The sequence below is a fragment of the Diadema setosum genome, chromosome 17, assembly GCF_964275005.1.
Source record: "Diadema setosum chromosome 17, eeDiaSeto1, whole genome shotgun sequence".
NCBI lineage: Eukaryota > Metazoa > Echinodermata > Echinoidea > Diadematoida > Diadematidae > Diadema > Diadema setosum.
Genome location: NC_092701.1, coordinates 24,113,341 through 24,238,682, shown reverse-complemented (window position 1 = coordinate 24,238,682; position 125,342 = coordinate 24,113,341). Strand labels below are relative to the sequence as shown.

General features: G+C 38.2%; 1 protein-coding gene across 1 annotated transcript; it reads right to left on the bottom strand.

Annotated features, from left to right (window-relative positions):
- Positions 1-11,416: 11,416 nt before the first annotated feature.
- LOC140240779 (uncharacterized) lies at positions 11,417-108,089 on the bottom strand. The gene is made up of 22 exons (XM_072320551.1): positions 107,997-108,089; positions 80,417-80,481; positions 75,444-75,537; positions 62,288-62,401; positions 57,373-57,541; positions 55,439-55,495; positions 54,613-54,674; positions 53,928-53,976; positions 53,365-53,511; positions 52,233-52,334; positions 51,349-51,471; positions 50,594-50,695; positions 49,205-49,292; positions 48,254-48,360; positions 43,262-43,294; positions 40,306-40,347; positions 36,758-36,814; positions 35,831-35,968; positions 32,858-32,880; positions 29,883-30,075; positions 16,159-16,999; positions 11,417-12,427 (listed from the first exon to the last, which is right to left on the bottom strand). The coding sequence occupies exons 1-22, from the start codon at positions 108,011-108,013 to the stop codon at positions 12,408-12,410; spliced, it is 2,643 nt and encodes an 880-aa protein (XP_072176652.1). The 5' UTR covers positions 108,014-108,089; the 3' UTR covers positions 11,417-12,407.
- Between the last annotated feature and the right edge of the window lie 17,253 nt (positions 108,090-125,342).

Below are 125,342 nucleotides of genomic sequence, written 5' to 3'. Positions count from 1 at the left end.
CCTTTGATGATATGCATTTCCAAGAAGGTGAGAGAAAAAAAGGAAGAAGCAAAAAGCCAACCGAGCCCCCAGGGGGCGTTCCGATCGACTTTGCGCCCTTCGCCCTCTACGCGATGGCCTCAAAAAGATGCATGGTAAACTCCAGGAGTGAAACAGTGGATGTGACTCGCACTCCAGTCGTGCCAAAACGGGGCTAACCCCCCGACACCACAGAAACGATGTCGCACAGTCACGTGCATTAGAGGAAGCTAGGGGATTGTGGGTGGGAGAGCGTCGCGAAAGGGATGAGAGTTCGTGGGAGGAGTATTGATCGAAAAAAAAAAAAAAACACGTCAGCAAGAAGCGCATAGACAATGACAACTCCGTCCTACACGCGGAATGACAATTAGAGCAATTAAATCTCATAGTGAGGAATTAGATCTGTTAAAAGCTACTTACCCTGTGTCCTCCGCAGCACGGCGAAGTTTGACTTTTTTTTAACGTTAACAATCGTTTTTTTGCACGTGACTTTCTCATATTTTCGACACGAGTGACAGATCTCGTGTAAAATACCACTTGAAGAGCAAACGCAAGACATCACAGGCTCGGTGACGTTTTTCACGAACATCGGGGCATACAGCACGTGTCGTGGCAGTGGCCCACGCGATCCCAATTTAGACAAGAGTCAGAATGACACTTCCTGATGGAAATAATCATACCGGATATATACAGTACTCCTCTTTATTTGAAAAGAGATTAATTACTCATATTTTGTTTTCGATGCTTAAATGGGAATATGTATAAGGAACTTGTCTTCCGTATTAAGAAACAACAATAATGACAATCTTTATAATCAGAGCTTCTGTAATTGAAGCGCGCGCGCGCACGCAAACAAACACACACACACACACACACACACACACACTTATTGACATGACTTCATAAAAAAAAAGAATGCCAATGGGTTACCATTATCAATTATATACTTATGTACGCTTGCTTATGAATAAATGAATGAACAAATGAATGAATGAATAAATGAATAAATGAATGAATGAATGAATAAATAAATGAATAAATAGATAAATAAGTATAATATATATGTACACAGTGTGCATCAAACACAATGAAACTTTATTTTAAAGAGCTCCCGAGACACCCACCAAGGCTTACCGACGGTGATACCAATACCAGAAGAGCCCCTGCAGAACTTAGACTCAATTTAACCTATTCGATGACTGTCTAGTCGTCGGAAACTCAGCAGACTGTCAAAGGACGTCGGCAGGACAAGCCCGATGGTGGCACGACTGACTCCGACACTTATCCGACTGACCCAACACTACTTAAGGTCCCATTCCACTGACCATCGGAGGCTCATCTGATCCCCCCAAAATGCAAACATTTCGACGTTCCGCCGATGAGTTTCGATGAAAATCTGATCCGACAAACTCTACAGACCGGCACCAAGGCTCACCGAAGGTGGTAACCAATTCCAAACGAACACTGTCAGAACCAAGACTCAAGTTAACCTGCTGTCCGATGACTAATCGTCGGAAACTTAACAGATTCTCAAAGGACGTCGACTGGACACGCCGAGTAGTCGCACAAAACAAGTCTAACACAAAACGGACTGACTCGACACTTATCAGACTGAATCGACACTTATCAGACACTAATTGGACTTGCGAATGGAAATGGCGTCCTATGGCGAACTGAGGCCGTCATCAGACGATATGACCTCATCGGATAAAGCCCGAGATTCCTGTCACTGACCTGATAGTCGACCAACACATACCGGAATCTTCAGACTGCGATCCGATACACTTTGGTAATGGCCGGAAGCCAAAAACTTTCGACGAGTAATCGATGAGAACAAATTTTCGGTGGAATGGAGATATTATTGGACACTGACTGGACTTGCGACTTAAAATGGCTTAATCGGACGATCTTGCCGCATCGGATCACGCCCAACACTGACCTGATAGTCGACCGACACAAGTCGCATTATTCATACTGCAATCTGATACACTTCAGTAGGTGGCCTGAAGCAAAAAAAAAAAAAAAAAAAAAAAAGTTTGCTTACGACGAGTGACCGAAGAGGAAAAAAAATTCCTGTGGAACAGGGATATTACTTTGCCTGCAGTCGGACGTAATTTTCATTCGTAAGTTCAGTCGGAGTTCGATTAGAACTGGGTGTCGAGTATAAAATAAGTGGTGAATCAATCCTATGTGTTAGACATTTGATTTGCGACTATTGGACCGGTTCAGCCGACGTCGTATGACAGTCTGTTGAGTTTCCCACGATTAAATAGTCAGCGGACAAGTTAAAGGGATGGTACAGTTTCGGTTGAACTGGGGCTTGAGGTTTCCAGCGCTTTTGATGATTTTTTTTTAAAGATAATGAGAAACCTTTTATGAAATATAAACGATCATTATAAGAGGAATTCAAAGTTTATTTGATGAAACTTGTTTTTGTAATGGCTGAAATATCCAAATCAAAGCAATCCTAATGGAAGGTGGGGCTCGCATTTTGTTAGATTCGCTTTGTTGTAGTCTGTTTCAGAATATCTCGGCCACTTCAAAGCCGATTTTCATCAAATAAAGTTTGAATTCCTCATAGAATTGCATGTTTTTCATCATTGGTTTCTAAGTATCTCGCAAAACAATTAAAAGTCGAATTCCCACTCCAGCCAATACTTATACCATCTATTTAACTCAAGTCTTGGTCACGGGGCTCTTGTGGCATTGGTTATCACCCTCGCTGAGCCTCGGTGCGAGTCTCTCGAGCGTGTCGGATAAGATTTCATTGGAACTCTCCGGTATGCTGAAATAGTTGCATGTAGGAGATCAGGATGAGCCTCCAATGGTCAGAAAGAAGGGAAAGGCTTTACATATAATTCATTCCCGTTCCAAATGAAGTGCAGCTGATTTGTTATTTCCGTCATCCCATGATGAAAGGCATTATTCAGATATCTATTTTCTCAGATATTATTATTCAGATAGAGTATTTATTTTCTCCGCTCGTTTTATGTTCTTTCTTAAGTGTTTTATGCTCTTACGAACCGATTGATGTTTAGCTGTACCATATTTATGTTCGTTTTGTTCTTTTTTTTTCATCGTGTACACAGTTAATATAATGTACTGTATATCAACGAAGGGCTCCCTTGTAAAGCAGGCCTTTGTGGCACTGAATGGGACTACCCTGCTTTTAAAGAAGACTCAATAAATAAAAATAAAATAATAAACAAATAAAAGGCACACAAAAGAAATTAAAAGGAAAAGTACAAAATGTTCGCCTAAGAGGGAAAAGGGAAGAAACGGGGAGGGTGGGAGGGGAGAGAAAGGGAACGGTAGAGACAGAGAAAGATATGGTTATTATACGAGAGAGAAAAAAAAGACGAGTGCACACACACACACACACACACACACACACACACACACACAGAAACCATTGAAAAAAAAAAAAACCGCGCAAAACTGCATTCTCTAAACCACAATGTACCGAACCTAAAACTAAAAATCGACGGTATACAAAATTGGACACAATTCACGTCGAACACTGGAAATATCACTCAGAGACACAGTCTTGATTTACGTTGCACTTAATTGACTATTACGTTTTTATTTACATGTTTCTCAAACGCATAACGCTGTATTCATATTATAAACCTCTCATTGTACATGGTAACAGCATACCTCGAGTTTCATCTAGCCGCATCACTTTTTACACAAAGCAATACAATATTTCCAATAGCACGATGGTGTCCTGTAAACGACACAATATCATAACTTTTTCCCTTGGTACTAGCATTATACGGTGATTAGTATGACACTTCAAGTGACTTCATTGCAAAATGTGCACTTTAAAATTCTCACAGCGCCTTGATAAATGACGAAAATATATATATATATAATTATGTATATTATCTGCAAGTATAAACAAGAATGTCGCCGAACCGCGGCATCGTCGTGCCACGCAAAAGCCATCCACAAAAAGAAAAAAAAATACACATCTTCACTTCCATAGTAGAGGAATGTATCCTTGTTTAATACGTACACTCTAGCCTGTGACAGTCAATGAGCACCACTCCTTGCCACAATAAAAGTGTATCTCGTAATCATTCAATACAATATTTGACTAAATTCTACCGCAAGTATGATTGAAGCGGGATTTCAGAATCGTATCGCGCCTTGTCGTTACCTCCCGTTACTCATCGTGAAGTTTCGGTACTCATCGCAATATTTCGTCACCCTTCAATTCCATCCCCCCCCCCCCCTCCTCCCTTAACTTTTCGCGTCATTCCGTGCTAGCGCTTTTGTAAAGGCTTGTAAAGTTTTTTGCAAAGGAACCAGCTATCACATTAATAAAAAACTGTTCGTCGTGTCAATATATGCTAATGTCTACACGTCCTTCATAAAGAATGTAACCAGGCTATTGCACTGCGTGAGAAACCAGCAATCAAACACTTGCCCAACAAGCTATTCTTTTCACAAAAACAAACTTACAAGAAAACTGACAAATATTATGAAACCTCGTATCAAAATAACACACATGAACAGAAACTAGAGCCAAATTACCTCAAATCGTATAAGCTTTGTTGCGTAACAATCAACATATAATATCTGTTATTGTATAACCAGTGCAATAAATGTGTCTAAAACGTAGAGTATAATAAGCGTTCCTTACTCTGTCATACCGTCAGGTATTTTGATATCTACCTAAGATAGTGAAGTGTCGGGTTGCCAGCACCCGCACTGTTTCACGTCCATGGATTTATATTTCTTCATTTGTGTTTTCTGTCTATTCTCATTTTTTCATCGACGAAGTAACACGATTTCGAGATCAGTTTGGTTGGATTAACTCCACGTGGTACGCCTCATGATGAAACGCATTCATTTCAGACACAAAAACAGCAACGTACCAAATTAGCACACATCGGCATCTTAACGGAGTTTTCATTGGAAAATCTTTTGGGTGGGCGGGCGCCGTTATCCCGACATGGATCGAGGCAGTTTGGACGTCACTGGGAAATCTGCGCGCATGATCAGATCATATTTTTGCGTTTAACCGCTTCAGGAGCTGGAACATGTGCATGTAATCCTAGCATACAGACGCACATTCTAATCCCCCTTATAGTTTGATTTGATTTGATTTGATTTGAATTCATTGCCACTTCATGGGGCGGAACACCCTGAACAGCAGAGCTGGTTTCCATAGGGGTTTCAGAGCTATAGTTATACATTGGGTCAGAATACTTTCACCAAATATTGAAAAAGGGAGCAATGAAAACAGTGCATATTACAAGCCTCGACTTCGCACAAATTGATTAGTTTCGATTGCTTTTATTTCACCTTCCGTAAAAGAAAGGGGGGAAGGGGAGAAGGAGAAAAGAGAGTGGTCGTGTTATGTCTCATCACAAGGAGGAAAATTTTGACATAACACGTGATGGTTGACACGGAAGTTTGACTGCTGGTCGGGTTTTTAAAGTTACACATGTACGGAGATGCCAATCTACACTACTGAGGTTCGTCTGTACCATTTCAACACTAAGGTTGAAACAAACAGGATCTGATGGAGAATACTAGTACTGGAAGCCAAAGGTTAATTATGGAGTGTTGCATAATCCCATTTATTCAATTAATGCGATGAAACTAATAAGTTTTTTTTTTTTTTTTTTTTTTTCATAACACGCTACTGCCTACAACGGGCGAACTCGAAATGGCCAACTACTCTTCGTTATGACATAGATAGGGCTCCTTGTATTATCCTGGGAAGGACATAATCTTGCGCATAGAGTGCATAAGAAGCGCTTGAAAGCAAAATAAATTAATGTGCCCATTACGTAAGCAATTCAATCGTATCCACGCAAATATAATCACTTTAAATATACACTGAAGAATGTGATACTCAAACGAGAATGTTTCAAATATCCCTGGACAGTTACAGGTAGAAAAACAAAACAACACAAAACAAAACAACAACAAAGCACCCCACCCCAAAACACAAAACAACAATAACAATAACCAAACAAACAGGTTTGACAACCAAAGTTTAGTGACCTTTGACAAAGCGGGATTATGCTCAATATCATTATCGTATCTACACATCATGTAACACACCTGGGCAAGTAATAAAATGATAAAAAGCGGGATCTGGTATGGACGATCAGACAAGCATCCCACCACGTGCTAAGTAACAGATTATTTTAGATGTCATTATCCAAGTCATAAGAGCAATACAATATTCTTGACAGTTCGACAAACGTCCCGAAACTCAATGACACATACACGTTACACGGACAATGCATTTCACCTCTAGCTTCTGAGGCATACATCTGGGGGAAAAAATGAAGGTCCCTTTAACTTAAAGAACTTCACAAAAGGTGAATTAAAATGTTTCGAGGCTGTTCGTCCATCGCTTATTTTTTACAAATTCACCGTTCAGTGACACTTTATTTTCTTTTCTTTAGGAGTGTAACGGAAATTGTGGTGTTTACCGCGATTCAAAATTGATTGACATGTTAATGCGGCACCAAATACCTATTTTGTCACAGCCACGTAAAAACACAATAGTTTTGGAGTGGCAAACGCAGGTAACTAAATCCCCGCGTTTCACCACACGTACTTCCACGGGAGCGAACGAAGCCCGGAGGGCTGGTCGGAGATTAGACAAAATGAGCACACTCTTCAACACCCTATTAACAATTCGCAGAAAAAAAAATGTAAAAAATGCACAGATCCGGGGTTTGACTAGGCACGAGGTATCGCATTGACTTTCATATCCTTCTTTTCTTCGCATCTCCCTCCCCCTTGGATAAGTAAGTCCCGTCACGGTCGCTATCGATTGCCCGTCTAGCTAGCTACAAGCAACGAGCGACGGACGGACGAGCGGGGAGGGGCGTCAAGTCTTGCGCGCTGCCCGGCGACACACTCACATTTCCAGCAATGTGTCCGTGCCAGCGGCGGTGGCGTTTAAAGCCGTTGTAGGAGTTGGCCGCACGAGACAGGCCATGGCTAAAATACTCGTCAAGGCAATGGAAGAGGTGATTTACGGGCGTTAATCACGCACTCACGCATGCACGCACGCTCAAATGAAAATTCCTGATCCGGCTATAAATATTGATAAAATGAAAATATTATCTGGGCTGCCATCAAACGCAAATGATACTGCAGTTATTTTAGAAACACAATCCAGACAAGACGGATGATTTCTTTTTTCTTTTCTTTTCTTTTCATTCTTTTTTTTGGGGGAGGGGGTGGGAGGGAGGGGGTATTTATCGCTGACAAGATTTCTTCGACCCTCTCAGTTCTCAATTGGTGACAATGCGACGGACGCAAGCCATAACAACGCACAACATCAGCACCTTCAAACAAAAAGCATAAACATATTCCCTTATTCACCGCTGATGAGGCTATCTGCCTTTGGTACATCTGATGTATAAATATTTCGATAAGCCTATTGCAGTATTGAAATTCACAATTTTTATCATGAAGTGCCCCACTTTGTTGGACACCTTTGTATAAGGTACAATTTCTGCTCTGATGTTGTCAAGGTCCTGGGAAGTAAGGGAAACAAATACCCCAGTCAGCCAATTTAAATATTTCTACGTAAAACATTAGTTTCTAAATCTACGTTAGTATTGAAAGTTTATCTCCATGCTGCAAGCACAAAATCCAAAACCTTTCTGGGCATGTGGAAGACTCACTGCTGAAATGAGACTGAGAAAAAATATTAGTAATCCAGATAAATGCACAAAAAAAAGGAATAAAAAGAGGTTCCTGGGCCTTGAAGCAGTATATAACTCTATCATCTATTTGACAAATCTGCCTTTAAAAAGATGTCTGTGAACCCACACAGAATGGAGACATTAAAAAAAAAAATGATCAGAATCATCAATAAGATAATAGGCAATAGGATTAAGTTGTCATGTCGCTACAAAGGGTCTGAAACACTAGCACTCGATGATTAATCAATTGTGACACTCGTGGATATAATTTCTTCTTGTTGGCTCAGAATAAGCATGAGTTGTGGATGTACTGACATTCGTATTTCTTTCAAAATATTTATTACAGCCTTTCAATAAAAACTGAGAAAAAGATTTTCTTACTAATCTGCAAAAGCTTAGCTAGTGTGCAACAATAAATATGACATATCTAAAATATCTGTTATACAGTCTAGCCTCAAAAGTGCTTTCATCTTCTTTTTTTCTTACCATGCATGAAACAGATGGACAAACCCTTTCTTCTCTTTTTCAAAGACCACATTATTTTAAGATGAGAATTTTGGTGTATGGATTTGTTTTGAGTCTTTCTTCTGAGATGTAGCAGTATCTCTTAACTTAAGATTCTTTTTTTTTTTCAGAGATAATTCCTGGGAAAGAGTTTATGTAAGATAATAAAATGAGATATTGCCATATCCCAACAGGATGTTTATAAACCAAGATTCTCACAAAATAAAAGGATGAAGTCACAAGAACACATTTAGAATACAAGAATCATCATTCGACAAGTGAAAGCCTGCAAATTCATTTGAAGATACAATTGTAGTAAATTTATGTGTGGTGGGTATCATCACTTTTTTTTTTTGGGGGGGGGGGCATCTTGGGCACAAGATGGTCTCTTTGGGGAAAATCACACAATTAAATCAATGGTTATAATGAAACACATGTGAGTGTTGACTCTTATGCCTATGAGGGATTATGTAAAGAAGATACAATGATTAAGTCTCTTCCTGCATTAAGATGTATCTGAAACCTGAAATCTAAATTTGAGAGCTGCAAGAACATGTCCCTAGTACTCTACAGAGAGTTCTTGCTCATCACAAAAAGCACCCACAACTGAAAAAAATGATTTTTTTTTTTTTTTAAATCCGTGCAACCATGCATGAGGCGACAGTAGCCAGTTCGATGTGCGCTGCCCTTAGGTGTGTGTACGTTTCCTTAATCACACAATTAAATCAATGGTTATAATGAAACACACGTGAGTGTTGACTCTTATACCTATGAGGGATTATGTAAAGAAGATACAATGATTAAGTCTCTTCCTGCATTAAGATGTATTTGAAACCTGAAATCTAAATTTGAGAGCTGCAAGAACATGTCCCTAGTACTCTACAGAGAGTTCTTGCTCATCACAAAAAGCACCCACAACTGAAAAAAATGATTAAAAAAAAAAAAAATCTGTGCAACCATGCATGAGGCGACAGTAGCCAGTTTGCTGTGCACTGCCCTTAGGTGTGTGTACGTTTCCTTTGCTTCCCTCTGTCTGCAAACATCTTTATCAGATACTTTCTGTCAGTATACTGTATACGCTATAATTTTCACGTACATAAATTTTCGCGAATTGCTGCTGTCACACATTTTCGCGAGTGGTTAAATTCGCGATTGGGGGACCAGAGAAACTATGAAGTGGCAAAGAAAGTGGAATTTTCAACTTACTAGCAAATAAGAATGATACTAGTTATACACTGCATGAAAAAAATCTACCAAACTCTGCGAACTAGTAAGTCAAAATTCAACATTTTTGAAGTGGTTATTACAAGTCCATCGTGCTAGATTTCTGATGAGTGGTATGAGGGGTACGAGTACTCAATACTTTAGTATTCGTAAGTAGACGTGGACTAGCCCGACCACCCCCAGACGCTGTTAATACGCTGTGCTGTGCGAATGCTACTTACAGCGACTGGGCTAGACATGGACGTGCTATATGTACGTAAACAAGCTTAGCCAGTATGGTCTGTTCGGTAAGCCGTGACATGGTGACACATATACTAGTACTGAAATGTTCGTATCATAAAGGCAAGGGATTCATTTTGGAAGGTAATATTTTCGTGTGTTGTTGATTTCGCGAATAGCTCCCGACTCGCGAAATTCGCGAAAATAAAACCCACGCGAAATATATAGCGTATACAGTAAGTGATACCAAACATTCCACTTTGCACAAAGTGATTAAATTACACAATCAAAACGCAATTCATTCTGCTAGATGATTAGTTTTAGATCAAGGCACCTGTAATTTTAAGAATTTGGTGACTGGTCTTTTTAATTCAATATCTCTGTGTATGAGAGCAATGTCACACTCTTAAGTTTTCTCAGGGACCTTGCCAAAAGAATAAACTACAATGCCAGAAAATTATTTTTGTGTGTGTGTATGTGCAGATATACTTTAAAGACGAGTGAACAAAAAAAAAAGAAGAAAAGAAATAAAGACAATATTTAGGAATGCCAAAATGCAATGAGGTTAATATTTGAGGGGCTAGGCACAGGACATGACGAACCTTGACATCACTCTGGTATCTTAATTCTTTGTGGGCACTCTTCATGGAATGGCATTACACTGCAGGTTTTGAACAAAACAGCAAAAAAATGCATTCCCTGATACGCATTGATTATAAAAAACTGTATTGTCGAGGAGCAAGCTATTGACTCATTTGGACACCATGCCTTCTTGCCATTATCTTTATACAATAGCTTATATGAAAAAAAAAATCACACCAAAAAACAAAACAATGATAACTGTTCTCCATCTGCATACATCATATTGTTAATGTTTATTAGTCTTTTAACTTCCTGTACTTAAGGATTCTGAAGAATTGTGTTAGGTGTCCAAATTTATATACTTCCAAGACGCTGGCTTATAGATAATTATCATATGACGATAATTATTCTCACTGAGCAACAACTACGAGACCAACTGATCTTTTTTAATTTCATCACAAATATATTTCTGTGTATTATCTTCTCCTGACACCCTCTTCTTGCTAGTGGTCAAATGATAGGGTGAAAGATAATTCAGTGCATTGCAACAGAGACCGATGTATGGGTACCTGGGAATGGGTCTTGTACACCCTGGGCAATTTGTAGCATACTATGTCAGGTGACATACATGATGTTGCCAACACCAATAAGAAATGTGATTATCATAAAAGCCCACTATGGGTCTATTTCATAGCTGTGGATGTCCAGCCAGCAGCTGCAGTAACACATTCTTCTAATGTCAGTATCACCACTTGGTTATTGAAGTTGATATGAATTGAACAGGGGCATTGAAAAAGTAGAATGTAATTATAAATGCTTTCCATAAATATATACTAGCCTCTATAGCAACAAGATACCAATAGGTAAAAGACATGGCTTTTGCTCAGGCACAACCCAAAAAATAACCCATAATTGGGAAAGGGTAATTAGTTGTTTCGTATCCAAGTGCCTCGTATGATAGTTTCCATCTATGACAAGCATCAAGCTGAATTCATTTTCGACATGCTCATTATCGACTGTAACATTTATCATTACAATTACATATCATGATTCTGAGTTGTGGTTTAGTCTTTACACCTCCGTACAGGTAAGAGGTATCCGTTTCTAGAAAAACTAAGCAATGCCAATCCGATTTCAAGAAACAAACAGTAAATAAGCTGATTTTAAAAATCTTTATGGATTTCATATGACTGTTCTCATTTCAAGAAATAATAATTTTTCATTCTATGATCTCCAAATTTTTTGTGACTTTCACAAATCTGTCCATGACTGACAAAGGCTGTCCCACATTTTGGTAAATAACAGGGAATCTTGTGGCCACACTAATTCCCGTACCATTAACCAATAATTCTACAGACAAGGACGGGAGCTGAGCTAGGATGCTGGTTCATATGTCCCCAACATCATTTGCCATTCCAACAATCCAGGATTTCATGATAACATCAGAACTAAAAGAAGTTCTCTATTAGTTGCGTGGTCGAATTCCTTCCAATAAACCTTGTGGCTAACTCAACTTCTGTTGGCCGGGTGAATATTGTAAGAATATATCAATTTTCGGTGCACATAGTGATCCAATCTTGCGTGATTCAGTCCCTTGATCCTTAAGTAGAGAAGTCTTTTTGGTGGGAAGCATTTTGATACAGTATTTGTTACTAGGTCTCACATGCCCGTGAAAGGGCACTCCTATTGCTGTCATCTGTTCCATCGTAAGGACAACCTGGAATAGATGCGAGAAGATGTACGTAGTCCTTGCTTGCATTCCCTGTGAAGGATTCTCTCTGAAGCATGTATACAACGGCTGCCAGACAGGGAACAGGAGACCCGTGATATGTTCCGACCTGAGAGGGCGAACGACAGGACTGCCCTCATAAATATCACTGGATGATTGATTATTTGTGCAGAGGTGATCGTGATGTAGCTAGTGGTGTCGCCGCAAGTCACATGTCAAAGTGGTGAGCGTCATCTACTCAGAGCGTACGGAGTGATGTGGAAGAAGCTTTCGCGAGCTTGTTCTCGTAAGATCATCCATTCAAAGCCTCTCGACCTTTCGACTGACGCGGAAGGAGCGTTAGGGGGAGACAGTTCTCGACAAGTTCACAAAATGGCAAACAGGAATCCAAACGCAGCAGCCACAAACCGCAGTTTCTATTAAAGCCATCAGCCTTTCTGCTTTCAATGAGATGCTGTTGGGCCTGCAGCAAAATGAAATAAATAGATATTGTATAGATTGCCATATATTCCGATGGCTTTTTTTTTGTTTCAATTTCATGAGTCACGTTCAACAACATGCAAAAATAGAGACTCTGATCCCGACAAGAATATGAAGTGCTGCATACATGTACGGGCGGACAGTACATGTACGGGCGGACATCACACAGTACATGAATAAGGTGTGTACTAAAACGATACTCCATGATCATGAATTTAACCTCTTGCGAACTTGTTGGGAAGTCCTGATTTGTGTACAATTTGACTCACTAGATATATGGCATGTAGTAAGAAGACAGATGGATAGACAGAGACATCAATTGATGGACATGTGCATAGACAGAGAGAAAAGAAATTCTGAAAAAAAAAAAGAAACACTTGTAACACAGACTTGAATTCATTTCATTTTGGTGCATCCTAATTGGTCTATCCCTTTCACCCTCTCAAAGGACTGTAATCATTCGGGAGGGGGAATTGAAAACAAAATATCCAGCCCTACAAAACTATACAGAAAAGAAATGTCCAAAAAAAGTATGGCTTTTGCAAGGTGGAGTCTATACAAGTTTGTGATGCAACTGATAAACAGCCATGTTTATCACAAATGCAGGATATGTCTCTCCTGTATTTTTTCACAGCAGGTTAGGGTGAAAAACTTTCATGTCATGAACTGTCTAAGACCGTTTAAAACAAGACATTTCACAAATCATACCACATCACACGGCACTGTAAACTGATTTGCATCAAAAGTTGTTTTGAATGGTTATATTCTCCTTTTCCTCATCTTAACTTAGCTTTAAATAGCTAAGCTTTCGATCAGATGACGGATGAGGCTTTTTTTATGATATTATAGATAAACATCTAGATAAAAGACTACATTATTTTCTTTTTTTAATAATTATTCAAAGTTTCAAGGAATTCAGCTTTGTTATCGAGCCGAGTGCAACTCGTGGCACACAAAAGCATTATCTGTACTTAAAGTCGACTGGGTCACTGAAACAGGACAAAGCTAACTTTAACTGCCTGCATTAAAAGAAGGATACAATTAATGGCTTGATCGTTAAGTCTGATGCTTGTTGCTGACCTGCCTTTCGAGACAATTAATCACTGCTCAGCTTCAACAGAAAGGGCAGTGCGGCAATTAGCTGTCTACGTAAGCATCGTGTCACTATCACAGCTACAGCTGCGAGAATGTAAAAGGTTGCAAATCACGAAAATAAATTTTTATTTGCAGATTACTGTAATACCCGGTGGATATTCAACCACCGATGAAATCAATCCAAATGCTGCAAGCCTCCCCGAAAGCTTGACCTAAGAAGGATTCTCGTCATATGGCATTTAACAAAATGCATAGATCTCCCCCTGTTAGAATACTAAAACCTGCCCATTACCAAGCCTTCAAAAATGTCAGTAGAAGTTTGAATTTATGCAGCCTCCACAACAACCACATACAAACACCTGTAAAGGAAGTCTAATTGCCTCTGTCTGCCTCTTGTTTACACTTTTCTAACGCTAGTTAAAAAAAAAAGGCTGCCACTGTCAGAGTTTAATAAAGGATCTATCATACAAACTATTACACATTCACAAGTAACACTCAACTTTGTTAGCAGAGAGGGTTGAGTAAGAGAGATGTGTCTTTTCATTGTAACCCTCCTTTAACTCGTTCACTACTAAATTCTGAAAGCCCCATAAATTTGATACACAGGTTACCAGGTTCCTGTACGGAACGGGTTAAAAGTTCACATACTGAATCTGTGCAATTTACAAAAGCCAGGTGAAAAAAAGAAGGAACTGGCATGGGATTTGAACCTGTCACCGACTGCATACCGGGCAGTAGCACTACCAACTCAGCTAAAGCAACGGGCAGCGACGCATTCAAATCCAATGCTGGTTCCTGCATTGTTACTTGGTGTTTATGATAACACAGATCAAGCATGCAATCACACTTACGGAGGGTAATACAACAAATGTATGTATGGCATATGACTTATGTTAAATAAGCATACATATGCTGACTGCCAGTTGTTACACGATGCTGTCCCATTATCACGGATCAACTTACAGAACCATGCTTCTATGACTAACAACAATTTATCATTAATTTTATTTTTTGGTTAAGCTTTTCATAGGCAACTGAAATCTTTTTTTTTCTTTTTATCTATGTATTCACTGTGTGTGTGAAAAGAGTATTTTTTTTTTCCAGTAGCCCTGATGTAAAGCAGTTTATTTCTAATTCAATTGAGACTTTTTTTAAATCAAATTTGTGCAATATCTAAAATTGTATCATAGTTATGTTTTTAATGTGAAATATGATATGTTGTTTAGATGTTGTATTTCTGTATATGTTGTATTTATTTCAAAAGATGTGAAATAAGCCTGAAACTTAAAACCACTGGCTCAACAGCTTGGTGTATTTAGATGATGGTATTATTTGAAAGCTAATGTTTAGGATTAAACCACTCAAATATCTACCACGCTTTACAATTATTCAAGAAATATGTCTTTACAATTATTCAAGAAATCAAGACACACAATTAAAGTAATCACAAGTTGACAACAAGAAAACAACATGTCAACACAAAGCAACAGCAGCATATTTTGCATTTAACAAGCTCTGACTTTGTCCACAAAGTACTCCTCCCCTCCCCCTCCCCCCACCACCACCCCTTCTACCTCGTGACCCTCGGCATTGCTTGCTAAACAGTGGAGGCCAGCTGCATGAACGTTTATTCACACCCACAGTCGAGGAAAGGGGATTGGCGCATTACCGGAGGCGCTGTTGATACGAGAGAACGAAAGAGCTACAAGTGAGCTGCAAGCGGGATGCAGGGTGAACTAATCCTCGTCCCCTATGAATACTGATGGCCGGATTAACATACTGGGACAGGCAGTGACATACAGTATTCAGTCAGACAAGCTCTGATTTCATGACCCTGGATTATTCTGCCGACAGCTTACACAAACACACACAATGATTAACCTTTAGAAGAGGATTGCATGTTCATCTCCTTTCTCTTTCTCTGTTGTCCTTCCCCCCCCCCCCTTTAAATGTCTAGGATGTACAACTCTCAATGTTGGCTGTCAAGCCTAAAACCGTAAATGATAATGTCAGGGGTTACAATTGACTTTTCTAAACACTTTACCTCATGCTGACACTCTTTCCATTTCAACTGCAGCTGGGAACCCCAAAACCCTGGATAACAAAAACTGTTGTGTTCAAGCCTCAAAGTTAATCCTGTCAATCATATCTTCTAGAGATATTTGCTGTATAAGTGAGATTCTCCATCAACAACTGCACCAATCTGGGGGGGGGGGGGGGCATTTCATGAAGCATTTTGTCTTACAAAGTTGTTGGACAAATTTGCTCTCAGCCAATCAGATGCAAGAATTTCAGTAACAGTTTGTCAGAAAAATATCCAACCAAAATGCTTCATAAAATGCCCCCCAGATGGTGTCACACAAGTGGTTACAATGTTCTGAAATAGCAGTTATGAAAACATGTCACAATTAAAAACATCTAAATCAATATAACCTCTCAAAGAAAAGGAAAACTGTAAGAATATTAAAATCTATTGTGCATGCACTCATAGGATGTTTAAACTTCATTAGAGCCAAGAATGCAGAATACTTACACCCTGATGCTATAGCATTTGTCAAAGCAACAACACATAGAAGCACTGGTAGACATAAACATCAAAGTCACAACTGGCAAACTCACCTTGACACGATGCTCCAGCTGCATCTTTTCTTACTGGGCTTAAGGTGGTTCTTTGCATGTTCACCAGGTCAGCGAATGGGTCATTTGATGGCTGCTGACCGGTAGCAGGGACCTTTGCCGGCGATAATGGGGCCTGGAATGGGAGGACAGGGGGCTGAGGCACTGCTGGTTGAGGCGAGAAAGGGTTGGAAGAAGCCACCGCCGGCCCGGGCGGGGCCCATGGGCTTGCTGTCGTGGTAACTGTCACAAGGGGTGGTGCCATAAGGTCCTGGAATGCAGCGCTGTCGGACCTTGTCACTGGCTCCTGCCTGGCCGATGTGAACACTTGCGAAGCTCTAGCCGCCTGCCCTGGAGGGTCGCTGCGTAGTGACGGGGGTCTTGATATCGTCAACGAGTCAAAGTGCAGTCCATATTCTTCCAGCAATTTCTGCCCCGTCTGTTTCTTCGGCGCTGCAGAGTTCGGTTTGCCGTCTGCCGCGGCACTACTGCCAGCGTCAAACGTGGTAAAGTTGTCCTCAAACTGTCCTACCTCCCCATCGTTCGCGGCACTGTCCGGCGAGATATCTATGAGATTGACGTCGTTGGAATTGTTGGAGGACTGATGGTGGAGGTACGTGGGTGGTGGAGGTGGAGGCGGGGCAACCTTAGGTCGAGTCTTGGGAGGTGGGGGTAGTCGGGAGGCCCCCTGGCCCTCAGAGCTGTTTACGGACTGCGTATTGAGACTACTAGAGCTGCTATTGTTGCTACCAAGGCTGATGTTGTCACCGCTTCCGTCCTGCCGCCTCTTCTCCTTCTTTTTTCGGGGGAGGGGCTGAGGAGTCGACGGACCACCACTGGACCCCTGGAAGGCAGACAGGATGATATCACATTATCAAGCATCATGTCAAACATGACAACTCACTCAAAGAGAGGAGTAAAGACAAGCTCACTGCATGCACACAATGCTCTGTAAGTCATACATCAGGGAGAAACAGAAATGCACAGACATAGGTCCCAGGCAAGCATGCTCCTGTTCCATTTACGTAAGTACCCATCAGACAAACAATTTACAGAGTTGCCCCGAGGAGTTGGCTCTTGGACCGCTAACCACCTTCAACCATTAGAGCCGGTAATTGTTTAGGGATTTGCTGTTGCAACTTTCTATTGTGGGAGCAAATCACCCTAGAGGGGGCAGTTGACATTTACATGGAATATTTTTCATCTATTTTTCTTCCGGAGGAGGGGGAGGGGGTGAGGTGGGAAGAAGAGGGGTTGGTTGTTGCTATGTTGGTAGGACTCAAAATGGTAACAGCACCAGGGTTTATTGCCTGGATACCCCACATAAAGCAAGTGTGCTGGTATTTTCATCCCAGGGGTGTCGGGGGTGGGGGATACATACAATGTAGGAGGGGAAGGGAGAGTAGGAGAGCTGTATGTAAAAGTCAATAGGGTGCTACTTTTTTTTAGGTATTGATGGAAGTTGGCTAGCCTCCGATTATATCTATGCTGCATATTTATATCTTCCACTACTATACAATTTCATATTCAACATGAAATATAATCAGCATTAGGAAAAGAAAAAATTCCACAAATATCTTCTCAAATCTCATTAATCTACAGCTTGAAGTTGAATTCTTATTCAACTATTGAAACAAATAAATTCAATACGTCTGGTTTCTGCTTTTATAGCACAATTTGTTAAAACATATGTTATCTGCACCTGTCAAGTCTATTCATTTGACAATATTGCACATAACTCTCAAATCATCAGTTGTAATATATATATATGTTAATGACCAATTCCATAGACAGTGTCAGCAACAAAATACAGCTGTCACTGGCTGAAAAGAAAGTATAAGTCATATCACATCATTTGTATATGTCAGGATATTGCATTCCAGTGAACACTCTGTTCCATACATGCCAGCATATCATTGTAGTTTTACATTGAAACAAAACAAGATTCAAAACAATTGACAGTCACATTATCCCACTCAGATGCATGCAAGCACTAAAACCATGGTACTGAACAAACCAGCAAGCTTCAATCATGAAACAAAAACTGACAATGCCATCTTTCACAGGGGAAAAAACAACAGCAGCAGCAGCAGCAGTAACAACAATAACAACATAAATCAATGTTGGTAAAACAAGGCAGGTAGGTGAATACGTATATTACTTAATTGACCATCATAATGTTGGGCACTTCTACAGCCATCTCATAATACAGTCTGGTTCAGTGGCAAGCAATATCCGGGACAAGCTTTATTGCATTTGTGATTCATTCTATATTAACTATAAAAAAATGAGATAACTTCAAGAAAAAGAGGGCTTTTTCCATGGACAAGCACTCAGTCACAATAAAAGAGGCATCTCCTTACATCACATCAATCCTCAAAGGACCCTCCTTTTCAAGATTATTAGTTATCAAATACATGTTATCTAAATGCAAATCTCTAAATTCATCAATTGCTTTGCATCAGATCTCCTATAGACACACCTGCTCACCACACTCCAAGAAAAAAAATATGAAAAAAGAGAAGAAACGGCAAACAAACACACTATAAACTCTCAAAGTAATTGCAATCCACTATCGGAGAAAGCTTACATATTGAAATTAGTTAGGTTGATCCCCTATGATCGGTTAAAAACACACACCATTAATATGATAAGAAAACCATTACTTCTCCGAACGTTCACAGGGGACGGGGTGGGGGAAGGAACACTAATCCGGAGCAAATTTTACTGTTGTATAACTATACCCTCATGAAGAGTTTAATACAAGGTATGCCTGTGCAAAAGTTCTTCAGAAAAATAAGCACAACAAGCAAGCCTTAAGCATCACACCATTTTGATACCCGAGAGTGTCTGTGATAAAAAAAAAAAAAAAAAAAAAAAATCCTCACATAATGGACTTGATGGTCAGATCTATTGCCCTGATTCATCAATATTTGCTTGCCAGTCACAAACGAGAGCTCAGACTGAACTTCACGAGGTGTTAAAACACCCACCAGAGATTACCAAAGCCAGAGGAGTTGGGAAATTTCCATGATGACACCAGAGAGAGAGAGAGAGCTCGCATCTTTCCTTTCTTCCCCACGGTGAGTTAAGTTTCTCCTACCACATAGCAGGTGAGGGGAAGAGATTGATTTTGCCTCAAATAATTCCCCTCGGCAAACTTTGCCAAGCCCCTAGAAGAGCAGTCTGGATTTCTTTCATTGGGGATTTTTTTTTTTTTAAAATCCTAATTTTATTACAAATATCCCACAGGCCTGGGTGGCTTCTTTCATGCAACCACAAAATTCTGCACCTATTGTACCATGACTCTCTATCAGGTCGTTGAGACACACACACACACACACAAAATTGTACTAAAATGGTGAAAAACAATACCAATGCATTAAAGTTATATGATGAATTTATGTGTCTGAATGCTGACCAGGTTACAAAATATCATACACCAAAATACTGAATAATGAAACAAAGGTCAGAGCATCGTTTCAAACTACCGGGGCGTAGAACTCGATAACGAATCACCTTATCCGTATGCATCTGAAAGTATGGTGACTGTATGAACGGTATGACTGGTCAGGGCTTAATGTGAGCACTCACAGAAGGTGACCATTACCAGCACTCGACTCGCTCGTTGAAAGTCAAATTCCACACACTCTGTGGATGGGGGTCAGGCAGGGGCTAACAGCAACCATAACAACATGCGCAGATGAAAACTGCACGGCTATACAATATTTTTGCTAAATTGGCCAAGATATTGAGTCTGAATGGTCTAAAGGCTATACGATAAAAATCTATATCAAGTTTCAGTATAAATGTTTTGTATCTGAACAGGGAGTATTTCCATTTTAAGGGAGGTTTAAATCCTTTGTGGTTTTACAGCTTTCCAGGAACTGTACCACATGGCTACCACAGGGACTATTTAAAAGCCTTAAATGTGATAGCTATTTAAACATCCAGTCAGAAAAGCTTTAGGGGATGATTTTCTGCATAACTGAATGAGTGCCTAGGAGGTGCAACGCATTGTAAACACAAATCAAAACACACTCAAAATGGCCCTCTTAAATTAACCTTTCCAATGGATGTGGAATTTATCAAATGATAGCATTAATCTTGGTATAATCTTTCTGCATGAACTTTATTTTTTCTTCGATAAACTGGTAATACTAGATTTGACTGTTAATCCTTAATTGGAGAGACATTAGATGAAACTCATTAAATTCATCAAATGTGCACAAAATAACACACAGTCAAAAAAAAAATACAAAAACTTGGCCAAATTGAGAAAATCTTCTACAATGTGTTGTAATTTATAAGAGCCAGTTATACAGTTTGTAAATGAAAGGCTTATCATTTTGCTATAAAAATGGTGCTTGATTTAAATAGGATTTATATATAAGAAAATAGAAATGACGCTATGGCGACTGGTATGCCTCCGCCATAATGCATGGTTCTCCAAATAGGTCTATAGCACAATGTCTTGACAATGTGTGATGACAGTTTCACGTAACTGGCAAAATATTAAAATGACAGTCATTGTCACAAATGCATTGAGTGTTCACTTTCCTTGAACTAGGTTTATTTGGATGAATGGCTACACTGTCTAAGGGTGGGATTTCACGGAGCACGCGAACGATTTGCGAAGGACGCGAAAGACAAAATCCAACATTCGGAAAAGTTTTTCTCCGAATGTTTTCCGACAATGAAGCCGAAAACTATTCTTGTGCAATTTGTGCGAAGTTTCCACGATGTATGTGCGAATGTTGTGTGTATCATTGCTAAAGTACAGCATGTTACGAACACGAAGAACACGCGACGGAAATGCGAACAACAAACAATTTTCAATAATCATGGGAGAAAATGTACCCAAGGAGAGGTGGAAGCTGTCTTGAGTTGAATTTTTTTCTTTCCTCTATTTCTCCTTTCTTTTTCTCTCATTTCTCTATCGTGTGCTTGCCTACATTTTTTTTTCCCTAGGACATATCTCCACTAGTAAAGCCTTTGATCTTTTTTTTTTTTGCAGTTCCTCCAACACATAATCTCTATAGTTCAAATGAAATTTTACATACTTTAGATTAATTTTAAGTGTATTCTATGATTTTTTTTTGTATATCAAACATTTATTTCTCCTTGCTAGTCTTTAATTTCTTTTGTTACTATAGTTGTTAATAATTGTTTGATGTTTAGATGTATGTTACGATTTTTATTTGTAGAAAACGTATAGGTCATATATCCCCCAAACGTGCGCTAAACGTTCGCAAGAATATCTCAAAAGGTACGCGAACAGTTTGCGATTACGTCGTAAAATGACTGGAAAAACTTTGCAGATTTCGCGTAACACACGCGAGACATTCTCCAAAGTTTCGGAGTCTGTTTGGGGTTTCATGAACATTTTGAGAACATCACGCGTGTCTTGCGAAGGTCTTGCGCATATGACGAGCCTTTAAAGACACTTTCGAGAACAATTCACGAGCAAATCACGACCAAGTGTGCGGAAAAGGTTCGCAAAAAATTTCAAACTTTTTTTAAATTCTCGCCGAAGTAAAAACGACATTCGCGAACAATTGACGACGCTTCCGAACCCTCACGTTCGTTTGGCGATCTTTTGCAGACTAAAATACGAATGCTGGATTTTGCTATTCGCGTTCTTCGCAAATCGTTCGCGTGCTCCGTGAAATCCCACCCTAAGAGTGCAGGTATTTGGGGATTTGAGGATTTGTACCCAACTTTTGACCCTTTTATAAGTTTAAAGAAGAAGTGAAATTTAGCACTTTCACTTGACCTTTGACCTTTTGACCTTTGGGCAAGAAACTTCCAAGAGAATCTGTATTGAGTAATACATGCATACACTAAGTTTCAACAAAAAAATCCTGCTGGCATTGCATAGATATGAGAGAAATAATGACATTTTGATGAGTTGACCTTGACCTTTAACCCATGACCTTTGACCCATGACCCCTAAATTCCCTACATGATCACTGTCAGTCAATACATGCATATGATACTAAGTTCCATGAAGATACCTTGAAATATTTGTGTGATATGGAGAAAAAAGTGAAATTTTAACATTTTCAATTGACCTTTGACCCTTGACCTTTGACCTTATTCTCTGGGGAATCTTTATTTGGTAGTTCATGTATACACCAAGTTTCAAGAAAATACCTCCAGGCATTGCATAGATAGAGGGGAAATAGTGAAATTTTGAGCATTTGACCTTGACCTTTTGACCTTTGACCTTGAGCATGTGTGCTCAAAAGTTGATAGGCACAACTTCGCCCACTCATACTTACACATGCCAAGTTTCATTAAGATACCGCTAACAGTTTTGTATATACGCTGTCCACAAAATTGATTACGGCCGGACGGACGGACAACCTGAAAACATAATGCCTCCGGCAACACTTCGTGGCGGAGGCATAAAAAAAGGAGTTTTCATTCTCATCATAAAATAGCAATGAATGATAAAAAATCATAAAGAAATAACACCAGTAAAACCACAAAACTGTCATTTTGGGGATGTGTTTGGGTCGAGGAAGAATGTCAGAAAAGACCTATTTCTATTTTTATTTTTTCATTCAGCTAAAAGACATATTCTTGCTGTGTGTGTATGCATATTTTTTTTTTCCATTTCATTAATTTTTTTCTTCACCCTCAATTCTAAGCCTAAGCATGAACTGCTGACACCCTGACACAACCTTCAACAATTCTACTGCAGTGGTGGATGCAGGGGGGAGTGCACCGGACACACTTCCAGCTTCATATTTTCTTAAAACAAAAGAAAAAAAAAATGGGGGGGGGGGGAGGGGTGCATGCGCCCCCTTTAATTCTGTAAAGGCGCCCCCTCTTTACGGAATTCCTGGATCCGCCCCTGCTACTGGGAGGAGTAGGCAGAGGGAATTTCATCCCATACGGGCCAGTCAGAAAATAAAAGTATTGTCATTACCATTAGCATGACAATGTGCTGATTGAAGACTAACATGACTGATTATACATGAGCATTCATTACATTCTTTCTAGAGTGGTGTAAAATACACCCACTGCAAAAACAAAAGGGAATTAGTTTTACATCAGGGAAAACTCAGAGAAATCAGAGAAAAGTGAAATGGGTCTAATTGCGATTTCTTACAAAAATGTTCCTTGGGGGTAATCTTGAACAACCCTGGTTCATGGTCATACAGCAATACAGTAATAAGTAAAAATTAAGCTGCTACATTTTTTTTTCCTGCTATGCAATCTTCAACTTTTAGTAGGAGATCTTTGGCTTTGAGGTCATTTTTGCAAGATCTTTTGCTCTCTCCTTTGAGTTGAAAATTCTCCTGCTCTAGCTGTGTGTCTCTCACTTACAAAGGACAAGTTCACCTTCATAAACATAAGGTTTGAGAGAATGCAGCAATATTAGTAGAACACATCAGTGAAAGTTTGAAGAAAATTGGACAATCGATGCAAAAGATATGAATTTTTTAAATTTTTGTGTTGGATCCGCTGGATGAGGAGACTACTAAGGCTCGTGATGTCATATGAGTACAACAGTATAAAGAAAATGTAAAGAAAATTCAACATATTTTCACTTTTTTCGTATAATAAAAGAGCACTTGAATTGCCTCTTTCTAAAGGCAATGGGAATAATATTACCCATAACATATGTCAGTAACGAGTCAAGGGAATGTGTACTTTTTTCAAAAGATGAAATTTTGTGAAATTCTCTTTATATTTTCCTTTAGTTGTACGCATGTGACATCATACACTGCAGTAGTCTTTTCATCCAGCGGTGACTGCACAAAAACTTCAAAAATTCATAACTTTTGAACGGATTGTCGGATTTTCCTCAAACTTTCACTGATGTGTTCTACTGATATTGCTACATTCTCTCAATCCTTATGTTAATGAAGGTGAACTTGTCCTTTAAGACATTAAAAAGTCTCTTGAACAGAATGATACTCCCTCCTACTAAAATAAAGTCTTGCATTATACAATGTATGTTAAAAATCAAGGCTGAGACAGCACCAGGAGCCAGCTTCCAAGACCCTAGCTGCAAGTAGTCTGGTTTCCAGACCATCTGCCTGTACATGCTATTTTGCTTCTACACCATTACGCCTTCACTATTTTGTTTCCACGACTATCGACGCCCTCTTTTGATGAAAGCAGTTGCAGGTTGAGCAGATTGTCCTGCACACACTAGCATTCCCCTTCATTGTGGGCAGTGACTTCATTGTCACGGAGGGTGCATTTTGTAGAAGGGACTACAGTTGGAAAAAGGGTCTGGAAACCACACTAGGCTGCAACTGACATTGTGTTTCATACTTGTGATGTGCACCTAATATTGTGCAAATGATCAGAGTCTCTAGTTTGCTAAATGGTTCAGGTGGAAGTGTCTCCTGTTTAATAGAAGCTTGGGACTGGAGTCTCTACTGCTAATCTGTCTACATTCCTAACTATTATTAACTAAGAAAAAAAAAACCCAAACCACTAAAAATCAAAACATTTTGAGGAAAGCCTGAGATTATAATATATTATATAATAATATCATAGATTATATCCTATAAATATGTCCCTGCAGAATAACCTAGCATCCATGGATGGGGGGGGGGGGGGGGGGGTGAGCGTCAGCATTTCTTTTTTTTTTTCCCACTTGATAAAGCCTTATACAGTGCACTCCTGTTTTAACGAACATGGTTATAACGAAATTCCTGTTAGAATTAAGTAAAAATTTAGGCTCCAACGTTATCTGCTCTATCTATTTCTATTGTTTATTTGATCGGTTATGACGAAACTTCGATATAACGAAAGAAAACTGCCTGTCCTGAAGACTTCATTATAGTGGGAGTCCACTGTAGTGGATTGAGAATTATTCAAAGTGACAAAAGAATGCCTCAAGAATTTAGAAATATCTAGTATTAAAATGCATGCTGACATGCCATCTAAGAATATTTCTGTCAATTGAAATATGACTTTTGTGCAGAGGAAACATCTTGGATTTGTGTATACATTATATAATGATGTCTTATCATTATTAATAATCACTGAGACAATGAGATTGAGACTTGGCTGATTACAAATCATACCTTGATTAAATTGCAAATAAAACTGACACCTGTTCAAAGAAGGTGGAATCACATTTAATACCAGAGAGGTGGCATGAAATGAAAACCACATGAGATCATACACGTTGCGGGGTGCAAGGCATGACAGGGAAAACATAGTTCTGCATTCAGAATGTTAATGGTGGAGTGTGGGGGGGGGGGGGGAGGCTGGGAGAGAGGGGGGATGAGGGGTACAGAACACATGCATCTGCACTGGTAACATTGATCCATGCACCACCTGCCAGGTTGGGCAGGTTGATATCGCTACATATCCAAAACCAAAAACCTGCTTCCTTCCCCACCCCTTTCCCTCACAATGTCTGCACATACATCTCCAAAGCCAAGCATACCATGATGCCATGCAGAACAAAAAGATATCAAACTACATCAAATACGTCATCAAGCCTCTTGAGTTGTATAAATATCATCACAAATATACATCAATACAAAGTCAGTTCAAATACTGCATACAAACTCAAAAGAATTAAATCAACCCAAACCAAAATCAGGAGTACCAAAGTGCCACACAAACACACACACAGAAAAAAAAAAAGAGTCTGAGCACATTAATTTGTCATGACGCATCTTATCAACACACAGACATTGATAGATGAACAAACAGATGAATATACAGATCGATTTATCAATATATCAACAAGAAGATGGGGAAAGAGAGACAGAGATAGAGACAGTGGGAAATATAGAGCAACAGAAAGAATTTAAGTAAGGGATGTATCTATGTCTTGCTTAAAGAAGAAATCCACTCAAAAATGTTATCAGTTTCATAAGGCAAAAAAAAAAATTCCTCGCAGAACGGTGCAAAAATGATCAATATTGGATACAAAATGAGGGAATTATGACCTTCTGAAATGTTACATTTTTTTTGTTGAAAACACTTCTTGCTCAGTCTTTATGAATATTCAAATCGGCAAGTTGACGATATCATGCTCTCATGATTTCTCATTCATTTCACAAACAGAAATGACAAAAATCTCATATTTCAACTGTATAAATATAAAACTTGCCTTAAAACTCCCCAAGAATACATGTTACCTCTGATATATTTTGGCAAGGGAATATGCTTTTGCCTATATTAGCTAAAACGCAAAATTTCCTCAATTTCATATATATGAAAAGTTGTGAGGGCATGACAGTATCAATTTGCTCATTTGAATATTAATACAAACTGGTCAAGAAATGTTTTCTGAAAAAATGTGAAATTTCAAGGTGTCATATCCTCCTTATTTTTCATCAGATTTTTGTCATTCTTTAAATGTTCTGTAGGGATTTTTCTTCTCTTTCACTTGGAGTTTATTTTGGGATGAATTTCCTCTTTAAATAAGACTTATCCTCAGAAAATTTGATATACTCTTTTAATACTAATGTGTAAATATGACATTGGTGTGATAACATGAATATGAGATACTGTATGTTCAAGAAAGTTGTGAGTAATATTTCTGTTGAAGAAGCTAACAATCATTACATGTATTGGTTATTAAAGTGCAATATCACCAAAAATTCTATGGATCTAACTAGTCATCTGAAGACATGTCGCCTTTCTGATAAAAGGGAATCTTATCCCTATGTTCCAACTGACTTTGATGAATTGAGTTATGGAAGAATTTTCATTTCAATCACGACTAACACAAGGAAGTTTTAATCAGAATTACACACACAAAAAAAAATATGATATCTGACACTATCACACATGAAAATCAAGTAGTGATGTCATCACATGTCTGTACATGAAAACATGATAAAAAAATCCAAGTTTTTGATGGAAAATTTAGTAACCTCCATATTCCTCCCATTTAAAGAATTGTCGCAGAGTTAAAACAACCCTACAATCATGTGATGTGATAGACTAAAAACTAGTTACTTTTATATATATATATATATATATATATATATAAGAAAAAGAAACTTGCTAAAGCTTGTTTGCAGGTCAATACACGACTTTGATGGTATAATCACCTCATTCAATTTGCATTTGTAATCATGACTAAATTTACTGTCTTGTAAAAATGTGTAAAACTAAAATTCTTAGTATCTACATGTAAATTTTTTCATTTACACTTGATACATAAAGACAGTTATAAAACTTTTTGCAAATTGTTCTTATTACTCTTTTTCTTGTTCCTCTCTTAGCTGAAGTCAATTTACACAAGAAATTGCTTTTCAGTTAAACCAAAAAGTCAAAACAGGGAGACTTTATTTTGTAGATCTGAGGATAAAAATAAAACCAAATCCTCTTGTCTGTATGCCATTCAAAGGGCATCCATGATTCTTACTGTAAAAAGCCATACTTGAATGCTCCAATGAAAAAGGGAAAAAAAAAATCAGTAGCATGATATGCTGCCTGTTAGTGTTAATGTAATAAGGATAATAGGTTTATAATTAAAAGGTATAAACTCTGAATATCAAAGAGTGCAATGTTAGGGTGGCTCATACCTATAATCAACAAAGAATCTAAAGTTTTGTTTTTTTAAAAAATTCAATTAATTTTACTTTTATTTATCTATATATTAATTTTTGTCTGGGGTGGATGGGGGTGGGTTGATAACAAATTTCTCCTGTGCACCACATTTACAACAAAATGGAAAGAAGGAACAGCTGTGTACTCTGTAGCAAGATCAATGCTACAATATTCATCTGGACAGGGACACCTCAATGGGCATGACAAGCTAACAAGTTCCTGACTAGATTAAGAGATTTATGCATAGACCTTGAACATGACCTACCATGTTGCCGTTGACTATGGACTACTGCTCCACACTAACCCCATGAAGTGCTATCCCTTGTGTGAATGTGTTTTGTTTCTGTTTTTCTTAAGTGTAACTATTTCTACTATATTAATGATATCACTCGTGATGTTAGTCATCTGTAGAGAGTGACCACTGTGAGATGGTACTGACTTCAAACATTCAATGCTGCTGTATGTAGTAGTGAGACGGCACACATGTATCTTGCTATGGTGTGTTATATAGAGTGAGATGAGAAGATTACAAAGGACAGTAACCACGTCGTCTGTTGGAGAGGTACTATTCCCCCTGGAATTCATCACAACATCCAGTGCGAGAGACTAACCTTCAAGGTGAGATACGTCCTCGCTGGCACGGCCGGCTGCACACCTCTCACCTTCTCCTGTGCAATAAGGGGCAACCTGTCCCCCTGATACCAACAATGGGGGGTCAAAATTCATTTCAGGTCCAGGGGTAGGGGTCTCTTACACATGAAATCGATAATCACACTTATCATCCATTCATCAATCCTTTGCACTGTTACAGCATACAGCAAGATGCAATGTCCATACCTTTACACATGTACAGGCACATACACACACACTTGCAAAGGCCTTCAAATGAGGACCCGTCCACTGCTTAGGTTTGTTCCACCACCTGACCATCGACTAAAGAGGTCAGGCACTTTACACCAGACTGTGGACCCTCCCTATGCACTTTTTATTGCAAGTACAATGTTCATAGGCATACACATCCCTTGTTACGAGTATACGTGTGTGAGACCACCTTCTAGACTAATTTGACAGGTGTTTCTGAGTGATTTACTGCTGACTAAACTTAGCCAACAGCTGAGAACATCCACAATATGTCTTCTCTGTTGATGGCTGGCTGGCGTGTACCTTTGGACTTCTGCAGGTTTGAAGGGATTTACTAAAGCAACTTCACACACACACTGACTCACGAGGAGTTCCACCATTTGTTTTACTACAAGCATTTGTTTCTGGTCGGTTAAAGTTGAATGCTTTGGACAAAAGTAATGGATCTAATTTGCTTAATACTCATGTAGCAATCGCAGCATGTAGTCTCAATCACACACACACATACACACACAAGTGCATAAATTACATGTCAAGAAATTTACAAAGTGCTTTACAGCAGAATTTACTTCCAAGGAATAGTCAGTTGTACTAAAAGTAATGAAGTTAAAGCACCAAAGTATGGTGTAATGTAGCACGCAAAATTAGACAATCATGAAAAAAAAAAGAGTGCAAAAAGGTAAATGGATGATCCGACTGTGGCATTTCTTGTCTGAGCATTCCTCACTCATTTTGTTATCAAAAAATTGAAGAAAAGAGCAATTCTAGTCCATTTTCAAGTCAACCTTAACAGAAAGAATGACATTGCCCAAATGAACTGGCAGAAGTTTCATAAAAACATCAGATATATATTATATCAAAAATTGCAGTATGTTAATGCAACATGCTTTCACCGAACAATATCTGTCACAGTTACAGATGATCATGAGATGAAGGGGAAATATCATTGCCAACAAGGCTCCCATTCACCTGCAGGTGTTTTAAGACTTCATATCCTCAAATAAAATTAATAAAAAATATGTATCCTTCATGAGATATTACCGTGATGCTTTAATTATTTGGAAATCACGATTTTCAGAGAGGAGGGATTGAGCTGTAACCTACATCATTCTTCTGAGAAATGAGGCGACATTCCGTAATTCCACAATTCCTGATTTAATATGCCACTTTCTTGAAACTTCTACAAGTCTGTGTATGCTGGATATCACTCTGTAAGAGTCAACTTGAAAACATAGTGGCGGTATACCTCTTGAACAAAGTTTTATTGCGCACGAGGCCACGCCTACTGCGAAGATGGGTAATAGGGATACACTCACCTGGCTGGCGGTGTCGGTGTCGTCGAAAGCCGGTGAGGCTCGATCCAGCTTCTGCAGGATGGGCTGGACAGCAGGCATGAGGTCCATGCTGCTGTAGCGGGCTGGGAGGAGGGCATCATCCTTCAGTGCCTCCTCCAGGGTTAGCTCCTCCGACTGGTCAATGTCCAGCGTGTTGTAATGCCGCATGCCCCGCCTACCAAAGCAGAGAACATCCCCTTGATATTTGGTGTAATGTCAGGAGGTGCTGATGGCCAAGCACTGATAGCTTTCAACATCTCAGCGAACAGCCCACGGGGACTGGGTGTGTGTGTTTGTATGTCATGTGTGTTATGTGGTACATGTTGAATGTTGTGTGTGTGTTTGTGTTTGTATGTTTGTGTGTTATGTGTTTCCATGTGTTGTGTGTTGTGTGTTGGGTGTATGCACATGTGTTTGTGTGTGTGCATGTGCGCTCGTGGAAGGTTAGGGGTACGGGTGTGGTGATTTGGAGAATGTGTGCTTGTGGTGGGTTATGGGGTGTGCTGGGCGAAGGGGGGTAGGGAGGCTGTGTGGGTGCTGGCTGGTTGTATATATGTGTGTGTGATTGGTCGGGGATGTGTCAATCACAGGAAGTATTTCTCTACAAAGTGGCAATTGTTTTGTTTTTTACTTTTTTAATGCACAAATTGAAAAATTCATTTTTATTCTATCAAATGCACTTTCCTTGAAGACAGATGAGATGTTTTCCTGGCAGACTATTTGAAATATAAAGTGGCAATAGCTTGCCCATCTTGTTTGTTTGTTTGTTTGTTTGTCTTTTTTTGCCTCCTCTCTCTCTTCCGGAGAAAGCAAGTGTAGCATGTTTCAACCACAAAGTTGCTTAGCTTTGTCCTTTTACTAAAGCCATAGAGTGGGGACAACATTTGCAAATGTATGAATATTCAATGCAGCATTGGAATTTGGCTCAAAATCAAAAGAAAGTCTTTAAAAAATCATCAAAGAGCAGCACAAATATATGTCAAGATCAGTACTTAATATTTGGATTGGAGGAAAAAAAAATGCAAATCATTTGTGCAAGAAATATTTGACATGCAAAGATGCAGGGGGTAGGGTTTGCAGTGCTAGTTCTGAAGACACTTCACAGTTGAATTTTTGGTCAATCAAATTTACTGAATTTATTTCTACAAATTGTTTATATGCAAAGTTGAGGAGAATAGCACAAATACTGCTTTGGTTGCTAAAGTTTCCAAAAATAACCAGGAGAAAATGATAATACTAGCATTGAAACCAACACAACATGCAGTGCAATCAATTTTATTCAAATGCCAAAAAATAAAACTATGTTTTCTTCTATTTTTGTTTACTCAAACACTCAAACACAAGTTGCCAAGTACATCAAGAAAAAAAGAAAAAAAGAATGAAAACCCTCCACTCTAGGTAAGAACATGATCAAACAGATTGTAAAATAAGCATCAGGGTAATGCATGCTGGTTGCAAATGCAATAAATGTGCAAAATGTCTTTTCATGACTAAAACCAAAATCCCAAATGTTCACATGAATACTGAGAGTATAATAAAAATATCTGAGGTAACCACAGATGCAGAGTGATAAATATCTAGGTGCTTTCTTTCTATATTTTTATTTCTTTCTTTTTATATTTTGATGAAGATGGCTTTTATTTTACTAGAGTATTCATCTCAAATTTTGTTTAAAGATGAATAAAATACATAGATTTGAAAGCTAAAAGTCGCTACAAGTCACTATAATGTGTGCAAACTCAAGGAGATTAGTCAAACACTGCAAAGAAAAAAAATTTGAAAGTCAATTCAGCTGATCTTCCCGCAAACTGGAAGAATCTATTAGTTTCATCTTATCCACTTTAAAGTAAAACTCACACAAAAGTGCAAGAAACGAAAGGAGACAGATGTGTCTTCAATTGCAGAAAGAGTGCCTGCTGCAAATATTGTGACTGTAGTATGGACTATGTGCACTATCAATGGTGGTAAATGAAATATTGAATAGTCAATTCGTGGGCCGTTCGAACATAATGTGGGATACTTTAAAGTGTCATGGTCCTCTGCAGTGGATTCTATCGAGTGGACACTCATACACTCCCAATATGAACTGCAAAGTACCCCGGAATTGATGGTGGCCAAATAGTAGAAGTGAAAGATGGTAAAAGTCTTCATTTTGGTATTACCGCAACTAAAAATACCTCAGAAGTGGAATTGGTGAGTAATCCAATGAAAATAGCCATATGACAAGCTCTTGCCAATGCCGTGATAATGTTAATGTTTCTTGCTATGGTTCTACTTTCTATTGGGGTAAGGCAACAAAATGTGAAGACTGGCATGTTCCAATATTTGTGTTTTTCTTGCTGATGTATTTGCTGCTAACAGCTACCATAGCCAACGAAACAAAAGCGTGTAACATTATTTGAGGACTTGTAAACGGTCATTAACAAACTAATGAGACAAAAATTATATTCGCAAAGTAAATGGCCCTCTTGAACAAGACCAAAGAGAGAGCAAAAGAGAGAAAGAGAGAGAAAATGAAAACATTCATATATATCCCTTTAAAAGAAATGAAAATGGAGAAGGGATGAGAAGAAAAAAGAGACAGGTTTATATCTCATCCACAGAATGAGCAAAGGCTGAAAAAAGCAATGGCTATAATACTGTATACGCCATACATTTAGCGAGTCTAAATTTTCATGAATCAGGACTTCCCGACAATTTTACAAGTGGTTTATTTCGCAATCATAGAGTACAGTGCCGAATTGAAAAATGTACTGACGTGCAGAGCACATTTATATAACGAGATCAAAGTAAAAATTTCAGCATATCTTTAAATTTGCAAATAGCACCTCACCTGCGAAATTTGCGAAATTAAAAACCTCGCAAAATATTCGGCGTGTACAGTAATATAGGAAATAGTAAACCGCTTGGCAGCTGGATGCCGGGGTGCATTCACACGTTTCCCATTTCATACTCACTTGTCAGCATCTCTGTCTTTGAGCTGTGAAGGAAGCATAAAAGTCCTCGGTCTAAACGCACTCTGATACAAGAGCAGAAGAAGGAAAGGGTCAAAACTAAAAAAAAAAAAAAAAAAAAAAAAGAAGAAGAGAAAAAAATAATCCCATGGAAAAGACATTTCTAATTTCCCTTGGACCGTCAACCATGTCTCTCTTGGAGAGATTAATATTAGGAATCCTGATCCCCTCTTTAGTGATTGCACAGCTATGGAACTCTTATCCATATTGCACAGAATGCCTTTTATCTATACAAGCTTTCCATTATGCCGACTTCTCCATTTCCACCGAGCTTTTTGCCAGAAATTAAGATTTTGCTTTTATCATAAGCAAGAGTCTCTAGACAAAACTTCATACTTTTTGATGTCACTGGCTGAGACAAAATTGAATTCAAGAATCAGATTTCTACTTGTGTCGACATTTAAGCATTTGGGAAGAGTAAATTGCATTTAAAAAATAGACCTCATAAATGACCCATCAATTGTTGTCATAATCAGGAAAGAGAGTTAAGGTTTGATTGTCTAATGGATTGACATCATGCTCACGCAAATGGCCTCACCATCATGCAAATCTGGCAGCTGCGATCCGGTATCCCTGACCACAAAACTTGTCTTTGCCAATGTACATGTATACATCCAAACAACCACTATGAAACAATTTTCATTATGTCACTTGGATGTACATGTAGAGAGTTATATGATGTACACATCATTTTATCTCGAGAGAGACAGTAAGCCTTTTGAATGACAACCTCTGGATAGATTTTTACCTCAGCCCTTGACGCACAATCACTACCAGCCCCATCCCATGACGTATAATGCAACAACTGAAAGTTAATAGAGTACAGCATCAACCATATAGCAGATATCCTTTCAGGTTGGAGGCTCTGTACTTCTAGCGGTTGAAGAGGCAGGATTTTGTACTGACTGGACACATTTCAAAAAGAAGAAAGCCACAAAAACAAAAAAAGTAGGCAAAGGAGAAAGCGCAATTGTGCATTACACTAATAGCAGCTTGATGGGAAAGGCAAGTATTCCATTACAGATTGATGTACTTAGAATGTTGTCACTTCTCTGACAACATGAAGCATGAGTACTTTATCCATTAAACCATAAATACAATCCCCCCCCCCATTGCCTCTTCAAAACTCTCTGTACGCCAGCCGACTCTTCTGATGATTTATAACTTAATAGGATGCACGTCACACTAAAAATTTTTTGAGAGTGAAGCAAATTTGTGCTGACAGCTATAACAGAACAGCACACACTGTAACAGAGCCCCTTTTTGCGACTTCGTTTCTTTCCTGGGAAAGAGAATAATAGCACACTGCTGAATGCCATTTAACAAAACAACAAAAGAAGATGAATATCGTTACTGACGGGTGATGACAGAGCTACTTTAAAAATGGCACTCTCTAATAAATATACCTCAATTTATTTAAATGTGTTGCAAATAAAAATCCTCAATTAGGTGGTGTCAACTCATGTCTCACTTGAAGAGTGTAGACATCTTATGTTAATCACAGTCCCTGTGAGCAGGCTTAGTTCAATACAACAGAAAAAGGAGAAAGAAAGCAGGCAAACATATTATACAAATCAGGCAGATTAAAACTATGGTATATTTAAAAGTCTTCTTCAGATGCAAGCACACATTCTGTGGTTGCTGTGAGAATTGTTTGAGCTCTAATTGAATTCAAATAATTTTACGCTGTTCTGGTAATTAACTCCTCCAGTCCACCTCACATTATGTTAATATAGAGTGTTCATAAGATTTTAGGATGGAGGGGTTCTGAAAGAGTTAAAGTGTACAATGTGTATAATGACAGGCAGACAGACTTCTGGTTTTGAAATGTGAGGAGACTCAACCAGCACAAGCATGATCAGTCAGAAGGTCTGAGGTATTTTATTCTCTTAAAAAAAAAAGGGGGGCAAAACTTTCCTGAATGTAAATCTTTCTGGTTTAAAAAAAAAAAAAAAAAAAAAAAAAAAATTACAAGAGAATTTAGAAAGTCGTATTAGCAGGAGCACAAAGTTTTCAGACTTTATTCGGCCTAAAATACATTTGTGTAAAAATTTATGCAGTTTTGCTGGGCAAACTCAGAAAATCTCTACCAGAAAGTGATTATGCCCCCAATTGTACAGCAAAACATTCTCTCCTTTTCACTGCATACCTTTTTTTGCTTTCTATCTGTCAAAGAAAGATGTGTAATACTCTACTGAAACTTGGCACCTGCAGCTGACCGGACTCTGGCAAACTTATCACACACTGGTTAAAAATGTCAGCATGCTTTAAAGTTTGTGTCTCTTTTTGCAACCCTGAGAGTTAGACTCTTTCCATAAGCTGGTATATTGTAGAGGTAGGTCATTCACACCTTTCCTCACATTACTAAATCTGGAAACTTCTCTATAATGGTGGGAAAAACAATACTATAGATTTCTATTGTAGGGAATATATTCTGATCCCTCCCCCCCCCCCCCAAGAAAAAAAAAATCCAACCATTATTCCTGCTACACAAGGGAAGCATATTCTTAAAGTGACATGGGGTTAGTTGTTTATTTGCTTTATTAAAACTGTATTTTCATAAGATTTCAATAAGGTGTATTTTCATAAGATTTCATACACAATGTTGGAAGACATTATTCTTTAATCATCCGACCCAAAATTCTGTGTTGTTTGCAAAAGAGGTATACAAACTTTCGATTTATCAAATTCAACTACAAAAGTTGTGTGGAGTTCTACTATGAAAGAGGAATTCCAACTACCACTGTCACTGCATTGAGTCTGCCACTGCCAATGGCAAGCTACAACTGCGTATGTGGACACAATTGTCAGCAGTGTTCTGAGGTGGTGAATTTGAGGGGGTTAAACCTGCAGGCCATAGAGGGGTACTTGGTAGAGGGGTACTTGGTGGAGGGGTGGGTGAAGAGGGCATGCTACCTGTGCCGAGGCCGAGGTGGGCTTCTTCCGCGAGAGCACGGGGCTGGAGGTGGGTGAGGAAGGGGTGCTCCGCGCCCCCGAGATGGGGAGAGAGATATCCGGATAGTCCTTTCTCGTTGGGAGAATGTCTTCCGACTCCTGTTGGTAGGAGGGGGGGAGAACACGATCATCAAGCTAGCTCACATTTGGGACATATTTGTGTTGCATCTTCAGGCGAACAATTACATACATGTACATCAGGAGAATTCTTACTTTCACCTTTATGTGAAAACATGAGAATGTTCCTTTAGTGTTTTTTTTTTTAAAGCTAAGCACATGGTTCTCTATTCTAGTGGTGAGAGCACATATCACACTACAACATGAACACATTCAGCAGAATCTTCTAACCTCAAAGTCAAGTTTGCATACATAAAGATGATGATAATACAGCTGAATCCTAACAAAAGCGTGTATCACAATCAGGAGGGAGCTGACACTGGCAAAAAAAAAAATATATACACGATGTATATATGATTTATTACATCTCTGTTAAAAAAACAAAAACAACTTCTTCTCAATTGCCGAAACACCTCGGTTCTTGTCTCAGTAGCCAAGAAATTATGAAATTTGTAATTGTAGTGGCAAGGCATTTATGTCTTCACTTGCAAAAACTCTACAACAGAAATAAACTTTGTTCTAATTAAACACGGACTATTTTGGTACACTCAACAAAATTCATCTTTCCGAGTAGTAAGAGAAGGTTGCAAACTTGACGTGTTAGAAACCTTCTCAGTCCTGCTGTACATTATTATTCAAACATGTTATATTTTTACATTGTGATGAACACATGATTTTTTCCTTGAGTCTTCAGGAACATAAAGAAAAGCTGAAAAACAAAATAAGGAGAAAAATATAAGAAAAGCAAGCAAAATTGGAGAGGAATCTCACCTTTGGTTTAAGCTTGTCCCTCACAGTATTAAGCCTCTTCCCTGCAAAATGCTTCGTCTGCAAAATGGAAAAGTTTTAATCCATTTTCAATTTGATGCATGCAAAGGGGACTCTGGCAAAGCCCTATAGGCCAGGTCAGCTGATAAGAGGGTCGCTCAGTAATGCTGAAGGTGTATACAGTATTGTTGTTGTAATGTCAATTTGTGTTTGCTCCTATTACAAGTTGATCGACCTTTGACACATTGCACTTTTTTTTTAACTCTGAGAGCCAGTGCCTCTTATTTGCAAATGAGGCAACCAACAAAAGGTCACCAGATCAGAATTTCTATGTTCAGATCAGATTCCAAAAGAAGAGATTCTCAGCTTTAAACAAGGTAAAAATCACCAGAAATAGATGCTAATAGCTATTTGGAAAATTTACATATTCTTTTTCTTTTTTTTTTTTTTTACTTTAAAAGAAAACAGCTCTGAAGGTAAAGATCTGCTACAGAATCACTGACTTATTCTTCATTTTGCCCCCCCCCCAAAAAAAAAAAATGATTAAAAAATCCAGTTGAAGGGACTATCAGATCATGTTCATCATACAAACTCCATTAATGGCCAGTTTCAAAATATTTCAAAGTTCAGTTGGAATTGGGTGTTTGGCAGATTCTTTTGTGGTTATTTTTTTGGTTGGTTTTAACATGCACTTCGAAATGTCTTTTTTTGGGGGAAAATGGAGAAAACATCTTATATGGAAAAAGCATGCATCTTCATTAATTGTGCAGAAACCAAGTACACTAACTTTCACTCTGTTTTTATGCTTTCAAACTTCAAATTTACATGTGATATGAATTACTCCTTCAGCAAATACCAAAACGTGGAAATCTACACTGTTGATCAGAAATAAGCATATTCATTTCAAGCCTACCAAAAATTGATGAATAAAGTTTGGGGGGGGGGGTCGTGACACAAGATAATCACATACGGGTAAAACGGCATACAAATTCCATATGCAATAGTGCAATTACAGTGATATACCTTTTGCAAGCTACTAACCACAGGAAGCAGAATTGTTGTAACCCTTTATGTGCCAGCTGTTTGGGGTTGTAGGACTGATGCCAAAATGGCCCTGTCTGGTATTGGATATGCTTTCAAGCAAAACACATTAAAGCAACTTATAAATCGGTGTCAATACCAGTCTTCAGAGTGCGACTTTGACACAGCTAAAAAAACCAGATGATGAATGCATTTTAGGATGGATTCACCTATTTGTGCAGCACCTTCCCCACGGTGCAAACAATACCAAAAATAATAATAATAATAATAATCAACTAGAAATGTCGTGATGGCGACTGATGCCTCCGCCATAATGCATGATTCTCCCAATAGGTGTATAGTACAATGTCTTCACAATGTGTAATGACAGTTTCACATAACTGGCAAAATATCGAAATGACAGGTTTGTCAGAAATATCTGGAATGTTCACTTTCCATAATCTGGGTTTGCTATAATTGTCTATTAAAGAGTGCAGGTACACATATTTAAGGGATTGAAAGTTTTTACTTGACTTCTGACCGACCTTATTACAGAATGTGCTATAAGTTTATGCATTGAGTATGATTTTCAAGGTATGAAGAAAGAGTGTAATTACAGTACTACATATATCTTTTTTTTTTTGTCATTTAAACCTGACCTTTGACCCTTAACCTTTGACCTTTGACCTTCTGGCTGGAAATTTCCAAGAGAATCTCCATTAAGTAATACATGTAAAGATTGAATTTTAAAACTAATAATGCAATCATTGCATAAACTAGTATATGAGGGAAATAGTAACATTTTGAGGAGTTGACCTTGACCTTTGACCTCTGACTATTGACCCATGACCCCTAAATTCCCTAGATAATCCCTGCCAGTCAGTACATGCATATGTACCAAGTTCCACGAAGATACATTGAACCATTTGCGATAAAAGTGATATTGTAACATTTTCACCTAACCATTGACCTTTTGACCTTTGACCTTATGACATGAAACTCTCTCTGGAGAATCTTTACGCAGTAGTACATGTCTACACTAAGTTTCAAGAAAATAACTGCGGGCATTGCATAGATATGGGGGAAATAGCAACATTTGTAGCATTTGACCTTGACCTTTTGACCTTTGACCTCTAGCCAGTGTCACTAAAATCTACTCAACTAATTGTCCCATCATACATCATCCTTGGACCAACTTTGGTGAAAGCTGCTTCATCCAGTTTTGAGTTATCATGTAAACAGATAAATTTTAGGATTTGACCTTGATCTTTGACCTTTGATCTCTGTCCGATTTCACTGAAAGACTAAAAAAGTAATTGTCCCATCATACATCATCCTCAGACAAAGTTTGGTGAAATTTGCTCAATCCAGTCTTGAGTTATCGCGTAAACGGACGCAATTTCATGATTTGACCTTGACCTTTGACCTTTAGCTGATTTCACCCAAAATCTAATCAAATCACTGCCCCATCATACTTCATACTTGGACCAAGTTTGGTAAAATTCCAGTAAATATTATTCAAGTTATCGCGTAAACGAAAGCGGACAGACGTACGTACAGACGTACGTACGGACGGATGGACAACCCGAAAACATAATGCCTCAAGCACCACTTCGTGGCGGAGGCATAAAAATTTAAAAAACAGCGGGAAAAAAGAAACAATACCAAAGCAATATGACTTGCTTTGAAAGGGGAATTTCTGACCAGTTAAAAACAAGTCTGAAAAGAAAAAGCATAAGGCAAAAAGAGAAAGAGCGAAATTTTGTTAGTGCAGTAGTGAAAATTTAACCGAATTGGATAAAGATTTAAAAAGTTATGACATTGTTAAGTTTTCCTAATTTTTCACAAAACAAATCTTGAACAGTCAATAGTCAATATAGATGGTATAATGGAAATGAGTGAGCTGATGATGATGTCCTCATCTCAAAATTTTCAATTGATTGGGTAAAAAAAAGAAAAAGAAGAAAAGAAAGAAAATCTTATATTCTTTTGCTAAAAAATGTGACACAATGTTATTCCTGGCTAAATAACTTCAAACCAATGATCAATTAAAGATATACTATCTTCTATATATACACATCAGATAGTATATCTATGTATACTAGATATACATGATCAGCAAGATATACCTTCATATACTAATTTCATTTGAACAAAATGAAACAACCCCCCCCCAAAAAAAAAAAAAAAACCAACTTCTAGAAATTTCAAGACTTCATTTTCAAACTACAAGGTAGGTTGTGAGGCTAAGACATCCATCAACTCACTCATTTCCATATTTGCAGTGACTGTTCAAGAACTTTCACATAAGAATTAGCAAAACTTCTTAATTTCATAACGTCTTTCATTTTGATCTGAATATTTTGATTTTGACAAAATTTTCACTCTTGTGCTTGTGAATTGTTATATTTTCTTTTCAGATCAACTTTAAGCTGGTCGGGCATTCCTCTGTAATATGTAGGTATTCACGTGGCACATAAAGGGTCTTGAAATGAGGGTGATGCCAGCACCAATGCCATGAGTTTCTTTACCTGATAGAATGCATCTTTCACCGCTTGTGGGTTCACATTGACCTGTGCGAAAAGAGCATTGATTCGATGCAATCATTGAAATGACTGAAATGAGAGACAACAAACGATTACAAAAACAAAAGCAACGAGAAGCGCGGGGGATATCCCCGACGAAGAAAACTGCAACGAGGCTCAACAGTGAGGAGAGTCGCACATCATGAAAGGTTAGCCTTGGTTTCATGAGAAATGCAATGTGGAGTTACATAAATCTGGCGAATTGTTATTGGAAGTAGTTACCCCAACATCGAGACAAAACATGCAGCTTTAATGAGGACAACACCAACAAGCTTGATTAGATGCAACGAGCTGGTTAACTGGAAGTTTTGATGACACGCGCAAAAGCATGCATAAAACGGGACAAGAAATGCACTGAAACACACACACACACACACACACACACACACAAACACAACAAACATTCGACGTTCATAACCACTGATGAAATACAGTACAGTAACTGCTCTCATCAAAATTTCAGACTAAGGACCTTAACTAAAATCCCACTAGAAAGAGCTTATAAGTCAGGATGCAGATAAGAGGTTTAATGAGTGGAAAATTGAGACACAAAAATACACTTTTCAAAAATGCATGAAGGAAGGCTTTAATATCAATGCATTCCATTACAACTGTACCCATATTTGGCAGCAATGAATATCTTGCCTTCATAAATTCAATACAGACACTGATCTTTTTATCCCACTACAAGCCACTACCTCGGCATTTTGATGCATCAATCTTCCAAGCTTTCCTTTACATAGTTTCTCTTCCTGAGGTTTTGCTTTATTTCTATAAAAAAAAAACCTTGAGGAACACAATCTAATCCCTTGAATGACAAGCTGAAATTGAAGCTGATAAGCCAGGATTCAATCCAATAGTATGGTATTATCTCAAACATAGTTTGGGCTGGAATAATGCATCCTTTATCAGTCTGCACAGGCAGATGGTAAACGTCTACAGGTCAAGTGCCTCATCTAAACATGAAATGACCCTTGCATACAATCTTATACAGTACATTGAACGTTACACTGAATGTGAGTAAGCTGGGTTACATGTATAGGGTATGTAAGAATACATTGTATGCTGTATATTTCCTTGAGCAATGAACCTTTTTCTCTTTCTTCTCAGCACTTAGAGACATTTTAATGTAATAAACGCTTTATGAATATTATGAATTATTGTTATTATTATTATTATTATTATTATTATTATTATTATTATTATTATTATTGTTATTATTATTATTATTCATTGGTAGTAGTAGTAGTAGTAGTAATAGTAGTATCATTATTATCATTCACTATTATCATCATCATCATTAATATCATAAAGTCACTTCAACAAAACTTTTATTTGCAAGTGAGATGGGAGAAGGCGGCATTGGGTTGAGGGGTAAGGGGCCGACAAAGAAAGTTTTTTTGTTTTGTTTTTTTCAAACAGAAATAGCATCATTGCAAGTGTCAAGTGACAGCAGATGCAGAATTGAATAAAGAATATTCAATAAACGGTAATGCTGCCCTTTTAACAAGAAGAATCAACGTCTTTTAGTCTTGAAGCCCTTCCTTTCGAACAAGGAAGGTTAAGAGCCTTTACAGCATGAAAAAAAAAAATGCTCATGTCTTTCCAAGATATTGGCACTAAAACAACAGAAAACAGCTAAAACTGTACATAATAATACTTGATATGAATAAAGGTCAACAAAGAAAAACCTAGTGAGTTTTTTCCACAAGCCTAAATGTAGTATTTCATACTGATATTTGACCCACACTACACTTAAAGCAAAGACCATCTTAGAAAAAAGAAAAAAGAAAATGACAAAAGTGTGGTGCAATTTCTTGGGACCTCAGGGAGCATTTCTCTTACAAAAAAAAAGGATATAATAAAAATTTGTATTTTTAAAACAAAACACTGATTTGATAGTCAACAGAGAAAGAAATGTTTTCATGCAGAAGAAGTGACATATTCAGCCTGTACATTGCCAAATTGTGTACAAAATCTTAAAAGATGCACTTGCTTGCCAAAAAAACAAAGGGTAGCCTACAAACAGAGCAAATGGTTACAGCGACACTGAATTACTCTGCTGCCCCTAACCTTGAGGTCTTTCCAAAAAACAAACAAACAAACAAACCAGAAATCAACAAAACTGATGGCATTTAAGGCACATCAGTGACAAAGCAGCCTTGCCGGTAACCATAAGAACAGCATCATAGCAACAAACATGCAGTGAAGCATTCTCTCATTCTTTTTTTTTTTTTTTTTTTGGTTGTAGTTGATAGTTTGCCTTTCCTTTGACATGCCGAGGTGGCTTCATTTTTGGAGCAAGACAGTTGGGATTTGGACAGGACATCACTTAACCCATTATTTGACCATTAATCCAAAAAAACTCATTTTCAGCAAAATTGCAGATACAAGGTCTTATCACCCCAGCGACGATATCCTCCCTCACCCCCCCCCCCCAAACCTTAACTACACCGTGTAACTGATGATAACAAAATTGAGTCTTCATCCCAAGTAGGCCCCAGCCAAATATCTTTTTTAAAAAAAATAAAGAAAGAAGCAAACTTGCACTTGACATGTACTGAATAGGGCTGAATGATACCCAGCAGAAAGCAAGAAAGACACACAGAAAACAGTCACAAAAATCGTTTTGCCCATACAATGATTTTTTTCCCCATTTAAATCACAGCATCATGCTAAGTAATGATATGACAATGAATACACTGCATTGTTGCCATAGTTACTGGGAGTCCAGCTATAATTCATGCCCTCATTGAGACCTTTGAAAGAGTGATAATAAATACATTTCATTTCTATTCTCTAGCTATGCTCTATGATTTTTTTCATTTTTTTTTCATGTTTTATCTTTGCTTTTGTTTTGTTTGTAAAGAGGGTATCTATACAATATGATACTCCAACTTACAGGGACCTTCAGATTCCCTTGAGCCTGTATGACCTAGAACAGGGAAAACATTGGAGAGGAATGAACATACAGTGACAAATAATCAAGACTGTCTCGCAGTTATACACACACACACTGGAGAGAAATACTAACTCGGCATGACCAGCGGTATGTACCATACCACTTCACCACCTTCACCCATTTGCCACGTGCAGCCCATAATACGGTGTGGCACTTTTGTGATTTGCACTACAGCAAAATCAGTACAGATGATGGTTTTCTGATGCACTGTGTATGGCAAAGGTTAGTATATGTGTATAGTAGCATACCATGAAGGAGCATGATTAGTGAATGTAATGATAGACATAGCTCAGGCAAGGACACAGTGTAACGTAATACACTAGTACCTAAATGATTCACTTCATATGATAAGAATGATTTAGTGACTGAAAAAAGAGACCATGACGGACCAATGATGTTAGCGCAGGCGTGAATGTTGGCTGGTGATGGAGATTATGCAGACATGGAAATATTACACCAGAAAGCTAAAGAAACGAACCCTATATTCCTTCTCCTGAATAACGACTCTCGTTGCGATGCAAGAAAGGGGAGAGTGAAGGGGAGGTTGATGTAAAAATCCATTCTCCACTTTTTACTTCTTCCACTGTGCAACAAGACAGTCAGCTTTTAAAATATTCCCTCAGTTCTTTGCACTTTTCTAACCTAAGAAGAAAATGGCCTTAGCAAAGAAGAAAATGGCCTTAGCAGGCTCTACCAGTGGCTAAATCTGCAAGAATTTAAGGTTGCACCAGGATTTTTCTAGCTTTTCAGCAGAGTGAGTGCACTTGCTAAAAACTAATAACAGACTATACCAAATACCCTCACTGTAAACTTAACACAATAAAAAAAGAATGAAAGTACTCTATTTCCCAAGTGTATTCTATGTACCATACTCTGTATCTACATAAACCTCCTCCTCAAAAAAAAAAAAAATATATATAACTAGAATTCAATTCATTCTTTTTACAGACGTTACCTGTAATCCACCACCAACATGAAATTTACTTTAAAACAGAAAGTTCATAACAAAGGCTTGAAGCTTTTTAATGACATCTACAACTTATAAACACATACCAGAAACATTAAAATGAAAACTAAAACAAACACATATAAGACCCAAAACAGAAGCCTATCCAAAACTGTGCAAATATTCAGTAAATATCATTTCAAATAGAGTCTCTGAGAGCAGTACATTGGATTGATATTTGAGATCTGAGATGGAGGGGAATTGCATTTATTTGTACCAACTGCAAACCCTGAAAATGCACAACACAAACTTTTAACACTTTTGATGTTGCCCCTTTTCTTTAAAAAAAAAAATGAATTACTACTTCCCATATTTAAGCATACACAAGATGAAATAAAGAAAAGAAAAGAAGAAGACTGTTGAGAAAAGCAGCTTGTCTTTCAAAGCTATGGAGCTATGATTTCTGGTGTACTCTAAATGACTCTAACAGCAGCTGCAAGAATGTTTCTTTTTTTGTCAACTGGTAGCTAAATGAACCTCTTGTCTTGCCTTATTCTTGTTGTCAGTGCGTCGAACCTGAATTGTTGTGGTTGTTGCGAAGAAAACCACACACACTTGTGAATATTCAGGACATAATCAGAAGCATGGTATTGCCACCTCCATGATAACGAAAACATTCCGTGAAAAATTCCATTCTGCCTTGTATTCTTAATGAGTATTCGGAGACAAATTCTATTAATCATCATCATCATCAACACATCTGATACATAAAATTTAGTTTTGCCATTATGGCAAAGAAACACAAACTTTCAGATGATGACCTACTGGCATTGCATTTTTTCTTTTTCTTTTTCTTATAGATGATAGTATACATATAAATGGAATCAATAAGAGATGAGCCAATCTAAATATATATGTCTGTAAAAAAAAATTTGGTGGTAGCATAAATATGAAAAACATAAGACAACAAAAATGTCTGAGGAAATCTTGACACAAGATGGTTTATAATCAACTTAAAATGTGCAATATATTTGTCATGGTAATATGTGATTCATATAGTACATGCTCTACAGTATCTACGATAAGATGTGTAGATATTGTCTGACTATAAAGATTTCTACGCCAGAAGTTATTGTGCATACCATTACAGAGAAGCTAAGTGGTAAATTCAGAGAAAGACAGCTGATTCATGGTTGCTAAATGTGTTTATCATATTTTTTTTTTGTAATGGATGCCTTAAAAATAAACAATAGGCTTTTATGATTTTATGATATTAAGTACTTTCTAATCTGCACAAAACATAACATGCTATCACTAATCTCATTTTTCTTCAGACATCCCACGAGGCCTGCTACTGTCAATAAACAACACATCAACAATAGGGAGCTTTAGATTTTAGACGCGCGGACGTTCAAAGGGAAAAAAACATGGTCTGAGCGTGCGCAGAAGCGCACGCTCAGAACATGTTTTTTTTTTCCTTTGAACGTCTGCACGTCTAAAATCTAAAGCTCCCTAATTGCTTTACTATCAGTGATGATGAGCTCTGTTTCAAATGACCAACTCACAGTGGCTTTAGGATTATCTTCCACTCCTTTCTGTGTGTGCATTGAATGCCAGCTCACTGTACATGTACAACATCTCCACTCACATGGCAACTTGATAGATCCTCATTTCTTGTTTACTTTTGTTACATCTATTTACTATCTTATGCAACAAGTGTCATAAAAGTATCATCAAGATGATATGGCTAAAAAAAAAAAAGAAAGAAGAAGATTGAATCTAAAGTAGTGTTCACTATTGATTACTAGCAGCGGAAAACTCCTCCAAACATGTTTTATCATCAGGTGTGTTAAAACAGAAGAAAAAAACATAATTCATTACTGCCATCATTGATATTGAAATTTCTCTATAAATACAAAGAAAAGTGTCCTAGGTATTACACTGTCATGAAAAAGAAGTAACATGTATAACACTGTATGTATGTGCCTTGAGCACACTACAGAGTGGAAATGGTGCCATATAAATCATATGCATTATCATTACTATTACCATTATAATTAATCAACTAAAATAAATCCCAGTGAAATCAATGTCAATAATATAAAATGGATAATACAACATTGTGGGTTACAATTAGTATGATCAATGAGATTAGGGTATAACAACAGCATGATATAAGAGGTAAGCTATATGACATAATAACATATTTGACAAACATAACATTCACATGATTTGACATATCAAAACCTCTAAGGGGGAGGGCAATATTGGGATATAAAAATAATGGAGTAAAGTTTTGGAACTGCAAAGATTCAAGAACATCAAGTCAGCTAAAAGCCCCTGATGGGAACAAAGGAAATTTGCTTCGTTGTAGATATATTATGGTTTATTTCAGTCTAAAGCAATAAGTACAAGCAATATTTTGACCAAATAACTCTAACTAGAAATAATTCTCATAGATCTGGGATTACATTTGTTTTATGTTATTCAGATCATTGTGACAAACAAGGTAAAATGCAGACTGGTCTTTCATTTTGACTTCATACGCCTGCCAACTGTCTCTATGTTTATTTTGAAAATGGAGCATATGCAAATTTTGTCTGCCACGGATGGAAGCTGCTTATTCTCCAATTCCGACTTTGAAATCCTTCCAATTCACACGAACTTAACCCTATTCTAACTGGGGGGGGGGGGGGGGGGTCAAATTGACCCCCCCCCTCGACGTTTCGCGCCACGATTCCGCAACGCGCAAAGATTTTGCCGCGTCGTTTCATGACTTTTTTCATTGAAGTCTCCCGCATATTTTGAGACCAAATTTGCAACGTCCGGGTACACCGTTCTGAAGTTATGCGATGTTTTGCATATGCATGTCAACCCGAAAACCGCTCAAATTCATGATTTCGTGTGCAAATCCAATGCAAACTGTGTTTTTTTGTTTAATTGATATAAATTACATTATTTCAACTTTTAACCATTGAAATAAATCAATTCTAATGTAGATAAGCTTGAAAAAGTGCCTCCAACAAATTTTGGCAAAAAAACAATAGAAAACAAAAGATCGAAAAAACAATAGAAAACAAAAGATCGAAAAAACAATAGAAAACAAAAGATCGAAAAAACAATAAAATACATAAGAAATTAACAAAACAATAAAAAACAAAAGAAAATGATTTTGAGTGCACTATTTTTTTACAAGAAAATTGTTTGATGTGTCTTGAGGAACTCTGACACAAAAATTTAATAATCCTTCAGTCTTTTTGATGGAGTTATAGGTGAAAATATGATTTCATGCGTTAATTTGCATAATTAATTTATTAAAAAATATGAAATCAACATTTTTCTATTGTATGACCATGTAATCTTGTAGTTGACATCCGGCTCTATGTTCAGGCAAAATTTTGCGGCGATTGCGCGATCGGCGGCCGAGATCTGAAGGGGGGGTCAAATTGACCCCCCCCCCCCCCCCCAGTAAAAACTTGGTCTCAAATAGCCCAGTTAGAATAGGGTTAAACTATACAAATATAGCATTCATGAGACAGAAAAGCAGTTTCTTCAGTTCTTGATACATGTAATTCTTGATGTGATCAGTATTGCTAAACTCAGCAGATGAAACACCAAAACAACCAAAAACATATTTTGAAGAAAAGAAAAATATTGGTTTAATTGAAAATGGAAAAACTGCACATACATGTACTTTATAGGATGCTAAGTCAAATTTCAGAAGACAATTTTCAGAATACAACATATTTTTCATCTACAAAACATATTTTTTTCCAAATTTTGCTAGGAAAATATAACATACCAAATATGGTGGGGGTTTTTAATTCCAAAAATATACTTGTCAATAGCTCTGTATGAGTTTTGGATTTTGCAGCATATCAGGTAGTGTTAAGCCTTACAGTAGCATTTTAGGAAAACATTTCTTTTCATCGAGCCGAGCCAGAATGGCATATGGTTCAGAGAATTGGTCACCACGGCAACTTTACCTTGTCCTTGGCATCCCTGACATTCTCCTTGACCCGTCCGTACAAGTTTGTGCTCTTTAGCTTGGCCTGGTTCAGCTTCCGTTTGAAGTTGTCCTGCAACTTGGAGCCTAGACAGACACACACACACACACAACGAGAAGACAAGCAATAATCAGACTTCCCAAAATTTCTTACTGAAAACTTGAAAACTAGGGATGGCTTGCCTAAAAAGTATAAATGAAAGAGCAGGTTTCATAGGAGTGTGCGTACTAAAATTATCAAGAAAATTAGGAAACTCATACTGAAACAAGAGCTGAGAACAGAATGGTTGGGAGGTCTGAATAATGACCTGCCTGAAACAAACATGGAGGGGCTACACAGACTTGTGAGAGAACATTCCTACTGAGGGCTGCTTTCTCAAAAGAATCTGTTTGAGTGGTTCCTGAACAAAAGAGATATTTTCTTGTTTTAATTCAGCATTATCAGTGTGAGTTTGTTTCAGACAAACGATTGTCACACTAAGGACAAAAGCAGATTTCTCTATAAACTATCAAAACATGTGTATTTTGCTTGTCAAATTTAGTTCTTATGAAAAAATGGCCAACTTGCTGATGGAATCATACCCTCATCATCTGACAGAATAATTCGGAAACAGTTCTCTACAGCATCCAGCGCTTAGAAATTTTTCGACTGCAAATAGTACCCTAGGGGTGTCAATGTGTGTCGATTTTGTACAAACTGTTGAATGAGACTGTCCAAGAAAGATTGCAATGTGAACAATAGGTGCGTTTGGTCAACACCTGTAAATTCTGTACAGATATAAAATATTAGCATCATTGATGACATATCAACAGACAGTGTCCAAATTTGCGCACCTCACGAGAAAGAAGCCATAGATTCATCTGTCAAATGTGATGTAATTGTTACAACTGGTGTAAGGAATACCACTTGGGAGAAAGGCATGATTTTTACCCGAAGAACTTCTGCTGTCCAACTCCTCCTCGAACAGGTCCTCCATTGATGTCTCCAGATTTAACGCCGCCACGCGGCTCTCTACAAACTGCACGTTGACGGCGGGGAAAAGAAAAGATTAGCGAAGCATATTATTGGCATGTTTACATCTTGGGAACATTACTTTATAATCATAGAACAGTTCAGTTACAATCAAAAGAGAAAATTATACATCAGACTTGCTAGTAAAATCAATGTTATTATATAAACCATTTCAAAAGAAATTTGATGTCACTATTAAAAGCCTCTTCGTGTTATGTCTTTGAAAATTCTACTTTTATTTCCATTTAAAAATTCCATTCACCTTTCATACAAACAGAAAGTCAATGGTGATGACGGAGCAAAAAAAAAAAAAAAAAAAATCCCTTAAACACCACAACAATTATTAGGTCTACAAACTGAAAATGCATCATCATGTGCCTGTTTCATTTTCAAAGGCAAATTCATGATATTGTGGAAATGATCATGCATGAAATGATTAGATTTGAGGAATTTTCCCTCTTACAGGAACTCACTTGAAATGGCAAAAACAACAGCAGCATAAACAACAGCAAAAGATAGTGAGAAATTTTGCACAATCTAGCATACCATATTATAGAAAGTTTTCTAAGACTACTGGATTGTCAATTGTCATTACTGTGGGTATCTACAACAGCACACTTAGCTGTGTAATCATCATTATGCTAATGCTGGAGTGATGTTGCTTGTTTGCACTACAAACAGAAACTACAATGTGACTTCAATTTCGCCTGTCAGGATTCCATTCTTCTCTTTTCCAAGGTGTACCAGAACATAAACACCTTTTGTGTGTGTGTGTTTTTTTCTTTTTAGAGAAGTCACAAAGAATACTACTGAGAAAGTGAAAAGTCAAGTATATCCAAACATACTTCCAAACTTTGATACCAATACCTCTTAATCATGACAATTTTGAGATACAAATCGGATCCCATATTAGATAATTTACAGTAAAATTGTTACACATCTTTATTTCTTTTTTATTTATTTATTTATTTTTTGGGGGTGCAGCTTTCGTTTGTTTTACATTAATTCGTAATTTCCCAAATTTGTTCGTCTGCTCCAATGTCTCTCATGGAAGACCACATTTTCTCCAAAAGCTGAAGTATAATGTACAATTATGTAAGCCCACTGAGCTTGCTTATGTTTCATTTGCTAACTCATTGATTTTATTCTTATTATTTAAGTTTATCATTTTTGTCATAAATCCTGGATGGGGGGGGGGGGGGGGGGGGGGGCTGGGGATGGGGTGTTGGTGTCGAACCCCGAGTTGTTGTTCTTGTACTTGTTCTTGTTCTTGTTTTATTCACCCAATCTGCCAGATCAGTTGCTCACCTGGGTAAAGTGCTGAAGCTGTAGTACCATCTTTCGGAAGGGAAGCTCATGCTTGGGGCTGGTGGCCAAAAACTGGTCTCGATCAAAGACTATCTGCCCATCCTGCATCAGCAATAAAGGAAAAGAAAAACAAATAAATAATAATAATAATAATAATAATAATAATAACAATAATAATAATAATAATAATAATAATAATAATAATAATAATAATAATAAGTAAATAAAAAAAAAGAAGATGATGGCAATGATGATGATAGTAGCAGTGGTACTACTACTACTACAATCACTTTGTAAACTACTTCTAATATACCACTACTTGTACTTCTTTTATTGCTGCTGCTTCTACTACTACAACTACTGCTACTACAGTTGTACATGTACTACTTAAAACTACTACTATAACTTCTACTACAAGTACAACTATTACTACTACAAGTATCAGTACTAGTACACTGTACTTCAACTACTACTACTACTACTACAACTACTACTACTACTACTACTACTTCTACTATTTCTACTAGTACTACTAACTGCTACTGCTACTGCTCCTACTACTAGTACCCAACTACTTCTACTGCTACCATTACTACTATCACTGCTACGTATTACCATGACTATTACTACTACCACTACTATTACCACTACTTCAAATATAACAAAAACAAAACTTGTATTCACATATTGCGTACAAGTTTCTACTATTACAAGAGCCACACATCAAGGGCCAACAAGCACACAGGAAGAGTCACCTCTAATTTCAGCGCATCCTTGTAGCTACCCAGGAGGTAGACTATCGTCTTGAGAAATGACCTGGCCACGCCATCGCCGCTGACCTGGCTGGAATTCTTGAGGTTGTGTTTCAGCTGTGTTACCTAGAGGAAGCAGAGAGGCAAATGGAGGAACACATCAATAATACTCAATGCTCGAGGAGAAAATACTGGGGAATGTGTTGCTAAACATGATCAGTCTTTGCTGGTACAAATCAAGATTCAAGATTCAAGATTCTAGATTCTTTATTGTCTGATGAAATACAGAAATTTGCATATTTTACAGAAAATAGATCGGTGTCTTCTTTAGAGATTGATTTTTGATAGCCATGTGCTCATACGTGTCCAATTTTTGCAGTCTTCATGCGTAATGGGACAGTTAAGGATGTCAGTATGCATGGATAATATCATGTATATTCATAATCTCAATTCTGCATTCATAAAAACCTGTTTTGAAATGGCTGAGGTATGCAAAAACAAAGAGGCCCTAATAAAAGGTGGAACCATCCTCTTATCAAGACCACTTTGTTTTGCTTTGTTTTTGGATATCTCAGCCATTTCAAAACTGATCTTCATCAAATAAACTTTGAATTCCTCATAGAATTGTATGCTCTTTCATATTTCATATAAGTGGTTTCTAACTATCTCGCAAAAAGTCAAAACCTGAATACCAATCTCAACCAAAAACTACAGTACCATCCCTTTAACTTACAGATGAGATAGCATAACAAGATATGGACACTTTCATTATCATCATACAGTTTTCAACAAATGGAATCCGACAGATATGGAAACACTGCTCTTTTGTTAATGGAATAACAGTTCCCACTACCTAGCTGACAGACAGCACTGCCTGGCGTACTTACTGCTTCATAGGGAAGTGTTTGCAGATCGTCGAACGGCGTCTCTATCGAGTTGTTATCAGCGTCCAGAATGACTACCTCATCGAGGGCCATCCTTCTTACTTGCTGTTGGAACAAAGATCATTTAAAAAAAAAAAAAAAACTTACATCAAAACATTTCATAATTTCAGAATATTGATGATCATAAGTACCTGAATGATTTATCCCTTGAAAACATCTTCCATCAAGATAAACTAGTAAAGGCTTCTTTCTGAGTACATATCTATTGGTTTTATTGCTATCAAACTTATCTACTCAAATTTGAAAGAGTTAAAAGTCTGAATTAGGATCTGAAAACCAGCTGTTGTTCAAATAGCAGTATCTCAAAATGTTTGAAGTTTGAACTGATGATGTAAATGTGAATCATGAACCAATTACATGCCTACGTTAAAATGTGGCAACTTTGGAGCATCAAAAAATGGGTTCATATCCAATTTCATTTTAGAATAGATATTCCAGATTTGAATGCAGGTGCGCAGTTCCCTTAAATGGGCAGTGACAAATACTTTTTCTTTTTTTCTCTCTTTTTGTTTTTGCAATAGGATGCATCAAAATGAAAATAAAAAAGAATACAAAATCAAAGCAAAGCATTTAAAGCTATATTGGTTGGTCAGAAAAAAAAATCCATGATACTGCATTTTTTCTAATATACTCTTTTCACACTGGGGAAGCCCTGTCTAAGATGCAAAATCCATTTGCATGCTACTTCCTTGGATAAGGATTATTAGCGAGTTTTCGCAAGCACGACGCTGGTTGAGCGTGCCATGTGCAAAATTTGTTTCTGCGCATGATCAAATCCGAGAAACATCCCATCCTGGGGAAAACAAGTACGGTACTCGGCAAAAATAGCGTTCGGTCCCGATGCCGGGCAAGATTGAGCCAGCCAGCCAGTCAATCAGCGATCTTGTTCCTACACCTCCGTCCTAACGGGAAAGCGAAACTGTTTAGATATGGGGACGGGAGTCCGAGTGCGGGGACTGTCACAGCTGATTGCTTCCACGTACTCTCGGTCTTCCCGTCATGTAGCGAAAACTCCCTATTATTAATTTGATAGCAGACAAATGATGTCAGCACCAATACCAGACAGTTCTCTCACCTCCATGAAGGAAGAATGAACGCCGATAAGGAAGGGCATAGGTGCCGAGCAGTAGTCGATCAGGTGCGAGGGGGTGACAGGAATGTAGATGTGCTGCCAGTGGAGGGGGTACAGCATCGAGACCGCTCCGTGGACACAGGCCGCTAACTGCAGTATCGGGAGAAAAATCTCTCATTTGAAGTTGAAGTTCATGGTAACCATTTTTGTGCTCTTGCCTAAACGCACATATATCTGGAAACTACTTTAATTTATTTTCCACCTTAAAATTTAATTCTTTGTGAAAAGTAAATATTCCTTTGACTTGCTACTGACATATGTTGAGGGTAATACTATTGCCCCTTCTTTCTGAAAGAGGGAAGTCAAGTGCTCTTTCTTTCTATTATGCTGGAAAAATAAAAATATATTGAATTTTCTTTGTATCGTTGACCATGCGAAACAACACAAACTGTAGTGGTCTTCTCATCCAGCAATGGCAGCACCAAAACTTTACTGAAACTTTGCTGCATTCCCCAAATGTACACACACACTTGGGTTGGTGTCATTCTCCTTAAAAAACAACTTACCCTGTGTAACCTGTTGGATGTGATGAGTACTCTTCTCTCGTGTAACAAACTGACCAGGAAAAGAGAAAATAAGATGTTGCATTGTGTTAGAAAGCACATAAAATGTGATGTGTTCATTAATTATGCCTGTACACATACAGATCACAAGATACTATCTATCCTGAATCAATGCCCTGAATTACCCTTCTAGGTCACATTTAATGCCCTAAAAACTTATATCTTTAATCTATTTTCTTTAATCGTTTTAACACACAGCATTAAGAAAAAATAACTGTAACACACATCAAGGTTGGTTTATACATACTTTTTGGTTCACTTATGTTTAAAAACCTCACATATGGTTGAATTAAAAATTAAGACAACCCCCTCTTTCCCCCACCCCCACAAAAAACAAAACAAAAACAAAAACAACAACAACAACAACAACAACAACAACAACAACAACAACAACAACAATGTATCTACCAAGCATAAGAGGTAAAGAGTGGCTGTGCAGTATGTGTTTTGGTTTCTAGGCCAAGTCCTGTTTTCACATCACAACTGTTGAGAAAAGTACACAATGAGCCAAGATTAAGGAAAAGGAGGTGGTGTTACGTGCTAAATCAATGTCTTTGGTGATATTCTACCACCAAAGAAATCATGAAAAACAATCAAGGATGAAGTTGTCACAACGAGAGCAATTTACCTGACAAAAAGAATGATCATGTTTTCTGGAGTTACTGCACTGAAATATTCTGTCATATTGATCTGCAGCAGAGAGAATGGTTGAAACAAATAACCACATCATCAGTAAGTCATACAGGTTCATTCTTTACATTTATAATTACATTCACTTGACATGAATCCACACCATTATAATAAAGATTGGGTTGACAGATAACCTACATATACAATATAAAATTCATAACATAATAAAGATTGGATTGACAGATAACCCACACGTACAGTGTAACATTCATAACATAATATAGATTAGACTGACAGATAATCCACAATGCTAAACATCACTTCCTTCTACGAAAGAAATATAGCACATATATAACTGCCATATACATGTACAACTGCACACACATTTCTTGCACATGGAAGTATTTCCAATACAACATTGAATACAGATTTGTAGATCACATTGCTGTGTATAAGATACCGTGCTCATTGTGTAAAATGACCATAACACAGTTCAAACATTCATTTACTTTGAAATATGTTACAGAGAAAGCGACATATCAAATCAAATTTTCATAGAATGTCAAATTTGTTCATTTCTTCTGCAGGGTATGTAAAATGTACCAAGGTTGCCTAAATAACATACATTTCCTGTCCTTACTAATGGGTATATCAGAGACTATTGATGACTTGTGTTAATCTCAGCAGTAAGGAATACATGGAAGAGTACAGTACAAATATTGTCACAACATGCACTATGTGTATATTTCGTGAATTAAAAAAATCAATTACAATCCATTTTATACCACTCATGGTGGTATTTCCTGGAAATGTATGATACTTACATTCTCTGGAATACTAGGCAAGGTTTTCTTTGTGTCTGGGCAAGTATGAAGTAAATCCTGTTAGGTGAAGGAAGCAAACAGGAAAAAGAAAATCACATGTTTACTAATCTGTGCTGATAAAACTTGAATGAGGGAGCAGCATCTTCAGAGCATGAAATGAAAACGAGCTAAGACTGTCACATGTGAATGAGGAATTGATCATTATTCTTTATTCCCTGTCCATGTTTCCTGCAGCAACAAAATTTTAAAGTTCATCAACAGTAAATTACTGAACTACTGCTAATTCTACAGAATGAGGGAGCAGCACTCAGACAATCTACAGTACAATGTATGTCCCCCCACCCCCCCCCCCCAAAAAAAAAAAAAAATTACAATGGGATTTTTGCATTGATAACACCCAATGTGATTAAACTGTCTAAATGCTACTTCAGGGTCTTAAAATACAACATCTAAGCTCTATTTTGCAGAAAACCCCATTTAATATGGTTAAGCGGTCACAGAGAAATGTGGGTTGTTGTAAATCATGTCATGAGTCTGATTCTTCCAAGTTTAGCACTTGGATGCTCTTGGAACTGCATATTAATGTGTAAACACAATAGACAGAACTTGGAAGGAAGGGATTCCTGACATGCTCTACAAAAATCCTTATTTCTCTTTTGACCACTGAAGCAAACTGAATGGGGTTTCCTGTAAGATGTGGGCAATGATTATAGTTTCATATTCTGAAATTGTGTTTGGATTGATTCACTATTTTTAAAGTTATCATTGCGGACGGTACTGTTGTAATTTTTTTTTTTTGGACATACAGTACTTCAGTGAATATGAACATTCACATGCATCTGCACAGCTCTACTGAGAAGGCTTTATAGATTTTGTAGATGGATGCCACATTAAATGAGAAGCTTGAGGTTTACAATTACAGCAATTAAGATGAAACCACAAGCACAATGGCTTCAGAACAAGAAAAAGGCATGTTCTTTGCATTTGTCAGCTGTCATTCAATGGATTAATTTGCAATGATATCATACACTTGTACATATGCATCCATTTGTACTCTGAAAAAAAAAAAGGCAACAGCAGCGGTGCACATCTGATGCTTGTTCATTTGTAATTATGCTCCCCAAACACTGTGGACTACACTGCCAAGGTAACTGTGTTCAGTACCCTCAGTACCTATCTAAATAGATCCTTAATAAGAAGTTCTTATTTTCTTTTCTTTTTTTAGCTTGCTATGATACTTTCATGATCTTAAGTGCAATGACTTATGTCTTATCAGAAATCTGCTGTAGAAAGACAAATTTATTTCACTATCATTATGAATAGGTAGGAGAAAAGATTTTCAATGGAGGGTATGATAAAGTAGAGAAGAATAAAAGAACATACAAAACACGTAGTTCTGTCAACATGCTTTTCCAGCATTTCAAATCTTACTGAAAGCCGTTTTAACAGGTATCTCCCAGGGCAACTGACTATATAAAAGAGTTTCATCTGGTATCAAGATTTAATCAATCCTGACACAATGGCTATCTACAAATGCGAACACACTTACAAACGATTGTACCTCTTCAACACTCGAGGCTCTACTCATTTATAGACTTCTATTTCATACCCTGTGCTTCTTCATACAGACAGGATGTATTGCCATGGAAACAAGGAGGAGTTAGGAGGAGGAGGAGGAGGAGACTGACATTAGGCAGGAAAAACTGGACAACACAAGGAGTATGGAAACTGCAGTACATGAACTATGAGAAGAACAAAAGAGTGACATTTTGATGAGAAAAAGATGCAGTAAAAACCAATACGTGCAGTTATGAGGAAAAAAAATCCAGTAAAAAGAGAAAGATAACAAGGTGGTAAGAAGATGCAGTGATGAGGTAAAGATGAGGCAATGACCGAAAGAGATGAAGTGATGATGTATAAAACATTAGTTTTACTATTGAATTGGGAGCATCGTCAATGCAGACTCTGAAAGACTGTCCAGCAGCGGGCACGTTGATCCGGTGCAGTTCGGTCAGCAGGGCTTTGGCCGTCTGCTCGCTGCTGCTCTTCAGGCTGGCCATCTTGTTCAAGACTTTGTAGAAGATGTCAAACCACGGCAGGTAGCTGGAAGGAACGATACAAAACGTTATAGCAATGCAAAGTGGGACGCTAGAATCCAATGTTTGCAGTTCATGTCAGTTCTCATCTAATGTTGATTTGGTTATATACTGTAAAAGTGGATTTTTTTGTGTAAAATTTTCGTGTATTTCGCACAACCAGAAACTATCTTGAAAATAAAAGCAGGTGAATGATATTGCTTGCTATATGTACCACTAAGTAATGTCATGATTCTGCAAAATTGAGAACATGTGAAATTTGTCTTACTTGGCCGAGCACGAAAAAATTACTCATGCAAAAATATCCACTTTTTCAACACTCATTTCTGAGTGTTGACTGTTTTGAACAGAACTTATAATGTTGCTAATATATTTTGTCTCAAAAAGGTGAAAAATTAATAAAAATTTGTCTTAAAAAGAAAAAAACTATTCACTTTATGCTCGAAAAATATACTATACGGTGTGCATGCATACAGTACATATCCTCTGGCTTGCTTTCTGTATTAATGGACAAGTCCACCTTCATATACATAAGGATTGAGAGAACACATCAGTGAAAGTTTGAGGAAAATTGGACAATCCATTCAAAAGTTATGAATTTTTGAAGTTTCAGTGCCACCATCGCTGGATGAGAAGACTACTACAGCTTGTGATGTCATGTGCGTAGAACAATACAAGTAATAAAAAGAAAATTCAACATATTTTCACTTTTCTTACATGTACATAATAATAGTGCACTTGACTTGCCTCTTTCAGAAGACAAGGGGAATAATTATTACCCTTATTACATATGTCAGTAGCCAGTAAAGGGGAATGTATACTTTTTTTTCAACATATGAAATTTTGTAGAATTTTCTTTATATTTTCCTTCGATTGTTCTACTCAAGTGACATCATACATTGTAGTAGTCTTCTCATCCAGCAGTGACTGTGCAGAGACTTTAAAAATTCATAACTTTTGAACAGATTGTCTGATTTTCATCAAACTTTCCACGATGTGTTCTACTAATATTGATGCATTCACTCAATCTTATGTATGTGAAGGTGGACTTGTCCTTTAATCAAGCTCTGTGTCCTGACAGCAACTGTCGAAGGATAGGGATTACGCAATCCTCCTCATGAATCTTTGCATCATGAGGGCCTTTGCAATGTTTCAGCTATCCAACTTACTTGTACATCATGGCTAAATGATCTTTTTTAGCTCAAGGTTCTATTTAATTCATCAAATTTTATGAGTTTAAAATGAGGTTTATGTACTTAAAAGAACATTGTGGTCTGGAAATCCAACAAAGATTATGGCCTTATATCTTGGCAAATCATAAACCCAATTCAACTGAAATATGTGTCCAATGTTTGGCAGTACAGACATTGCAGTGTATTTTATTTCTCTGTGATGCCATCTGGAGTATAACAATGTGCTATAAAATCTTCTTCACTGTGTTTAATTCATATGAATTCCCATTGTTGCTTTTAGAATGTGCCAAGTAGTAAAATACAAAGTAAAATTATATACTCAGTACTATACATTACGTTTACTACAATGTATATCAACTGTGGGAAATCAATTGTGCGCAATTCAACTTTTTGGTACAGTAGCTTGGCAAATACCTGCCAAGCAATGGGCAAATATAGCCAAGTGTGAAAATTTGCATTGTGAAGTAAAGGGAATGCACGGTGACTGTAAATTGTCATTGCTTGAATCCAAAGAAAAATGTAGCAATTTGAAATAAAAGTAGACAATGCATGCTGTTTGATTCACATTTTCATTAACAAAGCTGTATAACCTGAGCACTTGGGAATAGTTACATGTACATAAAAATTTACAAATATAAAATGTTTGTAGTGTTGTTGCACTTCTCTTCTGCAGTTGCAAGACCTATACTGTACACTGTACAGATTGTACTTGCACTTCCATTACAATAAACTGATTTTAATGTATAACAACTAAAGATGACGACAAAATTAGGAAGGCAAGATTTTACAGTGCTACTACAATCACATCATAGCAATACTAAAATGTATCATTATGTATCAGTGACTTTGTATGATAGAAATAACTGATTAAAAAAAAAATAAAAATAGCCATAACAACTGCTCTGACTGGTTGGCTCCATTGGAAAGACAGGTCAAGGGCTTCAGGGCAGTAGAAACTAAGCTCACTCCAGAGCATGTCTGAAAGCATGCTGTGTGATGTGACTGGCTAGCGACAGTGGGTCTCTTTTAGCATATTTTACCCTTCGCTTGCTGGAACCAAGTTTACCATGCATTCAAATCCATGGCAAATCAAGACAAGGGAGACTATGGGTTAACTGCAGAGCAATACACAATTCCTATTGCTGTAATCACTGCTTTTAGAGGTAAAATTTGTGTGTTGAAGGGAATACGAAGCAATTGGGTCCATTTAAAATAAGTGTAATGTCAATCATTTGACAGACCCGGTACAGACTACAAATTACAATTTAGTTCAGTACTCAAACAAATGTATTGGTTATGACTTGTTTAAACAAAAGTTTATATCTACAGATCCTAGGTACACGTACTGGTACCAAAATAGGAAACATCAATGCATTATTAAGATTTGCTCCTTTGAAACCATTTATGGTACAAATAATTCAGTAACGCTGTAATTCAACTTGTACAAAATGTAGCGCTGCAAAGAGTATATTGTACACTTGCACGCGCACACACACACAGACACACACACAAACACACACAAACAAACACACTGCCTCTCTCTCTCTGCAATAAACCACATCACAAATGCAAGACTTAGTAGACTGTGAACTGATATATATTTCTACTGACAGAAATCTGCTCTGTTGTAATGCAATGCACTGTGAGATGAGAGCTTTTGGCTTTTCCTCTTCAAAGACACTGATTTTACTGAAGCAGACACTCTCCACAGACATATCAGCTGGCAGTGCTTAGACCAGTCATGAAAAGGTTAATGAGACTAGAAGTGCACTAGCACCTTGCCACACAATATCAGGTCAACTTATAGTCCCTGAAATCCATTTTACAATCATGACAGGCATCTGTGAGGTGCAATATGTACACTGAAGTACTGCACAAAGCACATCCTTAACGTCTGTTTGCAAGGCTGCGAGAGATAGCTTCTCAAAAGGACTGCCAGAATGAACGACCATGAAGCCGCAACGGGGTAAATCCATCAGGCCATATGTGGCAAGACGTGATGGGATGAAAAGATGGGGGCAGGGGTAAAGAATAAAAAGGCAAACAAGAGGAGGTTACAAATGGAAAGCAGGAAATGAGGAGTAGGGAGGAGGAGGAGGAGTACTTATGCAGAGAGGTTGCAAAATTTCATGGTACTGAAGTGACAGAGAAAGATAGAGGTAGAAATACTGTGTTGGTTGGGGAGCACTCAGAATGGGAAAGGGTAGGGGCGGAGGAAAATGGGGGTAAATTGTGTGAATAAGAGTTTTTGATTTAGAGGGAAGAGGAGAGGCATGACTTGGTGGAGGGGGATAAGGGAGTGGGGATCTTAAAAAAAAATACGGGAAAGGAAAGGAAAGAAGCGGAAGGCAGATATGGGTCAAGAGAAGATTATACAATTAGAGGGAAAACACGTTACTCTCAAATGAAGATGGGGAAGGTGGACGATTTGATTAAAAGGGAGTTATTTAATCTATTAACCGCAGGAAACTGGTGGTCCTGTTTACAGCTTATGAAAATTTCTGAATCTCCTGAGATAAGATAATCACACATGAAATAAAGATGAGAGATTAAAAAAGTGAGAAAATGAGGAGTTCATAATAAAAGTTGTATTAACCGGTCGAGGACAGGCTGATTTTGTTGGAACACACATAGATACCTGTCCAAGTAAACTTCCAACAAGTTAAAACTAACACGAAATCTGAACAATTCTTCACCTCACAACTATTCCATTGGCTTGTAAGAAAATCCCCCTTATTCGTGACATGATGATACCAGGAAGCATTTCCCTTGAGACTGTATCTATAGTGAGTCTAATTTTTTGTGAATTGGGACATCCTGACGATTTCGGAGGTAGTGAAATTCACGATCATGGAGTACAGTCATGAAGAAATGTATAGGTGCCAGTCGCATGGATGTCGAAGTCAGAATTTAGCAATTTCTTGTGTTGTTACATTTGCGAATAGCACCTGACTCGCGAAATTCTAAAAAATAAAAACCTTGCAAAATATATGGCGTATATATAGTACAAGGGGTATGTACTTGTTTGTTTTGTTTGTTTGTTTTATTTCCACCTGAGAAGATGGCTGATGGCCCATATTCAGCTGCAATAGCTGGTCTTCCATGGGGTCCAGTTGGATGTTAGGCAGGACCATTTCATCGGGTTACACACACTGCTCTTTGCGATGAATGAATGAAGCGGGATCTTTCACGTGTGTGAGTTGTGACTCTTTCAAACAGGGGACCTCAATTTTATGTCCTATCCGAGGGACAGAGTGTTTTGCCTCTTACTACTGAGGACTGTATGATTACACAGAAAATTGTTCAGTGGGACCTGGGTATAGAAACAGGGTCCTTTGGATCATGAGACAGATGCACTACCGACTGAGCTAACTTACCGGCCACCGCACTTGATGGATAGGCTGGAAATAAAGTTGAAAATTAGACAGTGGAAGATGAGGGTGGGTGTTGCAAAGGATTTACTAGGGAAGTGTGGTGGGAAATAGGCAAGGACAGGTGGGAAATTGGGCAAAGTTGGGTACAATTGTAGGGGATGAAGATGCATCAGAGAATGGTTTTACCTGAGGAAACAGATGGCTGTCTTGGCTCCAGGGGGGTGCCGGCAGAATCCAAACCTCTGCAGGTTGTCGATCCCCGTGAGGACAAATGTGAAGAGCTGACCTGCAGGGTTGTACCTGTCATGAAAAGCAGAGCACAAGTTACATCAGTTACGTTCACACAACGTTCCTAATCTTTAGGATTAACTCGATCTTTTAAACTCTGATGATTAGCCTGTAGTCTTAGACTACAACACAGGACACCTAATCCTTAAGATTAAACTTTCAAGCACGAGGCCCACTCAATGATTAAACCACAAATCCCGATGAAATACAAACACACACACTAGCAAATGTGCGATGATACCCTAGTGTACGGCATGCACTGGAGGTTGACCTGAAGCTATTAAAAGAGAAATAGAGTTCACGGGAGGTCACACTAACTTTTGAGTTTGTAGATTATCGTGCCCACATGATGCAAAACTTGTATGAGTGGGGACCCCATACGGCTCATACATTGTACATTGTAAATACTGTATACGCTATATATTTCGCGGGGGTTTTATTTTCGCGAATTTCGCGAGTCAGGAGATATTCGCAAAATTAACGACACGCGAAAATATTACCTTCCAAAATGAATCCCTTGCCCTGATGATATGAACATTTCAGTACTAGTATACCATGTCACGGCTTACCGAACAGACCATACTGGCTAAGCTTGTTTACGTACATATAGCACGTCCACGTCTACTTACAAATACTGTAGAGAGCCAATTCATTATCGCAAGGGGACTACTCGTCAGAAATCTAGCGCGATGGATTTAACCACTTCAAAAATGTTGAATTCTAACTTACTAGTTCGCAGAGTTCGTTAAGTTTTTTTTTCATGCAGTGTATAACAAGTATCATTCTTATTTGCTAGTAAGTTGAAAATTCACACTTTCTTTGCCACTTCATATTTTCTCTAGTCCCCCAATCGCAAATTTAACCACTCGCGAAAATGTGTGACAGCGGCAATTCGCGAAAATTTATGAACGCGAAAATTATAGCGTATACAGTTGTGCATACATCCTAGTGAAAGATGTTTAGGATTAGAAATGTCATGTGGACCTATTTTCTATTTTAATGGATGATAGCAATACATATTACAACGTATACTACACGATACAGCTGTACACGCACACAGGCAAGAGTGCGCTTTCACAATAGCAGAGATGCAGCGCAATCGAGGGATTACAATGGTACAACACGCACGAGGTGCAGCCAAATGCATGATGCATGATATTGTGAATACCCGAGAGTGTGCAGCATCACCCACTTATTTATACCTGTCCATTATTTGTTTTATGAATTGGGTCTATAAACTTTTTTTTTTTACATATCAAACTTTGTGTTGCAATACAATGGGGCCACTCTTCGATTGACCGTGCAGAGGACTACATGTATGTGAAATGAAGCAGTTGTTTGGGTTCGTTCCGCTCCAAATGATGCCACAGGAGGGTAACATGCAGTGCAATAAACACAGTGTGTAATGCAAAAGTGGATATTTTCGCGTGAGTAATTTTTCGTGTTCGGCCGGGTAAGATGGATTTTTAATTCCGCGGAATCGGGACATTAACTACTGGAACACATGGTATGCAAAAATATTCGTGTGCTTTTATTTTTACACTGGCATCTGGTTGCGCAAAATGCGTGAAAATTTCCACTTTACAGTACTTTCTTGATGTGCATTTCTTGCACTCCTGGGCATGTTAGCAGAAAAAAAAAAAAGGAAAAAGAGTGCACATGTGACTCATTTCTGCACTTCTGACTGGCTATGTTTTTGATCCCATATTACTGTATAAGCTGTTATTTTCGTGAGGGTTTAATTTTCATGAGTTTCGCGAATCACAGTTGGATCGCGAATTTAACAACGCGTGAAAATGTCTCCATGCGCCCTTGTTGATAGCACAATAATGTAAACGTCGGCATCAATTCGCGAAAACAACATCTCGCAAAAATGCCTATGGTCTCGTCATTCGCGAAAATATCTGTACATGAAAATAACAGCGTATACAGTATACTGTAGTCTGCCTTTCAGTGTAGCCATAGAGCATTTTAAGAGATCACGTCATCTTTAATACAGGCATCACTAACCCTGTCACATCGTTTTTGACCGGTAGAGTTTGAAAAGGCTACTGAATCAGAGTATTAAAGACAGGAGAAAGCAGCACTGCAGAACAAACACTGGATGTGCCAGTCACTTCCTAAAATAGCATACCGGTAGTTCAGTAATACAGAAAGGGCACAGACACACATCATATAATGGACTGAATGCTAGGCTTTGCCCACACAATTGTAGATGTATCCCGTTCTATTGGCTGTACAAATGTAAATCCTTTCTCCCAACCCCCCCCCCCCCTCTAATATTGATACATGAATACCCTTTAGGTAGACACTATAAAATGTACAGTAAGGGTACCGGTTTTTGACACTTTAGCACATTTCCTTGTTTACCATCAATACTGCACCGTTTTACTTCGGAATTTCGATATGAAGTTCAGCTACAAAGGCCAATAATAATATTCCTTGAACGAATTCCTATTTGAATGCACTCATGTTCAATTTTTAAGCGATTTCCGTCACGCCGTCGCTGGCATCAGATTTCGACACCCAGCATCACTTTTCGACACAATCACAGCGCGCATCATCACACATAAATCACATGGCGCGTACAGTACGCGTACACTGCATTGTGGACGCAAACCAGCAATCATACCAGCGCAAGAACTTGTCGTTTCCTCTATAACGTGTCTTAATATTGGAATGTCGAAATCTGGTGCCACATTCTCAAAGCCAACTCCTTCTACAAGTTTGCTCATTTATCACGAATTCAGCCATGAAATTACTAAAGACGATTATGAAATCAAACACCAGGATTTGGCAAACAAACTGATGCTAAAGTAAGATAACCGGCACAGGTGAATTTCATTTTACGGCGATGTATACAAAATGCGTCATATTGTTTTGAACCCCTAAAAATGGCTGACATCAACATTTCTGCTGATACTGTGTTGCTTTTCTCCTAGATATTCTACCGTCGAATGATGATGACAAGTGACAAACGGTGTTAATATAAGACTAGAAATGTGATTGATAACTTGGTTGATTGTTGAAGTCAAACGTTTGTATTGAGTATAAGGCCAAGTAAAAAAAGAAAGTAGTTTCTCGTCCGGGTTTTTTGAGCAAGGCGATGAGGGAGGCCCTTACTATTTGATATCTTACTAATTTTTCCAGGATTGTCAAAATGAAAGTAATATGTGTTTCTCGTCCAGTAATTCTGAGAACGGTAACGAGAGAGGGCTTTACTATTTTCTATATCCAATTTATGAAATGAAATATCACTCTGGTAGCTGCGTTATGAGAGACCAGGTCCCAAGTGTACGTCTTGCCTGCACTCTGTGCATTTTCAAACAAATAGATATAATGTGTACCATACTTAAAATGAAACTTCATGCATGCAGAAATACATTTGCTTTTTCTTTCCACTACGTACACTACAGATGTCAAGGGAAAATGACCATCTTAATACTGGTATTTAGTGTTGTAATGGCATTTCTGATACCAATGTACTTGCAATTCTGATGTATTGTGCTATTAATTGAAACAGGTATAAAACATTCTATCAACAAATGTACGACTGAAATAAATTCCATGATATTCAAAACACTGCTTTATTTATCAATGGTGTTTGTGACTTTTTGTGTCCACACAGCTGGTATGTATCTGCATCTCTTCACAGCACAATTGTAGCACATTCAACTGGAAACTGGCTGGTACAATTGCAGATGGATGTAAAAATGATACTGATATGGCATTATAGCATTAAACATTTAAAGATGTTTCTTCATGTTCTAAAAAGACATTTGATAATCACTCATCATTTGGATGATATGATTGTATCACACTACAGGTGATACGACTCACGGTCGTGTCCGTGAATTTACATCGTAAAGAAAAGTATCCCGCAGAAATACGAGACAAACCAGAGTCCGTGGAAAAGTTATTCATTTTGTAGATACACCCATTTAATAATTCTACATTTGCTGGAAAAGCGCATTCATTTTCTCTTCAAAATAGAACAATACATCGCTGTCAGATGCAACGTTACAGAGCAGAGTGTTTGGGCCTCTACACATTCGAATGTGTTCATGCGTGCGTGCAGACAGCTGATAGACCAGGGGGGACCCCGACAGCTACAGACACGCATACGTATACGCGGCCCACACGGCCACTGCACTGGCACCGTACCTTCCGACACTGCACACACATGCACATAGTCACAATGACATGAAAATGTATACATACAAACTCGATACAATCCTCACAAGCATTTGTACAGTACAATTCATCCTCTTAAAATATGAGAAACGGGGGAAATACGAACAATGCGCGAAATATGCGTAGAATATCAGCGATTGTTCGCAAAAGATGTTGCCGCTGTCGCATTCACGACGTACCGAGTGCGCTGTACATCACAGCCCAGGCGCAGGCCCGCGCGCCCATCCAACTACAGTTCGACTGCTTTGTGGGTCATTCCTTCTTGCCGAGCTCGCAGTGTGAAATGCGTGCATTATTACATACGCACTACAGAAGCTACAGCTGTACTCCAGCTAAATAGAGGACGCAAGGCGTAATTAGAAATGAGACATCACGATTGGTAGGTGAATTGTCGATTTTTTTTTTTTTTTGGCGGCCGAAAAAATAGTAAATATCAAAAAAGTCGATGCGGCAACTGAAAATCGATGCGGGCGGGGAGCAGGCTGGGACGAGAATTATGAATTTCTTGGTATTTTCAGCGCCATTTTGAAAATAGTAAATAGTAAAAAAATCGATGCGGCGGCCAAAATCGAGGCGCGCGAGGACGAGAAACTGGTTTCTTTTTTTACTTGGCCTAAAATTTAATAAGAATTATCTGCTGGGTGTCGAAATCTGGGTCCTGTCGAAAACTGGTGCACTAACGGTACCTGTATGTGTACAATATTGTATAGGTACAATGTACAGTACAAACATGTGAATGTACAAGTGTATTATGTTTGATGCACAGTGTGTTTAGAACAACATGTAAGACGTAATGTAATGTTGATATACATTGTACATGTTGCATATTGTATTTGTGCATGTGTGAGTACCGTATAATTGTATGTTCATCTACACCTACACACATACACAGAATACAGAAGTATGCATCATGTACAGGTGTATGTGTATGTAAATGTCACTGGTAATACAAACCTTTTGGGGGAAGACCTGGGGTGACAGTTTTCTTCAATGCAATTTGGAGTGAAAAGCTTCAATGCATTGACATACAGCCTGTAGTTTCTTTTTTTCGTACCCATACGTGCTCATGATGACAAATGTAAATATCTCAAGGTAAAAAGAAGTTTTCTGATTTTGCTGAAAATCACAAACATACTGAAGACAACGACAGGACACTCACATGAGAGGACACATTACTTTGAATCTTTGTCCGCTCTAATGTGGAGATACCTTTTATGATCTGTCAATGTGCCAACTTGTTGTTGTTGTTGTTGTTTTTCAAATTAAACAACTCCTGAACCGTCAATGCTAAATTTACTCAAATTGTAACAAGTTGAGGTTCTGCTAAGAGATATTTCCAGTAAGAAATCAGAAAGGAAACCTCAAGTGGTAACGCTATACAGGTATAAACACAGCAAATATTTACTGATGCATCATCATCCTGCAGGAACTTAAGCTGTGAAATACATTTTTGATAGCTCCAATAACTCACCACTTGGTGAGACTTACAGTTGGCACATTGGTGAGGTGCCAAACTTCCTTGTGTCCTTAAAGCCTCTCCCAAAACTTCCATAACATGCAAAAAAAGGGAAAGTATATTAAATGTCAGAAAAAGCGTTCATGAAAAACGTTGCCAAAGAAAAAAAAAATCATGAATTTTTTGAAGTTTGAAGGAAAATTAACAAGTGAACAAGGAGTGCAAAGTTACATAAAGATGCTGAACCAATTAATTGATCTACATCGGCGCTGCACTACATGTATTTTCCATCAATTAAAGCACACACAAAGCAACCTACAAACCTTCTGACAGCAACAAAGTTGGTCTTTTTTGCCATACTTTGTAAAACACTGGGAAATATTTTTTTCTTCAAAACAATCAAAATATGAATAGAAGAGAGAATCCCTGGTTGTACACAGGCTCTAAAATGCTCTTTACCTGTTACAAAGGATCATGGAGGGGGTAGGCCGGGGAGGGACGGGGAAATCTAAACTACACTAGAAATAGTCTTGTTACAATGAGAACAATAATTAGTGGACCAATACAGTATTTGAGCCACGGCTCTACACTGACCCTAAATGGCCCTTCATCGCAGCAATCTAAACTTGTACTCTCACAACAAGGACAAGTACATTGTACAGTATATCTAGAGTGAATTGTGAGACACCAATGCATCTAGGCTTCCTGTGTAAATCACAGAAGTATGAGAGGGGTACAGGCTTCCCAGCTGGTAAATTACAATTTACAACAGCACATACACTGCATATATATGGCTTCCATCTTTATTGAATAGACTTGCATAAGAAAGTACAGCTTTGCATCCTGATTAACAGTCAACCCTTTGCATGCATGTGCAAAAATTTTGATGATCTCTCATATTGATTCACTTTTTTTTTTCATTCATATATATCGTAAAGGTCTCGCTTGTGCAAGTTGAAAGCTATCACTGTAAAAACCAATTGTCATCATACTACATGTCCACTGAATAATGGACACCTTCTCGCTTGTGCAAGTTGAAAGCTATCACTGTAAAAACAATTGTCATCATACATGTCTACTGAATAATGGACACCTTGTGCTTGTGACTGTGTACCTGGTTTGTTAGAAGGAAATTACTGAGAGTCCTAGAATACCTATGTGATTATCTGAAGATCTCTCCCAGAATATTCACTAACACATAAAGTTTTAAAACGGGCTAAGACTTGACTAATCCTAAGTAATGATAGAGATTTTTTCAATGGATAGATATCATTTCAAAGATTTGAAGGACAAGTTCACCCAAATATGTGTGAAATGAGTGAATGCAAAGCAAATATTAGTCGAACACATCAGAAAAGTTTGAGGAAAATGGGACAGTCAGTTCAAAAGTTATGAATTTTTAAAAGTTTCAGCGCTGCCATCACTAAAAGAGAAGACTACAACCATCTGTGATGTCATTCCAAGACAATGATATAGAAAGAAAATATAATTTTTTTTTTCTCATTTCTGACAAACTGAAAGAGTACTTGACTTCACTAATTATACACTGTATCAATACAATGTATCTCTTTTCAGAAAATGGGGTGGGGGATATTACCCTTAACATGTTTCAGTAACAATTGAAGGGGATGTGTACTAAGTTTTAATATAAAAAAAAGAAAAGAAATGGAATTTTGTGGAATTCTCTACAAATTACTTTCCTTTAATGAACTGTTGTCCTGCAGTGATGTCCTAAACTGTAGCAGTCTCCTCACCCAGTGATGGCAGCACTGGAACTTCATAACTTTGGAACAACTGTCCCATTTTCCACAAACTTCACTGATGTGTTCTAATGATTTTGCTGCATTCACTCAATCCACACATGAATGTGGGTGAACTTGTCCTTTATTTGCTAGAAAAAGAGATAATGTTGTCCCAGCCACACAGGAAGGCAGGTTTTCCTTTTCCCTAAGGGCGGACGTCCACTTGGGCGCGGACAAGCCCCGGAAGGGTTGCGGAAGCAAATTTTGTTATTTCGGCATCCTGTCCGCGACAGACGCGGAATAACTTTGTGAATCGGCTTGTCCTGGGACATTCCTAGGACTGTCCGCGGACTGTCCGCGGACTGTCCGCGGACTGACTGCGGACATTCCTAGGAATCACTCCGGAAGAGCGCGAAATACCTCGGAATATGCTAATCGTAGCCGGGCAGCGCGGAAACATTTAGGATTACACCAGGAATGAACGCGGACAATCAGGATGCCTTCCGGACAACAAAAGTTAGGCATGCGGACAAACTGCGGACAATACCAGGAAAATGGAAAGGTATAAATTTGGCGCTGACTTTGACTTTTCCTCATTTGACTGCTCAGTGATGCTCATTGTTGTGCTTCAGCAGTTGCGGCTGATATTATATTAATATGATTGGTCAATATTATTCGATAAATGTGACCACCAAAAGTCGAAGAATAGGATTGTTTGCATGTCGGCTGACGACTCATTTTTTTTTTTATTTGTCTCATCTGGGAGAACAATTTTTTCTCTGCCTACAGTCACATGGATGATATTTGTAAACTTTTTGAACCATGCATATATATATATTATATATATATGTTCATCTTGGAATTTTCCACGTGTTGGACTTCGAATGTTGTAATTATTAGAAGAAAGAGTCTCAAGTACGCCATGGATCCAACGATTACACAAAAATTTTATTACAAAATTTTCGGTCTGCCTCAGACCTTCGTCAGTGCAAAGACAATGATGGACAATGATAAACATGAATCATAACAACAATGCTATGCGCGTCATGCATGACGCGCATAGCATTGTTGTTATGATTCATGTTTATCATTGTCCATCATTGTCTTTGCACTGACGAAGGTCTGAGGCAGACCGAAAATTTTGTAATAAAATTTTTGTGTAATCGTTGGATCCATGGCGTACTTGAGACTCTTTCTTCTAATTATTATATATATATAATATACATAAAAATGCAAATGTAAATATGTATATATAGTCATGTTGATAAGGTAGTCCACGTGTGGGCAAGATAAAAAGATAAGTAACAAAACTGCAACAAAGTTCATGCTGTATTCACCAACGATTTATTTCTTCACAAGAAATAAACCGTTAGTGAATACAGCATGATCTTTGTTGCAGTTTTGTTACTTATAGTACTAACTGTTACTTATGTTACTATATATATATATATATATATATATAAATGTATATATATATGTTTATTTATAAATATATATATATATATAATATATATATATATATACAGGGTGTATATATTGTTTATTCCCTTTTTTTTTTTTAGACATGTGCTTTATCCATCGTGAAGTATCTACATGTTTTGTCTGATACTTGCCAAATTGATCCTAATCATTAAATTTTTCTTTCTCTGATTTTTACCCATGTGCATCTCTAACCCTCTCTTATTTTGATCACTTTTGAACATTTCCAAGCTTAGAGCTTACTAGCCTATTGTCAATGAAGTGTAAAAATGGGGAAATATTTGTAACCTACTTTAATTCACTTTTTTTTGGGGGGGGGGTTCAGCTGGGCTGTCAAATTGGACAATCGAGTTTATTTGAAACTAAAACAAAAAGAGAAGAAAAAAATATTAGGTAATAACAACTACGAAAATCATTCAGGTAAAGAATGTTTCTGAAATGATTTGTGATGCTTAATGTGTACTTAAATATATACACTCAGCAAAAAACAAAGCAAAAGAAAGACAGAACTTTATCACTTTTTCGAGTTCATGATCTATTGCTTTTTCTCTCATTTCACTTGAATTTTGAAGCCAGAAAATTCTTCATTTTCCTCCATCATCTTTAGCTTTCATTGTTATTTTGGGCTTCAAAAATATTACATTGTCATGAGACCACAGGTATTTCTTTGCAATTGAATTCATGCTTTTTAGTGTGATGAATTTGTCTTTTGTTCTAATATGTTGTATCATTAGAAAGCATTTACGTATGAATAACAACTTGTTCATGTTTATATAATACATTAACATTTAGCCAAAAATTCTATGCTTTTTTACTGAGTGTACTTCCACCTACTTTTGTTATTTTTCAGCTGGGCTGTCACATGGAACAACCTAGTTTGTTTGCAAATAAAATACGAAAACAACATAAAGGAAAATGTAGTATAGTAAGTAATAGGAACCAGGAAAGTCACTCAGATGAAAAATAATTTCTGAAAAGATCAAATTAAAACAAACTTACTAGGAAGTTAGGGGGCTGATTTCACTTCTTTCTGGTTGCTTTTGGCACAGTCTCTACTACCTTCTTCTTTGCCTTCTGGGACCGGAAATTCCTTAGATTTACCTGTTCTTCATAGCTAGACGAAAGGTGTGCCTGTGATGGGGATATTTGCATGGAGGCTTCGCCTCCCTTCTTGCTCATTTTGCGTTTCATTGGCATGACGCTCGCGGAAAGTGTCGACATTTTCGTGTCTGGATCACAAAATTTCCGCATCGGTTCCGGACACTTGCATATATAGATCCGCATCGGCTCCGCGCTGTCCTAAAACATTCCTGGTGTCTTCCGCTTTCATTCGCGAAGCTTCCCCACACCGCGGGATTCTTTCCGGAGCGTGTGCGGAAGGAGCGGAAGGGTTCCGGACAAGCGGGACATCCTCAGGACATCGTCAGGACAAGTCGCCGAAGGTGTCAGGAAGTTCATTTCCGCGTCCAAATTTTGGTCTCGATCAAAATTTGGACGCGGAAATTTTTCTCTCTCCCGAAGGTGCGGAAACACCCGGACATGTTTAGGACAGTGAGCGGACACGTTCAGGAACGTGCGGACAGGTTCCCGAAGGAGTGCGGAATACCAAATTTGCATTCCGGGGCTTGTCCGCGTCTTGTCCGCGCCATAGTGGACGCCTGGTCTAAGCAAACAAACTGCAATAATTTCTATTTAACATGCAGGTCAAAAGGGCAACGTTTAAAGCTATACTACACTCTCTGCTAACAGGTGTTGCAGTGCATCAGTGCACACACCTCCATTCCTTATGACATAGAACAAGAGACAATTTCCTTTTCTTGGCTCATTCCACTCTCCCCTACCCTCATCCCCCCCCCCCACCCCCCACCCCCATCCCAACATACACTTTAGGCACCTGCATGAATACCTCTTGATGATTTCCCAGGACACACAGCAAAACTTTCACAAGTTTTATATTTCACAATGAAGGTACCATCTTATTTTTTCCCCATTTGGATCTCATACCCAGAGCCAAAAATTAATTTAAGACTCCTTCAACATATTACTAAAATAAAGGTTTCTATAGACCAGTTCATAGTTAAAATGTCCAATGACCCAAATTTGAAACCACTGAAACAAAACAATTGTAAAGCTAAATATTACCCACTTATGTATAATGCACCTTGGTTTTACATTGATGAACTCCCTTGAATGTTCAGAATGTCCTTTCACTGCAATGTCTAGAAACCATTCAAACGCTGTCCATGACATCGCTCATTGCAACTCTGCATTTTGTTTTGTTTTGTTCTTTCTTCACTTGACCTTTATCTGCTCATGTGCAGAATGTAACTTTGAACTGGCAGATCTTCAAATACTGCCGTTCTTTGATGGAATGGCTTTTTTTTATATACTTCTTCTTCATTCACTCTAAACTCAGAGTGCCCTTTTCAAATGAGATCTGCTGCAGAGACAGGTGCTGCAACCCACCGAGTGCTTTCAGTATCTCGCTCTCATTCATCATAGACGATACACGTATGACTCACACGGCCGGCTATTTCCCACCCCCACAACACCACAATCGGTCTCGTTGAACTTGGCTTCACCAGTTCGGGAAACATATATGGAAAGGCAAGCTGGGATATGAAGAAGACAAGGAAAAAGGAGGAGGAAAAAGACCAGAGAGCGTAGAACATGGAGCTCAAGTTCAATCTGCATGCGGCCATCTTTTCAGTTGTGCTAGGCTTTCCTCCTGCATCCCTTTCAGCAGGAAAGAACAACAAGCATGACAATTTCCTTCCTTCTTTGGCTTTGGTCACGTGACACATCCCCCCCCCCCCCCCACACACACACACCCAACATACATTGTACATTGTATTTTCTGCTGTGCAATGCAAATGTGATAAAATATGTGTGGGTATAATAGCAACAAACAGTATATGCAATGAATAGTACCAGGTATACAGCTGTTTGCTTGTATTAAGGACTGTCTGGACAGGGTCTCTTCCCCTTTTTCCAGGAGAAGGGGGTGGGGTTGTGCGACCACTTTTACGTGAATGGGATTAGTTGGCTGTCTTTCACACTGACTCACAGTGGGCGAAGACTTTGGCGGTATACAAAGTGTATTTCCCACAGCTTCCCACACTGTGCGTCACACCGAAGGGAGGGCTTGCATAGCGATCATGTCTCCTGCAGTGAGACTGCCTTTGTCAACTCTGATTAAGCCTCTGAACACCACCACCTTTAAGTCCACCTGACATTGCACACACACGGGCCGCTGATCGCACTGTTTGGGCTATGGGTTGCTTTGTGTGTCATAAAACCCTCTTGCTGGCTAAATTGAATCAGTTCTGGAGGGTTCTTCTGGGGGAAATTCATTATGTGGGAGACGAGTATGGTGGCCCCAATATATTAAAGACCATGACATTTGAATATTTAAGACTGAAGTATTCAAGAGACCTTGCTAGAGAGATTAACACTATGCCACAGAAGAGCTCCATACATGTCTAGTACATCCCTCCGGATTCCTGTGGAAACTGCTTCTTTAACACCCTGCATGCCATATCATTTTGAGACAGCAACACATGAGCACTTTAGACTGAAAAACACTCTGATTTTCAAAGGCATTATGTAACTTTATAGCTTAGCATTTATGCTAGAAATGCAGTCCTGTAAATCATAGAGAAAATTGTAAGCTTTGTTATGATGTTACTGTATGACAAAGCTATGGATATGACACTTTCAATGCACAGTGGAAAACTGCCATTTATCGATCCGTTTGTGTTAAGTTCTGCATTTGAGCAAAAAAAAAATCCAAAGTTGGCAAACTCTTGACTGAGTTGGGCAAGCGAATGTAGCATACAAGTTTAGTAATCATATAATTGATGTCTTCAAGTACGGACGTTTCATGAGAAGGAATGGGTCATTTTGATAGAACAACAAGTATTATTGTCATATCATAATCATGCCGGTATTCACAATGTCATGCAACATGCACTCGGCTGCGCCTTGTGCATATTGTCCTCGTCTTCAACTCGGGCAATATTCTTTCAGTTTGAGCAATATTTTCTGGTATCTCCCTCAAGGCCAGTCAATATCTTTCTTCCGTTTCAAAACATTTGGCCATATTCGTATGTTCATATATGTCCATATTTAGATACACTTTGCTTGGTGTGAGAGGGGTGCCACAGAGAGGGACCATGCCTACCTGCTGAGGTCACATGGGAAGCAGAACCTTGGAAGTTCCTTGGATACCACGTCATCCTTGAAGTCTTCCGGAAACGTAGCAACGATGTGAGGCTCTGCAACAAACAAAAAGCACAAAAGTATGCATTATACAACTGCACAGTAGATCATCTTATCCTCTATAGTGCTGTAGCATGAGACTTTGAATAGAATCAATAACATTTCATTACTGTTGCTATTATCACTGTTAAAACTTGTTAAAACTATCATCATTACCATCATCATTTTATTATCATCAAAAAGAAGATCTGGGTTTCCAAGATGTCAAACCACAGCCCGCTTAAAATAGAAAAATCCCAAATTCAGCAACACGTCTACTCTTAAAGGCTGATTTGCATGTATCCAGCAGAACTTCCAAGTCCAAAATGCATACTATTGTACGTACAAAGCCAATCTAGGTATAGTTTACAGTTTTTAACAAAAAGAAAATAACAAGAAATCAAGGAAACGACAGTTTGAAAGAGTCAAGAACCATTTTCCAGGCAGTCTTAGTGGTGAGTTCTATTCAAAGTCATCTTACAGTGCCTACATATACACGACAGATATCATAAGAAAGTATACCTGAATATAATACAAAAAGTCAGTCATTTGCATGAAAAAGTGTTAATGATTGTGACATTCTTTTGACTACACTGTATTCTTTGATTTTTGACTGTCAGTAAACGTTCAATTCCATATTATCAAAGTATGTACATTGACCTTCGTACATGTATGGCTCTATTTGAGAAATGTACCATGGACACGATGTCATCCTCTAAGCTCCATTTGAACGTCAGAAAATTAATAACATTTTGGGGTCTTTTGTGTTCAAATAAAAAAATACTTTGGATTAAAGGAGATCACAGTCATGCGACCAAGTTAGCTCATTCACGGCTGGTAAAAAGTATTGAAAAAAAAAGAAGAAAAAAAAAAAGAAGAAAGAAAGATGATAAAAAGTGAGGGGGAAAAAAGAAACAACAAAGTTGAGTAGCCTCTCTTGTGCTGGTGACAAATCAGCCATTACCAATCGAAACCTGCAGAACAATAGGTTATGCATAAATAAGAAATTTCTTCACACCGTTTAAAATTGTGACCACAACATCCTCACAATGATTACAAAGGAAGAGAAAGAGTGTGTTTGAGGAAGGATATTATAATTGAAGCAGACGGCATGCTGGCGGGACAGAAATAGTCAATGTGACGGGAAAAAAAGAAAGAAAGAAGAAAATCTTTAGAATGTGTACATGACTGTCACAAAGGAATACCATTTTCATGACATCATACATTTGTATTGGGCAATGTGGTTTAGAGCCTCAGTGTGCCAACCAAAGTGAAGCTTTTTGCCAACCATGGGGCTGCTGCACCACTAGTCTTCGTCCAAGAGTCAGCTGTACTACACATAGTTCTACTCTGTATAAAGCACACAATGGAACATGTACTGTAAAAGTGAATACTTTTGCGCAAGCAATTTTTCTGCTCTGCAGAGTATCAAAGACGAATTTCGCATGTAGGCCTAAGGTATCAAGACATAGTAGTACATTAAACAAGCAAAACTAATCGTGCCCTCACATTTTCGCGCTACTGTAGTTTCTGGTCGCGTGAAATACGTAAAAAATTTTCACACAGCAAAAATTTCCACTTTTACAGAACATGATTCCATTGTAGGCGTACATATGTATTCTGATACTGTCCGACAAATCGGCAAACTACAACCAACCCCTCTAGTTATAATTCTGATGTGTGACCTTGACAGAATTGTCCAAAATCAAAGATATTCAATTTAAAACACTTTTAGTGATAACAGGTCAATATATGTATGTGAGCATTTTTGCGACATCGACAAGTATTAAATCAGAAATTCATTACAACGTAATGTCAGTATAATGGTTCAAAATACACTATGTACACATAGTATCCTAAAGACACTTCATTGCAGCCATCTAGTATATACAAGGTACATCTTGCATGACTATAATATACTCGATATTTGTTATGGATACAGAGCAATTCCCCCACCCCACACCATAATGAAATATTCACATGCACAAGACACAAGGAAGTAAAAGTGACGCTGCAAAGTATGAACTACGCATTGTCATGTTTACGACACACGTACGCTGCAGTCTAAAGGTGTTGCAGTCAGTGAAAATACAAGTGCTGTGTTCTGCACACCGTTATGTTGAGCTCTGTTCTGCTGTATGGGTGAAGCGATGATTCTACAGTGTACACAATGTGTTTCATATCTTTCTGCACTTTGTAAGGATAATTGTAATAAAAGTTGTACTTCCAGTATGTCTTGTATGCACTAACCAGCCAGTGCCAGTAACAGAAATGTGTCTCTTGTGTCACCTGAAAAGTAGATTCCTTTCATACAAGCGGGTATGTGTATATTGTAGAGGTACATGAAATTCAGGCCTTTCCTCAGAATGATAAAAACCTGAAAACTTTGTAATGATGGAAGGGAAGCAATTCATAGACTTCCTGTGAATTTACTGGGACCTCAAAAAAATTCAAACAATCATTCTCTGTACCAAAGGGGAGGGTGTTCTTCAGTGACATGGTTTTGAATTTCTTTAAAAAAAAAATCTGAGGTGTACAGTGTATATATTACTGCATTAAAAAATTTTACGCACAATATTGGGAGACATCATTCTATAAAGCGATGAAAATTTTGTGATGTTTGCAAAAGAGATACTATAATTGAGGAGCTGCAGAACCTGGGGAGGTGGGGGTGAGCCCTCCCCCCCCCCAACCCTATTCTAGTCTGAAAAAAAGAAGAAAAGAAGGGGGATGTAGAGGTTACCAATGACCTGCAGGCTCCCCCCCCCCCCCTCCCCGCCACACACACACACACACCTTTGGTTGGGAAAAAAAGAATTCCTAATATTTGTGAGCCAATTTTTTTTTTGGTTGTTGTTGTTCTATACTTTCAAATTTGGGCTACTTCAATTCTTCATCTTAGCAGTAACTTGGCAAAATCTGTGTCATGCACAGAAGTTCAGGAGCATGCAGCTCCAAGCACTACAGTCACAAATGCTCACAGACAAGCTGCCCCTCGTACATCAGCTGCAAGCACTTCTTGTGCGATTATAGCAGCCCAATCAGATCGGCGGCAGTGCTGCAAATCGCTCCAAATTTGTCTTGAATTGAACCGATGCCATTCCCCATCAGCAGCTGTTTAGGGGTGCCATGAGAGATCCTTGCAAATTGGCATTAGCACCTTTGGCCTCAATCAACTCCTATTCTTTCTGGAAGACACAGTGGAGCAAATTTGCTGCTTGCAAAGGTCAATCGTAGGAGCTCTATATTGCCTTTGATTTACCATCCACCAGTCAGTGTAAGGAGCAATGTGAAGCAGCCTCCTAGAGGCCACAACTCATCCCACTTTTACTCTGCAGCAATAGGGACCTCTTCGTATTAACCCACTGAAGACTGTAGTCCCGAGGAGACTTGGGCAGGTGTATACGGGAAATGTGTGTTGCAGCAAAATCAGCCCATCCTAAATGGGTTAAAGTGACGGTCCAATAATGTTTTGGTAAAATAGGTTTAAGTATCTTTATTTATTGCTGGCTCAGCTCTATTTTTGGATGGTCTAAATGCATCAGGAGTGCCACATAACTTGAAAAAACAAGCAACATTTTACTGAAACAAAAAATCAGTGTAAGCTACATACGGTTGTATGCTACAATTTCATAGGATTTAATTGTATTGATTCATTAGTTTTTCTTATGCCATTATCTCTTTTCAAAAGGTACAATGTAGTAGTAAATAGGCTCCTCTACATGTATACATTTATATCATGAAATATTTCACATTGAAAAGCAAAAGCTACAAAAGGCAATTAATTAGCAAGGCATCTACGAATCTGTGCCAGTTCATCTATGAATAATGACCAGAAATAGAGAATTAAATTACAGTTTATGTTGTGGCATGCTTCCCTGTATTGCATAAATTCTTTGATGGTTTTACATAGAGTGCACTCACTGCTATAGGATTTCTTCATTATGTGCATTATTGTAGCACTATGGCAATCACACACACGCACACACACACACAAGTCTCAAATATTTTACCATGTAACACATGCACATGTTGATACATGTATGATGTACAAGTGTAAGTGGTATGGATGCAGCATGCAAGAATACACAAAATTCTACTGGAACAATTCCTCCCTTGGCGTTTCAACGGACAGTCACTACCTTCTTCTAGTCATACTACCCCTCCCCCTCCCAACTTTCATCCAATCACGTCCAATCACATCCAATCACTGCCACATTATGTCAAGTGCTGTAATGTACCCCAACCATTGACAAAGGTGTTGACAGTATTTAAAAGGCATCTACAATTTGATGTATGCTGCAAGTATACATTCTACTAAAAGTAGCTGCTCATCCTCAACCAATGGATGACTTCCCTTTCATCCATGTGACCTATTCTGACAATGCGTTTTTAGAGAGCTCTCATCCTGTTCTCCACACATCACAGAAAGATTGTGGGTTATCGTGTACGACATCATGGCCTGTCCTGCAATGCACACCAGTTGTGCAGCTGTAGCTTTCCTATCAGGTGCATGTACTGCATGTCTTATCACCCGTTGAGGACGGACTGATTTTGCTACAACACGCATTTCCCATAGACTCCTGCCTGAGTATACTCGGGTTAAAATCTGCAACACTCCTTGCCTTTTTTTTTTCAACATAATCTGTGTCCTATTTCATAAAAGATGTTACAAAAGCAACTCTTACCGGATTGGCAACTTCTCACAGCAACAACCAATCAAAAAGCTGGATATTTGTCATTACCATGACAATGTCATTACCATGACAATGTCATTACCATGACAATTGTTATTCCAGCAGGACTTGCTATCATATCAACTTTTTTATATGAAATGGGGCCCTGATGTGTTTGCACTGATTTTACAGTGTACATGTATGTATACTTCCTACTCACCGGGAGCTTCATCTGTAGGGCCAGCTACTTCGAAGAAAGCCTCAAATAAATGTTCTGGGTCAGTCCTGCATGGAATAAAGTGGAAAAATGAAACATACAACATCATGTGTTCTTTTTTGTTTGCTGGAAATAAAGTATGATAAAAATAAATTGAATTGAAATGAATTAAATTGAATTGACCTGAAATGAACTGAACCTCATTGAAATTTTAAACATTCATAATTACGACAAAATGCATCACGATGATATACATGTACAAGTAATTGTACATGCTCTGCTATGCAATGTCATGCCAGTAGTTTCTTTAGATAGAGCACATTGGTGTAATATTCTTTGGCATGTATTCTGTAAACACTCTCTTGATTCTAAATGTTAAACCAGACTTGAAGTGTACACTAAAATTACTCAATATTGCGGTATTCTGCAAATACCTCATTACAGTGCACTCCCGTTACAACGGACATGATTACAACAGAATTTCGTTGCAACAAAGTAAAACTTAAGGTCCAAAAACTATTATCTATATAGACATATCTTTTAATATAATTGTATACTTAATTAGTTTGGCTATAACGCAAAGTCAAAATAATGAAAGAAAACTGCCCATGCCATGGACTTCGTTGTGACGAGAGTTGCCTGTACTATCCCTATTTCAAACTGCTCTCTCAAGAACAATTCTCGTTTCTTATGTGGTATGTGTGACTGCCTTTCAACATGACATCAAAGAGACAAAATTTCTTCCTCCACATAACTTGGGGGTAAACATCACAGAAATTACTTCAGCATTCCAGTCATACATCTTATCTGTTCTACAATTGTATAACCGTTGCCTTGTGAAGCAAGCACATGCCCCCATAATTTCTTTGATTTACAGCTTGCATAGATGGCAGACATGTGAATGAGTTTCACTTGCATACGACATAAACGTAATGACCCTACTTGCTTGTATTCTATGCTTTACAACTCTCATTAGGGTCATATCTATACAGTATATGATGCCCAAACACATACGATACACTGTCATGTTCCTACGGGAAAGCCCCAGTCACATGGCTATTCAACCTGAGACTGTCCTAAAGTTTGTGTTGACCATCAAACACCAATTCCACATCACTCCGATCGCAACTGATTATCGGACATGTTAGAAAATATTGCAAAATTCCAAGACAGTTTTGTCCTGAACAATATGCTGGGATGCACTGAGCCTGCATTGGGCATACACACACAAACCCACACCCACACCCACACACACAAAGATACAGGTAGTGACTGAAGACAAGTTTTCTTATTCCCCTCCTGATACAGTCAAACCTGTCTGTAGCAGTCACCAAAGGGAGACGGAAAAAGTGGCCATTAAAGACCACAGGTGGTCACTAAAGACAGGTTATTTGCTCATGCTTTTTCTCTCGGAGGGAATTGTTTTTAGTGGTCGTAGTAATGGCAGGTGATCACTCACTAAAGACAGGGTGGTCGCTAAGAGGGGTTTCATCAGTGATAATACGTAGAATGAGCAGACAGGTTGATGCTGCAACCCCTGTGTACAGATGAGAGCAGACAATTAAAACAACAAGACCAGAAGAGCTACGCAAACACTGTCTGCACAAAGACACAATTCCACAAACATCTGGGTGTGATGGAAACATTATTACCCACTTTAATAGCAGGATGTCACGCTTGACAGCATATAATCACTCATGCAAATACAAAGGGACTCTCCGTTCACTCAAATTTAGCCGTGTGTAAGGCACTGGTATTAATTGCTTGCAGGTCAGCCCTGACCCCAGAAAGAGGGATTGTTTCACATCCAAGACATCACGATTCAGACCTTTGGACCCTCCCTGCACCACTGTCAAACTTGTCACTGGTTTAGCGCTCATGACAGCCGCCTTGACTGGTACTGAAAGTGCTATCAAAGAGTCACAGGACAGAAATGACACTGCTGTGTTCAAGCAATGCTTGGTTAGGTGAGGAATACCCATACACTCTAGCTTTCTTGACACTCTGGAGTTTAATAATCAATAATATAGGGTTGTGTACAACAAAACACACACACACAAACTAAAAAAAATCTGTGACTGAGCATTCATTCACTGCCAAGAGACTACACTCCATAGACTGGTTTGGAAATTGTAATTTGAGTGATACCTATTGTACCGGTACAAGAAGAACTAGACTTGGAATTTGTCAACACTGACAAATTAGGTGATCCGATCTGTTCGTAAATCAACGATTTGAGTCTAATGATCCCAATAGGCATGACCATACCGGTTTCATCTGTGTTTAGTGGACATTGGCCGTGTGATGTTTGGATTCTCATTTAGAAAAGGGAGTCAGACCTGCCATCTTTGGTACCAAATTCCGTATGCACTAACAAAGATACAGAATGAAGTATATTTGACCTTTGACCCCAATTTGCACAGACAAGATGGCATCTGAGCAAAAAGTGGTTATTTTGTGAAATGATCCTTGTAACAATGTCTTTACGTGTGCAAAATATGGGAAAGATAGGACATGTATTCACCAAGATACAGGATGATACATTTATGACCTTTGACCCTAATTTACATACCCAAGATGACGTCTGATCAAGTAGTTGTTATTTTATGAAATAATGTACGTGACATGAACTAAACATGTGCAAAATATGGGGGTGATAAGGCCTGTTTTTCTTGAGTTATTGTAAAGAAAGTTGCAGAAAGAAAGAAATATCTCAAGACATCGAAGATAAGCTTTAATTTCAACCACGTTTTTTGACATGATCCCGACATCGAATGAACAATGGAGGGCACACTTTCGATAGCCCAAAGTCTCAGCTACAACATATTAAAATCTGGGAGAAATTCACCGAAGCATAAGTGAGTTAGTGCTCGATAAAGACAATCATGTCAATTTTCACATCTACAAAAATTCCCTCCCATAGAGATAAGGCCAAGTAAAAAAAGAAAGTAGTTTCTCGTCCGGGTTTTTTGAGCAAGGCGATGAGGGAGGTCCTTACTATTTGATATCTTACTATTTTTTCGAGGATTGTCAAAATGAAAGTAATATGTGTTTCTCGTCCGGTAATTCTGAGAAAGGTAACGAGAGAGGGCTCTACTATTTTCTATAGGCCTATCCAATTTATGAAATGAAATATCACTCTGGTAGCTGTGTTATGAGAGACCAGGTCCCAAAGTGTATGTCTTGCCTGCACTCTGTGCATTTTCAAACAAATATATATATGTACCATACTTGAAATGAAACTTCATGCATGCAGAAATACATTTGCTTTTTCTTTCCACTACAGATGTCAAGGGAAAATGACCATCTTAAAGGGACTGTACAGTACTGGTTGAGGTGGGGATTCATATTTTGAACATTCTTAAGTGAGATAATGAGAAGCCTCTTATGAAATATGAAAGAGCATGTAATTTTAAGAAGGATTCAACGTTTATTTGATCAAAATTGGTTTTCAAATGGCTGAGATATCCAAAAAAAAAGTGATAATAATAAAAGGCGACATGCCACAACTTTATTAGGATCTCTTTGTTTCACCTTGTTTTTGGATATTTCAGCCATTTCAAAACCGATTTTCATCAAATAAACTGTTGATACCACTTAGAATCGCATGCTCTTTGACATCTCATAGAGTGGTTTCTGAATATCTCGCAAAATGTAAAAAGCTAAATCCTCACTTTGACCAGAACTGTACACACCCTTTAAAACTGGTATTTAGTGTTGTAATGGCATTTCTGAAACCAGTGTACTTGCAATTCTGATGTATTGTGCTATTAATTGAAACAGGTATAAAACATGTCTTTCAACAAATGTACGACTGAAATAAATTCCATGATATTCAAAACACTGCTTTATTTATCATTGGTGTTTGTGACTTTTTGTGTCCACACAGCTGGTATGTATCTGCATTTCTTCACAGTAAAATTCAACTGGAAACTGGCTTGTACAATTGCAGATGGATGTCAAAATGATACTGATATGGCATTATAGCATTAAACATTTAAAGATGTTTCTTCATGTTCTAAAAAGACATTTGATAATCACTCATCATTTGGATGATGAATGATTGTATACCACACAGTCCCACTACAGATGATACGACTCACGGCCGTGTCCGTGAATTTACATCGTAAAGAAAAGTATCCCGCAGAAATACGAGACAAACCAGAATCCGTGGAAAAGTTATTTATTTTGTAGATACACCCATTTAATAATTCTACATTTGCTGGAAAAGCGCATTCATTTCATCTTCAAAATATAACAATACATCGCCGTCAGATGCAACGTTACAGAGCAGAGTGTACGGGCCTCAACACAGCTACAGACACGCACACTTTGCCAATAAACGGTGCGGCACACGACCACTGCATTACCGTACCTTCCGACACTGCATGCACATGCACATAGTCACAATGACAGGAAAATGTATACAAACTCCATACAATCCTCACAAGCATTTGTACAGTAAAATTCATCCCCTTAAAATATGAGAAACGGGAAAAAATACGAACAATGCGCGAAATACGCGTGGAATATCAGCGATTGTTCGCAAAAATGTTGCCGCTATCGCGTTCACGACGTACCGAGTGCGCTGTACATCATAGCCCAGGCCCGCCCGCGGCCCGCCCATCCAACTACAGTTCGACTGCTTTGTGGAGCAGTGTGAAATGCATGCGTTATTACATACGCACTACAGAAGCTACAGCTGTACTACAGCTAAGTAGAGGACGCAAGGCGTAATTAGAAATGAGACATCACCATTGGTAGGTGAATATTATTGTCAATTTCTTTTTTCTGCGGCCGAAAAAATAGTAAATATCAAAAAAGTCGATTCGGCAACTGAAAATCGATGCGGGCGGGGAGCGGGCTGGGACGAGAATTATGAATTTCTTGGTATTTTCAGCGCCATTTTGAAAATAGTAAATAGTAAAAAAATCGATGCGGCGGCCAAAATCGATGCGCGGGAGGACGAGAAACTGGTTTCTTTTTTTACTTGGCCTAACACGTCATAACAAAGATAAAGAAAGAAGTACATATGACCTTTGACCCCACTTTGCACAGCCAAGATGGCATCTGAGCAAAAAGTGGTTATTTTGTAAAATGATCCTTGTAACATGGTCTTTACGTGTGCAAAATATGGAAAAGATAGGACATGTATTCACCAAGATACAAGATGATACATTTATGACCTTTGACCCTAATTTACATACCCAAGATGACGTCTGATCAAGTATTGTTATTTTATGAAATAATGTACGTGACATGAACTAAACATGTGCAAAATATTGGGCTGATAGGGCTTGTTTTTCTTGAGTTATTGTAAAGAAAGTTGCAAAAAGAAAGGAATATCTCAATACATCGAAGATAAGCTTTAATTTCAACCAAGTTTTTGGACGTGATCCCGACATCGCATGAAAAAACGAAGGGCACACTTACGATAGCGCAAAGTCTCAGCTACAACATATCCAAATCTGGGAGAAATTCACTGAAGCATAAGTGAGCTAGTGCTCAAAAAGGACAGTCATGTCAATTTTCATTTCCAGAAAAACTGCACTCCCATAGAGATAACACGTAAACTGGTCAAATTTGACAAGATTACATTCAATCCATTTTTACGAGGTGATGCCGTCATCCAATCAAAATGTTGTTATTACATTTATGAAAGAGCATTTAATAAGCTACAACATACTGAAATCTGGGTGTAAATTGGCAAAGGATAAGTGAGATACGCTCGAGTGAACTTGAAATTTGATGACGTCATTTTGAAAATTTACTTTTTTAATTTTATTAAGAAATTTGATATCTTTTAATCATTTTTCCAGCATCGCCAACCCATGAATTGACATGTACAACTCATCAACTTTCAGAATATGTAAAGAAAATGGGGGGTCACCGTCCATCCTGACGAGTAAAATCGGATTCAAAACTGGCGGTTTTTTGGCATTGTTGAACTGTATATCGCCATTGACGCGCGCGCGGAATTTCAACTTTGACGGGTCCGTATGACGTCATATTGAGTCGGATTGACTTGAAACTTGGTAGAAATATTCCTTGACATTTCAGGCATCCGATAAGTGTGAAAAAATGGGAAATTTCTATTGCATATGAGCTGTGCGTGCGTATATGTGCGCGCGCGTACGCGTCCGTCAAATTTTTTCAATTTTTCAAAAAATGCTCCAAATGGTCTGAAACGTGTGCAAAAAAAATTTGAGCTCCATTTGAGCATACAAATATTTCAACGCGCGCGTACGCGCACGTTTTAAGAGAAAATATGAATTTTGAGAATATGAGTAGAATGCACATAACTTGAAATACATGTGACGTAAATTTCATTGAAAAATTCTATTCCATTAATGAGATATTATTGAGAATGTGTTTTCATATAATGACGTCATAGTGACGTCACGGTCGACTGATCACTATGATACGTTAGATTTGTCGTCTTTGGGACATGATACATATATGGTATGAGTTTGAAATTGATACTCTGAAAACTTTCTGAGTAAGTAGATACACAACTTTTGTCCAGAAATAAAGAAAGAAGAAGAAGACGAAGAAGAAGAACAAAGAATCCGTACAGATACAGAAGGTGATCCGAGAGGATACTCGGATCACCTAAAAAGGGTAGGTTGTTCCTGACTACCAAAGAGTTTGCCGAGGCTTTCAGACTATACAATTGCACATGTGCAGTACAGGTAGCAACGTATTTTTACAAACTGGACTCCCAAGTGTTGAAACTTGATTCCTAAAGGGCCTACAACTGTATGTCACTGGACGAGATGTTGCCGCGACTGCAGCAACTGATCAGTTGCCGTGACTTGTAAGAATCAGAAGACAAAAAATGGCTTGTGCTCTCACCAAGAAGGCAACTCCTGGGTGATGTCCGAGAACCTATTCGCCCAAAAGTCTGTCACTTTTAAAGGGACTGTACAGTAATGGTTGAGGTTGGGATTCCTGTTTTGAACATTCCTAAGTGAGATAATGAAAAGCCTCTTATGAAATATGAAAGAACATGTAATTTTCATCAGGATTCAACATCTATTTGATGAAAATTGGTTTTCAAATGGCTGAGATATCCAAAAAAGTGCTAATAATAAAAGGCGACATGCCACAAATTTATTAGGATCTCTTTGTTTCACCTTGTTTTTGGATATCTCAGCCATTTCAAAACCGATTTTCATCGAATAAACTTTTGATACCCCTTAGAACTGCATGCTCTTTGACATCTCATAGAGTGGTTTCTGAATATCTCGCAAAACGTTAAAAGCTAAATCCTCAAAAAAAAAAATGACAAAAAAAAACAGAGTTGGGCAGGAAAAGGCTATAAATTTTAAAGTGGGAGAAAATACTGTACACCCCATCTTTATCGGAAGGGATTCAAATTCAAGCAGAAGAGCAGGAGATTTCGCGAAACTGGGCTGCCCCCTGGCAAAAGCCGGAGAGTTGGAGTCCCTGCCACCATGAAATGCAGGACTAGACAATACCCCACAATAGGAAGTGTTGCACCTTGTCTCTTGATGACATATCTGTATTTAATGCTGAATTGTGAACATGGATACTACACTATGTACAAAAGAAAGGGGAAGTCCCATGGCATAGCAGAAAAAAAAAATGTAAACACAGACCTCATTGACAACAATGTGTACTCGTGTGTACAATGTTCGTTGTAAATTGTATGTTAAAGTGAAAACAAAGTTCTGGTAAGGGCGTGAGAACCCGTCTGGCACCATTTCATATTTGCTTGCAATATATCGAAAGAGTCTACAAAGAAACTTACCTGGCTGACGCGGTTTGCCGGAATGATGAGTCGTTTTGGAGTATTTTGAGAAAAATAATAAAAGTCGGTAGACCGACTTTTATTCCAGAAGGCTCCAGACTAACTCGGTCTCAGGGAAAACTCGACCCTATTTCAGACAATTTACACACAGTTCGTGATCGCCATGTTCATCAGTACTCTATAAATACTACAGGAACCGTGGTACCAAACGAGGCCTTACTGAGCAGACAGGAAAGTGCGTGCTAATCCTGTACAAAACAAATGGACAGCGCGCGGTCCTCAAACCCACTAGTATACGCACATCACCTCAGTTGCTGAGAAGCGCGGTCTTTAAAGTTTTTGTTGTTGTTTATCAATTGTCTTTGATTGTTTTTAGAGGTGCTTGAGAGGCGCACACTAATTTTGCATGCGCGCCAAAGAGGTTTTTGATGCGCGCGTTGTAACAACTCGGACCATTACTGCGAGTAGCCAGAACGCTACAATGTAGTTTATACAGGCCGCTCCCATATGCATAGTACAACACTGTACAATCCAGAGGGACAACCAGTACAACTCATCCCGCCGTCAAGCAAAGCGAGGCCGAGTTATCCCCGAGTCCGAGTCTAGCCTGACCCCGTTCGGGTAAGTTCTGAAACTGAACGTTTTTGGTTTCCCATTTTCGTCGTTACCCATCGAATATCTTGTTATTACAGCGTAATTCCGCACATTTCCTAGGCATACGTTCACATTTTGGAGCAAAATTTGACAACTTTTGCAGGCATACCAGAACTTTGTTTGGGCTTTAACTCTCCTGGACCACAATGGTAGAATCTGGTTGTTCTTGTTGTTATCTATGGGTTTGTTTGTTTTTTTCTTTATGGGGAGGGGAGTTTCTTTTTGGTTCTTCATGACAGGTTTGGGTATTCCCAAGCCTGAAAAGCAAGGGAACAGGAATTTAAAACTGTATACTAAATATAAACTGCACACACATCTACGCAAAATTACATCAAATATTGCACATCATACAATTCGTAGAATGACTGATTTGCAATGTGTAAAACCAGAAATTTTTGCAAGCATGAAATTTTCACAAGTTTTGCGAGGAGCCAAGACCGTGAAAAGTTTCGTCTACACTATGCATTTAACTCTTTATTTGCCATGGTGGAAACCCCCGTGTGCCACGTTATTCTGAGACACGAAGGCAGTCATGCTAAGAGAAAGAATTCTGTTTTTCCAATCTATATAACTTTTACAAATTTCTGTTAAGCTGGACATAATAGTGAGCAAAGTTGAAGAGGAATGCCAAGCTTTGCTTTGATATAAATTGTATGACAAATCTATTTATATTTATCTTTTTTAATGACCAGTTGCTACATTACTGTAAAGGCATGACTTTTGCACATGAAACCATGAGAGAAACTTAGAATTTACACGCAAATTTAGTTGGGAACACCGCTTGAAAGTCAATCACCACATAGAATGCAAGCTGTATGTAAAAGGAACAAAAGCGCGAGAAAAGCTTTCATTGTACCGCGGGATTGGGCGATTTATCGATTGGTTTAAGCGGATTAGTGCGTTTGAGCGGAATATGCGAAGTTGGCACGCTGTCGACTGAGTGGGACGTGCGAACATGGCACATAAAGAGTTAAAGGGAACGTAAATCCAAAGAGCAATGTAGATTGAGTGAAAGCAGCAACATATAAAGTAGAATACATCAGTGAAATTTTGAGGAAAATCTACTTTTCTAGCATTATGAAAGAGCACTTGACTAACCGCTTTCAGAAAGCAGGGGGAATAATTGCTAGGTGTACCCTTAACATACATGTCAGTATCAAGTTCATGGAATTTGTAATTTTCATGAAAAATGAATTTTTGTGGAATTTTCTTTATATTTTCTTTATATTGTTGTCCACTCGTACGTCATAACCTCTAGTAGTCTCCTCATCCAGCAGTCCCAACACCAAAACTTTACAAATTTGTAACTTTTGCATTGATTGTCTGATTTTCTTCAAACTTCCACTGATGTGTTCTACTAATGTTGCTGCTTTCACTCAATCCACATTGTTCTTTGGGTTTGCGTTCCCTTTAACGCTAGTTGCTGATTCGGGGAAAGTATCATGCTGTGAATGTTTCTGGTTTTATAGTGTACATGTCCATATTTTATAATGGCACACATGATCTCTGTATAATCTTGTTGAGGATGAGTCCCGAGTATACTCAGGCAGGTGTCTATGGGAAATGCGTTTTGTAGCAAAATCAGTCCGTCCTCAGTGGGTTAAGTGAAGGGTGATACACACACACAAAAAAAAAACTAGAAATGTCGCTATGGTGACTGGTATGCCTCCGCCATAATGCATGATTCTCCTAATAGGTCTAGATAGTACATGTGGATAATGTGTGATAACATTTTCACAAAATTGGCCAAATATTAAGATGACAAGTTTGTCGCAGATGTGTTGAATGTTCACCTTCCTTGACCTAGGTTTAATTGGATGAATAGGAGAGCATGTATTTGGGATTTAAGGACTTTAACTTGACTTTGAACCATTCATACGTTTATGCATTGAGTAATTTTCAAGGTATGGAGAAAAAGTGCAATTTCTGTATTGAATAGTAAATTGTTACCATTTTTATCTGGCCTTTGACCCTAAAATTCATAAGATAATCACTGTCAGGCAGAACATGCATAACATTTCAAGATAACATGAGCCACTTCCGAGATATGGATGAAAAACTTAGTTCAGCACTTTCACTTGATCTTAGACCTTTTGACCTTTGAGGCAAAAACAAAAGAAAAAAAAAAAACTTTCCAGAGAATCTCTATTAGGTTATACATTGTACATGCATACAAGTACACCAAGTGTTACAAAAAAATAATCCTGCTGGCATTGCATAAACATGAGGGAAATAGTAAAATTTTGAAGTGTTGCCCTTGACCTTTGACCCCTGACCTTTGACCCCTGACCTTTGACCCCATGAACCCTAAATGGTTACCCTGTCCACAAAATTCATTACGGACGGACGGAAGGACGGACGGACGGACAGACAACCCGAAAACATAGTGCCTCCGGCACCACTTCGTGGCGGAGGCATAAAAAAAAACACCAAACAAACTAGGCAGTCCATTCATTTCTTTACTACCCATTCCATGATCATAAATGTCTTGATCACTTCTCAAATTTACTGTACTACTGCAAAGAATTCTGTAACTTGAAAAGAAAATCAGAAGAGACTCACCCCGCGTTCACATTGGTCCCCGCGACGCGGGGAAAGTCCCGAGCTGTGGGACTTTCTCCTCAAAAACCATAATGTGAACGCTCGCTGGGACTTGTCCTCTCGTCCCCGCGAAGCAAGTCGGGTACGGGGACAAGATTTGGAGGGGAGAGTGACCTTGGGGCGCAATTGACAGCGTCCAGCTGTGGTCATCAAATGTGCGCATGCGCTATGCCTGGATTCAAGTGGCAGAGCTCGCTCCAAGCCCCAAAATGCCCCCACAGCTCGGGGACAGATGAGATACCAATGTGAACGGTCAGTCGTAAAAAAGATAAGATCTCTTGTGGCTGTCCCCGCGTCGCGGGGACCAATGTGAACGCGGGGACTGCCAGAAATAACAAAAGGAAATAACCAATTCTCCTTTCCTGTATGCACACATTCTCGAAGATTAACAACTTGAGGAAATGAAACAGAACATTGGCGAAACTATTGTCTGGTTTCCACTTGTAGAGAGATAATAATGAAGATGGTGAGGAAAAACATTGCCATCAAAATGTCCCCATGATCACTCATTAAAAATAAAAGAAACAACTACTACATGTGTAGGTCCCTAATGACAATATGTTAAATCTTCCTGTGGTAATCAGATACCTTTTCGTCGCCCATTTTTTCCATGAAGTTTGGGATAATGTGCATGTGTATATGATCATCATACTAATCTTTACGGCAATTTGCAATCTATACAAAACTCTTTAAAAACTTTAAAAATATCTAAAACTAAATATTGAGGATGTTATCCTGGTTCCTATACATCCTTCATGCTTTCTCTGAATAAAATCTATTAAATATAATGAATATTCATTACACAGAATGTTTCTTCAGTGGACATAGATATCCTGTAAGAGCAGAGCATACAATTTCTATGGTGAAAATACAAAACTTCAAAATATCTCACATCCAAAACAAACAATCTATATTTGGCAATGCTGTCACCGAGTCTCTGACACCCATTTATAAACCCTAGGACTAACAAAAAAAAAAAAAAAAAAAAATACAAATTGAAAAAATACAAATCATGCTGGTTTTGTGTAAAGTCTTTAGTCGTACCTGAAAATTTACCTGAAAATATTTACTACACATCAGTTCTTATATTTAAAAAAGATCTCCTTTTCCACTTTACACTAGTCATTACATTGTTATAGGGCTCACACGTGTTAATAATTCCCATAGAAATGTGTGTTAAAATTAATTCTGTAAAATAGCTGGGAGAAATGAGGTGTTTCATCTTCAGTAAGCTGAAAAAGTGGGGTATACCCTTTCATCCATACAATTTCCAAGGGGGGGGGGGGGTTCTTCAGCTCAAACTCTGTCCAAGGGTTCGCAAAGCCAGACTACAAGTTTTTTTTTACTCAAAAAATCACATATTTTCTCTACATGCACCACATCAATTTGTAGTCCCTTCAAATTCCATGAGAAAAGCCTTCATCTTCCAATCAAAACGCAGTTTGTAGAGGAATTCATACTCAATATCTGCAGCTATTCAGTTGTTGGCCAAACTGTCTTTCCTGACTTTTAATTTTTTTTTCCTCATTTACTTTAATATCTTTGGTACGATTTTGTGATGCGGTCAGGGATATATTCCATTATACTTACAGGTGTGAGCCCTATAGTCAAGTAGTCTTTGAGAACAGACCTTATCACATGCATCCAAGGGCGCACACAGTCTGTAAAATACAGCTGTACTTTGATGTAAAGGGCAGCTAACGCTTGCATGGGAATCTCATTTTGGGGCTCACACAACCTGAGAAGAACAGATGCATGTACATATACGTGTACTGTATGGCTGGCTGTAGGTATGAACAAGTCAGAGACTGTTCAATCAGAAATATTCCTGGATGAAACACAGTACTTCTTGGGAAGCATTTCGGGAGGGAGCAGGTGTCCACTAATGAGATCTTAATAGACTCAGAGGTTAATTAAAGTTTTACTAAAGCGAAATCAACAGTTCATTTTGCTCCACATTAAAGATGAGCACTAAATTGGCATTTCCTTTTTACAAGGGTACGGCATTGAAGAAATAGGGTCCATTTTTTTTTAAAGGGAGATTGGAGTTTGTAAGAAACGAATGCTGCCTTAAAATAAACATATTATGTTATATATAATGTAAACACAAAGTACGTACAGTACATAGTATGCAGTTCAGTGTAAATACACTCTATTGTACATAGTGTAGGCCTACTTGTGCATGTATGGTCTACATGTACATTGTATATTCTTGCACAATTACAAATTTCTGTTTTGTAGATAATGTAGTGGTCTCTGTGTAATATGTGGAATATAATCTACATTGATATGGAATGGACTCAAAGACGTATTTTTTTTTTAAGTGTGTGGGTGTGTTTGTGTACTGACAATGCATTTAACTGAGCTTTGTACACAAGAATACTCTATAATGACCAATGATACCTCAAAAATGTGGCTAACATTTAACATTATTTTCAAAGAACTTCAGTATATGTGTCAGCGCAAGTGAAGTAAAAAAATGTTCCTGCTAAACCACTAGTACCTAATTACCCCCACTCAAAAAAAAAAAAGGAGCTCAACAGAACACAAAGCAGAACACAAAGTAGGTTAGATATGAAATCACTTAATACTAAAAAAATAATTCAATCGCTGTGCCCATTTGCATGCAATTGTTGACAAAGACTTCTGATGTGCTCATACAGTACACTAAAAAAAAAAAAAAAAAAAAAAAAAAAAACTCTTGATGAAATTTGCTTTGTGAAACACTTGGAACTTGCATTAAAAGACACACAAAATGTACATGTACACTCTATGGTTCTTTTTATAGTACTACTGTATATGCATACATATTTTATTGCACCTACATGTAGTACAGTACATGTATACCATGTGAGAAAAGCAAACCCCAAGTATTGTGAACGACAAGTTGCGCTTTTTGCTAGGATGGGTTGTGCTGCGGAAGCTTCAGAGGTGTCCAAACTCTGTCAGATCAAAGTCTACCCCATCAGGTAGTAATTTTTAGCAACAGGATGTGTGTGAATGAGCACTTGTGAAACTTTGACCTTACAAATCCTTTCAAAACTCAGTTTTCGAGCCATTACCAAAGTGTACTGTTCACCTGCAGTAGGCCTACATGTACAAACTGTTTGTACCCCATGATATCATAAAACATTGCCATATCAAAGTTTGGTGAGCTTTCAACAGTCCAAGAGTTTTGCATTGCAACAAAGCTGGATTCCATCTGTCATACAAATATTGTAGTAGTTTGTCCACATTTTAATCAGAATATTTCCCTTTGCCCCTTTATTGGTGTGACACCAAATTTGATGTCCAAAAGAAAGTGAAGTTTAGTCATGTACACTAACAGATATAAAAGAAAGTCTGAACTTTGACCATAATTACCATGGTATACAGAACCTTCAATCTTAATATACTTGTACTAGATTTCATTCTACAAAGGCTTACAAAATGCTATCCATATTATCTCGATTTAGACGACCAGATTTTACAAACTTGTCATTTCAGAAAAATATATTTTGCAAATTCTTGCACTTAATTAAACATGAAAACAATAAACATTAGACTTGACTGAGCACTATTCATGTACACACGTACATGATGTACAGGTAATCTGCCAGACATTTCCCATTGTTGAACCCACAAATGTAGAAACGCCCACAAATGTAGAAATACATATATATATACATCACCTACTAATGTAAAAATCAGTGGCGGTTGTCTGATACATGTATAAACAATCATTCTAATCTGTATCAGTGTCATAATCATATTAGGGTGGAGTATTTTCATGCACATACCTACACTATACATACCTCCATACATTACACATTTTATACATTAATATTTTTGTGGTCTTTGGTGTGCTTTCCGTAACTTGTATCATTCAAGCATAATGAAGATACATACATTGTATGGAGGTATTCCCTTATGCCATAAAGCTCTGCTACTTTTGTGCATAATTATCATATAATATACACAAGGCTGTACTGCACTGCTCTCCGAGATTAGGTACGTATACCGCACTGAATATGATTCGGATCTCTGCTTCAACACACCCTTCATGTGTGACGTCTATGTCCTTTACAGAATGTACAACAAAATCATGATTTCTTTTTTTTCTCTCTCTCCCTGCCAACACAGCAGCTAAAATGCATGTTAGGCAGTGAGCTGTAAAATGCATGCAAGTCACTGGAGCACACGTAATGTTACCTTTACGAGTTCCGCTTCAGGAAGGTAGAAGAAGCGAGAAAAGGAAAAGAAATGCTGCACAGTATGCACCACTCAAACATCAGATATTTGTAGCACGCACACAATAATGCCATCAACATCAACCAGTAGGATTACAACACAGAAAATGAAAAGACACTACATTGTGTGTATTATATTTATCATACCCTCACAAAAGGTAACGCCTTGCTTGTAACTGGCAAATTTGTACTGTCTGCACTGTACAAGTCATGTTTTTAGTCTCATACAACTGTACTGACATGACAGAGCAAACAGCGGATATACAAATTCCAATCAAAATCCTTTTTTTTTTTCATTCTTCCTGATGGACAATAGATTTATCAACATTCCAGAATCTATGTACATGTACCTATGGTACAAAGATCAAGAACTTATAAATCCCAAACTGTAGTATCAGCTAGGATACCCGAGAGTGGAGAGCACTTTAGCAATGAAAACATCATGGCCTGGAATCAAGAAACACATACAGTACTTGAGCGATGAAAAAAAAAAAAAAAACAGCATACAATTTACTGGAATGACACAACACTGCAGTATCATTGTGCACGGCCCTTCATTTGCATGTCATTGATCCATTGTAGATTATGGATAGACCCTCAGGATTGCCCTCTGACTATCTTTGCATATTTAATAGAATTATATCCAAATATAATTCCTGTTGAGGATATTAAATTACATTTTCCTACAGGACTGCCCTAGCAGATGCATAGCAGAAATTGACAAATGTCCTCCAAATTTTGGAGACCTTGACCTGAAATTTGACCTTTTTAAAAAAAATCCTGTCATTTCAATGACGCAATTGTCCAGTGATAGGAGTTGTATGTACACAAGTAGTTCATCCCTTCTTCCAATACATTGCTATTAAACTGTCATTTCTGATGATACAGCTAGCAATGACATCTTCAGTCTACAATTTGTAAGTACAGTGCCCAAAGACTTTGATCTTGACATTTGACCTTTTACTACCATGACTACATACAGCAACTGGCTGGATATCTCAAAGTTTCCTACTTGTACATTGGTGCAGTGTTCCCAATGGCACTGAATTAACACACTGGACCTTTTAAGGTGCAGTCATCTTTAGGACTAATTTGTGACCTTTGACCAAAATTAGCATATTGTAATGTTGAAATTTTTGCAAGTTGGTTTTAGGCCAAGTAAAAAAAGAAACCAGTTTCTCGTCCTCGCGCGCATCGATTTTGGCCGCCGCATCAATTTTTTTACTATTTACTATTTTCAAAATGGCGCTTAAAATACCAAGAAATTCATAATTCTCGTCCCAACCCGCTCCCCGCCCGCATCGATTTTCAGTTGCCGCATCGACTTTTTTGATATTTACTATTTTTTCGGCCGCCGAAAAAAAAAAATCGACAATTCACCTACCAATCGTGATGTCCCATTTCTAATTACGCCTTGCGTCCTCTGCTTAGCTGGAGTACAGCTGTAACTTCTGTAGTGCGTATGTAATAACGCACGCATTTCACACTGCGAGCTCGGCAAGAAGGAACGACCCACAAAGCAGTCGAACTGTAGTTGGATGGGCGCGCGGGCCTGGGCTGTGATCAAAGAGGTTCTATACTGTGATGATGTACAGCGCACTCGGTATCGTCGTGAACGCAATAGCGGCAACTTTTTTTTGCGAACAATCGCTATTCCACGCATATTTCGCGCATCGCTCGTATTTTCCCCCGTTTCTCATATTTTAAGCGGATGAATTGTACTGTACAAATGCTTGTGAGGATTGTATCGAGTTTGTATGTATACATTTTCATGTCATTGTGACTATGTGCATGTGTCACGTGTGTGCAGTGTCGGAAGGTACGGTGCCAGTGCAGTGCAGTGGCCGTGCCGGCCGCGTATATATGCGTGTCTGCAGCTGTCAGGGTCCCCATCCCCCTGGTCTATCAGCTGTCTGCACGCACGCATGAACACATTCGAATGTGGATAGAGGCCCAAACACTCTGCTCTGTAACGTTGCATCTGACGGCGATGTATTGTTCCATTTTGAAGAGAAAATGAATGCGCTTTTCCAGCAAATGTAGAATTATTAAATAGGTCTATCTACAAAATGAATAACTTTTCCACGGACTCTGGTTTGTCTCGTATTTCTGCGGGATACTTTTCTTTGCGATGTAAATTCACGGACACGGCCGTGAGTCGTATCACCTGTAGTGTGATACAATCATTCATCATCCAAATGATGAGTGATTATCAAATGTCTTTTTAGAACATGAAGAAACATCTTTAAATGTTTAATGCTATAATGCCATATCAGTATCATTTTGACATCCATCTGCAATTGTACCAGCCAGTTTCCAGTTGAATGTGCTACAATTGTGCTGTGAAGAAATGCAGATACATACCAGCTGTGTGGACACAAAAAGTCATAAACACCAATGATAAATAAAGCAGTGTTTTGAATATCATGGAATTTATTTCAGTCGTACATTTGTTGATAGAAGTTAGAATGTTTTATACCTGTTTCAATCAATAGCACAATACATCAGAATTGCAAGTACACTGGTATCAGAAATGCCATTACAACACTAAATACCAGTATTAAGATGGTCATTTTCCCTTGACATCTGTGTACGTAGTGGAAAGAAAAAGCAAATGTATTTCTGCATGCATGAAGTTTCATTTCAAGTATGGTACATATTATATCTATTTGTTTGAAAATGCACAGAATGCAGGCAAGACATACACTTGTGACCTGGTTTCTCATAACACAGCTACCAGAGTGATATTTCATTTCATAAGTTGGATATAGAAAATAGTAAAGCCCTCTCTCGTTACCTTTCTCAGAATTACCGGACGAGAAACACATATTACTTTCATTTTGACAATCCTCAAAAAAATAGTAAGATATCAAATAGTAAGGGCCTCCCTCATCGCCTTGCTCAAAAAACCCGGACGAGAAACTGCTTTCTTTTTTTACTTGGCCTTATCTTTGCAATTTTCGCAAATAAGGCTCTCAATTGCAAATTACAAACTGTGTTAAACCACATAAGAAAATATTGAAGAAAAAAAAAAGATGAATAAAAAAAAAAATGTCCAGCAAGTATTGCTTCTGGGCAGCAAATTAGTGTTGCAAGATCAAATGACTACCAGTACTACATCTAATGTACCTCTGGTAGTTGCTATTGGGCCCCCTGTTCAAACTATTAAAATACTATAATTTTTTTTTTTTTTTCTGAGAGATTTGATCATGAGTCAAACAATGTTTCAATAACAAAACAGTTTGAGTTTGAGAAGTCCCACTTTCTTCTGAGTGATTGTTCTATTTTTTTTCTTCCAGTTATCATTATAGTGATACGACCACAAAGTGTGAAATCAACAGCGCGCGAAAATGTCTGATCAACTGCCATTTGCGAAAATATCTGAATGCAAAAAATATCAGCATACCTGGGCAAAGTGCCAAGAAAATCCAGTGAGTTAATAAGATCTAGTACCCCTTTCATAAACTCATCCTCCAATTATCTGCCTAAGAATTATGTGGACATTTCAATAAAAAATGCGTTCACAAACTCTGAAAATTATCCGCATTATTTTTACGAGCGCCTGTCCTGAAAAAGGCGGATAATCGTCATGGTGACTGCACACGTCCCTCCTGCGGGAAAGACAGGTGACGTTTTGACCGCACCCCGGCAATTATCTGCATAACTTTGGATTTGCGTTCACAAACTCCAAATCTGGTCCCGATGCTGCTATTATGCGGATAATAGAAGGGTCGAAAAAAAGCGGATAATTCTTCCCCCGCTCCGATTTTACGACCAAATGATGCGGACTTTATCCGCATTATTGAGTTTATGAAAGGGGTATAGGACACAAATAGAGCCAGAGAGTCAAACAACTGAAATACACTGTACATGTACATCATGTTACATAATGCTGCCCCCTTCGGCTAGAAGGGACAAAAAAGCTGCTGCCTCTGGGTAACAGGTATCATAAAAGCCGAAGCATTACGCAAGCTGATGGTAATACGCAAGTACAGAAGACTATGGCCTAAAGCCTAAGGGGCACTAAATATACATGTACATATATTCAATTGTCCACACATTAAATGTTAATTAGTACTACAATACCCCAACTTCTGACCATCCTACAATTGTAGCCTCAAGGCCAATATTTGATGAACAAGCATTATCAGAACTTTAATAGCCAACTATAACCATTGCTGGGTAACCATGGAGGAATGCGTGGCAGTACTGGTCAACTAGAGGCTGGGCTATGATATTTTCAATTACCGTACCTGGACTACGATGTAATAAACATCACTTCAATGATTACTGTAAACACAGAGTCTTGTAAGGTATGCAAATTGTCTGACATCAGTTCAAAGTACATGTACACCTACTGTTCAATATTACGTAGTGCTTTTTGCGTATAAACATACTGTCCATTTATTCAAAGTTAGGTTGTTTTTTGTTTTTGTTTTTTTTAGCACAATCTCCTAGCTGGAATTCATAAAATGAACAATACTACTAATCCAGCACAAAATCTTTGAAGATTTAGAACACGTTTTATGCCATAAACTTTGACTGAAAAAAATGGGAAGGACTTTCGACAGGATGGTTTGTATTAAAAGTTTAAATGAGCATTACAGCTAGACCATTACAATGTAAAACGTAATGCTTTTACTGTGCACTTAAAACCACAACAAAACAAAATGAAACCAAAACCAAAACACACAAAGCAATAGAGGCATACCACATGAAAAATCAACTATTCACTTTAAGAGTACCCGGTATTCCCATTCATATCCAGAATGATGTGGATACACAAACAAGCTTAAATTTATGTTTGGGTCTGTTTGTTTGTTGTTTTTTTGCTTGTTTGTGTGTGTGTTTTTTTTTAGATTATCTTGGATATTGACTGCAGTAAATACTGATATTACAGGGAGAGTTGACAGATTTGTCTGTCAGTGTTCATTTCACACTGGAATGACTCAGAACAATAGGGATAATCCATTCTCCGTTTCATTTGTCAGCACAACAGATGAATGTGAAATGACCACACTGTGCACTGGACTGTGTTGATGTGTGTCATTCCAATTTAAGTGTACCAAGGCTGAGTCATACTTGTACACACAAATATGGAATGGAAAAAAATATATCATTATACAGCTGTAGTATATATAAACAAGGAACAATTAATATCTCTGGCATCCTTTGTGGCAGATGTATTGAAAAGAATGAAAAGTCACAGATAGGGAATGATGTACATGCACAGTATACACTGTTTGTTTCTGTAGATCACCTGAAAAATGAGCTGTTTTCTGTACAGCATCATAGAGGGTTCTCTTGTGATAAATTCTCAGAAGGTTTTTGTTTCCTTTTTCCTTTCATTTCACACGGAAAAACAATCATTTTAAGTCTTTTCCTTCTTTCTTTCTTTTCACATCTAGACCTATTAAAGGGACTTACTGTACCAGTTGAGGTGAGGATTCAGGTTTACACATTTTTTTGGTGAGACAATGAGAAACCTCTTATGAAATATAATAGAACATGTAATTTCAAGAAGGATTCAATGTTTATTTGATGAAAACTGGCCTTGAAATGGCTGAGATATAAAAAAAAAAGTGATCATAATAAAATTGACAGGCCACAACTTTCATTAGCAACTCTTTGGTTTACCTTGTTTTTAGATATCTCAATCATTTCCAAACCGATTTTCATCAAATAAACTTCTGATTCCCCTTAGAATTGTATGCTCTGGTTTCTAAATATCTCGTAAAACATTACAAGCTGAATCCTCACCTCAACCAGTACTGTACAGTCCCTTTAAATCTAATGTTAGACTGTTCAGTCATTTTCAGTTTTCAAAAAGAAGAGCTCACAAGGCAGACATTGAGCAGGTCAGCAAGCAAGGTTTGACATTAGCAGTGGTCTGATGCCATCACTTTTTCAGAAAGGATATGTTCTGGTGGCCCAATTGGGCCCAATTAGGCCATCAACGATTGTGTGTTTAACCCATTGAGGATGAGTCCCGAGTATACTCAGGCAGGGGTCCATGGGAAATGTGTGTTGTATGATTTGTAACAAAATCAGTCCGTCCTCAACAGGTTAAAGCTGATTTCTCATCCAGAACAGAGGAGAATAACTTGTGGCTCAGTGCTTCATAACTGAGTACATTTCAGCTAGCTGCCACGACAAGGGTTTTCACCCCTAGTCTTCATGGTCATGGTTCAGTATGGTTTTTTTTTTTTGTGCTTTTTTTTAATTACTTCATTTTTATGTTTTTCTTTTTTACTTCTTAGTCACAGTACACAATATTTGAAACACTTTATCACACATCATACATGTATCTATGATTATTATGGTTTACTAATTATCCAGTGTTTTATGTAATATTTTTTTCTTTCTTTACTTTTTTTTTTGGGGGGGGGGGCGAGATTTCATTGTTGGGCCACCAAAAGATGCAATTTGAGGATTTTGGTGGCCTGCTGAATGGGCATCATAAATATGTTAGTGTCAAGCCTTGCTATTATGTTTCTAGGACTACTACGGTTTTTATACGAAGTAAACATTTGTTAAGTTTCACAAGAGAAGGAGCAGCGCAGTATCTATCACTGTGTACCATAGAAATACCAAGTCTCTGTCAAGCATGGAAAAAGAAATGAGGTTTTACACATCTATCTCAGGGCACCACCCCTTCAGCATAATGATGTCAGCTAACTGGCTCCCCATCTGCAGGGGCAGCATTGATGAGTATTAATTTGTGAATATTACCATGTTCCAGAAACTCATACAATTATGTATTTTGATGATCATGAACAAATAGGCGTTGTACATCAAATAATTTTTTACCTGGAGATCATTTTGATTATATTACATTTTGTATGTCAATCAAAGCTTTGTCCTCTATTCTCTTTCAAAAAAAAAATAGAGAAATAAATAACTAAATGCCAAATGTTGTATCATACTGCCTCTGAACTCAACTGGAGGCTACATTGTACATCCACACACTTCTACAATGTTCTTGCCAGGGCTCAGCTCAAGACATGAATGACACAAGGCATACTACACACATGCACTTGTACTGTACTGGCTGGATATCTTATTGGCAGCAACATGCTTGAAAGTCCACAACATTAAAACATATAGGTGGGACTCATCATGCTTCATATACATACACAAGTACACACTGTTTGTAGAACAAACAAGAATAAATATATATATATATATATATATATATATATATATATATATATATATATATAATATTATAATCATTTTTTTTTTTAAGTGGGGTTGCTTGTAGTGCTCAAATAAGTCCATGATTCACATCCCCAATGGGATTTCCACTCACTCCAAATGCTTGCATGGATCACATTTTCACAGACTTGTATTCAAAACATGATTTGAATCTCTGTAGAATGGATCAGCCTTCCGTTTTACCTACAATATGTCTAGTGGATCTTACAATACAGTTCAGCCATTCCATGTAACTAGACACCAGGACCTTAAAATTTCAAGTTCAAGCAATTAAGAAAGAGCATTCATATTTGGGTAGGTATATGATCAAAGGGTGTAAATCTAATTTTTTACTGCTTTTCACTTCCTAACAGCCGAGTTACACCTCCCAGAACAAAGATCACATTTGCTACAAAAATGATGCCTCTTTGGTACTTTTTTTGATTTCACTATTTAAGGCATGTTCTATTATTTATAGATTCATAATTTTTTGATGCAAGGTCTTATTGTATACCCATTTTACCATATCAAGTTGTTTTTTTCATTTATATGTAATGGGTTTGGCAATATTTTCGATTGAAAACACCCTCGAAATGTGTCACGCGAGTCACAAAAATAAGTCTAAATTTTAGATTGCTTAAAAAGTAGTAGACTATATGAATTCTAGCTGATGAATAATGAGGATCTAAGAGTCCTCAGTCATACCAGAAAATAAGGTTTCCATTTGTAAACCCCTTCATTGTAAAAAACACCAGAACATTTGTGTCACACGAGTCACGCAAGGATTTCTTAGGGTTGTCACGCGAGTCACAGTTTACAAGTTTGAGAAAATTAAAGACCAGAATGATTGAGATTTAAAAAAATAAATTCTGCCTTGAAACTAAATCATGTAATATGTTTAATTTCCCAGTAAAAGTAAATTTTTTATGTTAATTGGTAAATAAGTAGTGTTATAATAAGTAATGAAAAGCTGATTGGATTGTCAGCTTTCGTCTGGTTGGTCAGTAGAAAAACTGGTAGGAGGTGGGTGGCCTCCTCATCAACAAAAAAGTAAAATGCATCAGGAACTCTTCATGAAAATTACATCTACTTGTACTGTATGTCAGCTCCACTTCTGTGAAGTTCTTAAAACATTGCTTCATAAAGTGGCAACAATCAGCAAGTTACATTGTATGAAGATGACAAGAAAATTGCTTCAAATCTTCCCTCAGATTTTGCTGTACTCCAAATTGGCTTCGCTGAGAATCATTCATGCTCCAGTTAAGATAAAGTCCAATCTGCCATTTGGAATCGGGTGCAAATAGCTCTGTACATATACATCAATCATGTGACCCCAGGAGAAAATTATTACAAGTCATCATCAATGATGAGGCCTACAATGTACGTTAATAAACCATGACAAAACAGTATTATGTTGTAGACTGTAGATTTTTTGGATGAACTTCTTTAAGTGGTCATCAGTGAAGTGCATTAGTCAAAATATGGTTATATGGCCCTGCAAGCCAATTCAAAATAGCTTTGTTATCAGTGCCCTACCTATGCTGAATGGAGAAACACAACATCATGACCTACAGTGTAGTGTGGAATTTCAGCACTACAAGTCAAGGGAAAGATCCAGTTGAGTGGAGCAAGCCTGAAGCGACAGAGCTGCGGCTATGTGAAAAATCAAATCTTGTGCTCTATCTCCACTGCTGAGGAATTTTGCCTTGCTGTAATTCTTTAAACTCTTCCTACAACTTTCATCACAATCAAAGGGAAGTTGAAGATTGTTCTGAGGGTTTGTACCTGCCTGTTATCTTTGGAATATAGCTGCACCACATAACTTAATCATCCCTTCGATATATCACCTTCAAAAAGTGAATATCTTGTCGCAAAAAGGTTCACTTCTCAGAGAAGCAGTGGTGATCTATCCAATAATGGCCATAATGATGGAGGAAATGAGGATACCATTGGGCCTGCAATTGGCTGATGGTGGCAGCTGCCTTCAGCAGAAAGCATCCCGCTGCATCTCTGGCACAAGCCTCCTAAGTGGTCAGTTAGTCTAAGGGGAATATATTCCACTGGCTGGATAAAAGAGCCATGGCAGCCTGAATCTGACATCTACAATGTAATGCAAATTACAGCAGCCATATCTTGTCAACAATAGGAGACTTTAAATGAATGAAAAGATTGAGTCTTAAAAATAAAAATAAAATGGCCCCAACAAACTAGGCATGAAAACTGTCTCCACGAAGCAGTGACAAACTTTCTCAAACTACAGAAGACACTTTGGCAAAGAAAACTTAATTAAGTATATACTATATCATGTAGTTTGCTATGATTAAATAAGCAAAACATGGTGATCATTCTTCACATCAGACTCAGTAATGGTAGATAAAGAAAAAGAGTATCAGTATGTGTGAACATTATCTATTATAAGAAGTGAGGATTCTTTGTGCATCAAAATAACTTTGCTTCAAAAGGAGCTTAAATGGATTCATATAAATCCATAAGCAAATATACAAGCTAATCTAAAGAAAGTTTAAATTTGATTCATTTTGAATAGAAGACTAGTTGATACAATTATAGTAAATAAGAGAGAAAAAGAAAATTCATTGAAAAAGAATGATTTCCCAGAACTCTTGATTTGACAAGGAAAAAAAGAGGTTCAAGTTAATTTTTTGCTGGATGTTTTATGCATTAAATGTGCTATGAGCTCCCATGATTCCATCAGAGATTGGAGTTAGATGATTTCTTTGTTTTAAAGGTATGTGTGATGAAACTAACCATAAATAACATGTTAGGTTAAACATTTGGCTCATTTTACTCAATAAAACTATTATATTAGGCTCAACTTTTGGTCCTGAATGATACTCGTCACGCGAGTCACACCCATGTGTCACGCGAGTCACATTTTTTATATGCCATCTGAGTTCAAAGGAAAAGTCAAGGCCTGATAAAATTTTTACTATTTATCGCTTAATATCTCAAAATTGAATGCAGAAAATTCTGTGTACATAGGACAAGTACTTTCTTACGAAAATTCATTTACGTACAGTAAGGTCAGAAATCTTCAATAGTGTCGCGTCACGCGAGTCACAACAAAAAAAGTCAAGTATCTCTTACTAGAATGACTTCACATCAAAAATTTCTATGACCCAATGTGAAGGGTCCATACCTTGATTGAAATATATAAACTAAACAGGTCTGCAAAATAAAATTTTCAAGTTTTAAACCATAACAAGTCAAAATTTTGTATAAATGTCACGCGAGTCACAATGGAATGGCTGAGTTGTAGTTGGTGCATTTCATGTGCAAGATACAAATTGTCTCAATACACAAGTTTTGTGCATCGATGCACCCTACATGAATACCCTGATTGAAGCCATTCACAAGTTGGGGAAGCCTATTTTACATTATCAATAGCCACGGCACGAGATTATTGAATAACATTTCATGACATTTTTTACTTGTGCTATAATGAATGTCCTTACTACTTTGTTTTCGTTTTTGATTTTCTGAGTAAAACTATAGTTGAATTATCATTATTAGGTAAATTCAATGAGATAAATTGTTCTCCCTCAGCACATTGCCTTGCACACAGGATGCCATCACTGAATGTGGTCAGTGTATAACTGTGATATTAATTGTGATTGTGATATTGATTGTGTTGTTATTATTGTATGTAGAGATCCATTGTTTACAATTTCAAATATTTCAAATCTGAATGGTTAATACTTTGATGAAGTCAACAGTATGATATCAACATTATCATCATATTAATTCTATGTTTGAAATGACTACACAATCAACGAGTTACTTTGTCTTGCAAGTTTAAGAGCTGTACTCTGTAGACATAAGGGCCTAACCATTGTTACGTCTATTATATCTAGCCTAGTGTACTACAGTACAGTAAATTGTAATTGTCAAGAGTGCACATACAACTGCAGTGCACACACAACCACAACCTAGTCAAGATTTATGGCGAGGCAGTGAGGTATGATAAGTACCAGGTATTGACATATTGTACCGATGTCAATAAATAGATCTAGTCTTTCTCCATCATGTCCATTGTGAGTGTACAAACGTGTAGACAGAAAGGTCCGTCTGTCCGGAGGATTTTTTAATTTTTTTGACGTTATCGTGAAGCCAGACGCAGTCTCCGCAGAACATATCCCTGACGACCAGATATATACCATTCCAATCTTCATGATCTTTTAGTCAATTGAATTGTAAGTGCAGGGAATAATTTTCCTGGAGGGCATTTCATGAAGATTTTGGTCAGATATTTTTCTGACAAACTGTTGCAAGCTACTGAAATCCTTGCATCTGATTGGCTGAGAGCAAATTTCTCCGACAACTTTGTTGGACAAAATGCTTCATGAAATGCCCCCCTAGCCCTGGTATCGCATAGCAATTTGCTATGCATTCTGGTATGACTGCTATACAAAATGTAATTTGCATAGCAGTTTCATTACATAGACTTGTATACCATTTTGTTGAAAATGTGTGTCCATCGACAAAAATTGCTATTCAATTTCGAGACGGAAAATTATTCCCTGCAGTGCAGACACATACACGATACAGACCAATAATACATCAAAATTTCAACAGAATGTACATCGCCCTCAATCAAGTGATGCCTAAAATCAAACAGGTGGAAATACGAATGCACATATGAGTGTGACGAACAACAATCACCACTCCACTCTTCTACTAGCTTTCCCTCGATCCTGGTCTGTATAACTATTACAAGGAGGTACGACAAACGTGTAACAGTTACTACTATCATGACTACGACACTGTAATGTATCTCCATGGTAATGATTATAAAAAGTCATGATCATGTGCCACATACTGCACTGCTAAGTGTGTACTGTGAGCACTGCGGCAATCCATTGCATTTAATACTAATACTACCACGACCATGCATAGACCACTACACTATTTAGTATGCACACTTTTATGTACTGCAGGGAGAAAAACCGAGTGACAGTATAGTCAGACACTTAACAGTGTTAATCATAATGCACACAACCTCTCGTACACAGCACATGAGGGAACGAATTTCAACCAACAGTTGGTTAGTTTCACACAGGAAATCACATCATCGCAACTTTCGAGCAATAACACAATTATTTGTACTCACTTTAAACGACTACCCATGTTTCTCGAGATGACAGTGAGAAATGCGAAGACATAAATAGCCACTTAGCACTTCCGGTATGTTTTATGTACAATGATGTACACTGCTCTCGCACAGATGTTACCTACGTACAATTGCAGCTTGAGAGCCGCTGGCTGATGCGTGGAGGTGGTGTGTCGGCCGGACCGACTAGCAAGTAGCGCAGGCAGAGTGAATATTACTGATTGTTTTGAACAGGACGCCATCTACTGGTAACCGCCATTATAGTCACCCTCTGTGATTATTCGGAATCTGGTAAAGCAATAGGTATTTTGTATAATCATCTGATACCCTCTGTGATTATTGTGATGAACCGAACTCGCCTAATATTTTCCAAGTAATAGATACAGTAAATAGAAATATATATATATAAATAAATAGATAAACAAATAAATAAATGAACACAAACATTCAAATATAAAACCTATGATTGCTGTCTCGAAAATTGTTCAGATGCTTGCGAAACACAATTTGCATAGCATTCCATGATTACGTATGTACGCAGGACTTAATGGGAAGAAAAACGTTTAGAAAAAAAAAAGTGCATGAATATTATTATCTATCGTACTCGTTGTCACTTTATTCAAACCACATTTTCATGAATAATGACAATGTAGTTATAGTCATATCAATCGCTACTTCCTCGTTTTATTACTTCTCATTGGTTTTAATCTATCCCATTAATGATGTCGTGACGTTGTTAATTATACCCGTCGGCATCATCATATTTCACAAGGGTTTCGTCACAAAATCCTAAAGTTGACACATGATGGTATGAATATGGAATTTTCAACTCCACCCACATCAGATACAGTTCGGATCGATGACACCCGAACCACACAAGAAGGAAACACAATAGCTAGGCTCTATAACACGAAGATTTATTTTTGCCACCGTTTACGAAGTTGCTGCTGAAACTCAACAACTACACCGGCTTTCGTGCGATGGTTCAAGATGCCCTCATCCCAATGAATGACCCGATGTTTATCATGATCAGAATTAAATTGGAACATTTCTTTTATCGGGTACCCATTCAATTTGCTCGGTTCTGTGGCAGTGTGACGCCTACTTAAGTATCGTCATCTTCAGGAGTTCTACCAGATGTGTGGAGTTTAACACTAGTGGGAACAAGCAAGGACCCGGTTTCATTAAAGAGAGAGAGAAAAAAATGTTTTGCTCAATTTTCCAAGAAAAAAAAAAATAATACAAACTTGCAGCTTCGAATAATCATAGACACAACAGATTCGTTCAGTGAGCATTTAAGTTGTTTCTACTATAATGCGAATGTTGAAAATTGAAGTCTTTATGAACAAGCTTCATTATTACCTAGGGTGTGGACTGTAATTATATTAAGCTATCCAGTATTGTACCATAATACGGTGGGAGAATTACAACAAAAACGAAAGAATGCACATGCAATTGCATGATGCATCTGGATACACCTTATACATCTCTTTTCCGAACTTCATTTCATCTTTCTCATAAAAACAAAACAAAACCAGATCCATCAATCCATTAATGATGATAAATCCTAAATAATAGCATCGTGCATTCATGATAAGCCAGAACTTCATTTATTTTTTTCTCATGGTATGGGTTCTTTAACGGGCTTTATAGAATGACATACGATGAGATTACTGATATTTCTACATAGCCTGGATACGACCTTTTGTTTCATTCTCTTTGTTTATACGAACCGAAATATGGAACAGATTTTCTTTTCGCTTTCTTTCATAACTAGTCCTCAAGAGCCAATTGCGAATATTTGTAGCCATGTGATTCAACAATGTGCTTGAAGAGGTGAGTAAAATTTCTTCTTTTCTTTAGTTTGCATTCGAGATATTGGGCTCAAATGGCACTGTCAATTCTGTAATCGAAACATCTTGATCTCTCTTACTCACTTCAACAACTCGATGACATATCTAGATCTATATACAAATCCAGATATGATTTCCGACACAAGTAACATTAATCCCAAGAACATTCTTCACAATAATCCAGGATGCTGTCATGTCTATATCGTTCTTGTTCAAACAATCCTTTACAGTAAGTTGCTACCACACAGATAGCAATTGGAATTATCTCGCGTCTACGGAGGTTGTCACCAGAAGGTCATTGGCAATTTCCATGGACGCTCTTGTGTTAAAGCTAGAAGGACATTTTCGTGGGAATGAAACTGAACACCATGACAAATTAGAATTCTTTAACAATGTACTAGTTTTAGAAAGTTTCCTTGCATGTAAAATGAGCTACCATTTCTCTCCAAAATTCTTTATAGCTTCGATACGCAGGGTTTATTTTGCAACATTTCTAGCCTTTTCCAAGTTTAGTACAGGCATATCGGGACAATACTTTCCACATACAATATTTCGTCATTGCAATTTGACAGTTTCCTTGACCATTTTCTTTTCGCGAGAAACTTTTGCTATGTTTTAATATTATACTGCAAAGTGATATCAGTTATGTAGACTAACGATGGTGGTATTGATGATGATGGTGATGATGGTGATGATGATGGTGATGATGATGGTGATGATGATGGTGATGATGATGGTGATGGTGATGGTGGTGATGGTGGTGATGATGGTGATGATGGTGATGGTGATGGTGATGATGATGATGGTGGTGATGATGATGATGATGATGGTGATGGTGATGGTGATGGTGATGGTGATGATGATGATGATGATGGTGATGATGGTGATGGTGATGGTGATGATGATGATTATGGTGGTGGTGATGATGGTGATGATGATGATGATGGTGATGATGGTGATGGTGATGATGATGGTGATGATGGTGATGATGGTGATGGTGATGGTGATGATGATGATGATGATGGTGGTGATGATGATGGTGATGATGATGATGATGATGGTGATGATGATGATGATGATGAGAAGGATGATTAATAATCTTGCTGCACCATTATTGGCATAATCGTGGTTATAATGATGACAACATTAGTGATTCTTCCCGCATTATTATGATATATATACACTGGACAGCAAAAGAAAGTACCCACTTCTGTCAAAGGCCGCACACAAAAATCCAGTCACCGCCTAGAAATAAATCATTTTTGTACACAGGTGTGCTACAATGGCCCTTACTTATCACATGCACATAAGCAAGTGAATGTCTTCATAGCAAAGAAGAACTTGACATGCACAGCATCTTGGTAATGAATCAAAAGTCCCACACAACAGCACTTTCCACCATGCAAGAATGGCCACTGAATGGATAAAATTTTTAAACAACCAATATGTCAAAGTGAACACCTGTTTTGTCAAAATGATGTTGAGTGTATTCTGCACTTAGGGATGCTATCCTTCCTGATTATGCTAATTCTCAGAATAAAATCAGTTAGCTCTTTAGACTGGACATTACTTTACTCTGGTCTAAGCAAGCTTCCATCAGGAAAATCATGCCACGTCTTGTAAGACTTGTAAGGCTCATACATTTTGTGACTTTTGATTCAGTGACCAAGATGCTGTGCATGCTTTTTTTTTTCTTTGTAATAAAGATAATCACTTGCTATTGGGTATGTGATTACTAATGGATATTGCAGCATACCTGTGTACAAAAATTGTTTATTTCTAGGTGGTGATTTTTTGTGTGCAACCTTTGACAGAAGTGGGTACTTTCTTTTACTGTCCAGTGTGTATATGTATATGTGTCCAGTATATATATATATATATATATATATATATATATATATATATATATATTGTAGACTAAAAAGGAATGAAATGTGAGGTCTAAGTATAACTATCCTTTACTTACAGGGGCGAAAAGAGAACATACGTGATATTTCATTGCATATTTCTGTGTTTTTCTAACGGTGTATTAATGGCAATCCATGAATCATAAACCAACAGATTCACACAGCACTATATCTTCTTTTTGCACTTTGCCTGGTTGTTTGCAATTGGTAAACAGCCTCTCCTCTACCATCTCTTTTACTTCCCCTTTCTCTTCTTCTTCAGTTTCTCTTACCTTTAAAAAAAATCTTTTCTTCTTCCGTCTTTATCATCTTCCCCCTTTTTCATTTCATCCATTTTCTTTACCTCTTTTTATTTTCTCCATCTGCCTCCTCTCCTGCTCATTCATTTTCCGGTTTACCTTCCCCTCTCTGTACACTATTGGTGGAGATGAGCATTGGGCTTTCAACTTTTTGCGAGATACCAAGAAAACACCTATAAAATAGTACAGAGCATACCATTCTAAGAGGAAAAGTTTATTTGATGAAAATCAGTTTTGGAATGGCTGAAACATCCAAAAGCAAAGTAAAACAAAGCGATCGTAATAAAAGATGTGTCCCGCCTTTTATTAGAATCGCTCTGTTTTGAATATCTCAGCCATTTCAAAACCAGTTTTCATCAAATAAATGTTGAATTCTTCGTGGAATTACATGCCCTTTCATACTTCATAAGAGGTTTCTCATTATCTCACCGAAAAAAAAAATGTTAGAAACCTGAAGTTAGACCTCACCAAAACTATACAATCACTTTAAAGCCCTTCCCCCATCCCATCATGTTCATCATGCTATTGGTCTGCCGCTGCAACAGTGGTTATTGTCCCGTCCTCCACAGCTGAGAGCCCGGCCCTGCTCGTGACCATGGACGCCCCTTCTCGGAGCAAACTGCCTATGAATCCGACTTCAGAGCACTGTAACTTATGGCGGCCATAACTAGGAGACTTTCAAAAAAGAACAGCACTTTCAATAGGTTATGCAATGAGCCAGGTGCGTTGCTATGTCAGTGCATAAATTAACTTTTGTTAGGCATACTTGAAACTCCCAGTTAAAAATAACCATGCAAAATAGCACCCAAACCGAATTGGTACTGCATGCGCACTTGATGAAGCGATGAACACATGGTAACCTGCATGCGTCCAGGAACGACCGGATTTAACGGGCATAAAGATCTCCCACTCGTATTTATTACTGGTACCCGGACTGCAGGATACCATTTTAGAACGTACACGGAAGTTTGCATTGATCAAGCTGAAATTAGCGTAACTCTCGAGTTTCCTTAGTGTGGTTGTAGCACCTGCAATTGAGATAGATTAACACTCATGGTGGGTAAAGTGGTAAGCGCTTCATATCACAAGGCAAGTTGCTTGCGCGCATCAGTCGCGCCGGCAGCCTATTGTAAGGACCGATTCCGAGTGTGGAATCATACTACAGAATAGAGATAGCCAGCTCTAAGGGACGTTCAGCCTCATACATCGCTACGAATAGAAGCTGTAGCAAGTGATCAAGGTTTTTGATCTTCTGAGGTGAGAGCTGTCTTCTTGAGTCACCAAGGGCGTAGGCTGTCTCCATCAATCTCATCATGGCCCCTATACCACATCGCTACGAATGGATGCTGCACGATATCTCGCTCCCAGCTCCTCCTCCGACCATCCAGTGCTAAAAGGGATGATCTAGTAGTAGTATTGCTTGAGGTGAGAATTCAGCTTTTAAATTTTGCGAAATACCTAGAAACCACTTATGAAATGATAAAAGCATGCAATTCTTAGAGGAATTCAAAGTTTATTTGATAAAAATCGGTTTTAAAATGGCCGAGATATCCGAAAACAAAGTAAACAAAGCGATCCGTTTTTTTTTTTTTAAATTAGGATCACTTTGTTTTGGATATCTCAGCCATTTCAAAGCTAATTTTCATCAAATAAACTTTGAATTTCTCTTAGAAATATACTCTCTAAAAAAAGTCGAGTGAAAATATTCACTCTTGAAGGAGTGAATTTAGAGTGAAAATGTTAATTTTCACTCGTTTTAGAGTGACCTCAGGGATCACTTCAAAATCTTCAAGTGATCCCTGAGATCACTCCAAAATGAGTGAAAATTAACATTTTCACTCAAAATTCACTCCAATTTCACTCTACATTCACTCTTTTTTGTATTCACTCCTTCCAGAGTGAATATTTTCACTCGATTTTTTTTTAGAGAGTACACTTTTTCATATTTTGTAAGAGATTTCTCATTATCTAAAAAGTCATTATTAAAGTTGGAAATCTCAAGTCCCATCGCAACCTAAACTGTATACCATGCACGAACGGCTGGCAGTGATCGTAAGTTATAAAGCGTGTGTATATAGATCATATTGATACTGCACATGGCTGATCCATGACGCCCGATTAATCCTCATTCTATCGCTACGTAGCTTCATCATTACGTAGAAAATCAGAATGTAATGTTATCTGTAAGGAGATAAAATGCATGTTCCGTATAATTTGTGTTTTACATTTTGCCAAGACTGTGTTCTGTTGAATAAAATAGGGAGCTTTAGATTTGCGACGCGGACGTTTGAGCCGACGCTTGAGCGGGACGTTCTCCTCTCTCCCTGCGCCGCGTTGAAAAGCAGCTTTAGATTTAATACGCTGAGACGCAACGTATAAAAAAATGAAATGGGATAAGTAATGTGTGATCGGTCCATTTCCTCTGAACGTCCACGTCGCGAAAATGTAAAGCTCCCTATTATGTGGAGTCGTGGGAACTTTGATTCTAACAAGAGTAACACAGGAAGAGAGTGTTACCCCATTCACTAGATGTCCTTTGTTCCCTACCAGTATTTCATCTCCGAGATTCCTCCCTCTCCTTTCTGTTTTCTTGCCCGCTCTGTCCCCATCCCCTTTGTCTATCCTTTTCTCTTTATACCTTTCCATACCAGTAAGTTGTTTGACCATGAGGCATTGCGGGTAAGAATGCTTCTCCGTCATTTTCTGTTACACCATCGTTGAGATAGGAAGTACTGAGATACTCTCTGTGTCTATAAAATAGACACAGTATCTTGACAAATTGACAAAATTTTAGTCATACTGTGTGAATGGCTAACTATGTTTCTCTTGGTACATACCAGGCAGCACAAGGAACCCTCAGACCCACGAAGATACACATTCAGTGATACATCGAGGGGTAAGTTTCATATCTAACTTGTATTTAAGAATTTGTCAAGTTAGCATGCTGAGAACAGTTACGTACTATTGATTTAATCATGCCATCCATATCCATGTACTGTATCATTTTCCTTGTAAACAGTATGGAAACGCGTCCCCATGCAGCATCATTGGTAATTGTTCATAATGGAATGTATGTCAACGCTTCAATAATTTGTGTAATAATTATTACGAACAGAATGGTACAGTACAGTGAAAACTTATTCAATCATTTCCTTATTTTATGATGAGATTGTATGAGGTAGTAGTAAACACAGGAATGATGCGCTATGTCATGTCCTTATGGCGTATAATTCAAAAAAGCGCTTTTGCGTGCATTTGGATATCGCGAATCTTGGATACTCGCGAAATTCGCGAAAGTTTCATGTACGCGAAAATTCATGGTTTTACAATGTACACCAAGCAACATGGATCCGAAGAGTATATAGTTTAGCTGTTCATAAACATCGTAGCAGTTGTCTTGTTTTATGTAGAATGCTAGTGTGCTAGTTTCCACTCTTTCTCTCTTTCTCCTGTTTAGTTACAAAACTTTTCTCCGGGTCATACTGGAGAATATCGATTTATTATTTACACGAGGGAAAGAAGCTTGGTTTCGACTTTGTGCAATGTACCTGTAATATATTCCTGAAAAGTAACCATAACATCCTGTGTGTGTGTGTGTGTGTGTGTGTGTGAGAGTGTGCGTGCGTGTGTTGTAGTTTGCTTGGTTTTGTAGATGAATTTGTAGTTCTAGATTTCCTATACATACAGAATAAGATTGAAGTTTATTGTGAAGTGAGATAACTTTGTTGTTTATATGTAAGTAAATTCCTTTTTATACATGACAGTACATACTGCATGTGCATTGTGATATCTTATACACTTCGTGGAAAATGTCTTTGCTATGATGGTGTAATCAAGGAGGTTTTTGGAGTTCCAACTGGCTGTGATTATTCAAACAGTTGTCAGATTTCTATCGATGTTCAAAGGAATTCCACAGGTGCACTTGTGCCTTTGATGATTGATGTTCCTTGCCGCCGTCTTGCTCAGCATTCTGAAGATTAATTTTGAACGTTATCATAATTTTGGCCATATTTTGCTTATCTATTTATTAAATGAAATGAAATTTCAACTAAAGCATGTAAAACAAAAGACATTTCCGTCCAGAAATTTGCGCAAAAGTGTAAATCTGAGCTGTATCATGTGAAAATGTTTAAAACTGTACCATCCTGGAAAGCTGGTTTTATCACTTTTCCGCTTAGTTTCCACAAATGAAACTAATATGGAATAATCTTCAAGTATAATTCTTTATTGATAGATATATCAGATTAGTGCCCGCATATGCCCAGTCGAGTAATTTTCATCTTCATTTCAGCATTTTTTGCTCAATTTCTATTCGCGCATCCTCATGTCTGTACCACCTACCTTTTATAAGAAGGGATAGCGAAAAGTAATTACCATCACAAAGAAATATCTTCCTTTATAGTGGCTAGTGATTATGCAATGAGACACAAGTCAATTGTCTTCCTATCTGCGCGGCAGATCCTGTTTTGCACATGCTTCAAATATTTTTGAGCGGCGGCTTTGAACATCTAGCAAGGGATTAGACGGTTGTGACTCCATTCTCTAGAACCTCCTTGGTGTAAGCAACTGATTTGAAACTATCATAGATATGTATTTCGTTTGTCTTTGGGTGCGTTTATCAACTCCTTTTCTCGGTAGAAACAGGTTATCCAAACAGCTTTCAAGGAATTTTTACGAGTTGATAAACGCAAAGCTGTTTTGAAAGCCCTTTAGGAAAGCCTTTACGAAAGGGTGCGTTTATCAACTCTCCTTTCTCGGCAGAAACAGGTTATCCAAACAGCTTTCAAGGAATTTTAACGAGTTGATAAACGCAAAGCTCTTTTGAAAGCCCTTTAGGAAAGCCTTTTCGAAAGCCCCAAATTTGTGGCGATCCAAACAGCTTTCCTAAACAGGTTTTCAGAAACCTGTTTGTGAAAGCCTTTTGGAAGTTGATAAACGCAAAGCTGTTTTGAAACGGCTTTGTAGTCTTGTACTTCAGGCACGCCTTATGACCTCTTCTCCTCTGGTCGAATTGCGCAATGCAGCTGTGCAGTGACAGGCCAGTTAAAAAAAAATCGTGTTCGCGAAGAGAGTTGATAAACGCAACTATTTTGAAAGCCGTTTCTAAAGGGCTTTGGAAAGGGCTATCGAAAGCCGTTTAAACAGGGGAGAGTTGATAAACGCAGCCAAAGTCGCATGCCGCCACTCAGAAATATTTGAAGTATGTGCTAAACTGGAGCTGCCTCACAGATAGGAAGACAATTGATTCATGTGGCATTGCATCATGACTCGTCACTCTCAAAGGAAGATATGTCTTTATTATGGTAATTGCTTTTCGCCGTCCCTTCTTAGAAAACAAGCGGCACATTAATAGTACAGGCAGTCAGGGCTTTGGAAAGGGCTTTGGAAAGGGCTACGGAAAGGGCTTTTGAAAGGGCTATCGAAAGGGCTATCGAAAGCCGTTTAAACAGGGGAAAGTTGATAAACGCAGCCTTTGACTCTCGTGATAAAGCCTCTTCTGCCCTCTTTAGTTGGGGTTGAATAAAATCCGGCCTATAATCATATCAAAATAAATAAAGGCGCGAACCAACAAATTTACACTGTGTCGGTGTATTGTGTTGTGAGCACAGTTTGGCCGTTCCTCACATAGGTGCCTATATGTTGTTGTCCAATCTAATTATGTAATGGTAATTATCTTTACCATTACTACATTGTATTATCAATATCATCTTTTTTGATATTATCATTACTATTTTATACACACTTTTATGTTTGATAACTTTCATTTGTTGTTGACTCTTACTTTCTTTTTCTTGCCTCCTCTTGGTACACCAGATTAGGGCTGGCTGATTGCTCAGCCCCCCCCCCCCCCTCTTGCTGTTGCTATTTCACTCTTTTCCTTTCTTTATCCCTCTGTTGTTCCTCATCTTGTTTGATGTTGCCTCCCTATTCATCCTTATCCTTTAAATGTTGCCCCCATGGTCCTCGGGATCATCGCTGACCCTCCTCTGCCTTTTGTCTGTCCACCCTCCTTAATCCCCCTCCCTTAACCTGTTGGGCCCCTTGCCCGTGACCTCCAACCCTCCCCTTTTGTTTTCTTTGTTCTGTGTCCATAAATAGCACTCCCCTGACTGTTCTTGTTGTGTGTAGTCCTTGTGTTTGCTGTCCCTGCTTGTTTGTCACTTTGTCTTTGACGAAGATTCTGCTTGGATTGAAAGCTCAGGCCCCTTTTGACTCCAATATGATTACATTGTATGTATGCATGTTGTTGTTTTTTTTTTAACCTTACTCAGACACCCTTATCAGGTCTAATTTATTACATGCGTGGAGCATATTTTTGTGTCTCATGTTTGTTTGTTTGTTTGTTGTTCACGCAGATTCATCATGCGAATGTTTCCAAAGCTTAAACACATCAACTTGCTCACGGTGAAAGGGTTTTCATGAACACGAGGGGAAAAACTGCTTTTCGCTCCAAGTTTAAGGTCAACCGCTTTGAGGAAATGGTCAGCACAGACGACTTTCCTTCGCCACTACCGTTACGACACTCGAGCTGTCCCAAGATGGTAAACGATGGAAGAATCAGCGATCCGAAACCTCGCACAAGGGCGGTATGAATATCTACAACGCCAGCCTAGCAACATGAACCCGATGTAAAAGATCGAGCAGTTGCTCACGTCATCTTCTACTTCGATGGAATCACCGTTGGTCATCCTCGAGACGCCAGAATAACAATGGGGAAAGGTTAGACATCCACACTTCCACTTCACTTTCCGCTTCACAGCACGAAGTCTACTATTGCGACCACTCCCTATATCTTGCAAAATATTTAATGCTCTCATAAAATGGTTCATGACCTGATCCGTCTGTTTTTTTATTACTTTCTTCAAGACTACAGCGAACCCGCAGCTCCCTACGAACATTACGAAGTGATGAAAATTCCTGGCGTGTCTTAACTGAAGACAGTGGATACAGTCGCGATGCGATCGACGAGGGGCAGGATCATGACATCGGAGGGGATACAATCAAGGACGATGTGGATGACGTTATCCGACAACCTCACGTAAGTTTCATACATCATTTCAATACTCGTGTAATTTTCGATTTAATAAATAGGTTAATTGCAGAGTTATTGAGCGTTATCATTTATAGTGTTTGTTTTAGTGGCTATGCTTAACTACGACTAATCGAAGTCAAGGTATAAACTTCTCAAACGAATAAGCCAGTTCGTAATTAGCTCATGTACACCTTGGTACAAATGACCTTTCTGTTTTTCTCAGTTGGTTAGGTACTTCACTCGTTTTCAAAGCGGTATAATGCATAAGCTTGCCCGACATAACAATTTATGGAATTCGTGTTCAAACAAAGTATGAACTTGAGTTTAGACCAGGTGACCAGAATAGTCCGTCAGTTGACACTTTAGCAGGCATCTGATTCATTGTTTCGTATTGAATGCAATAACAACCTTTTTCTTTTGATATTGCCAAATACCAGGGTTGCTGTCAGGTGGATGTGCTGGCAAGCACTATTTAGATAAGGATCACATGAATAATCATCACATCACAGATGCTTATCTCAGTGAATTGATAAACCAAAATGCCTGTTGGTACAAAATTAATTACCTTTTTCTGCTCATGCGCAAAGTGGAATTATAAACTGGTCTATTACAATGCAAGACTGAATTTTGATTTCTGTGTTGTTCATTCCTAATCCAGCGGGAAATACAAGGCTTTTTGAATTTCTCCGGGCCTCAACGAAAGCTATGTCAAGCGCTTTGATGCCGAGAGTCGATGGAGCACCACGCATGCAGATCAAAGATCTCGACGAACTATTGAAGAGATACCTTGCTGATAGTGTGGTGAGTGCATTGCTAGAAGCAATAGTGAATAGTTTGACCGCAGATTTTACTCCTTCCGATAGGGACTTGAATGTACCTGACATCGGAAGTAATGTCAACTAACTAAGCACTCCATATTATAACAAAACCAATACAACGTTTACAACTGGTACAACTGTTGCAATTGCATTGGCAAACTCATTTCGCATGCACCGCGACAATGTGTAATAGTACAACGCATTCACAAAACAAACTGAATTTTTGCCAGACTTTCATTACCATCATCTCCGATAAATCAGAAACGCTGAGCAATAACTCAGGTGTCGCTTGAAATTGGCATTGATGATTGATCGATCACGAACTAAGCTCAGAAGATTCATACCCAATTAAATCATTTACACGACCACCTGATCATAGCCTCAAGTTTACTGTCATTTCACTCTGTATCTACCACAATGATATCCCACAACGAGGTGACACAAGTTTATATTTCACATCACATTTTCTTTTTCTTCGAAACCTCATACATCCAAATTCTAACAATATTGTTATGCTCCTTTTAGAGGTTATGGGTAACGTAACATTATATAACATAAGTCTCTCCAAGGTGAAGACTGCATAAAAGCAGACATTTCTCTTGAACTGTAAAAAAAAAAAGAAGAAGAAAGAAAAAAACTACAATGTATTTACAAGCGTACAAACTGTTTTTTAGTGTTTTCTGTACGGGATCTGAGGCTAACTGGAAGTGAAAAAACGCTATCATTTCAACTACCTACAGTTCACTGTCTTCCTCAAAAGAGCTCCTCCCAGTGACAGATCTGCTGTAGATGTCCTATCAGATCAGCTTCACTGACTGACCTGATGGCTTCATCGAAGTAGTCATCAACTATCTCATCCCAACTCCTCCATAAACACTGTTTTTAGTGTTTTCTGTACTTGGTCTGTGGCTAAGTGGAAGTGAAAAATCTCTACCATTTCAACTACCTACAGTTCTCTGTCTTCCTCAAAAAGCTCCTCCCAGTGATAGATCTGCTGTAGCTGTCCATATTATATGGTTAAAATGTTCTTTCGAAACTACTACTACTCGATAATCAATTGTGCATTTGTGGGATACTTTCAAATCGCTTGATTTCATCTACGCCGCAAGGCCTAATCGGAATGCCAGCTGCTGCATGCAGCTTACGAGCATAAACCTCTTGTTTACCATATAACTCATCTTTATGGAGTTCTAGTTGGGATCTCTCTCTCTCTCTATGCGAGCTATCCCCATCACTATACCGCGGACGTAGCATTATCTTTTCGTTACTCCTGTCTATGATTTGAATAATAGACCTCTTTTTGATCAACCTCTGCGCTGTTTCCAAGTATCTCTTAGTACGACCATCTCCCTCGGACATTTTCATGTGTAGTAGGACCCTACGTCTAGACCCTACTCGCTGACTAAAACCTGAAGGCTTCATCGAAGTATGAGTCATCAACTATGTCCTCCCAACTCCTCCATTAACACTGTTTTTTTTTTTTGTGTGTGTTTTCTGTACGGGGTTTACTGTCATTTCACTCTATCTACCATAGTGACATGCCACGATGAAGTGACACAAGTTTATATTTCACATCACATATTTTTTTCTCTACGAAACCTCATATAAATCCAAATTCTCGCAATATTGTTATGCTCCTTTTAGAGATTAGGGGTATAGTAACATTATATAACATCAGTTTCTCCAAATTGAAGACTACATTAAAGCGAACATTTCTCTTGAACTGTAAAATAAAAATGGTTACAAGCTCAAAAGCTGTTTTTTAGTGTTTTCTGTACGGGGTCTGTTGCTAACTGGGAGTGAAAAAACTCTACCATTTCAACCACCTACAGTGCACTGTCTTCCTCAAAAAGCTCCTCCCAGTGATAAATCTGGTGTAGCTGTCCTATCAGATCAGCCTCACACTGACTGACCTGATGGCTTCACCGAAGTATTCATCAACTATCTCATCCCAACTCCTCCATAAACACTGTTTTTAGTGTTTTCTGCACGGGGTCTGTGGCTAAGTGGAAGTGAAAAAAAAAAAAAAAACTCTACCATTTCAACTACCGACAGTTCACTGTCTTCCTCAAAAAGCTCCTCCCAGTGATAAATCTGCTGTAGCTGTCCTATCAGATCAGCTTCACACTGACTGACCTGACGACTTCATCGAAGTACCATTAACTATCTCATCCCAACTCCTCCATAAACCCTGTTTTTTAGTGTTGTGATATGCGCCGCGCGGGTTCTTTTTCACTTTTCTTTTTCTCTTATCAAATCTCAGTTTATCGAGACCTCACGCATATCAAAGACAAATGGGAGATTCAACTTGTGTTTTATGCCTTGTTGCTTTTATTGCAGCACAAGTTTCCAAAATACAGGTAGATATTCCACAACACCAACATTGTGAACAAGATACATCCGGGCTGAGAGCTATCTATCCCATGTCTGTCCTCTCCGAACTCCAGGTTCAGACTCCCTTTCCTCTAAGAGATCTAGCCCACAACAACTCGAAACAAAAGATACTACAGACAAAGTTCATTCCCCTAGAGTTAATCCCGCTATGTACAGACCCAATTACATTCAGGGTGGCCATTTAATTTCAAACAATGCAACCCCCAACCTGTGCACATAAAAACGTTCATTGCCCCAAAGATACAAAAGAGTTGTAGATCCCTCTAAACACATCAATATACAAAGCTACTTAATTCCTCTGGGAACACAACTTTATTGCCTACCCTGACAAACCCAAGAAACCTTACAAACCCATGAGTCAACTTCACTAACAATACAGGCACATAATTAAAAGCTACACTAACTTTGTAATTTCCTGCAGGAAGTTTACACACTCTAGTCTATTTGCAACCCGAACTCTGCTGCTATCATCCACATAATTGTGATTTACTACACTAGTGTTTTCTGTATGGGGTCTGTGGCTAACCGGAAGTGAATATCTCTACCATTTCGACTACCGAAAGTTCTCTGTCCTCCTTAAAAAGCTCCTCCCAGTGATAGATCTGCTGTAGCTGTCCTATCAGATCAGCTTCACTGACTAAACCTGATGGCTTCATCAAAGTGGTCATCAACTATCTCATCCCAACTCCTCCATAAACACTGTTTTTAGTGTTTTCTGTTCGGGGTCTATGGCTAAGTGGAAGTGAAAAAAACTCTACTGTAGCGTTACGGGGGGTTACACGCCAACACAGCAGATTGGACTCGGAGTTACAGTTGACAATGACACTTTATTACTCGTCCAAACAGCCTCGGTCCACCCACTGGGTTACTCAGCTCTAAAGAGCATCGGCAACAGGTATACTACGTATACAGGATCATCGATTTAGGGTCACAGCTATCGCACGATGAGGCATCTCTGTCCTCTCGATTCAGCCAGTCTCTCAGCGGACGACAAATTTTGTGAAGATAATATACAACTTCAGCGAAATCTAACTGGTAGCGCACAGCTCGTCCACTCCGGTCAATGGTCAGGCGGTGAATGAGCTACTGTACCCCAGAAAGCTACACTAGTACCCCTTAAAACAAAGCTTTACCCAATAAGCCCCATTGGGGGTCACTCAATTGGAAAAGGGCTGGTAGATCAAGGCCGTGTTATAGTGGACGGGGGTGGTAGCAATGACCTTATGAGGGGTGTACTGATTTGGGGGTGAAGGGTGGCCTTCTATTGGGGAACTCCCAATTGAGGAGATGCTGACAACTAAAGTTCATGTTAGATATTTGACAGGGGTAGTGACATTGACTTTGTGAGGGGTGCACTGATTTGAGATGTGAGGACAGGAAGGACCCTTTGTTCCCCGACCCTTGCAAGCTTTCTATTTCCTATTCTAGGTTACATGCAATGGAGGAGTTCTCCCTCCCTGTGTTATATACATCTACATTATATATTAAACATGTTAAGGGTATGTACAAACTGTGTACGTGTACAAAGCACCACGTTATACAATTATCATGCAACAGATATACTTCTTCCTCTTGCATATTATTACACTACCATTTCAACTACCTACAGTTCTCTTGTCTGTCTTCCTCAGAAGAGCTCCTCCCAGTGATAAATCTGATGTAGCTGTCCTATCAGATCAGCCTAACACTGACTGACCTGATGGCTTCATCGAAGTAGTCATCAACTATGAATTACATCCCAACTCCTCCACAAACACTGTTTTATAGTGTTTTCTGTACGGAGTCTGTGGCTAAATGGAAGTGAAAAAAACTCTGCCATTTCAACTACCTATGGAGTTCTAGTTTGGATCTCTCTCTCTATGCGAGCTATCCCCATCACTATAGCGCGGACGTAGCATATCTTTTCGTTACTCCAGTCTATGATTTGAGTAATAGACCTCTTTTTGATCAACCTCTGCGCTGTTTCCAATTATCTCTTAGCACGACCACATCCCTCGGACATTTTCATGTGTAGTAGGACCCTACGTTTAGACCCTACTCGCTGACTAACCAGATGGCTTCATAAAAGTAGTCATCAACTATCTCATCCCAACTCCCCCATAAACACTGTTTTTTTTTAGTGTTTTCTGTATGGGGTCTGTAGGTAACCGGAAGTGAATAATCTCTACCATTTCAACTACCTACAGTTCCCTGTCTTCCTCAAAAAAGCTCCTCCCAGTGATAAATCTGGTGTAGCTGTCCTATCAGATCAGCTTCACTGACTAACCTGATGGCTTCATCGAAGTACATGTAGTCATCAACAATCTCATCCCAACTCCTCCATAAACACTGGTTAAGTGTTTTCTCTACGGGGTCTGTCGCTAACCGGAAGTTTAAAAACTCTACCATTTCAACTACCTACAGTTCCCTGTCTTCCTCAAAAAGCCCCCCCCCCCCCGTGATAAATCTGCTGTAGCTGTCCTATCGGATCAGCTTCACTGACTAACCTGATGGCTTCATCGAAGTAGTCATCAACTATCTCATCTCAACTCCTCCATAAACACTGGTCAAGTGTTTTCTCTACGGGGTCTGTGGCTAACCGGAAGTGAAAAATGTCTACCACTTCGACTACCTACAGTTCTCTGTCTTCCTCAAAAAGCTCCTCCCAGATAAGGTCTGCTGTAGATGTCCATAATATGGTTAAAATGTTCTTTCGAAACTACTACTACTCGATAAACAATTGTGCATTTGTTGGGTACTTTCAAATTGCTTGATTTCATCTATGCCGCAAGGCCTAATCGGAACGCCAGCTGCTGCATGCAGCTTACGAGCATAAACCTATCTTGTTTACCATATAACTCATCCTTATGGAGTTCTAGTTGGGATCTCTCTCTCTATGCGAGCTATCCCCATCACTAAAGCGCGGACGTAGCATATCTTTTCGTTACTCCTGTCTATGATTTGAGTAAAAAGACCTCTTTTTGATCAACCTCTGCGCTGTTTCCAATTATCTCTTAGTACGACCACCTCCCTCGGACATTTTCATGTGTAGTAGGACCCTAC

Bases quoted from the DNA above. Each gene is read 5' to 3' on its own strand.
- LOC140240779 (XM_072320551.1), bottom strand. The intron at 54,675-55,438 runs GTAAGTATCATA...TCTCTGCTGCAG, and splicing joins TGCCTAGTATTCCAGAGAAT to ATCAATATGACAGAATATTT. The intron at 17,000-29,882 runs GTGAGTGTATCC...TCTGCCTTCCAG, and splicing joins ACACCGACACCGCCAGCCAG to GGGTCCAGTGGTGGTCCGTC.